The 144,179-nt window shown below is 38.7% G+C and overlaps 6 protein-coding genes and 1 non-coding gene across 11 annotated transcripts; 4 read left to right on the plus strand and 3 right to left on the minus strand.

Moving 5' to 3' along the window:
• Nucleotides 1-14,340: 14,340 nt before the first annotated feature.
• On the plus strand, nt 14,341-16,278 carry LOC116265451 (uncharacterized). Its single transcript, XM_031646046.2, has 2 exons — nt 14,341-14,512; nt 15,736-16,278. Exon 2 carries the CDS (start codon nt 15,746-15,748, stop codon nt 16,169-16,171), a length of 426 nt encoding a protein of 141 aa, XP_031501906.1. The 5' UTR covers nt 14,341-14,512; nt 15,736-15,745; the 3' UTR covers nt 16,172-16,278.
• Nucleotides 16,279-20,539: 4,261 nt separating this feature from the next.
• On the minus strand, nt 20,540-20,667 carry LOC116266494 (U11 spliceosomal RNA). Its single transcript, XR_004175391.1, has one exon. It is a non-coding gene; the product is annotated as a U11 spliceosomal RNA (small nuclear RNA).
• Nucleotides 20,668-23,368: 2,701 nt separating this feature from the next.
• LOC116266150 (uncharacterized) lies at nt 23,369-35,255 on the minus strand. 2 transcript variants are annotated; one of them, XM_031647255.1, is made up of 8 exons: nt 35,112-35,255; nt 33,472-33,783; nt 32,305-32,504; nt 31,607-31,957; nt 30,989-31,189; nt 30,819-30,889; nt 24,347-24,486; nt 23,369-23,789 (listed from the first exon to the last, which is right to left on the minus strand). In XM_031647255.1, exons 1-8 carry the CDS (start codon nt 35,134-35,136, stop codon nt 23,452-23,454), a joined length of 1,638 nt encoding a protein of 545 aa, XP_031503115.1. In that variant the 5' UTR covers nt 35,137-35,255; the 3' UTR covers nt 23,369-23,451. The 2 variants fall into 2 exon arrangements, with proteins under 2 accessions (XP_031503115.1, XP_031503116.1); XM_031647256.2 differs by lacking the exon at nt 35,112-35,255 and adding an exon at nt 33,894-35,079.
• Nucleotides 35,256-49,468: 14,213 nt separating this feature from the next.
• Nucleotides 49,469-51,113, plus strand: LOC116265794 (rubisco accumulation factor 1.1, chloroplastic-like). Its single transcript, XM_031646732.2, has one exon. It carries the CDS (start codon nt 49,563-49,565, stop codon nt 50,898-50,900), a length of 1,338 nt encoding a protein of 445 aa, XP_031502592.1. The 5' UTR covers nt 49,469-49,562; the 3' UTR covers nt 50,901-51,113.
• Nucleotides 51,114-51,955: 842 nt separating this feature from the next.
• LOC116265795 (uncharacterized) lies at nt 51,956-77,375 on the minus strand. Of its 4 annotated transcripts, XR_004175200.2 has the most exons (7): nt 77,085-77,358; nt 76,711-76,820; nt 76,552-76,601; nt 76,090-76,195; nt 75,933-75,991; nt 52,406-52,589; nt 51,956-52,254 (listed from the first exon to the last, which is right to left on the minus strand). XR_004175200.2 is itself a non-coding variant. In XM_031646734.2 (6 exons), exons 2-6 carry the CDS (start codon nt 76,810-76,812, stop codon nt 52,203-52,205), a joined length of 369 nt encoding a protein of 122 aa, XP_031502594.1. In that variant the 5' UTR covers nt 76,813-76,820; nt 77,220-77,375; the 3' UTR covers nt 51,956-52,202. The 4 variants fall into 4 exon arrangements, 3 of the variants coding, with proteins under 3 accessions (XP_031502594.1, XP_031502593.1, XP_031502595.1); XM_031646734.2 differs by lacking the exon at nt 52,406-52,589 and having other exon boundaries at nt 77,220-77,375; XM_031646733.2 differs by lacking the exon at nt 52,406-52,589 and having other exon boundaries at nt 77,085-77,349.
• A 27,046-nt stretch (nt 77,376-104,421) lies between these two features.
• LOC116265217 (1-aminocyclopropane-1-carboxylate oxidase homolog 1-like) lies at nt 104,422-106,489 on the plus strand. Its single transcript, XM_031645776.2, has 3 exons — nt 104,422-105,111; nt 105,523-105,844; nt 105,995-106,489. The coding sequence occupies exons 1-3, from the start codon at nt 104,579-104,581 to the stop codon at nt 106,301-106,303; spliced, it is 1,164 nt and encodes a 387-aa protein (XP_031501636.1). The 5' UTR covers nt 104,422-104,578; the 3' UTR covers nt 106,304-106,489.
• Nucleotides 106,490-116,292: 9,803 nt separating this feature from the next.
• Nucleotides 116,293-121,540, plus strand: LOC116265933 (1-aminocyclopropane-1-carboxylate oxidase homolog 1-like). The gene is made up of 3 exons (XM_031646942.2): nt 116,293-117,379; nt 119,504-119,825; nt 120,861-121,540. Exons 1-3 carry the CDS (start codon nt 116,841-116,843, stop codon nt 121,113-121,115), a joined length of 1,116 nt encoding a protein of 371 aa, XP_031502802.1. The 5' UTR covers nt 116,293-116,840; the 3' UTR covers nt 121,116-121,540.
• Nucleotides 121,541-144,179: the final 22,639 nt, after the last annotated feature.

Consider the following 144,179-nt stretch of genomic DNA (forward strand, 5'->3'; position numbering starts at 1 on the left):
ATTGCTAAGCTGCTCTCTTTGCAGCTTGCGCCGGTCATGCCTTCTATTATTAACCCCTTATAGGTTGCTTTTATCAAGGGTCGGCGTTTGCAGGACGTTGTTGTCCTGGCTAATGAGGTTGTTCACTCCCTTTACTGTCTACGACTTCCTTCCTTCATCCTTAAATTGAACATATTTAAGGCCTTTGACTCGGTTAGTTGGGAGTTCCTTTCTGACCTCCTTATCCGTCTTGCTTGCTTTTGGTCCGTCGTTTAGAGAGTGGATCCTTTCGTTTGTCACTGGGGCCTAGCTTGCGGTCTCCTTCAATAGAAAGTGTGGCGATTTCTTCTGTCTCGGGCGTGGCCTCCGTCAGGGTTGTCCGTTATCGCCATTGCTTTTCAACTTGGTCGCTGAGAGTTTTTCTGCTCTATTTCATCACGCAACGGTCGTTGTCTTTCTCATGCCGCACTCGCTCCTCCACCTACAGACCTTCTCCACTCTTCAGTATGTTGATGACTTTCTCTTGTTCGGCAATGCTTCCCACCAAGAGATTGTGAGAACTTGGCTCATCCTTCTGGTTTTTGAGCTTATCTCAGGTCTTTCTATCAATTTCACTAAATGTCTCCTTTCTGTCATTCACACGGATTTGGCCACGGTACTTCTCGCTGAAGCATGCTTTGGGTGTAAGGCCGTTGGCCTGCCCATGGACTACTTAGGGCTTTAGATTACGTTGTCACCTCCTGCACCCTCCTTTTGGAATGAAGTGGAGCATAAACTTATTGATCGCCTTCAATGTTGGCAGAAAAAACTGCTTTCTCTCCTAGGCCGTATTACTCTTGCGAGGCATTGTCTCGCGTCTGTCCCTCTCTATGCTTTGGCTATCTATCGGCCTCTTGTGGCTGTCTTAAATAGGTTTGATAAGATTATTCGTAAGTTTATCTGAAATGGGTTTCGGCCTTCGGATCGCCTTGCGCATTGGGGGTGCTGGGGTTACCAACCTTAGTTGGACATGCGAGTCCTCTCTGTGTTCTTGGTGGTGGCGTCTGGCAACTGAATATTCTCTCATCACCCAATTCATTTGTTCCAAATTCGACCTGCCTTCCCTTAGTGTTTGGAATTGTTCTATCTCTCACCCCTCTCCCTCTCACTTTTTGAAAGACATGCTTTCTGCACTTCCTCTTTTCCTCCGCCTTGCTGACCTCTCATCGTCCACATCCTCATCCTGGCCTCTCTCACCTACCTGTGAGTTCACTTTTTCTTCTTGCTACCTGGCCTCCTTTGGTCCTTCAGTTGCGTCGCTCCCACCCCGATCCCTTTGGTCCCAACCAGAGTTTAAGAGGCGTTACCCAAGGCACCTTCGGCGATGGTATGGCCAGAACAGTCCCTAGCTCTACAGCAACTGTGTAGCCACTTTTGGGCCAACATCCGGCACCAATCGGTGATGCCTACGTGGCCCAAGCCCTTCCCGAGGTCCCTTTCCAGTTCAAATTAGGCCTGAGCGATCTGAGCGCATTTCGAAGGGTTTGATCTGCGCACAATCCAGTTGAAGCAACTCATACTGAACTTGATTTACCACACCTAGCTGAACCACAAAGTTTACTGGGCCTGTATCACCTTGGCCTGAGCAATGCCCAGCCCCGCGGGAAGGATTTGGGCCTAGTTGGAACGCCTACATCCTGCTTTTGTTCCAAAGCACTGAGCCTAATCCAACTGATCTAGGCCTACTAACAGACCAACCGAAGGGACTCAAACCGAGCCTGAACACAAGTACTCACCTGCAATCCGAATGGCTTGCACCTAAACAGCCCATGTGTAAACCAAGTCCAGCTCAGTGGGAGAATTCTAAGACTGACTGGACTCATCGCAACTAGCTTGGCCTATCCCAAACTCAAGGCGGACTAGGCGCAGGTTCAGCATTCATTTTGGGTGAATCGACTTCACCCAACCTGAATAAGCAGTTGACTCATATGCTTGAGCTCCGCGTGATCCATGGCACCTAGGATGTCAATGGATCGGATATCCGTTCGAATTGCTTGTAAAAAATTGGGTATGGTAAGCAATTTAACATCCGGTTGAGAAAATCGGATCGGATTCAGATTTAAGAAATAACATCCAATCGGATACGGATACGAATCCAGATTTGGTTTTAAATAAAATATTCAATCGGATACTAACTATCTTAACAACTATATCTGAATCCAAACTATAACCTGATATCTGAATCTGAACTATAACCTGATATCTGAATCCTAACCATGAGTTGATATCCAAATCTGAATTGTAACTTGATATCCAAATCCGAAGACTAATATCCGAATCTGAACCACTCGAGTTGGTTGGCAAAAGGTTTAGCCAAACACGAGATGAATATAAATTTTATATGAAGGTATAATCTGACTAAGAACTAACAACTTGCATGAAGCTGCATATAATAATAGTCCTATGATTACTATATACAACATTTAACTTAAAATATTTAAAATTATATCATATAAAACTAATTATTTAATATTTTGTATAATTAAACATTTTTTTTGTAATCAAACAAACTATTATTGTCACACCCGAACCCTTTTGACTCTCAAATAGTTTTTTTTGTTAAAACACAAAACGTTGAGGTGCGACGACACAACGATTCAAAAGGAAATGATTCATGCAATTCAAAACAATGAGACAACTTTTCATTATATAATCAATTTCATTCATACAAAATTACATCATATTTCTCAATAACACATATGACAAAAATGTCTTAAGACCATGACATTGATGTTTAACAAAAACAAGACATCAAAAGACTTAAACATGACGCGTCGGCACTACAATGGACCCAAAACTTCCCCAATAGGATATGAGTAGAGTCATCTGATCAACTTGCTGCCTTGAGTCCGCCAAAACCTGAAATATAAAGACAACTGAAGGCTTCGCCTACGTAGTATGGCAACAAGACAGAAAAATCCTAACCCTCAAAGGTAAGGGCTCAAATGTGGAATATAACAATTTCGAAAACAAGTCACTATCGTGTCGTGATAGGGCATAGAGTCACACGACTTGTCAAGAAGGTCCTTCACATATAACACGACATGCAAATGCCACTCAATGGCCACACTCGACATATTTCATAATCGCATTGCATATTCACTTCATTCACATTCACATTCTTTTCATTTACATTAGTTTTAGTGAATTGACCGTTTCTATGGGTGCAAACACATGTACATACACACCACAGGCGGCCTACAGCGAGGAGACAACCCCCGTGGTGGCCCAAAACAATATGGATCCATTTACGCTGTAGCGGAAGAACACTCGTCCATGAATGTGTGGATTCCAATTAGAGATACTCAGTCTTCCCTATGACACCCAGTTTGGGAAGGCGGGAGCCCAACGCTCCAAGCACATCACACAAAGGTACCCTAGGGCCTTGCATTGCCTACGCTCCGAGCAGTCGAGACTAGTGGCAAAGGCGGGACATCTCTCAAACACATTTCCACAACCCACTGGCCTCTCATTTCTTATTTTTTCTTACTTATCATTATGGAAACACATTCACAAAATGACCGGCTAGCTCATGAGATTGGTTTACTCCACGAATGCACCCATGCCTCCACACGAGGGCTACACATATAATTAATATTCTTATCTAGCCGTCAAAACATTACGGGTACAAGTACCCTTCAATTTCATTCAATTGCATTATTGCCAACGGCAATGTACATGCAACATACCACAACATACACATTAATTAAATACATAAATAACATTTTTCAAAACTTAGCCAAACCACAGAGAGTAGTCCTATGCAGTTATCATTCTAGGATGTTTTATAATGCACAATCGGGGTCGAGGAGATACTCGACTCGATGCCCCACCTCATCTGTCCTAAGCAGTTATCAATTCTAGCATGCACAAACAATTGCGTAGTAATTTTCAAAACAAAACTTATCACATAAGCATTCAATTCTCATGTATACAATCATTCAATCACATCACAATCACAAAATCCAACGATCCTGGAAACACACATTCAAAAGTTGGCCAAAGGCATGGATTTGCCTGGAATGACGTCATACATGTCGCACGTCGCCAAAAATTTCCTAAAATGCCTCAAGCTTCACGTCTTGTTGCCCAAGGTCTACTGGACGTGCCTGGTGTACATGCAAACACAATCAAATGATAAGTTCTCTACTCGCTTTGCTTTACAATTTACACATGAAAGATAATCATTAGGCATGTCATCGCCTCAGGAGGGTGTCGACGGGTAGTATCGACCCACAAAGCCCTCCAATAGACCTCTACCTAACTCTTTGAGGTTGTCACCAAAATGGTTTAAACTCCGCACTTTCGATTTGAACAAATCCCTAATCCATTTCTCTCTTGCTTTCTTAGTTGAAGCGTCTGTCCCGAAATTAAGATTCCCAACATACGAAGTATATGCACATCAATAGAAGCATGTCTCCTGAGCTCGTTAAAACGGTTTTAAACATTCTCTACATCATCAAAATCTCTATCATGTTTCCAAATCGCTTCGAAAAATAGCAACATCGTTAATATGCATTCCAAATCATCGAATCATGAGTTTAGCATGCTCAAATAATAATTATACATGCACCAACAGTAACTTTTAAATAATTTAAGCTCGATTAGGCCTCGCTCACCCTAATCTTAACATCCAAACTGCTACAATGTTCCCGACAGCCACCTCAAATGTTCGATTGATCCTCAAACAGCTAAAATTAATTGTTGTTGTCACCTCTCAAGCCTTCAACTCGCTGGTATGAAGGGAATGATGTGTCCCCAAGCTGCAATCCAATCCAACAGCTACAAAATAGTCAAAATCAACAAAAATGGATTTGAAAAGAGGGGTCTGTCATTAGAAGGAGACCCACGGTAGCTGTGTTTTGGGGGGGGGGGGGGCTAGCGCAAGGGAGAATGCGAATAGAGAGAAGGGAGAAGGTTAAGTAGGAGGGAGTGGTTGTAGACAGATGGGGAAGTTGAGCAGAGTGATTTCGGGTAGAGGGGGGAGGCAGACAGGGAGGGGGAGAGAGCGTGGGAGTGGCGAAGGAGCGGGGTAGCACGGGAGAGAGAGGAGGAAACAGAAGAGACAGAGAGAGAGCGCTAGCGGAGAGAGCATGGGCAGAGAGACAGACAGAAAAGGGAGTATGCGGACAGAGGGACACTACAAAGGAGTGAGACGGTGTGGGAGAGAGGGAGTGCAGACCGAGAGAGTTTAGGAAGAGGGGAGAGCGTAGACTGAGAGTGGGCACTTGACAGAGAAATCGGGACTGAGAGAGAGTGCAAGGTGCAATGAACAGCGAGTAAGAAGAAGAAGAAGAAAAAGAGACAGAGGGTGGACGAATAGAACAGCGAGAGAGGGTGGAGGAGAAGGAGGAAGAAAGAAGAAGGAAGAGGCAGAGAGAGAGACCGGCGTTGTCACCTGTGACCACCACCATCGCCACAAACCTTCGTTGACGTTGCTCAATCCCCCATCTTCAACAACTCTATGTCGGTTGCTCACCTACGGCAAGAGAAGTGACGAGGAGGTAGACCGAGAGCAAAACGAGGGGAAAAAGGGGTCGACGTCGGGCTCCTTCACGTATGGGGCTCGGGTCCAGGTCTGGACCCGCTCTGACCTGACCTGCCCAAATTAAGTAACGTTACAATTATAGTTGAAGCATCAACTAAGCAAGATATCTTAAATAATTTATTTATTTAATTAAAAATAATAAAAAAACTTCAATCAAGAAAATTTATTAAAATGGGAATTTTTAAAAATATGAAAAGACACTTTTAGAGCTATAAAGTTTTTAATGGACCGTTACCTCAAATTGGTTATAAGAATAGCAATATTATATATTTAAAAAATAGTAGGGTTAAAAAAATATTGGCATGTATGCCACGTATGAAAAAAAAAGTTGATAGAAAAAAATAGACTTTTTAAAAAGACCAACTTAAAAAAAATATGTTTTATAATAAATAGAAATTTTAAACGCATTGTGATATTCATTTTAAGTTAAAAGCATCTTCACTGTGCATAATCTCAAATAAATATATTTAATATGAAAGTAAATGTTGAACTCATAAAAAAGTTTATTTATCAAACTATCAATTTACTTATTTAATCAATCAATTAAACTATTTTGTATAATCATATAATTCATTCAAAAGTCATGATATATAACATATAATTCAGAATTTTGAAAAAAAAAACCTTTAACAAGTAGGAAAACAACAAATTGATCAATTTAATACATTATCTTATATATCATTGGATTACATATACAATTTTATGTAAAGAAAAACAACTATTGTAATATAGGTAAGTTGACTAACAAATTATTTAATATATCATTGAACAATCTTTTTACGAATGTAACACAAATCATTTCAATTAACTCAATGAAATGAGAAAAAATCATTAAATAATGTCTTTTTAATGAAAAATAATATGGGCCACCTGATTTAATAATTCAGAACAAGTGATCATCATGAAATAATAGCTTACTCAATTCAAATATGGTACTAGTTAAAAATAAATCAATCAATGTTCAATATGCACAATTATTATGAAAAAAATATGAAAGTCAAATATAGTAGTAAAAAAAAAGAAAATTGATCAATATAAAGCAATTTATAGTCAAATTCACTAAAAAAATAGTTATTATTGGACAACTATTGAATCAATGAATGGGTAGGTGCAGACTCTTAGGTGTTTGACTCATTAAGAATGATCTTCACTATTGATTTGGCCCATAAAAATAAAGGAAAAAATAAAATAAAGTATTTTAGTCATTTACTATTAATTGACATGCTTCTATCATTCATTTTTCTCAATTATCAACCTTGACAAAATCAACTCTGTGTCCCAACTGGTGAGATAAAACTCAAAATATCATTTATAATGAGTATAACACCTCATAAGAAGCTGTTTTGGAAGAATTGGATATGCGAAAAAATAGTTTTTAATTAGTTTTTAATAATTAGTTCATATGTTTAGATAACACACTTAAACTCATTTCTTTAAATACATAGAGGTAGGGGTTGATTAATGAATTTTTTGTTGCAAGAGTCAAACTATAGTTTTAAAATTTTAAGTAAAGCGAAAACATAATTTTTTTTATATACGATAAACTTACCAATTATTTTGTTGCAAGAGTCAAACTATAATTTTAAAATTTTAAGTGAAGCTAAAACATAAATTTTTTATTTTTTTTATATAGGATAAACTTACCAATTGTTTTGAAAGTACAACTATTGAGCTATAAATTTGTAAGATGAAATTAAATAATGACTAAATTTGTCAACTAGCTTTAGGTTGGACATGAAATTGAAATTAGAAACCATGGTCTTTCCCTTTACGACCGATTGGATTTGACTTGATTTAAAATGGAAATAGAAGCTTCCCGCCAATTTTTTTTTGCTTCTAAAAAAAATTATTTTATGGCTGTTAAGATTATTGGCCGTTTCATTTGGATGTCTGTCTGTCGTTTCTTCTTCCCTACACCACCCAACAACAAAAACAACAACAAAAAAAACCTCTCAACCTCCGTAGTGTTCTTTCCCTGCACCGCGTGAAGAAGAAATGCAGACTTCCATTGCTGTTCTTTTGCACGGCGCTGTCACCACCAGCGACCATTCACCGTGATGTTGCTCAAACAGTATCTCCAGCGTGTTGCGGTTCCAACGGACCTAAGCTCGACCAGAATTGAGGTCTGAGCCGGTCGGAATCAACCAAACCCCAGCCGCCTGTATGTTGTCTCCGTAACGTGCTTCCCCTGTTCGTGTGAAGGTGCAGACCTCTACCGCCGTTGTTCATCTGCACGGTGTTGTTACCATCGATGACCATTCACCCAGAAATTGCTCAGGTCACATTCTCGAGGTGTTGCACTTCCAATCGACCCGAGCTCGACCGGTGTGATGGTTGGTGTCGGCCGGAATCACGAGATTCCTGTCCGCCAGTTTGTTGTTCCGTAGGGGCCCTTCCCCTGCTGTTCCTGAGGCGCCCTTCTCATTGATTATTGCATAGGGCAGGTTTCTGCCTTCCCATTACTTGAGTGCTCCACTTCAATAGCACAGATCTGCCTTTTCTACTAGGTTGCAGTTGGAATAGAAGCTTATGAAGCATACAAAGTTTCTACTAGGTGACAGTAGATAGTTTTTTTGTTTTTTCTGTATTTTACAGATTTTGAAATGTTTTATTTTCCCTTCTAATTTGATGGTTTATCTCCATTTCTATCTGAAATTGTTTTCGTAACTAATAAGTAGTAATCGGTTTTGTACATAACCCTACTAAAATTTTATGTTTCATTTCCTGACCTTGATTCTGTTTCCTAATCATGCGTTGAATGGTATTACTGTTGTTGCAGTCGGAAGTTGGAGCTTTCGTAGGATTCCAAATCTTGGTGTTACAAGAAATGTGACCGCTTATATTGCTGCGCTTTTGTAGGATTCCAATGTTCATATTGCATCCTCAAATCCATAGAAGGGTGAAGTTTGTTCTTCCATTTTTTTTTTTGGACATATCATGACCAGAAATGTCAGTAGTTAAGGTTTTCTAGTTTTCTAGATGGTGGGTGACTTGCACGATTTCAGTGACCATTTCCTCGATGTGCAGGATCTTGACTTAGGTTGGGTCCTTTAACCTGCTGCATTTCTTTAGGGTCTTCTGTACTGACTTCTTTTGTTTTTAATTTTCCTAAACTGCATTTTCTTACTAGCCATAGTAATAAACATATGGTAATTGCTAGAACTTACCTCATTTTCTGCACTTATCTCTGTTTTCGGTTTCGCAATGATGAGAAAGGGCTTTCTCTCGACAACAACTCATGCATTAATGGTAAGTTTTGGAGAACTACTAGTTGCTGCCTTGTGTGATTTTTATCGGCCAATTTTTCTCTTTATTGGTTGTCCACCTTAAAACCTATTCTTGCTAACTTTTCATTGAAACAGAAATTGTTTTGCAAAGAACATATCAAATGAAATTGAAAAGACCTTATTGCTTTGATTCTCAACATAATTAGCCTAATCATGAGCTCTTCGCATTGAGCCATTTGTTATTAATTTCTTTTTTCACATATTCGTTTTTTACACAGCTCCTCCTTTTCCTTTATTGGGTGGATGCTAATTATGGTTCTTTTATTTCTAATGCACTACACAAAAATCAATATGCCAAAGCATGCATGGTGCTAGTTTCATAGTTGGAGGTGTAACTAAATCTTTGATGGGCCGTTAGGTGCCACTTTTTGAATGAATTTTTCTTATACAAGAAACCAACATATCGTTAGAAATGGTATGACGAAGTGTTGTAAAAAAAATCAGAAATTAAATATATATTTATATGTATACACACACCCACAACGTAAATGAAAATGAACACTATTAAAAAAAATGTAAAGCTTTATCTACAGACGCCATATGTTGGATTCAACTTGGCTGATTCAGATGTCATAATGAAAAGGTTGACCCATCTTTATATTTTTGATACAGTTAATCTTATAAGCTTTTTTTTTTCAAGTGAAGGACCTTATTTTTACAATTCTATCTCAATTAGGATGCATTGTTTTACTTCTTAGTTGGCATTTAGATTCTGACAGGTACATGAATGGCAGATTTTACCTATACTTATCCTAAGAACAGAACTAGACCTTATTTAGGATGGTGTCTATGGTCCATGTCAGGTGGCCATGCCATTTTGGTTTTGGGTGCCTGGTGCATTGCACTGAATATGGAATGTGGCAACTGATACATATAATTGTTTTGTTATGTTAGTAATTTTTTATGTTCTAAACATATTTTTTAAAATATTAAAGAATTATTAGTTATTCTATATTGATGAAAACACCAATCTCCTGCATTTCAGATAGGAAGATTGCAAGTCAAGTGATGTCATATGTCATCTTATGCATAGAAGGCTATATTCTTGCTTTAGCTGACAAATGACATGTTTATTGCAAATAAAGCAAACTCAGTTGGATATTGAAATGTTTGATGATCACAAGTATGAGGTAGAGGTATGCTTAGTATGGTGTGAAAGACAAATTCATATTTACTATTGATTCAACTTGAACACATCTTTAGTGGTTTAGTCAAAGTTTTCTATTTTTGGATTCTACAACATCTAGTGTCAATGCATCTAGTTTTGTCTCTGCTAACAATATAGAAGCTGACATGATTCTTACGAAAGCCAAGTCACTAAGATTAGTTGTATGGAAGGAGTTTAGTAGGACAATAAACAAATCAAGTATTCAATGTGCTATTTGTCAACACTATAAAGTACTTATGGATTACAATAGTAAGATGGGCACCACACGTTTAAAGAATAATTTAAAGGCATGTCCTAAAAGGCCTAACTTAGAATTAGGCCAATAACGTCTAGTCATTGGTGAAAGACTAATGATAGAAAATATACTGCTGGTACTTTCAAGTTTGATTCAGATAAAAGCCGATTTGATTTACCCAATATGACTATTCTTCATGAATATCCATTTTATACAGTTAGTCATTCAGGTTTTTAAAAGTTTATTAAAGGATTACAACCACAGTTCAAGTTATTGTCATGTAACACTGTCAGATCAGATTGCGTACACATTTATGAAAATGAAATGACAAAATTACGTAATATTTTGGAGACGACTAATGAGAGGATTAGTCTCACATCTGACATGTGGACTTCGTCTTGTCAGAAATGTGGTTATTGATGTTTAACTGTATATTATATTGATAATAATTAGAAAATAAAAAAAGAAAGTTCTCAACTTTGTTATGGTTGAAACACTTCATACAAGAGAAAAACTTGCATCATTCATCAAAGATTGTTTATTAAAATGGAACATTGATCATAAGTTATTTTCAATTACATTAGATAATTGTTCGACAAATGATATCATAGTTACAAAATTGATAGAGTAGCTTCTAGAAAATGATGTATTTTTTTGTAATTGAAAATTTTTTCAACTTAGATGTGCTTCTCATATTCTTAATTTGATTGTGCAAGATGATGTCAAAGAAATAAGTGATGTGATTAACAAGATTAGAGAAAAGATAAAATATATCAAGACATCTCTAGCTCGATGTGAAATTTTTGACCGAACAATGCGTCACGTCAAAGTTACTTATTAGAAAAAGTTATGTCTTGATATTTCAACTAGATGGAATTCAACATTTCTTATGCTTGATGTAACTTTACAATATAAAGAAGCTTTTGGTCGTTTTCAAGAACTTGATCGTCACTATCATTTGACATCGACTAAAGACGAGTGGAAGAAAGCTACTATTATTCATAATGGTTTAAAAATATTTTATGATGCTACTAATGTCATTTTTGCAGTCAAGTATCCAACTTCTAATATATTCTTTAAAGAGTTTTGTGAGATAAAGATGAAAATTGAAAAAATGTGTTCAAATTTATATATTTGTCTTTCCAATATGGTAACAAAAAAGAAAACAAAGTTTGACAAGTATAGGAATATAAACAATTTAATTTTAGCAGTTGCAGTGGTATTTCATCCTCATTATAAGATAAAAATAATTGAGTTTTATTATAGGTAATTTATAAAGATGAAACATATGAATATGTCTCTGCAGTTAAGAACTACCTTTGTGATCTTTATAATGAATATAAAACTACTTATGCATTGAAGACACTCTCTACTGGTACTAGTTATATTATTGATATTGAGAATGATAGTGATGCATGTAGCTTTACTTATTTAATTGAATTTTCTTCTAATAAGAAGCTTAGATGACTTTGTTGAAGAATCATCACAAAGCCAACGCACAAAATCAGATTTTAAGTTGTATTTGGAAGAGACCATTTATCCAAAAAATAATCCAATTGACATTTTGACATTGTGGAAGGTCAATGCACCTAAATACCCTATGTTATCTAAAATGGTATGTGATATTTTGATTATTCCTATATCAACTGTTGCATCAAAGTCAACATTTAGTACATGTGGATGTATTCTTGATTTATTAAGAAGTCGATTAGGTACAAGGACCGTAGAAGCTTTGATTTGTACACAAGATTGGTTGTGAGATCAAACTCAAGGTAATTTACTTATTATTAATGCTTTTAAGCATATTTTTGTGTTGCTTATTTTATTCTTTTGTTAGATGATTTCGATTTGCCTACACATTTACTTGAAAAGAAAGCACAATTTGCATCATCATACATTAAAACTGAATCATAAATTAGAGGTCTATAATCTTTTGTAGTAATCTGTTTTCATTTGCATAATGTAGGTTAATTTGATAGCATTATCCACAGGACCTTAATATAGTATCAACATGGTTGAAGTATATATCCAAATAAAAAATGATATCCATTGTGGCAAATAGAGACATTGAAAAAAAATTGCATGCTTGGACTATATGGTGATTTTTTTTTTTTACTATTAAAGTTGTCAAAGATGACTCGTCTAGTCTCTTGTTGCATCAACGAACAACAACCAAGCACAATTTTTAGAAATTTAAATTTGCATGCTCTATTGAATGAATATATATATATATATATATATATATATATATAGACACACACACTTGTTCTCTCTCTCTCTTTCTCTCTTAATAAGCTTGACAATTATCACCAGTTCAGTTTGAGCTAGTGTGATGTTAAGATTGAGTTTAGTAGTTCATTTAGTGTTTACTATATAATTTTCGCACATAAATCAGATTTGGATCAAATTTACATATGACTTAAAAGTCATAGATCGGATTCCGATATAACTTAAAAGTCATATTCAGATTAGATTCAGATCGGATTCAGATATAACTTAAAAGTTGGATTCAAATCGGATTTAGATATAACTTAAAATTTGGATTTGGATTGGATTCAAGTATAACTTAAAAATCAGATTCAGATTGGATTTGGATATAACTTAAAATTCGGATTTGAATCGGATTCAAGTATAACTTAGAAATCGGATTCAGAATGGATTCAAACGTAGATTTTAAAGTCGGATTCGGATATGGTATAATTTTTTTTTCATATGAATTTGAATCTTAATTTCAATCCGATTATATGAATATCCAAAAAATCAGATATGATAAAAGGTATATCTGATCTGAATCCAATTTGTTGACACCCCTAATGGCGGCCAGCTCCAACCAGCCCTGGATTACCCAAGAAAAAGTGCATGTTGAGAATATATATTGGTTGACCAATTTGGAAGGAAGATAACCCGCCAACACTAGATTTAATGCCAAATTTTAGGAGGAGATTGGAGTGGCCTGTCACTCAAAAGGGAAGACCTCCATATTTGCGAAGGACCTGATTTAATTTGGTTTTAGCACCCACAAGAAGATAGGAGATTCAGCACAATTTTAGGAGATTCCAATTCATTTGAATTATTTCTAGATTTATCGTCTTTAGATGTAGGAATTTTGGGCGCAAGTTTATTTAAAGGCTCTTAAGCCTTAGCTGTAGAACATCTTTACCAATTCCAATGAAACTGCAGTTAATTCCAATGAAAGTACAGTTTTAAGAGAGATCAATCCTGCGTTAATCTTTCTTTCTCCTACGAGTGTGAGATAGTGAAAGAATGTCCGACAAGTTTCCTATGGTTCCAGCGAGTTTGCCACCTCCTTGGCTTGTGACTCTAGTGTAGGATCCCTCGTTAAGCCTTGGTATTCACCAGCTAAGGCACAACACCGAAGTCCGAGTAGTAGCTACTGATCATCTTCATCCTCGTCCGCCTGCACAAAGGTTACCCACCAGCAGCAACTTCCCTGCTGTCACACCTGCCATCTTTTGCACCATCGTCCAACAGGAGCAACCCCTTCCGCTGTGCCATCACCAACCTATCGTTGTTTCATCTTCAGCAACGTCGGCAACCCCCAACCTCCTAAGAAGCACTCTGCTGCAACCGGATTTAGCCAAAGCTCGGTCTTGGTCTGCGCTTGGTTGACCTCCTTGCGAAAACCAGGAGCTACCAAGTGTCTTCGAAGCTTTGGCAACGTGGTCTTGGCCGGGCAGAAGTGCCTAACAACAACTTTGACCCAGTTGTTTAGCGAGGGTAGGTCGACGGCCTTGACTCTTCCACGGCACCTCACCGAATAGCAAAGGTTGGCGCTTCAGCCTAGGATTTCTGATAAACAAGGCCGTCTTCCGACTCTCGCATGATTCGAGGGCCTCATCTCTCACGGCCTCTTTTTTTTTAAAAAAAAAACAAAGTATCAAATAACTTTGATTAAAAGGAATATTTATGTAATTTTACCGTTGATTTTAGTTCATTTCTCACTGTGTTTCTTTTCTTTTTATTTTATTTTCAAATAAACATGGTTAAAGGGACATTTATGTAATTTACCTATTGATTTTAATGGTTTTCTCGCGAAAGCCGTTGTTAAGAATGAAGTTGAGGCGGTGCGATGAATTTACAACTTCCTTCGCCCAACGTTTTCAAAGCAAAAGAATCGTGCTCGAGAAAAACCCTAGATTGAGGGAGAGGGGAGCCCGCTGTAGCAAGCTGAAAAAAGGATAGCTTGATTAGTCAGTAATTCCGATCCGACCAATTTTCCGTGCTTCGTCCGCCGGGTACGTGCCCTCTTTTCTCCCCCCACTCTCCCTCTCTTCTGTTTCTGGGATCAGTGGACAATGCAAGAGTGAGAAGAGAACAAGAACACAATATCGAAGGCTTGGCGGTGCAATGAGTGCCTGTCTGCTGAGCTCAAGAACTGTGCAAAATAAAGAAAGGGGCCTTCTGTTGTTCCTCTTTCATGTCTGATGATCTCTTTGGTTTTTTATCTTCAGAGATCAGAGTATTCATATTGGATAATACAATCTCTCTCTCTCTCTCTCTCTCTCTTTTGTTTGTTGGGTAATAAGTGGAGTTTGTGGACATCAAGATGCTGTTTTTTTTTGTAACCCCAAGACCAGTGGGTGCTTGGAAGATGAGGTACCAGGAAACTCGTTCGTAGATTACTGCACTAGGGTTGGAGTTAGGCGGTATTAATGGGCATTTTTGTTCTCCTGGTCTCTACTTTTGCCAGTCTATCTTCTCGTCTTTGGTGTTCTTTGAAGTGATCTTTGTGTGCCAACCATAAGGGAGTTCTGAGTCTAATTCAGGCAGATCTTGCACAATTTTCTTGTTAAAGGGGCAGATTTTTGCATTGTGAGTTCCATTGATTGCTCGACGCCAAACACTTCTTAAATGAGAACATGAGATTTTAGGGCTTGTTGGTAGGATTAGGATTTGAGAATTTGAATTAGGATGGAAAAGTGGTACTGGGAATTCCGGCTTATTAACTCTTCTTAGGGTTACGGTTGTTTGGTTGCTTGAAGGAAGTTCATTGTTGTGCTCTTCGGCAATCCAAATTTTAAAAGCCTTTTCCCTCCTTGATTACCACCTTCCAACTTTGGTGGGAAAATGTTCAATTGGTCAGTCTTAGAAATGTTTCTTTTCTCTGTTTTCCCCAAATACCAAGTTGCAGGTTTTGTTGGGAAGTGGTAAAATTTGCCATACATAGTCTGAAGTATTCCAGCATATGGCAAAAGTAAGTAAGAAATTTTTCCCACCTACTCTGCTGCAGAAAAATTGTTTGTGTAAAAGGTCATCCAAAAATGTGAAACAAAATTCTCTTGCGACATATTTATACTTGTGTGGAAGAATCAGGAAGATGCTCTACCTCATAGTCTGTATGAAGCTTTCCTCTTTCATTTCTCCCTTTTTGTTTAATGAGTAATTTTTTTATCATTCCTTTTGCATATATGGGGTTCTTTGTCACACCTCTTAGTTCATCCTCCGTGGGGTTTTTCAGGTGAACATCAATGGCGACAGGGGGGAGGCTTCGGGAGCTCATGAAAAAATATGGCAAAGTGGCCTTAGGAGTCCATCTCTCTGTCTCTGCAGCGTCCATTACCGGTCTCTATCTTGCCATCAAGAACAATGTAGACGTCGAGTCCATGCTCGAAAGAGCTGGTCTTCCTGGCATTGGCCGTCCACAAACTCCTAAGCATCAGGAAAACAAGGAGAAGCTCTACAATGACGACCTCATTGAGGAGGAACCTGTTCTCGCACAAAAGGGGGAGAAGAATCGAACGGCCGAATTGGCAGCATCAACTGGCGGGGCACTCGCAGTGGCTATCCTCTTGAACAAGGCCCTCTTCCCTGTTCGAGTGCCGATTACCCTTGCTCTTACTCCTCCGATTTCAAGATTTCTTGCCAGGAGAAACATCCTTAAGAACCATGTATGAGTAAGTCGTGCTTTCCATAAAACAGATTTTTTTTAGCTGTGTACATAATCTTTCTTTCATTTTTTTCAATTGAAATTTGATAGAAATTATAAACAAAGCTTTGAATCTCTCTTTTGTTCATTGTTTGTTGGTGGAGTCTAAGAATAGTCTTGCTTGCCTTTGATTATCGGATGTCTGTGGCTTTGAAACTACTTTATGCATTTCGTATGGACTTGGATGTTACCTGAACTTCAAAACTTTCTGAAGTACTATCTTCAGAAGACTATCATGGAGTATGTAGTCTGGTACATAGTCCTCATTTTGAGCTGATTAAGGCATCAAATTTTACATTTAACTCTATGCGCGAGCTTAGAATGAATTGTTTAGGACGCGGCTCTAGGAGTATGGAGACTGCTTGGCAACAAGGTTTCATAGGCAATGAAAATTGCTGTTTAGCTTTCCGAACGTCCTTCAATTCACAAACAGTGCATTACAAAAAGAATTGAATCTTCAATATCATATTTCAATAACGTACTGAATATAATATAGTTATTGGCAACATGGTCTGGTCAATTTTTTTTTTGCAATAAGAGAATGGAAATCGCAATCAAGCTCTATTTCTTCTGCGTTGTGAATGCAGGGAAATTATGAAAAACTCCTTCAATTTATGAGGGTTGCCAACTATAATATTGAAAGTAATGTTTTGTTAGCACTCGGAAATCATGTTTTTCCCATTTGAATACGCGCAGCAAGTCTGACCCTTGATGCTGTTCATTGTGATACCATGAAAAGCATAGTCATGTAATTCATGGGGATGAGGATGGCTCTAAGCGGTAGAGAAAATTTTATGGATGAAAAATAGTAAGTTATAACAGATGCGCACCATTGACTGTTCTTCGTTTGAATGTTTTGTTGAGAAATTTTCTGCAAGACACCTAAACAATTGGCAGTAGTCGAAAGCACACCTACCCATTTCATGTTGCTAAAATTTCTACGTACTGATTTCTATGGTTAATGGAAAAGATTTAACGAACTTAAACTTTGAAATTTAATGGTTAAAGCAGTGAAAAATGTTATCATTTTACCTTTTAAAAAATAATATGAAGAATATGCCTAACTTTGTTACTACGATTAGGTTTTCTTACTTTGTAATGTTAAGTTAAAAAAAAAATCACATAATTAATTTAAACATTAGTAGAAGCACTAAGAAATTTAGATATGGCATCATTTATTAATCTTAATTGATATAATTAAGAAAGCTAATACAAGATTAATGTAACGGGTTGAGATTTGAAATACAGGATTAATGTCCCAACCAGTTGTGCAAACTAAGATTTCTTGAAATGATGTGCATCTATGAGCAATACATGCCTACAAGTTTCACTCATCACTAGAAGGCTGAAGATTAGCACACCTACTTGCTCATTGCAGCATCTGTCAGGATCTGTATATGCACTAAATTCCATCTGTCAAACATATTACGAACATCATAACCTTTAAAGATCTCAATAGTGGACTCGCTCGCTTGTTTGCACATATATCACTTTTAAAACATATCTTCGTGAACTATGATTCTATGCATATGTAGATCAACAAGTGAACCGCTATGTTAATCAATGTCCATTGAAGGTAGAGTCAGAAGCAAAAATATTGCCAACCAATTAATTATGGAAAAAGGGTCTTTAGTCCCAGCCAAACCTTTGATGCCTAAAACAAGAGTTTCCTTCAATCAGGGCACTAGCAGCTCATCATTGTTTACCACTTTTTATCAATAAGTTGATCACGTATCTAAGAATGAGACGGTAAAGATCTGCGTGGCAACAGCCACTTTCTATGTATCCAAATTCGCAAGTCTAATGGCGCCTTGATGTGCTCAATCGAGTTCTAATGAAAATTGATGTTTTTTGAAAGTCTTACGTAAATTGGTTCTGCGAAGTTAACTAGAAAAAAAAAAAAATTTGTTTCAAATAGCAGCAATAATGTGGAGTTTTTTTCGGTCCACTGATTTAAAGATTAGTTAATTTGTCAGTTTCATTTCTCCATCTTTGAGGGGCATCGAGTCCGCAAACCATTCTTCAAAGAGGCCTTAATTCACGTTGACTAAACGACATCTGATCTTGCCTGATATTCTTCCTAACGTTCCTTCGAAATTGATTTGGCATCCTCAGCTGATACTAAGAAAATAAATATCCGATGAAATTCACATTTGGGTTTGGTTAATGTTTTAGTTTTAAAAAATTATTTCATATGTTGGTACGTTTCGTTGTTGGGTGAGTAGGAAGGGTATTCACCTTCCTGCTCAATCAAAAAGCAGAAACCTCCACCCTTCCCTTCATTCTCTCATAATACCATGTCTAAGTTTGGTGTTAAACCTCCACCCTTCCCTCCATCCCTCAAATACCAGGGTTTATGTTTGGTGTTTGCAATGGCACTCTGCTATGTTTCAACTTATACATTGGTATACGCTCTGCAAGGTGGAAATAGGTCTATGTTTGGTGTTTGGAGTGGCACTTTGCTATGGTTCAACTTATACATTAGTATACGCTATGCAAGGTCAAAATAGAAACTCGCTGCCCAGCTTTTAACCTAGCCCAACCTGATTGGACATTAAAAAGGAGAAAAGTATGCATATCACCCAAATCAAACCAATATATAATAAATAAAATAAAATTATATATAGGTTATCAAGGCGATTCAAGCTATTGGTACTTGGAGAAATCCAAATGTCAGGCTGGCCCAACGGACGATCTTGTGTCCTAGGACTGGCCCCCTGCCCGTTCTTATTTAAATCTATATCTCATTGGCAATATTGTTTCAATACCAGAACAACAAGCCGATCAACTCAAGCTTGGATCATTCAATCTTGACTTTGTGGTATGTTTCGACTCGTTTTTTTAGTCTAAACAGGTTCGAATTTGCAGAACTCAGACTCTTTGAGCTCGACTCGTCTCCAACAAAAATAGAACACAATGACAAGCGTTCAAGTATTTTTATTGTTTCCCATTGATTTCTTTTTCTCGTTTCACTATGTGTTTTCTCTCCTCCCACTTCCTCGATCGATCGTTTGGAAACTGAAACCATCAACCGGGGTTTCAGTTGAAGATTTTTTTAGAGTTTTCTAAAATGTCTTCTTTGACCGAACATACCATCATTGGCCTCCCGCCTCCACTACCATCTCCTTCTGTAGCATCTCCTGCCTTCCATTACCATTTCCTCTGTGAACCATAGCAAATAACATCGCTAGCAAACAAGTTAAACGAGTTGAACTTGAGCTCTGACTCAGTCAATCGGATCGAGCTCAAGTTAAAGCTTGATTAGAGCTCAAGCGGAGCTCGTCTCAACTCAGCTCCTACCTAGTAACTAACTTTTTGCCGGCATTAGAACCCAATGTTAAAACTCTTTAACTGTACTTCATCCCTAGCTATTATGTTGTCCGTTGTCCTTTCCTATAATTTTGAGCACATTTTGCTCCTCGTCAAAAGCCTATTTAAAAGGCAAAGCTTTGATAAACTGTATACCCATATTGTAGTGCCGCGTCCATGCGGTGCTTTGTTGAAAAAATTACCAGACTTTGTCTCGCAAATAGACAATGGAACTTCAATGCATCGGCGGTCAACCTTTTTTATATAATTTTCAAACAGCCTACTGATTATTTAATTACAAAAAGTTGATATAGACGGCATTAATTAGTTTAATTATATTAAACTATTCAATAATTGGCTATTTGTGCGTTAATTACTTGAAAATTGTATGAAAATGTTTTGAAGCGTACGGCATGGAAGTTCGAATGATAAGAAGGCTGCGATTAGCCAGGCCAATATTTTTCTCCGTATTACCTTTCCTATTTTTTACTTTATTATTTCTAAAAGATTTTTTTTTTATAATGCAAAAACAACTTTTCAGCATAACGAAATGGAAGACTGAATAAAAAAAAAAAAGTTGAGATTTAGTCATGGTGTAAAATAGATGGTATGCCGAGAGGCCAAGGCTGACTTTAAAAGAAAAGACGTAGTCATAATAAAAGAAATAGATGGTATATAAAAGATAAGTCACCTTCACACGGTTAAATATCACACATATCACTTTCTTATCAATATTCGGTATACACTTTAACTCATAAATGTCGCACATAAACCACGATCTACCACTCAAGAAAATATTACATCAATCTAAAATCAACGGAGAACATTTAAAAAAAATATTACACCCACAAGTCGAAAAGGAATAACGAGGTAATACCCAAAAAAATGTTGCACAAGAACAATAATGTTAGTCACAGTAGCGGGGAGGAACAGACAAAAAAAAAATTATGTCCTGGTAACGAGGACGATTGAGGATGTAATCATAGCAATGAGAAAAAATTTCCAAAATTTTTATTTAAAGGATTAGGGGAGGGTCGGCCGGGCTAGCCAACCCCCTAAAAAGTTCCACAAATTATGTCGGCCATATGTCTTGATAGCCATACAGCACTCGCCATCGAGGGCGAGAGTGGCATATTTAGCCAACCGACCCTTTTAAAGAACCAAAGGAGACTCAACCCTCTTATTTATAGAGCAGGTCCACCGTCAAACTTCTCGTCACTCTTCGATACAGGACTATTTTTTCTGTAACTGAGAGAAAACACGAGAAACAAACGTGCGTAAAGAAAAGGAAGATGAAGTGAGAAAGAAAGGGCTGCGGGTGGGGATTTGGAATTATAGCTTCTCGATTGGCCATGGCGGCAAGGAGGAGGAGGAGGAGGAGAAGGCGAATGGGCGGAACGGGCATGAGAGCGAGCGGGCCATTCTAGCTGGGGAGCCTGACCCCTGAGGAATCGACACGGCCTGCAATCCTCTTCGTCACCACCGGCGGCCGCCTCCTGCTTTGACGACGCCCTCCATCTCCGCCACCCCTCCCTGCTGTTGCTTTGCCAGACTTATTAAGCCCGCCCCCGTCCATCTTCCTCATCCTCCACTGCCACCACTAACAGTAACCCTCCGATTCCTCCTCTCTCCATCAAAATCTCGCTCTCAATCTCGATGTCAACAATAACAAGAAAGAAGAGGAACATGAGAAGAAGATCACAGACAGAACGGATCATCGCAAATCGATTAAATCAACCATCCATCCAAATCCATCCTTGGATGTCAACGGAACGACTCCAACGGAACAACACGGACGTCAATGCATCGGATTCGAACCCTTCACAATGAGCAAACCTGGGTCCACCTTACAAATAAGCCCAGTTCTCAGCCAAATTTTAACTGTCTCCTTGTCCTGTTGATTCCATTTCATGGTTTACAAAGCGTCTTTACTGGTTGCCAACTGATGTGATACAGATTGGCTATTGGGCCCTTATCATTCTCATTTTCATGCATTAATTTATTTCCAACTCACCATGTCCAGCATACAATATAAAAACTGCTCTCCAACGGACCAGTTTGCTTGAACTGAGGCCTTTGAAGATCAAACTTGTTTCCTCCACGCTTCTTTGGGCCAGTCTCTCCCTGCTGCAATGAAAATTTCACTAGCTTTAAGAGAAGACACTTCTCTAGTTTTTCATCTGCCAGACTGCCACTCTAGTGTGAATGATGTTTTGTAGTACCCTCCCTCAGGCAGTCCAGCTCTAGTTGACCAGCATTTTGGCCTCCCTTAGACTTAAGTGAATATCACTCCTGATGCTAGCTGCCTCACAATTTCCCATTGGCCTCTCTGGTAAGCTTCATGCCCTACCATCTGTCCACAAAGAACTTGACGGAGGCTCCATTACCCACTCTCCACTGAACATGGTCTCTAATTCGATTCCACCCAACTCCAGGCCTTTTCCAGCAGCATGATCCCTTCCATAGGAAATTGATGGACCAAAGATATGTCCAGCCCTCAAGTACCTAGCTCTAATCCATACCTGTGGAATTGAAGGATTATTCATCAAGGGCCCTCAAGCGGTTCATCTCCCTTCTTTTCGATTGGGTATATTCTTTTTTCAATTCACTGGTACCTATGGTTTGGCAGGCTATTGCTGGATTTAGACTTGAAATTCAACAAAAGTAATGTTTTCAGGCAAGCTTCAGTTTAATTTGTGTGTTGCATTTCAAAATAAGGTCCAATACAACCACCAAACCCCATAATTTTGGTCCAAGGCTGGTGCGTGGTGTAAGCTTCATACAGATCAACTAGTATATTATTCCCAGTTTATTGGTACAAAGGTACAGTACCCACATAAATCAAATTGATAATGAAGGATTTAACCCAACACCAACCCAACCGGATGAGCTATGTCTCCTGAGGACATAATTTCATTTTTAAAATTTGATTTAAACTAAGATGTAGATTCTTTGCCTCCAAAACCATGTTTTGGGCATACAGGTAAGCAGGTGAGGTTTAACAAGCACAGCCAGCCAGATCAAAGCTATCTGTTATTGAAATGACTACCACCATAGTCCATTGAATATCCATTTGGAAGTGTATCCTTCTGAGCTACAGGGACTTAAAGGGCTGCATTTTCATGTGCAAGTTAGAGTGCAAGTAAAGCTGCTCTTACTCAAGCTGTGTCAAAGGAGACCTTATCAAGCCAGAACAAGTTTGACTTGGAATGTCATCCCAACCCCATGCGAAAGGAGTTTCCCATTTGGGCAGGCAAGTGGCGCTCAAACAGGACTTTCTCATTTTCTGTTCAATGTGCATTACATCTCCCAAACCGCTATCAGTCTACAAAATTACATTCAACTAATTACGTGTTATACTTCTGACTTTTAAAACCAAAGCAGAGTCTCTCAAAGGTGGCCTCTAGAATCCCCAGTAGAATAAAAGGAATAAGCAGTTTTCTCAATCGTCTTTGACTATATATATATAATTTCATAATCACAGAAAACGCTTTTTTTTTAAAAAAAACGTGAAAAAAATACAATAAATTAACTAGCCGTTTAAAACTTAAAAAACATGTTTTTTTTTAAGAAAGCATTAAAAACGAAAAAAACGCATTTTAATGTGTTTTGAACACAGTTTTTTTACTTTTTTTTATTTTTTTAGTTTTTTAATGTCAAACAGTTTTTTTTTTCCTTTTCTATTTTTTATTTGTTGCAAATCTACTTATCTTTTGATACTTGTGTTATTAATTTCTCAGTCATCCATATTAACTTCTACTGTCATCCATATGAACTTTTGATCAGTTTTGTTACACTACGATCAACAGCTTCCACCTTAACGTGATTAACAAATCATGGCCATGTTCACAGGCTATTAAAGCATAAAACTATAAAAGCTTGCATTGGGCAACAATTGACACCCGTTATTTACAGAAAACTTTGTTAGACCAAGCTTTCCTACCAACAAACTTCTTGATAACCAGAACTTGGCAATCCCTTCAGAACATCTCGAAGAGCATAGTAATGATTATCACATTTATGATCAGAAATCAAGTTGCTTGAGAGGACTATATTTCTAAAATGTACACCGGGATGCCCCTTCCACAGAGTATAATATTCTATAGCGTCACCTCCAATGGCAGAAGTCTCCACATTCCTCCTTAAGTGATACAGTTTACCAGGAAGAAACAACTCAGTGGGAGAGGATTTCTCTTTCTCTGGAACATGTGATGACGCACCAGGGTGTTGTGTAGCAGAAGACTTCTTAGTCACGACAGAATCCTTATTAGAAATACCTAATGTAAAGAGTAGAGAGATGTTAGTGCACTTACAGACACCAACAGATTTTCCAGCAGCACAACTGACCATCCCAAAAACAAAACACGAAACAGACAAAAAGTGAAGAATAGTTTAGGACGCTGGACAATTGAATAAATTTTTTGAGAGTATTTCCACCATAGAGATTCACAAACAAGCACTTCAAATATATGCATGAGCAGCCGGCAAACAAATGGCAACAATTGAAAGGCATAAAAGATACAAAAACATGAAGTATCCAAGCAAAAACAGTCTGAGGGTGGTTGAATTCTTAGTTTCAGATTGCGACATCATGTTTTTCAAACTTACATAGAGTACATTCAATCAAATCTAGATTTTACATGCTAAATTTACAGCAAAAACTACAATGCATAATATCATATAACTGACAGATGACATTGAGATATTTCAAACCTTTTAAAAATGTTCTTCATTGTTCACAAGAGCTGAAATAAAGATTGGGAACAACTGCAAATAGATGTCCTTAAAGCTTGTCTATCATTCAGTTTTCCTATATGATAAGAGAGGGCTGTACCTGAGACACCTTTTGCGCTATTGAAATTAGCATACTCCGTGCATTTCCGAGCAATATCCTGTATGGAGGACACCACTTGTTTGGCATTTGTTACAAGATCTGTCACCCGCTTCCAGTCTTCCTTCTCAAAAATTCTTGTCCTAACAGAAAAAAACCCAAGAGAAAACTCAAACTAAAGTCCGATTGGGTAATCTACATTTCCATTAGCAAAGGCTTATTTTTATTTGTTACAAGTCCAGCAATAAGGGCAGCGTCCACAGACAACATATTTAGCAATAATGATGATACGACCTATCTAAAACAACAAAGAATAAAGATGCATGTTACATTGGATCATTCTAAAGGTTCACCCTGATGATGCCAAGAGACCATGAAAGACAACATTAGAAGTCAGAGACAACATTGGGAGAGGAACAGTGAAGTGCTAAAATAGATACTCTATTTAAGAGCACCAAATAGATGAACAAACACTCAACGGAAAAAGATAGACAAGTATATGCATAATTTAAGATGAATTGACTAATCAGTATTGAAATTTTACAGAAAAAGTTTTTTATACACTTTTATATTTTTAAAGATGCCAAATGGCCTAATCTCATCGACATTTACAATTGCTTAGCAGTTAAAAGGAATCTCCACACTTCAGTTCAAAAGCATAATCATAGCTTCTTGGCTGTTTTTAGCCAAGATATGTGAATCGTCACACTTCCTGAACACATTTAGGGACTGAAAATTAACAGGCAAAAATTTTAGTATGCCTAAAATATTCCCGTTCCAAATATGAACATTTGCGCATGGATGGTGAATAAGAGACCATTATGTATGTGTTAGACATGCTGAAGTCAGTAGGTCTTCAGTAGTGTTAATCTGGAGTCACGTTACTCTTTGGAGTTATGTTTGACTCTTCAGTCTGAAGTCAGGGTAGCGGGTCATTTAGATGGACCCTGTCTGTGGGTTGGGTCATGGTAACATGAAGGTTAACCCACCCCAGCATACACTTTGTATAAATTGAGCAAGGATTAAACCCTAAAGAAACACGAGACTTACCCTGTTTAGTGAAGGCTGGGCTTTCATTAAGGCTGTGTATGTGAGTTTATGTGTTAGCTTGGGAAGTTAACAAATTGGTATCAGAGCGAAGATTGATGGCGGCACCCAGCAAGATTACCTCGAAGGGGAAGCAGAAGCAAGAATGGAGGAGACGATGGAGTTAAAACAGGCTGTTGCCAAAACCAGGAAGCAGAAGCGAGAATGCAGGTGTTCATGGCAGACCATTCCTCCCTCACGGCGATGATTAGGGAGATGTTTCAACATGGATGGGGAATGGAGTCGACTAGCACAGGCTGCACAGAATCAGGTGAGTTACGGTCCCCAACTGCAAATCCCCCTCCCCCTCTATCATCCTCTCAACCCTCATCCCCTCCTCTACACCCACCTCCTCCACCATCGGGAGCGAGAACACTGGAGGTACCTCTGGCTGCCAACGGCATGGGAATGGGTTCAATGCCCTAGAAACAGCCGACGATGGATTTCCCTCGATTTTCTAGTGAAGATCCCTTGAGCTGAATTTTCAAGGCAGAAGAACTGCCATGGCATCGTCGGGGAACAGCGTGTCAACCATGCTGCTGTGCATTTCGAAGGAACAGCCATTCGATGGTATAGATGGCTTGTGACACAATAAGGAAAGATGAATTGGGAAGGCTTGATAGATGCTATGAAGGCTCAATTTGGGTCATCTGCATACCTCGACTACAATGTCGAGCTAATGAAGATCAGCCAGAAACCAAGAACGCTTTGAAAATCTCAGCAACATGGTCAGAGGATGGCCGATAGAAGCACTGATCGAGGCATTTGTGAGAGGATTACAGGATGAAATACACATCGAAGTTCAGGCGGTGAAGCTAGGAGCCTGTCGGAATGTTTTGAGATGGCCCGATTGATAGAGGAAAAGCATCGCGGCATGGGTTATAGAAGTCAGATGCCATTTTATGATAGAGCTCAGCGCTCAGTGCCCGTTATACCCAAGGCTCCAGTAGCGCCTACACCCTTTTTTAAGGGAAACCAAACTGCACGCCAGGTTGTCTGTCGTCTTACCCCTGAACAGATTAAAGACAAGCGTCAGCGAGGGATTTGCTTTCATTGTGATCAACTAATGTCTGCCGAAAGCTTCATATGTATTTGGTGGAAGAAGAAGAGGATCCACCAGACAAAGTAGCATTGGAACCTGACACTATAGCAGTACTAGAAGAGACTGAAGGAGCAAACACTGGGGCTTCTCCCGAGATCTCTCTCCATGCATTAGCAGGAGATGATGTTCCTCAATTAATGAGGGTGGAGGGTCAGTTGAGAGGCAGAAGGGCAAGCATTTTGGTGGACACAAGCTCCACCCACAACTTTATATGCGAAAAATCAGCAAGAGCACTGGGCTGCTAGATTGAGAATCAGCCTGCCTTTGACATTGTTCTACGGGACAGCAGCATGTTAAAATGTAGGGGAAGATGTGCACAAGAAGTCCTAGAAATTCAGGGCCATTAGTTTCAAGTTGAAATTTTCACCCTAGGAATGGAAGAAGCAGACTTGGTCTTACGGGTACAATGGCTGCACAGCATTGGTTAAGTCTTGTGGGACTTCATATGATTGAAGATGCACTTTGAAAAAGAAAAGGAAGGCCGACAGACTTTAGAAGCAGTTCCGTGGAAGACCATGGGAGAGCAAAAAGTAGCAAAGATGATGAAGGGGGCTGCAATGTCCTTCATGTTGTTGATGAAGGCTGAGAAACCAGTTGAAGAACCCATGGGAGTCTGGTGGATCCTCTTCTTCTTTAGGATGGGGTTGGAGCTGCCTCCGAAAAGAATCCATGATCACCATATCGAGCTCCAAAATGGGGTTGGAGCTGTCAACCAATGTCCATATTGGTACAGCCACCACCAGCAAAAGGTGCTGGAAGAATTGGTGAAAGAGATGCTGACAGATGACATTATTCAGCCCAGCCGCAGCCCCTTTGCGTCCTTGGCCTTGTTGGTAAAAACGAAGGATGGAGGATGGAGATTTTGTGTTGATTGTCGTGCATTGAATGTCATAACAGTAAAGCATTGCTACCCCATTCCTCTCATCGAAGAATTATTAGATGGATTGCATGGATCAACTTACTTTTCTAAGCTAGATTAAAGGGCAGGGTATCATCAAATCAGGGTGGCAGCCCAAGACATACCCAAACCTGCTTTCCAAACACATGACGAGCATTATGAGTTCAAGGTGATGCCTTTCGGACTAACCAATGCCCCTGCCACCTTTCAGTCCCTAATGAACGATCTTTTTAGACCTTATCTTCGATGATTCGAATTGGTTTTTTTTTAATGATATTCTAGTGTAGCACGAGGGAAGAAGAGCATTTTCAGCACCTGCAGTTGGTTTTGTCAAAACTGCAGCAACATGAACTGCATGCCAAACAATCCAAATGTGTGTTTGGGACTGATCAGGTTGTATACCTTGGCCATGTAATCAGTAAAGGAATGATCAAAATGGAGGACGATAAAGTGAAAGCAGTAAGAGAATGGAAGATACCCAGTTTGGTGAAAGAATTAAGGTCACTCTTGGGCTTGGCGGCTATTATCGATGATTTGTTCAGGGTCACGTACTGCTGGCTACGCCTTTAACTGAGTTAACAAAAAGGGACAGATTCAAGTGGGGAGAGAAGGAGGAAGAGGCATTTGAAACACTCAAACTGGCCATTACATTGGCACCAGTTTTGAAAATGCTCAATTTTTAACTTCCTTTTTGTATAGAAGCGGATGCGTCAGATTATGGAATAGGGGCTGTGCTCAATCAAGAGCAGCATCCCATTGCTTTTTTCAGCAAGGCAATGGGTACCAACTTCAAGGCTAAGTCAGCATATGAGCATGAGTTCATAGCCATGGTGTTGGCCATCCCCAAATGGAAACAATATTTGATGGGAAGAAGGTTTGTGGTGATACTGATTGCCATAGTTTGAAGTATTGTCTGCAGTAGTCTGCCCTGTCCCCTACAGTACAGTGTTGGATACTCAAACTAATGGACTTTGATTTGAAGTCCAATACAAAAAAAGGGAAGGAGAACTTGGTGGCAGATGGACTGTCCAGACAAGGCAGCTATCAAGAGAACCTACTGTTTTCTATTTCTCAAGTACAGGTTGAATTGTGGGAAAAAATTAAGCATGCCCATCAACAAGCTAAGACGGTGCAGAAGATAAAGGCACAGTTAAATGCAAGCCCAGTGCAAGTATTGGTACTCTTGGAGAGGGTCATATCTATGCTACCAAGGTAAGATATTTATCCCACCAGAAACTGATCTTCTCAAAATTTTACAGGAACACTACCATGATTCCAAGGAAGCAGGCCATGAAGGAGTAGAGAAGAGTTACCGACGAATTTGGGGCACCTGCTATTGGCCTAGAATGAAAAAGGCAGTCATAGAGTACATCAAGCATTGCCACATATACCAGCAAAATAAATATGCGACAAGGAAACCAGCAGGGCTGCTTCATCCATTGCCCATACCCGAATTAGTGTGGGAAGATATTTCTATTGACTTCATAGAACGGCTCCCACCTTCGAGAGGAAAATCAGTAATTTTTGTAACAGTAGATTGTCTGACTAAGTACACACATTTCATTGCTTTAGCTCATCCCTTTTCCGCTAAGTCAGTGGTAAGAGCATTCCTAGAGCACGTGGGCAAACTGCATGATGGGGTTTCCCATTGAATAGCAAGTGATTGGGACTCCCTTTTGAGTAATTTCTGGAAAGAATATTTCCAACTGCAGGGCAGCAAGTGCAAATGAGCACAGCCTATCACCCACAGTGGGATGCCCAAATGGAGGTTTTTAATAGAAGTTTGGAACCATATTTGCATTGCCTTGCTGGGCAGTGGCCAAACTTATGGGCTGACTATCTGTCTTGGGCAGAGTATGCCTATAATACAGGGTTATTTGCATTGCCTTGCTGGGCAGTGGCCAAACTTATGGGCTGACTATCTGTCTTGAGCAGAGTATGCCTATAATACAGGGTGAAATTCTTCCATGGCAACAACTCAATTTGAAGCTGCTTATGGCAGAGCTCCACCGGATCTTAGGAAGTATCAACCAGGAACAGTCAAAGAGGATGAAATAGATGTTCAGCTGAGATGTAGAGACACAATCTTGAAGGATCTTAAGCAGCATCTGGCTGCTGCACCGTAATTGGATGGTTCTGCAATATAACAGACGCTACCGCGACCAGCAGTTCAAGGCAGGAGTCTGGATGTACCTGCACAGGCCACCCCATGGACTGGGAACTCATACTACAAGGGGAAATGTCAAACTGGCATCCCGATATGTAGGACCCTACATCATCAAAAGGACGGTTGGAACCTTGGCCTATGAATTGCAATTGCCTGAAGACAGACTGATTCATCCTGTTTTTCATGTATCTAAGTCGAAAGCCTGTCACCAACCCCCACCAGTGAGGAAGCACCCATGGCACCAGTCTTGCGAGGAACTCCAGGCCTGTTTCCCTATCGCAGGTTGGCCACACGGAAGGTGAAGATCAATAACAGCAAAATAACTGAATGGCTTATTGAGTGGACCAGCTGAGAAGAATTACCAGCCACTTGGGAGTCTGCAGAAGATATTCAGCACCGATTCCCACACTTCACACCTTAAGGACAAGGTGTTTCTGTAAGGGGGGAATAAATGTTAGACATGCTGAAATCAGTAAGTCTTCAGTAGTGTTAAGCTGGAGTCACGTTAGAGTGTTTGGAGTTATGTTTGAATCTTCAGTCTGAAGTCAGGGTAGTGAGTCATTTAGATGGACCATGTCTGCGAGTTGGGTCATGGTAACAGGTATGTTAACCCACCCCAACGTACACTTTGTATAAAGTAAGCAGGGATTAAACCCTAAAGGAACACGAGATTTACCCGGTTTAGTGAAGGCTGGGCTTTCATTAAGGCTGTGTGTGTGAGTTTATTAGCTTGGAGGTTAACAGTATGTCCCATGCGCAAAAGATCATAATGCAAATTTTTCACATTAATAGAAAGTGCAATCAATGGCACTCAAGTATCTAGTAGGCCCTATAGATTGCAGGAGAAAGATGCATTCCTTTACAGAAGCACACAGGGTAAATGCCCAATAACAGAAGGATGGGGGGACCATTGGTCGTGCCTCAAGCACATACATAATAACTGATAACAGAACATCATGACAGGAAGGATCAGAGGAAATAAAATCTTAATCACCATTTCCAAAATTAACATTAGCAGTCCATTAAATTGCTACAGTCCACCGCAAATGTTCACCTCTAAATTGCTAATATTAGTAACCGAGATGCATCCAGCTAGATGATAAGAAATAGAGAGAGTAGCAGGCAGCATGTGACAAACAGATACCGAAATGCAGTTATCTAAGCCATAGAGGAAAAAAAAAGAAGGCAACATAAATTGCAATTGTATTACTAGTTCACACACCAATCGGTCTGAAGGATTTCGTTGCGCAGCCTCATTAGTGAAGCTGAACTCAACCTTGGAATAATATCATCCTAGAGAACAGAAAATTTTGCACATCAGGAGAGAATTGCTGGCAATATTTCAAGGAAAAAAAAAATGCAGGAGAAATAATTTTGTAACCAAGCTCTTGCCTGCAAAACAACAGAAGAAACGAATTCTGTGCAACTTTCAGCAAGCTCTTTTGACACACAAGGTGGAGTCCCAAAACCAACAGAAGAAACAATATCAGGACTAAAACCAAGCTCTTGTTTTGATCTCTTCCTAAGCATTATTGCCAGCAATGCTGCCGTCGCTCCCCCAAGAGAGTGGCCAACTAGCTTCAGCTTAAACCCCTGTAGCCAAAGTCACGTCAACATAAAACTGCTACTGTTAAAAGTGTATGTATATAAACCAAGGGAAGGACTCAGCACATATATCTTAAAAGAATTAGTTTAAGGCTTTAAGTAATTACCGTATGATTTTTTCATTTCTCAAAACTCAAAAAGAAATTCATAACTTAGCAAATTTTAAAAGGAAATGACCGACTTGAAAAGTGTAGACACAGGTGGATACAAGCATACATGCATTATGTGTATGTGTATCTGATTCATATATGCATATAAGCTCATGTGTATGTATATGTATGTGAGACACATATACAGATACAAGTACACATACGCCAAGACATATATAAACTTATGTTTAACAGAGGCATAGTGACTTCGACAGAAAAAAATGAGCACCTAAACAATGTGGTGCTGTGCGGTTACCTCATGCTTCTGCAGACATTTTCTAATAGTTTCTAGTTCATAATGTATAAACCATCGAGCTGCTTCAGCAGTCCCAAAATGAGTTGAGTACCCTTCAAGTGTGACTTCTTCATCACTAGAGGAAACCATATCAGTAATAAGATCATAAACCGTGTGTGTTCCACGTATTCCAACAATCACAGACTTATTACGTGGATCAGTAGCAATATAATATCCAGGTCTCAAGAGGCATGAATCACGAACAAATTTCAAGATATGTCCTTCCCGAAGCATGCTGTTTCGAGTAAGAGCTGCAGCATTTTCTCTATAAGCTCCTTTGGCTAGTTCCACATGATAGATGAGGTATGAGACCTGATTCAGAAGAATACCATTTTAGACATACGTTATAAAGTGCACTACAGTGGTTCTAACACTAGGAAAAAAACACTAATTTTCTTTTCAAGTCAATAATACAGTATTGCAGCTACACAGATGATGCCTCTATATTAGATCCAATTTGATAAATACATGACAACAAGTAATGCCTAATTTCTACACGAAACAGTAATAATTTTTCTGTATTATAGACTTCTTCATGTCACAAGCGAAACATCATGCAGCATCAAATTTCAAATTGCCTTTGCGAAATTGCACTCCTTTTAGTCACAAATAGAAATCAAATCATCCAGCTTAAGGCAATAAGGCTGAAGAACATTTACCTGAGAATCAGAAGAGATCTGTACCCCTTGGAAATCCTCAGGTAAACATTCAGAAGCTCGCCGAAGATAGATCAGATAAAGGCCTACAGTGAGGTCACTTAAGCTCCACTCCGGAAGCCCAGCTTTGCTTCGTTGAAGACTTGCAATAATTTCAGCAATGGATCTGCTTCTTGATGGGACTTGTTGCATGCTATTACTTCCTGAAATTTTTTTGGCAAGTCAGCCTTTAGAACACAAAGACCAAACAGCAAGTATAAAATATCGAATATCGATGAGTAAGAAAAAAGAATAAAAACAAACTAGATTATAATTTGAAAATTCAGGAAACCCAACAGCGTCGAAATAGTAAATGATAAAAAAAGCAGAACTTTCTCAAGCATAGTTAGGATGGAACATGATAGATCCATGTTATAGAGAGTATTTAAGAGTGTAAGGACATTAACCATGTAACAGGATATAATTGGCCCTTTCAAAAGCAAGACACATTAAGGAGGTAAATAGGGCTCATTTCCTTGCATCTTATGAGCTAAAGACTGTAGTGCTCAGAAAATCTCCATTTTTTATTTAAAGTGGAAGATAAACCCATGTGTGAGTCTAGAGAGAGCAGAGTGAGAGCTACATCCATATTTTCTTGCAAGTTCTCTTCTTCATTTCTGCACTTTTTGGCTGATAGAACAGTGAACAGATTCGTATTTGCAACTTATTATTCAGTGATAAAGAAATTGAACGTAGCAATATAATAGAACATCTAAAAGCTTTAAAGAGAAAGATATTTCTCTCCTTTGTTTAAACCAATTCTCCATGCCCCATGCCAAACAAGCCAAAAACTAGGTAGTCTATAAACGAAGTATTATGCAATATTATGATAACTAGTGAAATAATCTTTATAAATTGCACAAAAGATACTGTTTGTCAAAAGTGTTGAATACTGAATACAGCCCGTTAGCAATAAGAATACAAGAAAAGCATGAGACTAACATTGGTACCAATGTGTCAAGTAAGACAGAGTAAATGATTAACAAAACAGTTGAACTCTTTTTTACATAAGGAAGCATCTTGCCACGTCCTGAGTCAACCTTAGCAAATATCAGAATGAAATCAACTATACCATAAGAATACAGTTCACAAATAAGAAGAAAATAGCAGTTAACAAGAACATTGCTAGACCTGCAGGCAAAGCCCACCTATACAGCTGCATCGCTGGTTCAAGGGCTTTACTGAACCATTCAAGTTCCATTTTCTGCTTTCTTTCAGTTAGCTCTTCTCCATCAAAATCATGTCTGTTGAAATTTGCCTGATGATTTTTCAGCTCACTCAGCTCTGATTTTGCAGAATGATTGTCACTATTCTTTAAAACGTTTGAGCATCCCACTGCTTCTTTCTCTGCTTTAGACCATTGCATATGGTGTTGGGTAAGAAGACTAGATACAAGTACTTGATAAGCTTTCCACCGTTTCCTCATGTGGTTGTAACTACATTCTGCAGCAACACAAATACAGAGGAAAATCTAATGACAACTAACCACACAAACAAACTAAGACAATTATGTAAATAGAGCACTGAAAATAAAGATTTTGGCAATGAAGAACCTGGAAAGTAAAACAGCAGAAGCACCTCCAAACTATAAAAGCATGAAGAAAAACATCCATTAGTTATCCTAACTCTCTTCAATAACCAGATGACCAGTAGCCCCTAGCAAGAAAGAGGAACCCCTGGTTGGATTTGCCAGATGAAAACAATATTAAGACGCAGTCACCAACTAACAGTGGCTGGAAATCTTAGACCGTGGCTTCACATAGGAACTTTTAGCGACATGAATCGAATAAGGAGGTCATCAAGGAAGAATGTCCACAAAGGGCTAAAGGCTTAATATGACTATCCTTTCATGCTTGTGATGCAATTTCCTTCTTGGGTAATGCTTTACTTTTGTAACGCAGATCAGACAATCAAAGCATCAGCAGAAAAAGAGACATTCACTACATGAAGAGATTTTCCCACGCGGTTGGACTTCAATCCGATAAACAGTATTTCGGGTCTGCTATATTGCATGAGTCCCATGATAAAGCATTTTCTTGCGAGTCCCCTTAATTACTTGCAAACAAACTGCAAGCTACTGCCGACCAGTAACTGCTAGTGTTATATCAGTCTTCGTCTCACAAACTTTTCAGTTTCAGGTATCATGATTCTATTAACCACATCTGTCAGGACACGAACTGATGATAAGCTAACTTCCAGTACAAACAGCAGAAGGAATCAATATAGCAGAACGAAAATCACGACTTTACTGTTGTCACCAAGCCATTGACATCACCGACGCCAAAATAATATCTCCACAGATTATGTATCGAAAGAGAAAAATTAGACCAACTGAGTCCCAACTTTCAAACCAAGCATCTAACAACATGCCAAGGAAGAAAAGGGGCAATTCAAGCGAACCACAAAAACGATACACAGGAATACAGAATATTAGATGAACCACCATTTTATATTGCTCCTCGAACAATAACGCAATTCCATGTTCATCCCAAACCAACAACAGAGCTGGGGAAGAGTCTACAGAAAATGCGAAAACACAAGGGATTCTGGATTGCTCAGTTTTCCATGGGGACTCTCTACAGAATATGGAGAAATTACAAACTATAATTTCATGTGAGATATCCTTCGGAGAACACGAACAGCATGTGAAAATTCCACGCTGAATACCAAAACGAGAGAATGGTAACTTAAAAGAACAGAGTTGACAAAAAAGAAAGGGATGAAAGATTTATCGAGAGAGAGAGAGAGAGAGAGAGAGAGAGAGAAAGAACCAATTTGGAATAGACGCTTCGCCATTCCCTTCGAAGAGCTACTCCCTTGTGCGAGAGAGAGCGAGAGGGAGGGGGGGGTTCTGAGATCGTTCTTTCTCGTAATTATAGCGGGAGCGCTCTCTCTCCCCACTCTCCGCGGGGAACGGGAACCCACCCACTTAAATAGCAACCGTAGTTCACAAGCAATATTTACCTATTTTTGGGAGCATTATTAATTTTGTGAAAGCACCCTCAAAAATACGCTTATTAAATGATAGGTCCTCGCTCCGGAGTAGGCCTACACCCCTTCCTACAGCAAGTCCTATCCCCCAAGATCGGTTGAGGGAGACAAAAACGAACCTACTACAAGAATTACTAATGGAAGCGATGCTAAACAAGCACAAGAGGAACAATCTATTCTAACTCAATTGGAATAACAAGACAATAATTCAAGCACTAAGAACAAGCTAATTCACATACTAGTATCTTGCAGCCGGATCCTAAGCCACTGGCCACCAGAAAACTACAAGAAAACTTGGATGAAAATGCAAGTACTGAACTAAGATGAACACGTACCCAACCAAGGCTAGCTTGGTGTTCCTAGACCACGGGATGAAAACCACTTTCAGGTACTCCAGCTACAGAGGATGAGAGGATCCATGCTGGTGAAGGTTGAATTGTGCAGATGTAAGAATCGCCTGTCTGAAGTCCAACAGAGTGCCAACGTTCCCTGCTGCATACAACACCTAGCTGAAGGCGCAGGTGCGTGGTGCGGTCTGTGTCGCCGACGGAATCACTGGTAGGAGATGAAGGCTTCACCGGATGCTGGCTGGGCTTGCACACGAACTGGGCTCGGTCTAGAGCCGGATTGAACCTAGCTACAGTCAGTGATGATAGGCTCGGTCTAGAGCCCGGACTTAATCCTATGTGTGGTTGGCTAGGGTAGGTCTAGATAGTAGTGGGCTTGGTAGGTTTGACTAGGTTTAAGTAACTTGGGTCTAGTTGACTAGGTCTAGGTCAAGATGGGGAGGCACGGGTATGGATCGACTAGATACATGGCAATGAGGTTTAGGGAATGATGTTTCGGACGCGGGATTGGGTAAGGATTGAGATCAAATGTGGCTGTTCGGCACTCCTAGTGAGTGTTGACCTAAGGTGAGGGCTAAGGGGACCCGCTAGGGTGAGGTGGAGTCCAATTGTGGACCTCCTCACACACGGCTTAGGTGGCTTCTAGATGGGTCAGGGATAGGAGCAAATGTAGGGGGGGATTGGGATCGGTGAGGGAGTTTGAAAGAAGGTTGGTTCCACCAAATGTGGAGGTGATAAAGAAGATCGCCTCACTCCTTGCCCAAATGTGACGAGGTGGCGCTTCTTGATGATTTCCACCCAGATGTGGGAGATTCTCTCTCTCTCTTGAACTTGGCCCACGAGCTGGGATGTTGCCACGTGTTCCAGATGTAGGGTAGTGGGTCCCACAAGGGCGAATTAGTCTACTGTTGGAAGACGCCCAAAGGTCACCGGAAATAAGGCCAAGGTGGCTGGAATTTGCAGGTTTTCCGGCAAGCTTAATTCAGGCTCAAATCTTGCTCAAAGCACGCCAGAATTGCACGAATTTCTTTTTTTTTTTTTTCTTTTTTCTTTTTTTTTTGCGGGCGATTCTTTTCTATCTTTTCTTTTTCTTTTTCTGCCCTTTTCACTGAATTTTCTTCTTTCTTTTTCAACCAATTGAAAGCAAGCTTCAAGGAATAGTTCAGGAAATCTGAGAAATCTCTTGTGACACGTAAGAACTAGTTTAGGGAAAGCTTCCACCGTGAAATTGGTCTGAGACTCTCGGCTGTGACACGAGGGAATCAGGCCACTCCTATGGTCGAATCTTAACCCAAAATAGTCCAACGGCGTTGCACAAGTTCAATTCTAAAATCTCACGTGCTAACCTTTAGATTGCTGACATGGACGTATGCTGCCGACCAAGGGAAGTTGCAGCCTTCCCGGAAGCAATGCAGGCCTCTATTCTCCTTTGGTGTTCAAGGGAGAATGCACCTTTGAATGCTGGATTTGGGGTGGGAAACTGTGAGCTGTTGAAGACGCAAGGGCCGATGCACACTTTGGATTCTTCAGGCCCCAAGCCGCCGGTCGAGGGGTTGAAGAAAAGAACAAGAAACTAAGGAGAGGAAGAAGATTGACCGCCAGTTATGGAGAGGCTTGCGTGAGGGAAGTAGCCAGCCATGGCTAACACTTGAGGGAGGTGAAGGTGAAGAAGGGGGCACACGAGAGAGAGAGAGGGGAAGAGAGACGTGAGGAGAAAGAGAGGTGAGGGGAGAGGGACATGTAGAGAGAGAGAGAAACTTGGCAAATGAAATTCAATTCTCTTGATTGCATGTGAAATCCAAATTACACAAAGTTTAAATACTAATCTAAGTGACTCGGTTCACAGATGGATCGAACCGGTTCACTTTAACTCAAAATAAATGACTCGCGATACAAACCATCTCGGTCCACACAACTTGAAGTAAAATGCATAAGCAAATGAATATGGAATTGGGCGTATTGCCCCTATCTACCTAGGTTCATTCTAGACCACCACTAAGGACCTGGATCAAGACCGACACTAGGATGGGCTAGACCTAAACCGGAGCTGAGACTTTCAATTTGGCATTCCTTAGTTGAATCTGCTCCCAACTGCTGGTCATCCCTAGATGTTTCCGGACCTAGAGCCTTTGCATCTCCGCCCTCGCCACCCTCTGCTCGTGCACTAAGTCCTGGTTTAGTCTCTTTGGCTGTCACAATGCCTTGCTCATCTTGTAGTTCCAGTCCTTCAACCCTGGCTCAACTACTCTCGCCGTGTTCATGCACGCTCCTAGGAGGAGGCCTAGGTAGACCCGTATCAGATCCACCCTCCTTAGATCGAGCTTGTCCCCAAGCTCGAGTGTTGGGAAAAAGTAAGACAATCTGGTCAAAAATCTCCCAAGAGATCCCTCCATCTACTCCTTCCCATTCAACTAACACTTCATGGCGAGACTTGCCCTCTCTTGTGACCCATCTATGCTCCAAGATTCGGTATGGTTGTGGTGTCAAATCTGGTAACGGCTCTTCCTGTTCAGGCACCGGACCATGGTGAGGTTTAAGCCGTGAAACATGAAAAACTGGGTGCACTTGTGCCGTAGGAGATAATGCCAAACGATAGGCTGCTTTTCCTATCTTCTGTAACACACGAAAAGGCCCGTAATATCGCGGTAATAGCTTTGAATATGGTTGCCCGAGTAGTGACTTTTGCCTCAGGGGCAACCTCTTCAACCAGGCCATGTCCCCCACTTCGAACTCTCTGTCCTTTCTGCCCTTATCATGTGCCTTCTTCGTCCTTTCTTGTGGCCTCTTGATGTTGCGTTTCAATGCTGCTAATACCTCATCTCTGTTGCGCAAGGCGCAATCCACCCTTTCATCTCTAGCTGTATTGCCTTCATAACAGGGAATAGCTGGAGGTGGATATCCATATAGGGCTTCATATGGTGTTACGCCGGTTCCGGAATGTAGGCTGGTGTTATAAGACCATTCAGCCCAAGACAAGTATCTAACCCAAGTGTCGGGTCTTTCTCCAGCATAACACCTCAGGTAAATTTCAAATGTTCGGTTCACCACCTCGCTCTGCCCATCTGTTTGTGGATGGTGGGCTGTGCTAAAATTGATGACGGTCCCCGCCATCTTCATGTATTCTTGCCAGAACGCACTCATGAATATGGAATCTCGATCACATACTAGAGTGCGAGGCATCCCATGCAACTTCCCAATAAAGTCCTGGTAGACTGTAGCAACCATCGGCCCTTGGTAGTACTTTGGTAACGGCGCGAAATGGCTGTACTTTGTAAGGCGGTCTACCACTACTAACACTGCTTCTTTGCCCTCTGATTTGGGCATGGCATCAATGAAGTCCATTGAAATATCATGGCTTCTCGGGGATAGGGAGAGGGTTCATGTGACCAGGATGCTTAGTTGCCTCGTACTTCTCTCGTTGACATATATTGCAGGCTCGAACATAATTCATAACATCGGCCTTCAACCCTTCCCACCAAAATTGGGCTTTGATTCGCCCAAGGGTTTTTGCGACACCCTCATGCCCGGCTGCAGTAGAGTCATGGAAGTGCTTTGGCAACTCAGGCTTCAAAGCTGACTCTTTGGGTACTACTGTCTTGCCTTTGCGTCACAACATGTTTCCATTCAGAGAGTATCGTGGGATGGATCCCGGACTTTGTTGAAGAGTACACTTCAACAACCCCATATCTCTATCAGAATCCTACTTGGTTATCAATCTTTTCCATATGTTTGTTTCCAGAACTGATAGAGTCACTATGTGCTCAGGCATTCGAGATAGGGAATCTACAGCCGATTTCTCAGTTCCCTTCTTGTATTCAATTGTAAAATCATACCCAAGCAATTTGGCTAACCAGCATTGCTGCGTCGGGGTTGAAATTCGCTGCTTAACCATATATCTCAAACTACTATGGTCGGTTCTCACAATGAACCTTCGCCCTATCAGATAGGGTCTCCACTTCTCAACGGCCAACACAATTGCTAGAAGCTCCTTCTCGTATGTAGAAAAGGGTTTCGCTCTATTGGTTAGAGCCTTTGACATGAAAGTGATAGGATGACCATTTTGACTCAACATAGCACCGATCCCTATGTCACTTGCATCGGTTTCTACTACGAAGTCCTTGGAGAAGTCTGGTAACGCAAGAATAGGGGCACTCATCATTGCGGCCTTGAGTTTAGTAAATGCCTCTCTTGCCTTATCAGTCTATGCAAACTCTCCCTTCTTCAGCATGTGCGTCAAAGGAGAAGCATTCAGCCCGTAACCTTGGATAAACCGGTGGTAATACCCTGTAAGGCCTAAGAATCCCCTCATGATGTGAGGGTCCTTTGGCATTGGCCATTGCTCCATTGCCTGAAGCTTCTCCGGATCTGCTCTAACCCCTTCATAAAATACAATATGCCCCAAATACCCTATTGAAGACTGTCCAAAACTGCATTTGGACCTTTTGGCATAAAGGGTATTCTCCCTCAAGACTTGTAGAACAATGCGGAGGTGTTGTTCATGTTGCTCTAGGCTCTTGCTGTAGACAAATATATCATCAAAGAAGACAAGCACAAAGTCCCGCAGATACTGTCTAAACACGTCATTCATACATCTTTGAAAGGTCGATGGGGCATTAGTGAGTCCAAACGGCATGACCAAAAACTCGTAATGGCCGTCATGAGTTCTAAATGCCGTTTGAGAGATGTCCTCCTCATACATTATGATCTGATGGTACCCCGACCTAAGGTCAAGCTTGGAAAAGACGCGTGCTCCTATCAACTCATCCAAAAGCTCATCAATGACGGGAATGAGATGTCTATCTTTTATAGTAGCATCATTCAGAGCCCTGTAATCTACACAAAACCTCCAAGTGTTGTCCTTCTTTTTTACTAGAAGGACCGACGATGAAAATGGGCTTGAACTCGGACGAATAATATGGCTCTCCCGCATCTCCTTGACTAATCTCTCAATTTCTGACTTTTGAGCATAACCATAATGATATGTGTGCACGTTCACTGGCTCTGCTCCATTGGCCAAGACTATCCTATGGTCATAAGACCGTTTAGGTGGAAGTCCTTTGGGCTCCTCAAAGATGCCTTCGAACTCACCCAAAACCTTCTGAATCTGATTAGGTATCTCCTCTTCATGATTCTCCTGTGAGACCACCTCTTCTGCCACTGACACTAGCCATGCTGTAGGCTGTTGCACCCGGATGGCTCGTAAGGTTGCCTTTGGTTCCAAGCTGGGATCGATCGCCCTTAATACTTCTTCTCCGCCACCCTCCTTAGGTAGGCACATCTCCATGGTGGAGAAGTCCCACCAAATCCGACCTAGAGTCTTGAGCCATTTGACTCCAAGAATAATATCCACACTGGGTAAGGGAACGACCAATAAATCAACCTTGAACGGGACCTTCTGCAATGTAAGTTCAACATTTGTGCATTTGCGGGTGCAGGAAGACAATCCCCGTTTGCTACTAGAACTCGAAGTGTGGGATGCTCTTCTATAGTGCAATCCAATTCTTCAGCAAGATGGTCGCCCACAAAATTGTGAGTGGCCCCTGAGTCGAGTAGGACAAGAACACTATTGCCTCCAATGAGTCCTATCACTCTCATAGCATCTGGCCGGTTGGGATCAGTCATCATATGACAAGCACCGTCGAGAGGTGCTTCTTCTTCTTTTTGAGGCTCCTCTTTAGCCTCTGAATAATAAACCTCTTCGATTTTAGGAGGTTGTTCATCATCCGTTTCCTGCTCCAACACAGTGTACACCCTAATGTGCTTGCACCTGTGCGTGGGATCCCATTTTTCTTTGCACCAGAAGCATTGTTTATTCTTTATCAATAGCTCACGTTCTTCACGAGTTAGGGCTGGAGGTGCCCTGGCCTTGTAGGCCGGCTTGGGCTCTTCCTTCCTAGGTGGGGCTGAAAGTAACTTTTGCTGATGAACTTCCCTTGGACGAATAGCTCCCACATTCCTCCATGGTCTGTACAATACTTGCTTCTTCTGTTGTCTATCCTCTATGGACCGTGCCTTAGCAAAACACTTTCTCAATTCCGTATTCTTTTCAGCTCGAATATCGATCTGAATTTCTTCTTTTAGACCTCCAATGAAAGCGGCAATGAAGGACTTAGGCGTCCATTCAACCATGCTTGCTAAACTTTCAAATCTAGCCTGATACTCTTGGACAGTCGAGGTCTGTTTCAGGTTACACAGTTCTATATCATAATCCACATATGAAGATTCACCGAATCTGAGTAAGAGGGCTTCCTTGAACTCTTCCCATGCGGTGACAGGCTCGTTATGTTTGAGCCACCTATACCAACATCTAGCTTCACCATCAAAGTGCAGAATTGATGTTTGAAGCCATTCCTCCTCATGGATCATCTGGCGAAGTATTCTTCCACTTGGAAGATCCAATCCAATGGTTCCTGGCCATTAAAACGTGGGAAATCAATGCAAACTTGAGGAATTCTTGGCTGGTTTCTTTGTACACCCTGACGCTCTCTGAAACGCTCCCACATAGGGGGTTCACGCTCTACTCTGTCACCCCATCTACGATCATGATTCACGTTCTCCCATTGAGTTCCACCAAATCTAGCCATATACTGACTAGTTTGTGGGCCATGAGGATCGCGGTTCTCCAACTCGGGGGAAGAATAATGTTGTCCACCGTTGCTATTATAAACACCTGGCGGAGGCCTGCTTGGTCCCGCTTGAGACTGTAAGGGGTCATGGTCGGCATTAGGAGGGCCGCCCAAAACACCTTTCCCTTTGTCATGGTTGGCTGGGGGTCCTGGTGGGGATGGTCGACTAGCCTCAAAACTAGACGTCATGGACTTAATCATCTCCTTCAAGACCTCTATCTCATTCAGCTTGTCCAACTTCTTGCTGTATTCACCCATTTCTTGACGAATTTGGAGCATTTCGCTCTCAATATGGACCATTCTGCCTATGGTGTGGGTTTGGAATTCCGTGGGGGTTCCTCCTCGTGGCCTGGACTATACTCCTCAAGCACGGGTTCTTCAACAGCCGCAAGTTGCTTACCTCTAGTTGTCACCATGTGAGATAGGTTGTAAATCCCACAAACACAAGTAGCAACAACTTAAACTAGCAAGAATGTCGCTCAACTAAGTATTCAAGACCAACCAAAGATGCTAAATTTAAACTAAAATCCAAATATGAAATCAACTGGAACACCAAAACTGATCTAATAACAGCTGAAAACCACTTAAAACATAAAATCTGCTATGCGGAATGCCAAGGTGCTGCAGTCACTGAACTGGACGCAGAGATTTTCCAGGAAAGTGGTTTCACTTGTAAAATCGATATCTTTCTAACCAAATCTCCAAAAATCTTGAAATTTGGTGGTAAAATACTAGACTCAATAAGGAATCCAACGCCACCAAATTCAGCTTATAACTCAATTCCAGTGCTGCACTTGTTTCTCTGAAAGTCACGCCTAAACACGTTCTGTTCAGACGCTGCCTGTTGTAAACTGCGGAGGAAACTCTCCAGCGACAGGGGTCCACTCAAAAATTCATAACTTTTGATCCGTAACTCCAAAAATTCTGAAATTGGACTGGAGATTCCTGAGACTTAGGCGTTTCCAAAGAGCCTAAGCTCGACCAATTCCGATGCCGGAGCTGACAGCGCCGGCCACCGGAATCCGGCGTAGTTTCTGGTTTTTCAGAAACTGAAAAAAAATGCAGGCTGAAGAAACTAACACTGCTGGAATCTGAAAACTGAGTTCGGCGGCCTATCAAGATGGCTCTGATACCAAATTGATAGGACCTCGCTCCAGAGTAGGCCTCGACCCCTTCCTACAGCAGGTCCTATCCCCAAGATCGCTTGAGGGAGACTAAAACGAATCTACTACAAGAATTACTAATGGAAGCGATGCTAAACAAGCACAAGAGGAACAATCTATTCTAACTCAATTGGAATAACAAGACAATAATTCAAGCACTAAGAACAAGCTAATTCACATACTAGTATCTTGCAGCCGGATCCTAGGCCACTGGCCACCAGAAAACTACAAGAAAACTTGGATGAAAATGCAAGTACTGAACTAAGATGAACACGTACCCAACCAAGGCTAGCTTGGTGTTCCTAGACCACGGGATGAAGACCACTTTCAGGTACTCCAGCTACAGAGGATGAGAGGATCAATGCTGGTGAAGGTTGAATTGTGCAGATGTAAGAATCGCCTGTCTGAAGTCCAACAGAGTGCCAACGTTCCCTGCTGCATACAACACCTAGCTGAAGGCGCATGCGCGTGGTGCGGTCTGTGTCGCCAACGGAATCACTGGTAGGAGATGAAGGCTTCACCGGATGCTGGCTGGCTGGGCTTGCACACGAACTGGGCTCGGTCTAGAGCCGGATTGAACCTAGCTACAGTCAGTGATGATAGGCTCAGTCTAGAGCCCGGACTTAATCCTATGTGTGGTTGGCTAGGGTAGGTCTAGATAGTGGTGGGCTTGGTAGGTTTGACTAGGTTTAAGTAACTTGGGTCTAGTTGACTAGGTCTAGGTCAAGATGGGGAGGCACGGGTATGGATCGACTAGATACATGGCAATGAGGTTTAGGGAATGATGTTTCGGACGCGGGATTGGGTAAGGATTGGGATCAAATGTGGCTGTTCGGCACTCCTAGTGAGTGTTGACCTAAGGTGAGGGCTAAGGGGACCCGCTAGGGTGAGGTGGAGTCCAATTGTGGACCTCCTCACACACGGCTTAGGTGGCTTCTAGATGGGTCAGGGATAGGAGCAAATGTAGGGGGGGATTGGGATCGGTGAGGGAGTGTGAAAGAAGGTTGGTTCCACCAAATGTGGAGGTGATAAAGAAGATCGCCTCACTCCTTGCCCAAATGTGACGAGGTGGCGCTTCTTGATGATTTCCACCCAGATGTGGGAGATTCTCTCTCTCTCTTGAACTTGGCCCACGAGCTGGGATGTTGCCACGTGTTCCAGATGTAGGGTAGTGGATGAAGGACGGCTTAGAAAGAGATCTCCTCCTCCAACGGCTTAAGGCTGAAGATTTTCCCAAATGTGCGCCAGCTGCTCTGGAAGATGAAACTTGGGTGGTCTCCAAATGTGCCACACGTAATGACGTAGTTGCCCACCCAATTGTGTTTGCCCTATTGCTGGCACAAGGGCGAATTAGTCTACTGTTGGAAGACGCCCAAAGGTCACCATAAATAAGGCCAAGGTGGCTGGAATTTACCGGTTTTCCAGCAAGCTTACTTCAGGCTCAAAGCACGCCAGAATTGCACGAATTTCTTCCTTTTTTTTTCTTTTTTCTTTTTTTTTTTGCGGGTGATTCTTTTCTATCTTTTCTTTTTCTTTTTCTGCCCTTTTCACTGAATTTTCTTCTTTCTTTTTCAACCAATTGAAAGCAAGCTTCTAGGAATAGTTCAGGAAATCTGAGAAATCCCTTGTGACTCGTAAGAACTAGTTTAGGGAAAGCTTCCACCGTGAAATTGGTCTGAGACTCTCGGTTGTGACTCGAGGGAATCAGGCCACTCCTATGGTCGAATCTTAACCCAAAATAGTCCAACGGCATTGCACAAGTTCAATTCTAAAATCTCACGCGCTAACCTTTAGATTGCTGACATGGACGTATGCTGCCGACCAAGGGAAGTTGCAGCCTTCCCGGAAGCAATGCAGGCCTCTATTCTCCTTTGGTGTTCAAGGGAGAATGCACCTTTGAATGCTGGATTTGGGGTGGGGAAACCATGAGCTGTTGAAGATGCAAGGGCCGATGCACACTTTGGATTCTTCAGCCACCAAGCCGTCGGTCGAGGGGTTGAGGAAAAGAACAAGAAACTAAGGAGAGGAAGAAGATTGACCGCCGGTTATGGAGAGGCTTGCGTGAGGGAAGTAGCCAGCCAAGGCTGACACTTGAGGGAGGTGAAGGTGAAGAAGGGGGCACACGAGAGAGAGAGAGGGGAAGAGAGATGTGAGGAGAAAGAGAGGTGAGGGGAGAGGGACGTGTAGAGAGCAAGAGAAACTTGGCAAATGAAATTCAATTCTCTTGATTGCATGTGAAATCCAAATTACACAAAGTTTAAATACTAATCTAAGTGACTCGGTTCACAGATGGATCGAACCGGTTCACTTTAACTCAAAATAAATGACTCGAGATACAAACCATCTCGGTCCACACAACTTGAAGTAAAATGCATAAGCAAATGAATATGGAATTGGACGTATTGCCCCTATCTACCTAGGTTCATTCTAGACCACCACTAAGGACCTGGATCAAGACCGACACTAGGATGGGCTAGACCTAAACCGAAGCTTAGACTTTCAATTTGGCATTCCTTAGTTGAATCTGCTCCCAACTCTTGGTCATCCTTAGATTTTTCCGGACCTAGAGCCTTTGCATCTCCGCCCTCACCACCCTATGCTCGTGCACTAAGTCCTGGTTTAGTCTCCTTGGCTGTCACAATGCCTTGCTCATCTTGTAGTTCCAGTCCTTCAACCCTGGCTCGACTACTCTCGCCGTGTTCATGCATGCTCCTAGGAGGAGGCCTAGGTAGACCCGTATCATTAAAGTTATCCTTTTTGAAATTTAAGGCAATATTGTGGAAAAGGGTATCGGTCCTCTATCGTTAGGTATTGATGCATATTGCCTTATTTTTCAATTGTATGAATTTATTTGCAAAAATCTAAATTGATATAAACGAAAAAATAGAATATTAAAAACTCGTATCGGCTGACAGTACGTAGTAGTGTTAACAAAACTGATTTAAGGGCGCTTTGTTATGTTATGTTACTGAGTTTTCCAAAGGGTTCTTTTTATTATTATATCTTTATCAAACCTGCAGGCGTTTTACCATTTTTTTTTTGTTGTGTTAAAAGTATGCATGGGCGTCGGGTCCGTTCGATACCTAAAACTCAAACTTGGCTTAATCCGACATTTGAAACTCGAGCTTCGGCTTGGTTAAAATAAAAAAAATAAAAATAAAAAATGAATAAAAATAATATTGAAAGACATATCAAACCCGCCTGGTATGTTTTCGAGCCGACCCGGGCTTGTTTTTTTAGCTTGAACCCAGGTCCGATCAAGCTTGGTGCCGAGTGCCTGTCGGGTACTTGGCCTGATGCCGAGCCAAAGAATTCTGATACTTTTTCACTGGGGAGATATTAAAAGATGCATTAAAGTGTTGGTGGGGTTTCAACACATTTTGCCGTTAAAACTTGTTTTGAATCCAAAATAAAGAAAGGATCAACCGAATCCGAAGGTCCGCAAGAATCCAATCAATATAAACTTTGAATTGGATATATTGAACAACTTATTTTTGTTTTAAAACCCCAAAGCTCAAAAGAACGAATGAAATTGGATTAATAAAAACTATAAAAATAAAATATATAACGGCTCATAAGTTTCACTCGAATTACAAGAAAATTAATCATATCAACTAAACTGTCAAAATAGTTTAAAAAAAAATAACTAATTATAGTTGCCTCAACGGTATAGTATGGTTGGTTACGACTAGTCATCAACTCCCAACATCATAAGTTCAACCCTTGACATAATTTCAACTGTCCCAACGAGCATAACGTAAGTGGTTAGTTTGATGGACAGGTGAAAAGTTTAGTTATTAGTTCGTTTCTTATATGTATTATTTATCTAAACTACAAACAATAAACAATAACAATGGATGCACAACACTTTAGTTGACAGTATCATGATTCTTAAAAGCTGGGGTACCAGTTTCGATGTTTTACATTATTGGACAAACCACAAAGTCTTTCGATAGACCACTCAAATGTGGTTTTCTCGAGATGCAAACTTTATGAGTGTTTGGATGAGATCTAAGTTATCTAAGTTTGTTTTCATGATCCTTCTTCGTTTGGTGGTTTTCCTTTTAACCATAATCTTTAAGTGCAGCACTCCAACCTTTGAACTTCGTAATACAACTTTCGCTTTTGCCGACAACTATCAAACTAAGCTTGGAATAGAATCATTATCATGTTACTATGTTAGAACATATGAAACTTATTTTATTCAAGGTATCATTTTTGCTGTTTTTTCTCTTATCATAGACCACTTCCAAAGAACACTTAAACCCTTTTTTTGTTAAAATTTATGTTAAATACAATTGAGACCTTATGGTTTTTGAAACACAAATGGTTTTTTTGTTTACGCTACTGAATCCTTTCCGCAACTGATAGGATATATCATACAAATTTCTTTCGTCCACGTTCAGTTATGATTTAAAAGGCAACGACATAGGATCTCAAGGGGGTTCATGTAAATGGACAGGGCAGGGGCAGACTCCCGTATTGTAAAGGGAGAAGAGGAGATGCACCCATATGCAAGTTGAATTATTAGTGTGAACAATTACCCTAGGCATGAAAAGTCTGATAATGAGAGAATATGGGGAACGGAGGGGGCTTTAACTTTTAGTTAAAGGGTAGGATGCAATATTCTTCCTGCTCACCCCAAAAACATAATAATTTTGGCAGCAGTTACCCCAGACGTGAAAAGTCTGCTAATGGGAGAATATGGGGAACGGAGAGGGCTTTAACTTTTAGTTAAAGGGTAGGATGAAATATTCTTCCTGCTCACCCCAAAAAAACAATGATTCAGTAACAATTACCCTAAGCATGAAAAGTCTGATAATGACAGAATATGGGGAACAGAAGGGGCTTTAACTTTAGTTAAGTAAGATGAAATATTCTTCCTACTCACCAAAAAAAAAAAAAAAAACAATGAGTTCGGTAAACTTTTATTGGACAATTGCCAACAAAATAAACTGGCTGATGCTCAAGATTATGATTAAAAGATAGTCTCCTTAACATAAGTTTTGATTTTTTTTTCCTAAACTTGAACACGTCAATTTTCCACATTGAAGCATACGAGAGGTGTCTTATATCACGCGAGAAGAGCATAGCATTACAATCTGACAAATCAGTATTTTCAAAGAGATCAACAGTTTCTTATGTCCTTAGTCTCCTCCTGTAGACATTCATAGGGATGTTAATGTGTAGGATTCAAATAAGGTGCACCTTTTACCATATCCAATTTAAGTTCCTATATTGAATTCTGGTTCAGATTCGAATGCAAATGAAAAATCTACAATCCAAGTGCATTATTATACATTTTATTTTTTAATATGGACAAACATTAAATATATGATATTTACTCAAAAGTAGGTACGAATCTGGATCTGGATTTGGATCAGATATTTATTTAAAATAAAACTGAATCCCATCAGATGTCATTATTGAAATACTGACTTGCTGTAATTCTTTAATATGTTGTTAAATTTTTCTTCATGTCCAACTTTTGGAAAGTAATTCAGATAGATATCTGATTTGAATATAGATAGATATCTGATTTGAATATGATCCATTAACACTACTACACATTAGATTTGACATGGGCCGTTAGAGTATGCTTGGTTTTGGTTCTTGAAATGCCAAGAACAAGCATTTCGTTCTACCAATCTTAAAACAGAACTTCATGCATGCAGCAGATGGTCTTGCATTTGCGTGGATCCGGCGGGCTTCAGCTCCACGTTTCCTCCAAATTGGCGTTCGGACTTAATTAAGTTCTAAGCATGTAGTCTTCGTCCGTCTCATTCATTCATTCATGCAGACAAAATTCCATGGGAAAAATGTTTATCTTGGATACATTCTATCTCAAGATAGATGTTATCTAGGTAAAATTTCTCCAAGATAAGTAAACCTTGAAACCAAATGTCCCATTTAAGAACAGAGTTTATTTGTGTTCAGATCTGAAGTCTCAGAAGCGACCTGATCGTGCATTAACAAGCCATTCGCTGGTCACTATTAAACGCAGGCACAGAGACTTAAGAGGCCCAGGAAACAAAGGCCACCAGAGGAGATAAGGCCCCTCTCTCTCTCTCTCTCTCTCTCTCTCTCTCTCCACCATGCTCTCCCTCAGCTCCCCACAGACTTTGTCTCTCCTCACCGCAAAAACAGCCTCCCATGCTCTGCTTCAGCCTTCCTCCCTCGGCCGCTACCATCATCTGCGCACTAGGAAACGCACCAGCATCCGCCCCTTAGCTACCTCTGCTTCTTCTCCTCCTCCTCCTTTCTCTTCTCCCCCGCCAGAGCAGCTGTACCAGCCATTCCACCCTCCCCCTACGCCGGTTCCCTCACAATTCTCCTCCGTCGAGTCCACCGACGAGCTCCTTAGCACTCTTCGTGACCGTCTCGGCCTCTGGTTCGAGTACGCCCCTCTGATATCCACCCTAGCCCGCGACGGCCTCTCCCCTCCCTCCATCGAAGAGGCCACCGGCATCTCCGGCGTCGAGCAGAACCGACTCGTGGTCGCGGCCCAGGTCCGCCTCTCCCTCGTCTCATCGGGCCTGCCCACCGAGCTCGTTGCTTTCTTTGACTCCTCCATTGGCGGTCCTGACATCCTCTACGAGCTTCGCCTCCTCTCAAACCGCCAGAGGGTCGATGCTGCCCGCTTTGTCATTGACGGCAACCTCGACGCCAAAGCCGCCAGGGAGCTTGCTCGGGCCATTAAGGACTTCCCTCGCCGCCGGTCGGACCGCGGATGGGACGCCTTCTCGCCGTCTTCTCCCGGCGATTGCCTCGCCTTCATGTACCTCCGGCAAAGCCGGGAGAACCGGGGTAGCGCCGCCGAGAGGGCGGTGGAACTCGCTGCAGAAGCCGCCGAGACAGCCAAGGCGAAGCATAGGATCATGGAGGAGATGAAGGGCGGCGGCGATGGCGAAGCAGAGGAGGAGGATAAGCAGGTTCGGGTGCCAGTAGTGAGAATGAGGCCAGGTGAAGCTGCAGAAGCGACGATGGTGGCGGTGCTTCCGGTCTGCAGGGCTGCAGTGGAGGAGGTGGAGGCGGTGCCAGAGTGCGGATCGGACGAGACCTTCGGCATCGTGACGGCGACGGCTGGGTGGCGGAGATGGGTAGTGCTGCCCGGGTGGGAGCCGGTGGCTGCGGCAGTGGGGGACGGTGGGTTGGTGGTGGTGGAGTTCAAGGATGGGAAAGTGCTGCCGTGGAAGGCAAAGAAGACGATCAAAGAAGAAGGCGTCTTGGTGGTGGTGGATAGGAGGAAGAAAGGGGTGGAGGAGGGCTCTAATCTGTACCTAGTGGCTGGAGAAGGTAGCGGATTGGTGGTGGAGAGAGGTTCTGGGTTGGCGGAGAAGGGTGTTGTGAGTTCGCTGGGCAGTGTACTGTTGGTTGTGAGGCCACCCAAATTGGATACTGAAGACTTGTATCTGGAGGACGATGAGGATTGAGGTTTTTATTTATTTATTTATTTTTCATCTTGTTCAGTTTTGGTAGGACTGATTTCCGTGCGGCGTGCGCACGTTGTGGATTTCAGTAAGGCCTCATCAGTCATCCCCGCATATTCTTTAACGGGTAGTTCTCCTTCAAGAAATCAATCTGTAGACTCTGTGGTCGCATCAATAACAGCTGTTAAATAAAATGTTGATCGGTGGGAGATTGCAGTTTTGGGCTTAGCAGACAGCATTGTTATGTTTCGTTTCTCAAAATAGACGATTTGTTATGTGTTCTGCCTTTTGTGTCTGTGTGTGTACAACAACCTAAGGCTTGCCAAACTTTTTATGGCTGTCATGAAGAGCATTTGATCTGTTGGCGGCTCGTTTGTTCCCTAGCCTTGAATGGGAATATGCCAGGAGATATGCCCTCAACTAACAGGTTCATGAAGAGCACTCATCGTACGCTGCCAAAAGTGAGAGCAAGCGTCACGTAAGGTATGATCCTTCAGACTGATTGATCAAGAACATTTGGAGACGAGACCAAGGAAACGTGGATCAATGTTTGATGGCCGTTCCAAGCCTTGACCTGAAAATTCTGTTAAAGGATTGTGTAGATATTTATGTAGGCTAAAGGCCTTCCACATCCTTGGAGATAAAATAAAATAAAATAAAGAAAAACCAAAAGTTCAATACATGGATGGGAGGTCCTCATGTTTTCCATGTATTTTACAAAAATCTGCATGCTTGACTCCTTTGAACTAAGATCTCAAAGATGAAATTCATATCTGGTCAAGATTCTCCCTGTTTTTCCGAAGACCCTACATGCTTGCACTAGAAACATCACGTTCAAGTCCGCCTAGATATATAGGCCACAAGGCATACTAAAACATCCCCAACTTAGCTGAGGGGCAGTAAGAGAAGGTCTTTCAGACATATCCAGTCTCCACCACCATTAGTAGACCTTCCACAGCAGCTCGGTTGCTTCATTAGTCCCTCTTTTCATTCAAGCTCTCAGCAAGAAGTACCGTTCAGTAATATTACTTTACAATATAGAAATTGGAATCTGAAAGTAAAGAGGAAGAGTGATCTTTACCTTTAGTTAAGGCTTGAGATTATCGCGTAGTCCAAGAGAAGGCTGTTCTAAACTTCTTAGAGCGCTTTAAGTCGCATTACATTGTTTCTGAACTGTCTTGGTCACACGAAGGCAACTTATGTTACATTTCCTTCAGAAAAGAGATCGTGTTTACAATGATCAAGCTTTTAGCAATACTCTAGAATTCACAGCTTTTATAAACACCAAATTGCTGCAGGAAGACACTAATAATTAAAGGAACCCTTGACACCATCCAAGCTCTCTCCCAACGAAAGTCTGCAAAGGCAACGCAGAAAGTCAGATCAATACCACTAAATACCGGTTATCACCAAGAGTTGCACATAGATTCTTAATAAACATCTGTGCACTTCGATTATCAGATTCACATAACAAACACCAGCCTAATGATTTGAATAAATTTACTTACATGAAAGGCTAACAGATTCACACACTTTACGGTATCCTATACTTTATCAGTATTGTGGCATATCGAATTTGGCCTATGTAGATGCATGTAAGCACTTCTTTCTCTATCTGTCGGCAGAGAGAATCAGATTAAATGGTGTCCCGTTCATAAAATTTTCTTCGGGGACCTCATAGTCTTCATGAAGCTACAAGGAAAACCATGGTAGTACAAATTTTCGTATTTTTTCTCAGTAACATGTAATATAAGAATATTAAAGGTAACTAAAATTTCAGGAACCAAAAAAGCTAAAAAAAAAAAAAAGAAATTGAATAACAGCTTCTTCAAATGAAAATTAGAAAAACAAGCAAATCCCTGAGGCAATGCGACACTTCAGAGTTTAGACAATTTTTCAGTTTCTAGAGTATTTTCAAATCTTGGCAACGTTAGTGACATGTACATGTTTTCCATGTATGTGCATGAAAATCAAATGCTTTATATTTGCACGTGCATATACTAACTCCCAAGTAGAATACAAGAGTTTCCAGGTATAGCATTGGTTGCAGATTATCCCAGTGAAAATGGTTTAATCTTGACGCAAATTGAGAATACCTACAGGAAATGTCAGCATGTCATAGTATTGCCTTCTTAGATATGGATGCACTTGCACAGAATAATGTTTGTTGTTAAACCTTGCACAAAACACGTTAAGTTATATACTATTTCTACATGCCTAAGTATCAAATATCAATACTAAATCCAAGTTTCCCTGTCACACGTTAGGGAAAAGAAGCCAAGGATAAATAAACCTTTTTCTCCTTATCCTTGTCATCGTCGTCTCCCTGCAATTTCTGCAACTAAAATAGTTTCATTGTTCATTTTCCACACCTCATCTTCCATGTGACTGACCACAGCTGAAAAACTCAGATTACTAAGTATCCAACTTATGAAGGAACATGAGAAAATGAATCCTCTACCAATATCCTTTGCCTGAATTACGAGGAACCCACGTTACCAAGGGACTTCCTCTCTCACTATTCCAACAGTATTCCCTACTTGCTGACATCTAGTTATAAAGCAATAGCAGTTCAACAAACTTGGATCAACTTCATTGAAGTGCATGATCAGAAAAGAAATGATTGCTGATGATAGACAGTATCTGATTGAAAGTAGGTACTGAACACTCTGATTCTGACAGATCTAAAAGGAGTATTTTACTGTGAGGACAATAAGGAATAACAGAGAGAGATGCAGACGACAATGGGAACAGAGCATATTATAGAGTTTAATGGAGCTATGTCAAATCAGGACCTGTTTCAATTATGACCTACATCACCTACCTTGACTCTGGCTCACTTAACCAGTGAAGTGGCTTTGTATTACTCCAACGTACCTTTTAATAATAGTTTAAAAACACATTTTGGAAGGAGAACAGTGAACAACATACGGCAGAAAATCAGAACGGGGAAAACAAATAACAGATGGACTTACTAGACAAATTGACAGGGGCAATAACACCACACTACTATGTAATTTTTTCAGGTCTGACATAATGAACAAATGAACAGAAAATATTTTACCAATTACCCAATGAATCAATACTAATATACCACTTGGACGTGTTGCAAGGGTAGCTTAAAAACTAATTGAAAGCATATTAAGACTATACAGCTTTATACATGGCAGAAAGTATTGTATTGGGTATCGCTGCATAAATCCCCACTGTCAGAGCATTGTCTTGTTGTCGTCTAGTTTTAGGTTAATCATTAAAGATTGCAAACTTCATATTCAATCTTTGAAATTAAACTAGAAGGGAATTTGCTGACATTTTACGTTAATGTTTATGCAGCCAAGACTACAGGAACTTCCCCTCCAACGTAGAGCAACAAGAAACTTCAATGTTTCAACTTTATCTTGGCTTGTCACAAAGTGAGTGTGCTTTTACTAGTTCTGAACATACCGTTTCTTACTGGAAACGTCCTTTAGGAGCCTTACTATTGGTTTTCATATTCTAAAGTGAGTAGTTGAACAAAGGGCTTCTATTTTATCCTGTTACATTCCTGTCTTTTATTGGTGTCTGCACATCTATCCTGGTTCACTTTTTTTTCCGGCAACATTTTTTTCTTCCACGATTTCAAATGGTTTCAAATATAAGGCCCACTTGTATACATCTGTGCTTTAAAGTTATAGATCCGTATACATATTGCTTTTTTACTCCTTACATAAGTGAGTAAACATATTTTATATGCTGGCAACTGCTCACTTTTGGATGTTTTCTCTATAATTGATGGGTACTCTCTCTCGTGTATCTTTGCTAAGCTGTTGGAACCCAGACTATAACTTTATGTTGCTTTATAGACTCATAGTGGATGAAACATGATGTGCCATTTCCACAGCAGAAAATGCAGTCTACCTACCAAGTCCTGATGATTGAAGCCACAAAGGAACCTGATTCAAGCTGGTGAGTGACCAACATTACCAAATTAAAATACTTAAGTTCCTATTTTCAGCAAAGGGCTATTGAAACCTGGTAGTGCCAAAAGGTGCAGAAGCAACCTGAATGTTGTTTGACCTGAAAAGCAAACGGATAACAAACTTTTGGGAGCATATTAGGTGCTCGTTGATACCTGACTGCAAGTTCTAGATAGTAGTTGATTTCATGGCTCTGCATCTAACGTCAACTAGTTATAGCAAGGTCATATGTGTTTTAATTTTATTCAGAGGTTAGTAAGAATGTAAAATGTGCTCCCAAAACATAATGCCATCAAGTTTTGCCTGGCAGCGTTCTGCATGTAATTTATGAACATGTATGCCAGTTATTGGTATCAATTGCTTTTTTATTTCAGAAGTTCTTGATGCCTTTGAAATTGTCTTATTATTCCCAGCACCAGCAGGCAGGGAAAGTTGAAATCATGCTCATCCAGGTGAGAGGAGTAATGCTTTCAAGCATGTTTTAAATTCAAGCATGTAGCAACTGGTTGCAACTGTGTGATAGCCACTCAGTTTTGGGCCACAGGCCAGGTCCATTGGACCAAGCCAATATGACTATAAATAAGGTCGGGAGCTGTAATTGGGGAATCAGTGCCGTATTGGCCTTGGGGAGGGATTAGCCCATAAAAATTATGGCAGTGTGTATGAGTTACAGGGGTTTCTCTTGTAAACAGCTGAATCAGGGAAGCCAGTGGCCATCAACTAGTATCAGAGCCCATTAACCACACTGCTGGTTTATTTAAGCTCAGCAACTTACACAGAATAGCAAGAGAACAGCAAGAGATGGTGAAGTAGAGCATTGGGGAAACTCCATTTCTTTGAAGATGTTGAGATTGGCAAATGTGATAAGGTTAGAAACATTGCCTTTGAAGATGAACATGAATATCTTCATATAGATCTTGCAGGCAGTAGTGGGATCTTTATTCTTGATAATGTCCCATTAACAAATTCGGATGAAGGTAATAACGATGATATTTTTGTTCAAACCACTGAAAAACAACCTCAAAAGCCTCAAGAAAGTCAAGTAGATGTGTCATTAAGGAGATCCACTAGAGAAAGGAGAAGCACAATTTCAGATGATTATGTTGTCTATTTCCATGAACATGAGGTGAAAGGAGAAGCACAATTTCACATGATTATGTTGTCTATTTCCATGAACATGAGGTTGACACAAGCTTAATGGAAAATGAACCTATCAACTTCCAACAACCAATATGTAGAAATAATAGACGCACAAGAAACGAAGATCGAACATAGATGTAACGTGGAAAACCCGCAACTAGAGAGAAAAAACCACGGGTGAGGAGATCTGGTGCCCACTAACCGCCAGACTCTCAATCTCTTAGAAAACTTCATTAACATGCAAGATTAGGGTTTACAATGGTATAAGTATGCCCAAACCAGGACTCACTGGATCGGGTCCAGACCCGAACCCATACATCAAGATCCGTCAACACTCCCCCTCAAGTTGGGCATACATACCAAACATGCCCAACTTGGATACATTTCTCTCAAATGGAGTTACATGTAAAGCTTTAGTCAGAATATCAGCAGTTTGATCTTCAGACTTCATGTATGGTAATGTTAACTCCCTGACATCAATTCTTTCTCTGATGAAGTGACGGTCAATCTCAACATGTTTTGTTCGATCATGAAGCATTGGATTGTTAGCCAAGTTAATTGCAGACTTGTTATCACAATACATCTTCATAGGCCCTTCAGTCTCTATCCCAATATTAGTCAGCAAGATCTTTAGCCATAACAACTCTGATACTCTAGTAGCAACAACTCTATATTCAGCCTCTGCACTTGAACGGGAACAAACATCTTGTCTCTTGCTTCTCCAAACAACTAGATTTCCCTCCAAGTAGACACAGTACCCTGAAGTAGATCTTTTGGTGTCAACACAGTCTACCCAGTTTGCATCAGAATACCCTTCAATTCAATAGACCTTTGTTTCACATATAGAAGTCCTTTGCCGGGATTCTCTTCAAGTAACACAGGATTCTATCTACAGCCTTCAAGTGCACATCCGTAAGTGCATGCATAAACTGGCTCATCACATTTACAGCAAATGTGATATCCGGTCTAGTCAGAGTGAGATATATCAATCTACCAACTAGACATTGATATCTCCCTTTAGCTCCTTCACACAAAGGTTCTCCATCCTTGCTACCGAGTTTGTGCCCAACATCTAGAGGAGTAGAAGCTGGTCTGCATCCCAGTTTTCCTGTCTCCTTCAGTAGATCCAAGGTATACTTCATTTGATTAAGCACAAGAGTCGTACCTGATCTGGCAATTTCAATACCAAGGAAATACTTTAGCTTACCAAGGTCCTTCAGAACAAATTCAGCAGATAGTAAACCATTTAATCTTGCTATTTCTTTTTCATCATCACCTGTAACAATCAGATCATCAACATAGACCAACAGTTTTTTAACTTTACCCTCCATCCTCTTTATAAACAGGGTATAATCTCTATTTCCTTGTTTGTAGCCATGCTTTTTCATAACAAGTCTGAGACATTCAAACCATGCTCGGGGAGACTTTTTGAGCCCATACAAGGCCTTCTTTAGTTTACAACATTTTCCAAGTCTCTCAAAACCTGGGGGCATACACATATATATACACTTCTTCTTCGAGATCTCCGTTGAGAAAAACATTTTTAACATCGAGTTGGCACATCTCCCAACCCTTCAACACCGCTAAAGAAATAATAACTCTAACGATCTTCATCTTCGCGACAGGAGCAAACATCTCTAAGTAGTCGATCCCATATTTCTGACTGAATCCTTGACCACCAGACGTGCTTTGTACCTCTCAACATTCCCATCTGGTTTGTACTTAATGGTGTAGACCCACTTTGACCCAACCAAATGAGTTGCTTCAGGAATCTCTACCACTTCCCATGTCTGATTTCTGTCTAAGGCTTCCATCTCTTCTTGCATAGCATGAGTCCACTTGGGGTCACTCTGAGCCTCTGTAACATTCCTGGGAATCACAGACACAGACAAGGAGGATACAAAACATTTGTAGTCAGTGCTCAATCTAAAGTAAGGAAGATACAAAACATTTGTAGTCAGTGCTCAATCTAGAGTAAGACACAAAGTTACCAATAGGGTGTTGAGTACATGACCTGACACCTTTTCTCAGGGCAATGAGAACATCCTCTTTTTCATTTTCTGTTTGACTATCTCTCTCAACAGGTTGCTTCTGAGCATGACTTGGGTCATCCATGAAAGAAGTAGGATTGGGATTCTGAGTGGACTTCTCCCCATCAATCACTTTGTCAGTACAAAATCTTCTCCTAGAATACACCTGCCCAAACAGACGATTGCATTCTCTTTCTGTCTCCATAGAACACTCTCCCTCCTTTTCCTGTTCATGTACCTCAATAGACGTCTCATCTTCTTCTTTTCCAAGCACCTCAACAGATAGATTTTCTTCGCGCCTGTATTCCAAAAAATCTATAAACTGAATTTCCTGACTTGGAGAATGCTCTTCCTTAGACATTGACTTCTACCCCTGAATAGAATTCTCACCAAAATAAGACACATGTTCCAAGAATGTGACATCCTTGGTAATGTGAACTCGACCAGTGGTGGGATCTAGACATTTATACCCCTTTTGAGTAGGAGAATACCCAATAAATATTCCCTTACTGATTTGGGGTCAAGTTTTTTCACATTTGGGCTGTGGTCATGAATGAAACACACACATCCAATTATCCAAAGACACGAGGAGGAAGGTGAAAAGGTTGGCTACTCCCTGGAAGGATGGAGTAGGGTGTACGACCATTTAGCACTCGACTAGGCATGCGATTAATCAAATAGACACTAGTAATAACTGCATCTCCCCAATAATATTTTCGAAGATTTTTTTGGAACAATAAAGCTCTTGTGACATTAAGTAACTGACGGTTTTTCCTCTCAGCAACTCTATTTTGAGGGGGTGTATAACTACATGATGTCTCATGAACAATCCCCCTCTTTCGAAGGAATTCCTCGACAGTGAGACACATATACTCACGAGCATTATCGGACCGAAATGTCTTGACAGACCCACCATATTGGTTTTCCACTAGGAGGATGAAGGTTTCTATAATATGAGGCACTTCGCTATGGTCTTTCAATATATAAACAAAAGTACACCTGGAATAGTCATCTATGAAAGTCATAAAATATTGAAAACCACCACGAGAATGAATGCCTGAGGGCCCCCACACATTAGAATGAATCAAGGAGAAAGCTTTATCAGCACGACTATTTGAAATTGGATATGAAACTCTAACATGTTTCGCAAACTGACACACATCACAAGTTAACATGGAAATGTTCAAACTGGAACATAATTCATGGAACAATTGTTTCAAAATTGCAAAAGGGAGATGACCAAGGCATTCATGCCAATACAAAAATAACTGACGACACTCTTCCTTCTTCTTCTCTGTCCTGCTAACTGCTGACATAAGAGCTGTGGCAACGCGTATAGGAAGCCGATACAAACCATCAAACACCAAACCAATCCCAATCTTCTTCCCTGTCACCAAGTCCTGCAAAACACAACGTTTTTCAGAAAATATAAGTTCACATTTCAGTTCCTTGGTAATCTTGCTAACAGTTAAAAGATTTAAGGGAAGATGGGGAACATGCAAGGCTCCATGCACTAAAAAATTGTTCAACAAAGAAAGACTCCCTTTTCCTGCCACAGATGTAAAGGAACCATCGGCAAGGGATACACGTTCCTTTCCTGAGGATAGCTTGTAGTCATGAAAGAGTTTGGGGTTGCCAGTCATATGATGAGTGGCACCGCTATCAACAATCCACTCCCCCATGCAAGAAGTACCTTTTTTACCCGAAACAGCCAGTGCCTGATTGACCTTCACCTCATCTGACATGTCTGCCTGACCAACATCAATCTGGCTCAAATATGCTCGCAACTCACGAATCTGTTCCACAGAAATAAAAACTTTACCGTCACTAGGGTTCATTGCATTCAAAACAGGCTTCTTCCCACCAGAAGACCTCCCCTTACTATTCTTCTTCTCTGAATGCAGGTCCCAACAAAACTCCATAGTGTGACCTAGATTTTTGCAGTTAGTACATTTACGGGAGGAACAGGCAGTTCCCATAGAGGCACGGCTAACGAAGGCTAACCGTTCATTGTGAGACATGTGATCCCCCTTTCTCCCATTTATGACCAGCCGCCTTTGCTCTTCAGCTTCAACACAGGAATAAACATCTTCAATACTGAATGATTCTTCAGAGTTAAGAATCTGACTCCTTATATTTTCGAATTCATCGTTCAGTCCGGCTAAGAAAAGGAATATCCTATTCTCCCACTCCTTGGTCATATAATGCATCTGGTCTTGAGGACAACTCCAGATATCATCAGAATGGTAGTCAAGATCCTCCCACTTAGATTTTAATGCGGCGTAGAAATCAGTGACCGAGAGATCTCCTTGTCGAAGAGCACACAAGTCCTTCATTAGTTGATACACACGAGCTTTTCTCTTCTTTTGACCATACATCTGTTCCAAAATAATCCACATATCTCTCGCAATCTTCTTACGAAGAATGAGAGGTTGAATGTTCGAGGATACAGAATTAACAATCCACATTTTTACTTGGTTGTCCTCAATAAACCAAGTATCCCAAGCCATACTATTTGCAGCAGGTTCAACCTTACTCTCATTCACATAGGCAATACGGCTTCAACCAGCTCTACCCATAGTGATGGCGGCAGACCACTTAAGATAGTTTTCCTTGGTAAGACGGATGGTAGTAACCTGAACCGGAACATTCTTAGTTCTATAAGCCCTGATTTCAGTCTGATCAGTGCTGACAGCCGAAGAGGAAGACGCTGCCATGATCGCGAACCAAGCGACGACAGATAGACAGATGAAGGCAGCGATAGCCGGATGACGATCAGCGACAGGGAGCCTCTGCGAGCGTCGCCAAGGCAGTCCAGCGCAAACAGCAGCGACGGAAGTGGCAATGTCGGGCAGAACGTGGGAGGCGACTCCGTTGGGTGGAAGCAACAGCGTCAGGCAAGAGATCAGGCAGTGCCGGAGGAGCAGAGGGCAGCAATAATAGCGGCGGCAGCAGTGAGTGATAGAGAGGTTAGGGTTGAAACTTCACAACCCCAAAAAATTTTCCAAACTCGTCGGCTTTGATACCATGTAGAAATAATAGACGCACAAGAAACGAAGATCGAACACAGATGTAACGTGGAAAACCCTCAACTAGAGGGAAAAAACCACGGGTGAGGAGATCTGGTGCCCACTAGCCGCCAGACTCTCTCTCTCTTAGAAAACTTCATTAACATGCAGGATTAGGGTTTACAATGGTATAAGTATGCCTAAACCAGGACTCACTGGATCGGGTCCAGACCCAGACCCATACATCAAGATTCGTCAACACAATACAAAATTCCAAATCTTAGAAGTGGATAGATGCCATGACTGAGGAAATTAAGTCCATGATGAATAATGACGTGTGAGACATTATCCTATTCCTTGAAGGTGTGAAATCCATTAGTTGCAAATGGATATTTGAAACCAAAAGGGATTTATTAGGTAACATCAAAAAGTATAAAGCACGTCGTGTGACAAATGGTTTTACTCAAAAAGAATGCATTGATTATACAAAAACTTACTCTCCCATTTTGTCAACTCTTTTAGGATTATTATGACACTGGTGGCTCATTTTGATTTAGAGTTACATCAGATAGATGTTAAAACAATATTTCTCAATGACGATATTAATGAAACGATATATATGCTGCAACTATAAAACTTTACTTCAAGAAATGCAAAGAAAATGGTTTACAAATTTAATAAATCCAGCTATGTATTAATGCAAGCTTCCAGTTAGTGGCATCACAAATTTCATCAAGCTGTGGTTTCATTTATCTTTGAGACTGATATTGCTGTTGAATGTGTATACCATAAGTTTAGTTGAGATAAATTTGTCTTCCTGGTTTTATATATTGTTGACATTCTGCTTGTAAGCAATGATGTCGGCTTGCAATATGAAACCAAGAGATTTCTATCAATAAAGTTTGATGTAAGACTTTTTGTTGGATCTAGATATTTTGGAGTCATTCTTGAGATATTCTTAAATTATCACAAAAGGTCTACACTGCTAAGGTGCTTCAAAGATATTGACATGAAAGATGGTAAGACAGAAGATACCCTATTGCCAAAGGAGATAAGTTTAGTCTTAGTCAATGCCCTAGGAATGAAGTTGAATCTAAAGAGATGGAAAAAAAATTTCTATGCATGTGTTGTGGGCAGTCTGATGTATCTTAGATTTGTACTCATCTACATATTGCATATAGTTGCGATGTTGAGTAGATATCTAAGTAATCAAGGTATGGGTCATTGGAGAGCAGCCAAAGGGTAATGTCATACTTACAAAGAACAAAGGATTTCATGCTCATATATAAGAAGTCAGATCAGTTGGAGGTCATTGGATATTTAGATTCCGGCAGTCGTAGAACCAATTCGGGTTATGTGTATCTATTCGCTAAAAGAGTTATATCAAGGAAAAGTATTAAGCAGACACTAATAGCTATTTCCATCATGGCTTTAGAATTCATAGTTTGTTATGAAGCATACAATCATGCATTATGACAACAAAATTTTGTTATGAGGATGCACATTGTGAATGGTGTTGAAAGGCCACCAAGGTCATTTTGCGACAATAATTTAGAAGTGCAATATTCTAATAACAGAAGCAATTTATCAAAATTGAAACATATCAAGTTTGATAAAAAAATGATACAAGATGGTCAGGTGTTTATAGAGCACATTGAAACAAACTCCACAATTGCAGATCCACCCCACTAAGGGTTTAGCACTCCAGGTTTTTCACGACCATGTTGCTTGCATGGGTGTTTTATCACTTGATGATATGTTGATTTTGTGAGAGTTTGTATTTTTGATTGCTCATATGTAATAGACACATTACAGTTTCTGCAAAAAACAATTGAAAGTTCTTTGGCTCCATTCTATCTTCATGTGCATATTTTTTATCTCAACAAGAAACTAAAGTAGGACTAGTTCAAAATATACATGTTATGATTATATTGCAGCAGTTCTCATATTAGATATCCATCTATGTCATTGATTATATTAGCATTTGTGATCATTGATGGGTTTAGCGATTCTAAATATAGCAAATACCACTTTGATTTTATGTTAATATAATCATGGACGAAATTGGTAGAAATGACATATGATAAGATGGAGGATTGAGCTCATACAGTTTTTCTATAATATACTATTGTGTAATGGCCTATTTGGCCTAAGTTGGAGATTGTTAGAATCATTATGTGGGTCTGTACAGTGTTGTACGTATCGTACGATACAAAATATCGTATCGAACATAAAATATGATACGATACACCCCCCGATACATTTACGATACGAGCACCGTATCGTACGATACGGTTACGATACGACACGATACAAGTACGATACGGTAATTTTTATTGATTTTTTATTATTTTTTGAGAATTTTTTACATTTTTTCTGATTATTTAAAAAAAAAGATACAATTATGATACGTTATGATATTTTACGATACAGCGTATCTTAAAGCCAGAAATACGGCTTACGATACACTTTTTACAACATTGGGTCTGTATATGTCATTAGTAATTTCAGATATTGTGTTAACTGAGAAAAAAATCTTCTAATCGACTTTGAGTTGTATATGACCGCTTTTGGCTGGTGGTGGGCTTTTGGGAAAAGTCGGGCCTATTGGGTGTCTTCATTCAAGTGACAGTATGAAGGAAGAATGAAAGGAAGTGAGAGGCCGGGGGGGAAAGGAAAACATAAAGTGATCAATTAAGATGAATATTTAACCATCTCATATGTTGTGAGGTAGTTTTTATATGTGTTGATACCAGTATGTAATTTTGGATTATGTGATCGGTTAAATCCAAAATTAGTTTCAATATAAAAGGTAGTGGTCCTCTAGGTCATACATAGAGGAAAAAGAATTATCCAGAGTTTTCTCTTTCTCTTCCCCATCTGAAAGAAACCACATGCTACGTAGAGGGTTTCAGAATAATTTGCTGCTGCTTTAATCGAGATGGATTAAGGTATGTTTCTGCTTCTACCAATGTTATGATTCGATAATTCAACATGAAAGTGTATTTTTTTCGGAATATTCAGTTTCTATAAAGTATCAAGATGCAGCTGATTCAGGTGGAGCAACAGTCCCTTAAAGAACTGCTGGTGAAGGTGCTTAACAAGGACCATGCTAACCCAAAGAGCAATGCTACACACCGGATACAAGACGATGCAGAAGGCAACAAAGTAGTGGTTGCTGCTGATGGCAGTTCTCCAGCTACAAACTGGACAAAAGGTGCCATTCCTAAGAACAACAATAGTGATGAGGATGATCGTTCCATTGACAACTACCCTCCACCACGACCCATTCCTAAGGGAATAGTCATCTAGACCTTGTTGACAACCATGGAGTGTTCATTCAACCCTCCAAAGGCTGCACAACCATTCCACCACAATTGTAAATTCGATGTACACAAGAGCCTTCCATAATATCTATAAATGCCCCACATATGAATGGAAGACCAACAAGATTTGTGGGACCTTCCGAGGCGGAAGCCCCAAATTCCTTGGGTAAGGATTCCATTGGCTGGGGATTGCTTTGTTACTGTGTCCTTTATGCTAAGGAGCACCAAGAAAGGGGAGGTGGACGCTTGTATAGAGGTTGGGTAATGCACCGTGTTGTTCGTTTCATCTGTCTTGAAACGGCACCAACATCTCGTTGCCAATTGACCCTATGAAGCACCTATTTTAAAGAATGTCTGCCAGGATATCAATACAGAAGCACATCCTCATTCAACAATTTTGCGAAGTATGTTGTATGCTCCCTTGAAGTGTAAGCATTCAGGTGGTCGTCGATGCCCATGTTACCGATCTCCTCTTGTAACCTATGTCACCTGAGTGTGGTGTGCAGGTGCTGGTGTGGGTGCACATGCAGCAATTTTTCAAAAAAGTATAGGTGCGGGTGCGCCAAGGATGTATATGTATGTATGTGTATATATGTATATACATCATTTGTTACATAGTTATTTAACTGTTTTGTAGCCTTATTTATTTATATTTATATATAAACTTTTTGTATTAAAGAAAATTTAGGTATGTGCACATTTAAAATGATCAGTTTTGACCCGGTTCAGTTAACTGAACTGAATGTACTGTGATGGAGAAGCACCAGCACCAACACTAGAGCCATTTAAAAGCACCCATGAGACATAGCCTGTAACACCATCATCGACTTCGATTCCCTTGAAGATCTTATGCTCAATAAAATGCCAACAAAGCTAGTGAAGAAGGATGCCCTGTCTCACCTCGGGATAGGCATCAGTTGGGGGCCCAAAATTTAGAAGCCAGAGTGAGGTGTTTGTATTCTTGAAAATTCACAATCTAATAGGATGGATACAAGATGCTCATCAAGAGTGATGTTTATGTAAGATTTTGTTAAATCACCATCAGATGAGATCTAGAAGAAGACATGAGAGGAAGAGGAGAGACGAAGTCTGCACGAGAAGAGAGAGAGAAGAAAACAAGGGCCTTAGGGTTAGCACCCGCCCCATTCATTACTTAAAACTAATCACACTTAAAGTTACAAATAAAATACACAAAAAAATCAAATAAATTACAAGTTTGCTACCGCCCATATGCTAAATGGATCGGGTTTGGGTCTGACTCGACCCAGAAACCAAACCTTGACTTAACACTTAACCGTTTAGGTAACAATTTTCTCTCATATTCATGCCATGGCATTTTCCATGTTATGTGAGCTTTTGAAGATCCAGATAGTGTTTAGATTATGCATGTTGACCTTTGTCAAAGATTTGGAGGTTATAAATAAAAAATCGAGGTTGAATGGTATAGGGTCTGTAAAAACGGTAAAAGCAGATAGAAAGAACACATGGATGTAACGTGGAAAACCCCTCAACTAGAGGGAAAAAACCACAGGTGAGGAGGACTGGTGCCCACTAGCCGCCAGACACTCTCTCTCTGGACATTCACACACTGAAAATTAGGGTTTACACAGGTTAAGTAGGGACATAACCACACACTGGATTGGGTCCAGATCCAGACCCATATAAGAGACCCAAATACCACATATGTCAACACTCCCCCTCAAATTGAACATACATATCAAACATGCCCAACTTGAATACATTTCTCTCAAACGAAGCCACAAGTAAGGCTTTAGTCAGAACATCAGCAGTTTGGTCCAATGTTGTACGTATCGTACGATACGACGTATCGTACGATACGTATCGTCTCGTTTGAAAAAAACGGTATGATACACCCCCCATATCGTAAAAAGGGAGTGTATCGGCCCTGTATCGCACGTATTGTACGATACAGGGCCTGTATCGTACGATACGGGGCGATACACCTCGTATCGTACGATACGGGCTAAAAACGCAAAAGGGGGCCCGAGACCTAATTATTCGGCTTCTTTTTGAAATTTTTCTTCCGTTCTTCATTTCAAACGCTTGGATAGTGCTGTGAGGGAGGGCGATCGTTCATTTTCACCGTGAAAAACTTGATTTTCATCGTCAAATCGAAGATTAAGTGGTCGATTTGTGCGTGGGTGCTTGATTTTCGTGGGAAGGAAAGGAGTTTTCTTCATTTCAGACATTTCTTCTTCGTAAGGTATGAAATCTCATGTTCTTACCATGTATTCTTAATTTTTTACCGTATAATCGTAGATTGGAAGACTTTGAGTGTTTTTCATTAAGTTTACCATAGGATTTCGCTTTTTTTTTTTGAAGATATGGATCCTACATGGCAATGGTACGAAAGGGTGAAGGAGAATAACAGTTTGAAACTCAAATATGGCTTCTGTGAGAATACATTTTCAGGAGGGATTATTAGAATGAAACACCATTTGGCAGGGACCTCCAAAGATGCGTCTCCTTATGTTGGAGGACCAAACAAACCTTTGCCTCCATTTGTGCGTCAACAATGTTTAGATATGCTTCATGTTTTACATCAAAAGAGAATACAAAAAGAAATTGAAGATGCAGATGTAGGCTATAATGTACCTTTGGAAGATGAAGAAGAAGAGGAAGAAGCTTATGAATGTGATGATGAAGACAGTAGCAGTCTAAGAACAGATTTGGAGACCTCAAGAGGTAGAGATCGTAGAGGAAAAGAGATTATGTATGAAGGAGGTCGATCTGGCCTAACGGGAAGGAAGAGAAGAGGCACAACAGATATTAGGGCCAGGCGTGGTATGCGACCACCTAGTGGTAGAGTTCCTACTGGTAGGTCTAGTGTTGGCTCTATTAAGAGTTTTTTCCCTTCATATACCAGCCCAAGTGGTCAGCCGCAGATTCATGCTGCTATGACATCTAAAGATATGCTATATCATGCACAAAAGCAGGTAGGGAAATGGTTTTATGATGCATGTATTCCATTTAATGCAGCTAATTCTTTTCAATTCCAAGCCATGGCAGATGCAATTGCTTCTATAGGCCCCGGATTCAAAATGCCATCATATCATCAGTTGAGGGGCAAAATTCTTCAGGATACAGTCAAAGAAGTGTCTGAGCATTGCGATGAGTTGAAATTATGTTGGAAGGAAACAGGTTGCTCCATTATGTCAGATGGTTGGACTGATACAAGGTCAAGAACACTTGTAAATTTTCTTGTTTATTGCCCTAAAGGTACAATGTTCTTGAAATCTCTTGACTTGTCTGATGTTCCTAAGACTGCTGAGATTTTATTCAATGTTTTTGATAATGTCGTACAAGAAGTTGGACCTGCAAACATTGTACAGTTTATTACAAATAATGCTGCAAATTATAGAGCTGCAGGAGATTTGTTATTTCAAAAGTATAGAACATTTTATTGGAGTCCATGTGCCACTCATTGTGTTAATCTAATGCTTCAAGATCTTAATGAGATGCATGATATGAAATCAGCCATTGACCAATGTCAAGAGGTAACAAAATTTATCTATAATCATGCATATGTATTGAGTTTGATGAGAAAATTTACAAAAGGAGTTGAATTAATACGACCTGCACAAACTAGATTTGCCACAAATGTATTGACTGTGCAGAGTGTGGTGAAACAAAGAACTCCTTTGAGACAGATGTTTGCTAGTGAAGAATGGGCTGCATATCCACATGCTCATAAAAGAAATGCTTCTTTAGTTGTGGATATTATATTCAATAACGTATTTTGGGAATCATGTATGAAGCTATTGAAGGTTTGTGTTCCATTAGTTAAGGTTCTCAGGTTGGCTGACAGCGAGGACAGACCTTCCATAGGGTACTTATATGAGGCTACGGACAAAGCAAAAGAGGTAATTCGAGACAACTTAAAGGAGAAGAAAAAGTTATATATGCCCATATGGAAGATTATACATAAAAGGTGGACTGGACAGCTTCATCAACCTCTTCATGCAACAGCTTATTATCTAAATCCTGCAATTAGATTTTCTCCTACATTTAAGAAGGACAGAGAAGTCATGCATGGTTTGTTAGATTGTATTAATGTGTTAGTGGAAGATTCTACAGAACAAGATGCTGTGCACAATGAGTTGGATCTATATGATAGTTGTTTTCGGAACATGGGACTACCTGCCGCCGTTCGAGCCAGGACAACGATGCGTCCAGGTAAATACATAGAAATTTTTAATTTACTTTGCATTTGTTACATTTGATTCTTTTAAAATTTTCACATTGATTTGTTATATTTTTGTTTAGATTTGTGGTGGAATAGGTATGGGTTTGATTGTCCAAACCTAGCACGTTTTGCAGTCAAAGTCCTCAGCCAGACATGCAGTGCTAGTGGATGCGAAAGGAACTGGAGTGTGTTCCAACATATCCATAGCAAAAAAAGGAATAGGCTCGAACATAAAAGGTTGAATGACCTTGTCTTTGTTCGATATAATATGAGGTTGAAACAAAGGTAATATAGGCATATAGCTTAATTAATGTTTACATTTTTTGTACAATATATTTATATGAAATTATATACTAACAAATTTTCTCTTATTTAATGTAGAGAATTAGAAAAATCATTAGCAAGGAAGCACACATCTCAGTTCGATCCTATCAGCTTGGAAAATTTTGACGATCTAGAGCCATGGATTGAAGAAGAACCAACTACAATATTTGATGATGAAGATCTTGAATGCTTCAACCTTGAAGCTGAAGCAACAGAAGGCTTTGTTGATGAAGGAGAGTCTACTACTGCTGGTGCTGGTGCTGAATATGTTGGTGAAGATCTTCCAATTCTTGACGATGAAGAAGAAGAAGAAGATGAAGATGAAGATGATGAAGATTATGAATGATGAATTATGAATGAGAGTCAAGTCAAGAGTGCTTTCATTTTATCTGTAACAAAAACTTAAGAGTTATGAATCTATGGTTGTTGAACACTTGATTGAATGTTTTATGACTTTATGGCTTATGGCCTTATGCTTTGTTGAATGATATTGTATTATTGTTATGAATTTTGATGTTTATGAATGATGAACGCGTAAGTTTATAGCAATAATAAGTCTATCATTATCTCAAACATGTTTTCTATGAACAATTTATTTTTTTTAATTTTTTTTGATTTTTTTATGAATTTTCCGAATATTTTTTAAATTTTTTCTGATTTATTAATAATTTTTTAAAAAAATTTACGATACGGTTACGATACGTTACGATACGACGTATCTTAAAGCCTGACCGATACGGCTTACGATACGCGTTTTACAACATTGGTTTGGTCTTCAGACTTCATATATAGTAGAATCAACTCTCTGACATTAATTCTCTCTCGGATGAAGTGACAGTCAATCTCGACATGCTTTGTTCGGTCATGTAACACAGGGTTGTTGGCCAGATTAATTGCAGACTTGTTATTACAGTACATCTTCATAGGTCCTTCAGTCTCTATTCCAATATCAGTCAGCAATACTTTCAGCCACAGTAATTCTGACACTCCAGTAGAAACACCCTATATTCAGCCTCTGCACTTGAGCGGGAACAAACATCTTGCCTCTTGCTTCTCTAAACAACAAGATTTCCCCCCAAGTAGACGCAGTACCCTGAAGTAGATCTTCTAGTATCAATACAGCTTGCCCAGCCTGCATCTCAATACCCTTCGATCTCAATAGGCCCTTGCTTCACATATAGAAGTCCCTTGCCAGGATTCCTCTTCAAGTAACACAAGATTCTGTCGATAGCCTTCAAGTGAGTATCTGTAGGGGCGTGCATAAACTGACTCATTACATTTACGGCAAATGTGATATCAGGTCTAGTCAGAGTGAGGTAGATCAATCTTCCCACTAAACGTTGATATCTTCCCTTAGCTTCTTCACAAAAAGGTTCTCCATCCTTAATACTGAGTTTGTGTCCAACATCTAGAGGAGTAGAAGCCGGTCTACACCCTAGTTTTCCTGTCTCCTTCAGTAAATCCTGAGTATACTTTCTTTGATTTAGCACAAGGGTCGTACCTGATCTAGCAATTTCAATACCAAGAAAATATCTTAGTTTACCAAGGTCATTGAGATCAAATTCAGCAGCCAGTAAACCCTTTAATCTTGTTATCTCATCTTCAACATCACCTGTAACAATCATATCATCAACATAGACTAACAAAAGGGTAACCTTACCCTCCTTCCTCTTTACAAACAGAGTATGATCTCCGTTTCCTTGATTGTAACCATGTTTTCTCATTACAAGTCTAAGACGTTCAAACCATGCTCGAGGAGACTGCTTGAGCCCATACAAAGCTTTCTTCAGTTTACAGCATTTTCTCGGTTTCTCGTATCCTAGGGGCATACACATATACACTTCTCCTTCAAGATCTCCGTTGAGAAAAGCATTCTTAACGTCAAGTTGGCACATCTTCCTCTCCTTTAACACTGCTAGAGAAATAATAACTCTAACAGTCTTCATCTTCGCAACAAGAGCAAACGTCTCTAAGTAGTCAATCCCATATTTCTGACTAAACCCCTTGGCAACCAGGTGAGCTTTGTACCTCTCAACATTCCCATCTGGTTTGTACTTAATGGTGTAGATCCACTTGGATCCAACCAGATGAGCCGCTTCAAGGATCTCTACCACTTCCCATGTCCGGTTTCTGCTCAAGGCTTCCATCCCTTATTGCATAGCATGAGTCCACTTGGGATCACTTTGAGCATGTTTCAGGGAGGTGACATCTTTGGTGACATAGGCACGACCAGTGGAAGGATCTCGATACTTGTACCCTTTTTGAGTGAGAGAATAATTAGAAATATGCCCTTAATCGACCTTGGATCAAGCTTTTTAATATTAGGACTGTGATTGTGAATAAAACAGACACAACCAAAAACTCTAGGTGGAAGAGAGAAAGGTTCACGACTCCTCGATAACATAGAATGAGGAGTTTGCCCATTCAATACACGACTAGGCATACGGTTGATTAGATATGCACCGGTCAACATAGCATCCCCCAATACCTTTTTGGAATATGACGTTGAAAAAGAAGAGCCCGAGTCATATTCAGCAACTGGCGATTCTTTTGTTCAACAACTCCATTTTGAGGAGGAGTATAACTACATGAAGTCTCATGAACAATTTATTTTTTTCGAAAGAAACTATCAACAGACTGACATGTATATTCACGAGCATTGTCAGACCGAAAGGTCTTAATAGATGCTCCATATTGAGTTTCCACATAAGCAATGAAAGTCTCTATGATAGTAGGAACTTCACTACGGTCTTCCAGCAAGTAAACAACGGTGTTACGAAAACAATCATCTATAAAGGTGATAAAATACTGAAAACCATGACAAGAAGGAATTCCCGAAGGCCCCCACACATTAGAGTGAATCAAGGCAAACACCTCATTAAAACGATGGATAGAAACAAGGTATGACGCCCTAATATGTTTAGCCAGGTGACAGACATCACAAGACACCATAGTCATATCTAACCTAGAACATAAATCAAGAAACAACTGTCTAAGAATTCCAAAAGGAAGGTGTCCAAGGCGTTCATGCCAATGCATAACCAACTGAAGGGAGTCCTCTCTACTCTTCTTTGTCTTGCTGGTAGCCATCAAGAGAGCTCTAGCAGTATGCATGGGTAAACGATATAGCCCCTCAGAAACTAAACCAATCTCAATCCTATTCCCTATCACCAAGTCCTACAGAACACACCGATCAACAAAAAAAATAAGTTCGCAATTCAACTCTTTTGTAATCTTGCTAACCGACAAGAGGTTCAAGGGAAGATGAGGAACATGTAGAGCATTGTGAGCTAAGAACTTGTTCAAAAGTGAGAGACTCCATTTTCCAGCTACAGAAATAGAGGAACCATCGGCAAGAGACACACGTTCCTTTCCTGACGAAAGCTTATACCCATGAAATACCTTAGGATCGCTAGTCATGTGGTGGGTAGCACCACTGTCAATAATCCACTCTCCCATATGAGAATCCGCCATCACAGAGGTCCATCAAAGCAGCGAAAGAACAGCTTAACAGTGGCCAGTTATTGCTGAACAAGGACAGTGAGCCAGCAACACAGTGGAGCGAGCGGCGACAACAGAGTAGCGGCCGATAGGGAGCTCCATGACAAAACAAGCACAGCCAGGTGATGAGCTGTAGAATTGCCCAAAAAAGAGTTGTTCTCACGCCAACTCTCGACCTGAGAGAGCTACGGACGACAAAGTTCTCACACCTGCCGAAAAAACCCAAAAATGGGCGGAAGTTACAGCTCAAATCTGAAGGACTTTGTGGTAGATCTCATTCCAACAAATACTCAGACAGGATCGCCCAGGAAAGAACTCCTCCACGACCAAAATTCAGCCCCAGCCAACCAAGGACGGAGACGGGATGAGAGCAGCGGTAGAGCTGGCGGCGCTCAGGCAACGACAGAAGCTTGACGATGACTGAGGACACACGAACGATGGGCAATACAGGGCGGCGGCGGAGGAAGGGCAGCGGCGGCGACAACGGGGGGATCTGGTTGACGGTAAATGCTGGGCGACGCTGGATATCGGAACAGCGTCAGACGATGAAGGACCAGCTACGGATGATGAAGGGCGTCTAGCGATGGAAAGGTCAGGGCCGGAACTTCACGGCCGACAAAAAATTTCACAAACTAGTCACGGGCTCTGATACCATGTAGAAATGGTAAAAGCAAATTGAAAGATGAACACACGGATGTACCGTGGAAAACCCCTCAACTAGAGGGAAAAAACCACCGGTGAGAAGGACTGTGCCCACTAGCTGCCAAACACTCTCTCTTGAATTATCATGCACACTGAGAATTAGGGTTTACACAGGTTAAATGGAGTCATAACCACACACTGGATCGAGTTCATATCCAGACCCAAATAAGAGACCCAAATACCACATATGTCAATAGGGTCTATAGATAGGAAGGAGGAGGAACTTAAAGAAGGTGTGATTCTTCATGTCCACTGTTGACGGGTTTGGTTGTTGCGGGTTTGGGTTTGGACCCAATCCACTTTGCAATGTTGTTGGGTTCTATTTATACCCTTGTAATCCCTCTTTTCAGAGTGAATGAAAGTTTATGAAAGAGAGTGTCTAGTTGCTAGTGAGCACCAGTCCTCCTCATCTGTGGTTTTTCCCTCTAGCTGAGGGGTTTTCTACGTTACATACGTGTGTGTTCATTGTTCTACTCGCTTTTACCATTTCTACATGGTATCAGAGCTAACTTGGTTCTGATTTTTCTACCGTGCTCGAGTTGGAGGAAGGATTGCATCGTCACTGTTCAGATTGGACAGAGGATCCCTTGTCATTCTTTGGGTGAAGATCCTTCGTCTCCCCTCTTTGCCACAGTGGAGTTCCGATGGAGGGTCGCTGCCGTTAACCATCTCCCGTCGCCCGAAGCCGTCCAGCCCGACGCCCGAAGCCGTCCAGCCCGACGCCCGACTTTGCTGTTGTCGTCTAGCTTTTGCTCCGTTGTCCTCAGCTTGGAAGCCTGTGTATTGATTCATTATGAAACCATTTCTTTTCCATTTATATACGTGAAACGCGTCGCCCGACCTTGCCCTGCTGTCGTCGCCCAGCCCGACGCCCGACCCTGCCGTTGTTGTCCAGGTGCTGCTCTGTCGGGTGCTGATTGCCGTGAAGTTCTGGCGTCTGGCGCTCTCACACGTGACAGTTCCAAAACCTGTCATAGAGAATGGGGTACAAAAGGGTTGTCTTTATACAAGTTCATCAAGGGGCAGAACTGATGTTAGTAAGGAGGCCATCAGGCAAACAAGGGAGAATTCTTCTCAGTCAGCAGCCATTCTCTATGTTCACACCTTGATGACAAGGAGTTTCTCAAGGGGAAGAGTAATTGATAGTCACCAGGTCTTGGGCCAGAGGTCGGGGGCTATGGGGGTTAGCACAGTATTCAGTGGTGAACTTCCTTCTGAGAGTGATTAACCCTAAGAGAGAAATTAGGGCAGCGGTGTATGTGTTTCAAGGGTTTATCTTGCAAACAACTGAACTAAGGTAGCCGGTGGCTACCTCTGTGGCGCTGTGCCTCTAACCAGGCTTAGACAGTGTTGCTACCATTAGTAGAGAACTAGAACAATGATCCATGGGTCCAGAACCTGTTTCATGCGGTAGAGACCAATGCCACATGCAAGTAGCCCACAATAACAAGCAATGACTACAATCGATTTGTGCACTTGGTGATTGATTTCATTGTGAAGAGACTGGGGATCGTGTTTTAGAAGAGGTTAGTTAGTCGGTAAGCATGCAGCAAGACAAGGAGACCTGCGTGACTTCTCTGCCATGACATATTACTCAAAATGTCTATGATTTTGAACCTGGAGAAGGTTTCTGAGACTCTGGACTTTGGGAGGGGAGAACTCCAGGCCCATGACATGGAGACTCACCCCAGCCAAAGTGCTGTGAAGGGTTTTGAGTTTCAGAGTTGATTTCAAGCCCGCACAATTGCTTCCTTCAAACTATAATCAGCAAAAAATTTGCTTGTTTCTAACTTTTTCTTTTAAAAGTCAGCTCTCTTCTTAATCCTCTATTTGTATGAACTTAGCAATTCATATTATTCATCTTCTTGTTCATTATTATTCAAGAAAGCTACCAGAAAGTGCACGTGTGAGAAGAGAAAGTGATGCAAAACATGAACTCAACATGTCTGTTCTGTGGTCCAAAGTTCCAAACTAATGGCAGACAAGTTAGACATGTCCATGAGTCCAGTGAACAAACATTGCACATTACCATACCTTGTCCTCCTCGACAAGAAATTTGTGTTCCTTGGAACACTTGTTCCTGGAACATGTGTTCAAAAACAACGTGTTCCAGGTATCAAACACTATATAAGAACTAGAACAGAACATTTCAATTACACATGCAACACATTGTCGACTATTTTATCAATTTAGAATGCTTTTAAGTAGGTAAGCACTTTGAATAATTAACTATAATTAATGATTGATCAGTCTTGCTATGAACAGAAAAACTCACTTTAGTGTGGTTACTGATCCTTGCAATCAGTAATGCGAGAGCCACCTTCAAATTGATGTCTTTAGCACGATGCTTTCACTTTTATACAACCACGCCGTCAAATACACTAACATTTTTTTGCATGATATTCAGAGCATGACATTTATAGGGACATGCTGGTCTATTCTAATGATTAACTGCAGTTAGTACCCAACCAGTTTTGCTACCAGCAGAAAAATCACTTTATTTTGGTTACTGATACTTGTGATCAGTAATGTGTGGGACCTTCGCATTGATGGTTATAGCATATATACATGTACTTCTATACCAGAAACATGCTACTAGAGTACTATTTTTTCTGCATCACTTATGAAGCTTGATATTTACAAAAACATCCTGGTCTCTCATATCATGATTCACAAGAAAGCATGCAGCCTGGAAATCCTAACAGTTAATGTGCCAATAAGAAATTTCTTTTGCTAGACTCTAAGTACAGTAACAATTAACAGGAAGCTTGCCAATAAGTAAGAGATCTTGAAATGGAACAAGTGTAGGGTTAGAAAGGAAAAAGGAAAAGGAAAACTTACTTGTGTAAGCAGTACTTATACTCCTGGCTTCGAATATAATCTATCTCTCCTTCTTCGAGCTGATTTAGAAGAAAAGCATACAGATAACACCAATATTAAGCACTCTTCATGAAGAAAAAAGTGAATCGGGACTTTTTATTGCAAGAACTATACTCACAGGGTCACCTTCATAGACAAGTGAATAGCAAACTGGAGAAAGACAGCGCAAAGCACAATTCTCTTTCATTATCTTTGAAGATTTGCAATGTAGTCCCCAAAGCCCACTTCTCAGAAACGAAGCACAATCCAGCAAGTTAATGAGTCACAAATACTTCACTCCAGAAAAATGTATAAATAACTTTGTCATGTACTCGATATTGGGGAGGTCGTTTGGTACAGTTATCAGTTTGCATACTTTAAACTGCTTCTAGTTTCAGACGTCAATTATATAAGAGAAGGCCGTCTTATCTAGTGGGATGCAGCATATATTTGCAGTAATGAATATGAACGCGTCCAGTTTATTTCATCCACATACCATGACAGCAAGGAAAAATATCCAGAAAAATCCATAATGTAATATACCAAAATCTTTACGTTTAATGAATTGACACCCAGATGGTTTAGAAATCATTCCTCTAACCTTTGGATATCTGTATAGCATTCATCCTTTCTGGTCCGTATCTCCTGATCCTGAATTGGTAATCATAAATCATTCCATCGTCGGACAGATTTCCATCGAAAACAAAGATAATGCAATGTGAAAGTTAAAGAAAAAACTTGCAAAAGAAAGAATTGATACCGTGATGGGGCGCCGGAGGGGTGACTTCGCAAAGGCGTGGCTGCTAAAGAAAGGGTACATGAAGAACAAGATAGAGACCAAGCATAGAAAACGTCTCGCCATCAGAATACCTGAAAAGATTGATTGTCAGTTCCAGCCTCGAGAGCAATCACTAGACACTAAGGGGTCTACAAGTAGCAATCCGGTGACACGCTTGATTCAGCCATATCCAAGTAACATTCGAAAATGAATGGGATTGCAAAACAGACAACAGTTGGCGAAACGCAGAAACATAACACAGAAATCGTAACGAGGAAAAGAAAATCCTTGAGCAGAGCAAGAGGGATAAACGAAGACAGAGGAAGAGACGATATCCATTTCCCCTTTCAACCCACACAAACTACAAGGCCTTTCGTTTCAACCCCCACGAACGCAGACTTGCCGAAGACGAGAGGTCAGAGGATGACGACGAGTGGAAGCCTACGAAGGCAGAGAGAGAGAGAGAGAGAGAGAGAGAGAGAGAGGTTAGCTCGTTGTTTCCAGGAATCGAACGGAGCGAGCAGCGTTTGAATTGGCTCGCTGTCACTGGACGTTGTTCCAAGCAAGGCGATCAAAATCGGTTGCTAAGTATAATCCGAAGGAAAGCCCAGTAGTAAGCCGCAGCCAAAGGTAATTGTTTGTGAATCAGAGCGAACAGAAAATACCTTTTCAGTTTTAAGAAATCAGAAAAGAGAATTGAAAAAAAGAAAGAATAAAAGTAAGGAAAAAACATCGTAAATGATTAAAAAATAGTAGGGCAAATTACCGCCTGGCTTTCGGTGGGATGATAATCAATTTTTTGCTGCGAATAAAGAAGCACTAAATATTTGAGAGAAATTCGCAATGGTGATAATGACAATATATTTTTTGTAGTTCCAGACATGTATTCAATCAAAAACCGAAAATTAAAAGATTAACTATTTTGCTGGGGTTTCAATGATTTCAAACACTTAATAAAATTTAAAGATCCTCTTCCCATACGAGAAGCTGATGGTCAGTAAATGCAGTGACAGACATGCATGGATTGAGATTCGAATCAGAGACCACTCGCAAAGCGTATTGCTTTATTAGAACCTTGACATTCATAACTGCTTTGATCCATCACAAGAAATCCAATCTTCTCTCGCTGTTTTATAGCTTCCTTGATCTATTGCAAACACGTAACCAATAGTCTTCAATAATATCCCTGTTAACCATGTCATTGTGTGGTTGATTCATTTTATAATAAAAAACAACAATGTTACTGATGACTCTTAACGTGTCTAATTGTGTCATTGAAGTTGAATATTAATAACTTCCTTTTGTGGAAAATTAGATGCTTGCACCCATTGAGAGTTAAGACTTTCAAGGATTTATAACACATGAAGTGTACTTCTAAGGCCACATGTGATGATCTATCAGCCATCAAAAATTAAACTTGCTAACTATAGAGCTTCGTGATGGATACTAAGACTTTGTCACCAACTAGTATGTTCAAACCTCTGATCCTTCATGTTGTCATTAATATGCTTGCAACTCTGGAACCTTCCTATTGTGATAGATTTCTTCTTCTTCTTAGTTTTTGATGCTCATTCAATTAAACAGGCAACTTATATGGCTGTCTAAACAACATAGAGTGGTTAGTATGGCAATAGCACTGGTGTTCGTTTCAATACTAACTGTCGATGTAGTTCCTTATAAGCACATGAACAGTTATGGATGTGAAAGAATGAACAAAGAATGAAGCAAAAGAGAGAGGAAGAACATAAGATTTTTAATATGCTTCAATCTTTCGATCTACATCCATGGAGCTACACAACTCAACTCTTCATTTGTCGCGTGTCCTTTGTTTTAATGCTTTCTTTCATGTCATGATTGATAAACTTTCTACAATTATCATAATCTTTTGGTTATTGATAGAGTTTCTATCTTTATAATATATTTGGTTGACATGAGCACCACCATTGTCAAGATTATAATCACCATTGCTGAGATTGTTAACATCAGGCTTTCCAATTTTATCATTGCCAACTTTATCTTTGACTGTTGTGGATTCTTTCACAACCTCCTTGAAGCAAAACTATATGCTTTTGAGGTTGAGCTTGACTTTAAGGTTATTGAACTAAGTCATGACAAAAGGTTTTGTGAGCTCATTTGTGATCTGATCCTTGGAGGAAATATGTTTAACTGTAAGTCAACCTTTAGTAATTTGATTGCAAACAAAGTGTCCATCAACTTTAGTATGCTTGCCCTTTGAGTGAGAAGTAGGGTGCACAACAAGATCATTTTGTTGATATTGTCACACCAAATAACTGGAGTACTAAGAATAAGAACTTTTGTGTCTCACTTAAAAGAGACTGCATCCATGAAAGTTAAGTAGCTGCATTTGTTATCCCTATTTATTCTGCCTTTGTGCTTCATCTTGACACCATATGTTGTTTTTTGGAGCTCCACAATATAAGGTTCAGCCTATAATACAACATAACCTAATGTTGTTCCTTTTGTCATTGAGACAACCATCCCAATTGACATCAGAATAGGCATGAACAACTTTTCTCTTAGATGCTTTGAACATGAGCCCATATTGTAAGGTAGGCTTTAAATATCTCAATATTCCCTTAACTGCAAACCAGTGAATTATAGATAGCTTGGTACGGGAACCGGTACGATTGGGGAAGTTTAGTGACTGTTTGGGGAAGTTTAGTGACTGATGGTCTACAATTTTGTTTTTTGTGTCTGTCTTTGCAGCTCTTGCTAGGTGCTTTTCATATAAGTTGTAATGGCTGATAAGGGAAAAGAAACGATGCCTACAAGTGGAAGTGGAAATCTTGCCAGTAGTAGTAGTAGTAGTAGTAGTAGTGTTAATACCGTTACATCAGAAATAGATAATACCAGAGATAGATATGGAATGAAAGGGATCTCAGCCTCTTTGGTACTATGTGAAAAAGTTAGGAAAAGCACCAGGTGGTGGTGGGAATATAATTTTTAATTGCAATTTCTGTCATAATACGTTCGCTGGCTCTTATACACGTTGCAAAGCACATTTATTGTATATCAAAGGCCATGGAATTAGACCATGTGAAAAAGTTATCACAGAATCGATGAAAGTGAAGATACTTCAAAGAAAAGAAAAACAAACATGGCGATTGACCAGAGAACATTAGCATGATCATTCAAAACCATGGGAAGGGCAGAGATGGATAGAAGGATTGAAAGGTTCTTTTTTGCAAGTTCACTTCCTTTTAATGTAGCCAGAAGTTCTTATTGGAAAAATGTTGTTACAAGTTTAGCTAATTGCAGCCTGAGTAGTTATGTACCCCCAAGTTCAGAGAAGTTGAGAATAGTAATTCTTGCAGAAGAGAAGGCAAACATCGAAAAATTATTAGAGAAGAAGAAATTTTCATGGATACAATATGGAGTATCCATTGTTTCTGATGGGTGGACTGATATATAGAGATGGCCACTGATAAATTTTATTGTTTATTCACTTGATGGACCAATCTTCTTGAAATGTATTGATGCATCTAGGGAGTATAAAGATGCTGAGTATTTAAAAAGGCTATTTATAGAAGTCATCAAAGAAGTGGGTGAAGACAATGTTGTGCAAATTATTACTGATAATACTCCAATTTGCCAACGAGCAGAGATGAATTTGGCAAGTGATCCCAAGTATAGTCACATATTTTGGACTCCTTGTATGGCACACAGTATAAATCTAGCACTTAAAAGTATTTGCAACCCATCAAAAGATGATACAAATGCCGATGTATTGTGTTCATGGATTGAGGAGCTTGAGCATGATGTCAGAAACATCAGAAATTTTGTTGTAAACCATAACAATGCTCTTGCTATATTTAATAGACATTCTAATTTGAAATTGTTGAAGGTAGCAGAGACTCTTTTGCATTCATTATTGTTATAATAAAAAGAATAAAACAGGTGAAACATGCATTAACACTCATGGTGACTGACAAGGATTGGGAGTTTTATCAGAGTGATGACATTGTGAAGGCTCAAGCAATTCAAAATGTATTTTAGATGATGAATGGTGGGATAAGGTTACATATTTTCTGCAGTTTACAGAGCCTATTTGGTAGATGTTGAGAGAAGTTGATAAAGAAGGGCCCATGCTTTGTAAAGTTTATGATACGTGAGATAACATGATTGAAAAAATTCAAAACATCATTTTTAGACATGAGAAGAAGAATGTTGCACTTGATGACTCCGAGTTTTTCGATCATGTGCATAAAATTTTAGAAAATTTTAGTAAGAAGATGGAATAGAAGCAATAACCCTTTGCATTGTATGGCACACTCATTAAATCCCAAATATTATGGACAAACATGGTTGGCAGGAGGTACTGGTCATGTTCCTCATAATTGAGATTTAGAAATATAAAAAAATAGAGAGATATGTTTGGGAAGACTATATTCTGATTCTCATCGGTTGAAGATAATAAATAATGAGTTTGCGAGCTTCTCTGGTGGAAGGAATGATTCAGTACAAGCTGCAATGGCAAGAGATGAAGAAGATCCTGTTAATTGGTGGTTATGTTTTGGAGCATCAACACCAAATCTCCAACAACTTGCATTGAAGTTATTATCTCAACCTGCAGCCTCTTCATGTTGTGAAAGAAATTGGAGCACTTATTCTCAAATTCACAATATCAAGATAAATAAGCTAACTAGTAAGCGAGTAGAAGATTTAGTTTATGTCCGCTCCAACCTACGCTTACTTTCACATACTTCAGATGATGATAAGTGTTTCTTTTTTCTTTTTTTTTTATCTTTGATATGTATACATATGTATATTATGTTGGTTGTTTAAAGTTAATATTAACTTAAGTCATATTTTGATTTTGTTTCAACTTGCAGTTCAGGATCATCCAAGTACTAGGATGTTAATCCAGAGGACATTGATGCGGAACTTGAAGGAGAACATGATTTGCATGCTCTTAATGACCTTACAGAACCCGTTGTTCCTTCTAATCTTGATGATGCGACTGGAGAGAATGAGAAACAAGAAATCTTATGTATTTTGTATGTTAATTATGCGACTGAGGAGAATGAGAATCAAGTCTGATAAGTTTTGGATTATGATTTATGAATATGTTATTATGTTTGTAACTTTTTGATATATATATGTGCGAATATGTTATTCTTTTTGAAATTTTTTGACACATATATGTAGATGTGCATGTGTGTGTACGGCCATCCCCCCGCCCAAGTTTTTTAAAAATGGTCCGTACTCATACCTGCACCGGCACCCGTACCCACACCCGTACCCGTACCTATGTGACATAGTCTGACTATGCTTCTATGCAGTGTTGTAGTCTCAAAATTTGCATTGCCATTGATATGAAGTTTTGAAGATGACAATTGGGAGAAGAACTAGGTTTGCACTCATGCATATTGACCTTTTTTAAAGGACTACGAAATAGTGGAGCCTCCCACGATCTTTTAATGCAAGCTAGTCTCTAAGCTACTTGACAACCTTATGAACAGGTTGAGCTGAATTGTCTATAATTAAAATATTGTTGACATAAAAAATATATATATAACACAAAGTTGTTCTATCAATTAATGAACAAAGAGAAACACATCTTGGAGCATTCAAAGTCCATTCCTATAAGTGTCTGACTGAATCTTTGGAATCAAGCTCATGAAGCTTGCTTGAAGCCATATAGAGCTTTGTTAAGTTTGCAAACATATATCAACATGTAAGAATCAATGGAGCTTGAAGGTTGAGCCATGTAAACCTCTTCAAATATAAAGCCTTTAAGAAAGACCTTGTCAATATTGATTTGTCTTATGGTCCATCTTGCACTTAAGGCAAGTGAAAACACAATTCAAATGGTGGCAGACTTGACAATGGCACTAAAAGTCTCAAAGAAGTCAATGCCTTCCTCCCAGTGAAAGTCCTTGGCAACGAGGCACGCTTAAAAGTGCTCAAGATACTGCCAGATTTGTGCTTAATTTTGTATGCCCACTTACAACCAACTCTATTTTGATTGGAAGACGGGCAAAATATCTCAAGTACGTTTTTTTTCAAGAGCATAATTTTTTTTTTGCATGGCTTGTAGCCATATGGGTGACAATTGACCTCTTCAAAAGTTCTTGGCTCAACATTAGCAAGCAAATAGGTAATGGCCAAAGCATATCAAGATGATGGTTTCAAGGATCATGTCACCATGTGATGTGTGTGAAAGGAGTGCATGAGTAATAAGGCCAGGATCAACCTTGGAGCTTTCATGGAGCGGATTGCAATATAGGAGATGGAGAAGAACAACACTGAGTATGGATGAATGGATTCCTTGACAACAGGACTGGAATCTAGGTCAATGTTGGTTGTTCCAAGTCGTTGAGGAACCATGATTGGTTGAACTTGGTCCTCTAAATCATGCATACTGGAATCCTTTGACTATCAAGCAAGAAAATGCAACTCATTCTTATTAAAAGTCACATAATAAGAAACAATTATCTCGTAAGAGGCAAAATTCATGCATAATATGACTGTGATGCTAACTACTATATCTCATAAAAATATGTTGCCATCATCTATGGCGAAGTTTATCAACTCCATACACCCACAGATTAAGAGAGAACAAGCAATCAAAGGTATTCAAATATGTATAACTAGAATCCTTTTTGAAAAAAAAGAGTGAGAGGACTATTGTTTTTTAGGCTAGCAAACAACAGTTTATTTATCAAGAATACCACATCGAGAAGACATACAACTAATATTGTCTTGACAGTCTACTATGAGCTATGAGAGTGAGCCCGGTATCGATGACATATCTACGTTTGTGTTTCGAGATGTCATTTTGTTATTATATTTGTGGGCAAGAATATATATATGTTTAACTCCCACTTTGCTAAAGAAAGTATATACAAATTTATATTCACCTCCTCGATCACTATGAAAGTATTTGCTTTGCTTTCCAATTTTTGAGTTTTTGGAAGATCTCAAGTAACTTGTACTTAAACTTCATCGAGAAAAGACAAGAAAACTTAGAATATGCACATGCAAAGAACTCATAGTAGTGATACCCATCAACATTAGAAACAGGGGATGGCCCCCACATGTTAGAAAATATTATTTCAAGAGTATCTAAATTGCTATAATCAATGTGAATAAAAGGTAATTTATGAAACTTTCTTGTTTGATGAGCAGAGCAATATTAATTGATTGGTTGGCAAAAGGCAAATTAAAAGAATGAATAACATTGTCCACAATTTTTATATTAGGATGACCCAAATGATTGTGCTAGATTGAAAGGATAAACTCTTTTTCCTACTAAAGCTGAGTTCTCCTCATTGCTATTGAAGTCCAATGTGTGGACGCCATCCTTCATTGATCCTGCGGGTAGTTCTTTCTTGATTTTAGCATTTGTATATCTGCACCCTCTCGGATCAAATTAAAAATATCATGATTATTTTTAGAGAATTGCTGAATAGAGAGAAGCCTTTTGGTAATAAGAGACATGTTACCATTCATGACAAATTTCGATTCACCAACTATGAAAGTAGATTTACCAATTTGACAAATTGCCAAACTTATTCCATTCCCCACCTTAACAAAATCACTGCTCGAATATGATGAGAGGATGGATAAGGTTGAGATCTGGAGTCAAATGGTAAGACTCTCCTAAATCTGGGTATGAGAAGTCATTGTTATTGGCGTCAAATGTGGATGTCTGATAGACATGCAGTTGAATTGATTCTTCATATGATATCTTGTGGTAAGTTTTGGTGGTGTGACTAGGCTTGTCATAGTACTGGCACACCCCATGTTGATGTTGATCATTGTTCTGCTTTGGCTTTTTCCTCCTCAGTAGTAATGAAGACCATAAGATTGATTACATCCATCTTGATTGGATATTTGCATTACATTTCCCTTGAAATGGGTGTTGCTGCACTTGTCTCTAGTGTCTTCACCAATAAAGGTATTGTGAGTGAGAAGGAAGCTCAATAACTCAACCAAAGAGGCAAATCCAACTTGCTTAAGACACACTCAAGGAACTACATTCAATACAGAGTCCATAGAGCATATAGATAATTTAATCTTCTTCAGCAATGAGTTTCCAACAACTTTGAGATACTGGGCTATCATTTTAGTCTTTTGATAAAACTCATTACTGCTCTTATTCTTTTTCTTTTTTTGAGGTATTGCAGCTGCTCTTGGAGATGCATAATTCTAGCTCTAGACAGGGTAGCATATGCATCCTTGAGAGAATGTCAGACTTCACAAGGGCTTGCTTAGATAACATGTTCTCAAAACTTGGTTGTGACAAAACCTGGTTTTGTAAGCCAGCTTTTAAAAACCAGGTTTTTCTTGTTTGGATGCCAACACCAAAACCAGGTTTTTCTTTTTAAACCTAGTTTTTGTTTGGATGACAAAAACCTAGTTTTATTTGTGGCTCTAGAAACAAATTTCAACTGAATATTGAGCATAGTTAGTTACAATTAAATAAAAAATAAAGGACTATATAGGACATACATGGACATTGTAGATAAGTCAATTTACATGGATGTTGGCCCTCATGAAAATGCTTTATGAGGTACCTTATGAAAAAAGAAATCACAAAGCAAGTAAGGAGCAACATATGCTATTTTTTCTCAAGGTATCAGTATGAGCTGCCCATTCCTTTGTTTAACAAAAAATTTACCAATTGAGAAAGAAAAACATGGAACTTTACAAGCACAATAAACTCAACAATTATGTTGCATTCCTGATGAAAAAAAAAATATGTTGTTGAAATGTGAATCATATCAGCATTAGTTTACAACAAGCATTAGGCATATGGCTTACAAGCTCAACAAATTTGTTAGAAAATTTATCTGGTCACTGGCATATCCTTTCAGCCCTTGACTTTCAAGATCCCTATCAATACAAGTATAAATGTACAAAAGGTTTGGAAAGTAGCATCGAGTACAATTGCTGTCTCACCTAGTGCCATGAATTGGCTTTAATTTGAGGAAACTTGAAATCTGCATAGTTTGGTTCATGCAGCGAATTTCTTCTCTAGTTGGGGTCCCCAAAATCTTAACAAGGCAAACAACAATATTTAGGAGTTAGCATAACATAGTTTGCATGCTTAAACATGAAAGTAACATAGTTCACAAAATCCACCACTTCCAAAGATGGCCAAACACCAAAATATTCTTAAAGGACAAGAAGCCCAAGCAAGATCCATGAATGGCTATATGCACCAAAAGTATGAGTGAGAGTGTTAATGCACAACTTGGAAGACTGCATAGTTCCATGTTCTAAAATTTACCAGTTCATCGTCCAAAAGCATCATAACTGATGACAACTTTCATAATGGAGACAACACTTGGACCCCTAGTAGTTGCAAGCTCACTTTATGCTGATCGTTGACTGTTAGAGCCAAATAGAGTCAAAATATATGATAACTAGTGTACAACAAAATTTTTTCTCAAAAAATCTGATCATATTTTGCAATAATAACAATATTCCTAACCTAAGAATGTACATGCTTATGTTTGCTTTGGGAATTTCATTGTTGGCTTAATCGACAAAATCTATTTGTGCATGCAATATAACCAACTATCGGAACCCAAGTTAGTTGCATCCCCATGTTGTACCCTGGCTTTCGTACTCCTCTGCAAATGAAAAACAAAAAGAGTTTCAAATCTGTTTAGATGAAGAATTCAACACAAAAAGCAATCCAACCAACCAACCTATCTTAGGAGAAGCTCTACTAAAACACTGTTAGCAGGCCACATATGTATAGTGGTTGTGCATTCTATAGCTCCAAATTTCAGCTCCATGGCTCGATAATACCATGAACATATAAGTGACATATTAGGTTCACTATGACTTGCAACATAGATTGACGGATAAAAATAATATTGCATCCTGAGATCATTTGAAATAATCATACATCGAGGTGCACTATGCCTGGACTTGCACGTCAAAAGAACTCTTACCAGCACTTGTGCACTCCCAAATTCACAAAGCTTCAGTTGATGAGTGTGAGGATTAACCTACAAAAGCACATCATGTTCAAGTCATCAGATGTTACCATTATTTTCATATGGAATCATACTCATTAAATGAGAAATTTACTTAGAAGGAACAACCAACCATTCCATTATGCATACATGTTTTAGACCATTGACTATACATTTTCTTGCAATAGACAACTATTGTAATTTGCTCAATTTCCATGACAGCAAAGCAATCATGAATCGCACCCTGCATCATGTCACAATCTTAACTAAAAGCCTCTTGTATCCATGACACCAAAGGATAGGTCAAAGTGGCAATCACGAAAGCCATGGTAAGGGTATGACGTGGGACTATGCAAGTAAGGCATCAGAACTTGACTCAGATAGATAACAAAGAACAGTTGGAAAATGGGTTGGCAACAAGTCAAAAATTAAACAGAATATTATGAAGAAGAAATTTGTCTTCCATTTCTTTTAACTGCAGATAATAACTTAGTGAAGGCCAACATAAGGGGAGATTATTTCATTTTAATGTTTTGTGCTTCTAGTATGAAACTTATATTGTTTTAAGTATATACAATATACTTAACTTCTTGTCTTTAAAATAAGTTACCATGTTCATTAAGTAGATGTGATATATATACATATATATATATATATATATACACACACACACACACACACACACACACACACACACACACACACACACACACACACACACACACACACATATATATATATATGTGTGTGTGTGTGTGTGTGTGTAGAGTAAACAAGTTTAAGAGATGACAGTGTAAGAAAAAAAGGAGATCCAAGCATTGATAATAGTCTCAAGGACCACATCATAATGGTCTTTTAGCCTTAATATTCAGCTTCTAACCAAACCACATCCTGTGCATATGGCCAATCACTTTTGGCTCCTTGTATATATCCTCTCATATTCCAGGCATGTTGATTAGACAAAAGAATATGATGTCTCAAACAATGCAGAAGCACATGATGTGGCCATAAAATCTTTGAAACTATGTTCTTGTGGACACGTCAAATGTGAGATGTCTTCATATGAAAAAAGATCTAAGTATATCCAGAAAAAGGAAAAATCTACAAATTTCAAACCTTGCTTAAATATATCTACTCTATCAAAAGCGTGTTGGTGTAGTATAGAGTGGCCCAAGAACTAGATTCTACTGAAAAAAGCATGCATTAGTTTGCCAAGCTATAATAAAGTAAATTGTGTCATTAGTAAATCCTGGTCCAAAAGACTAAGATTCACACTAAAACAACCTTGTTGATGCATATTTAAAACATGGCATGTATCAAATTGATATTTTTTAACCAATAAATGTTGAACAATGAGACAAATGCCAACATACTAGTGTGAAATATGTTGCAGTGCTTTAGAAACAGTTGAACGTGGCATACCATCATATGGTTGTAGACAAAAGTTGTAAAGGAGGTATGAAGCAGAAATAAGTCAGTAAAGCATACAACTTATTAAGATCATAGCAATGTAGCCAAGTGCTTCACACATATGTAATCCACATCATATCCACACACATTAAGTTGATAACTAGTCTAATCACAAAAAGTCTAAGTCAAGTTCATAGATATGAAGTCTACACTCAGATAAACCATATTAAAAGGTACATCACCATATTAAATAGGAAAACATACCAAAGATGAGCAAAATTTAGTTTAAAAGTAGAGCACTTGGTATTTTGATTGTGCTCTATGGTTGTTGGGTGCTAGTAACTCTTCCTTCAAACATTACAGAGTATTTTTTTCTCCATCCAGTCTTCATGTTACCTTCATTGTATAATAAATATAGATGCATTAATATCATGATCATGAACTATGAAATTGAAGTAAAATATTTGAAGTAAAAATAAAGTAAACAAGTAAAAGGAGAATTAATTACTACAAAATGTGATAATACGATCTCTTCCAGGAACACAATCATCTCTAAATGCATTGGATGCATCATGTTGTGCACATTGCAACATGTATTCAATTGGATGTCCTCATGGAGGTTGATCTTCATGTGTTTGTGGAGGAATCCAGTTTTATCCATAATCTCTCGATGTTCAATCATTAATGTTATTGTTTCGAGTATAATTTTGTAGTGTACAAGCTACAATAACTATATCTCTTTGTGTGTCAATAAGATATGGAACTTCATCTATAAAATCGAGAATCTAGCTTTTAGAATACTGAAACAATGTTCATTTGTATTCTTAAGTGATAAATGTCTAAAATTGTATAGTTTTTTGTCATTCTTAAATGAACGCCTATTTCTAAATTCTTTTAGATGATACAAATAACCACACATTGGAACAAGAAATTTGAAAGTGTAGGCATATCCTGAATCAACAACGTACCTACATAGAGAAAATGTCATGAAAGCTGAAGTCAGGCTCAAGAAACTTATCAACATGCTATGAGTAGTATAATTAGTGGTGATGCTATATTATCATATGGAATTGAAGGAAATTCCAAACTTGGGTTGTCTAAAAGTTCAGCTAATGTTCTTACGTCACCTATAGATCCTTCCCTTTTTGCATAAATGAAAGTAAACTGTTTATCAAACGTACACGCACATTATATTCTATGAGGTGAACTCTTTTCTATTTCAATAATTAATTGGATCTTCTAATGGAACTATCATGAGAACGTGCTTACCATCTGTTGCTCCAAGACAATTCTAACATTGAAGTACAATAAGTTAAAATAGGTTCATCATGAAAAGAATTTTTTAATAATATGTCATTCATGTTACAAAGGTACCTTAAATCACCAAAACTTTGGACTAGTTGCTCTCTCTAGTGGTGCCTTACTACTTGGGTTCTTCACAAACTCATGACTTAATTTATGACTTCTTTTAGAGTTTTATGAAGTGTCTTGAAATGTCTTCTCTAAATTGTTGAAAATGGTTTGACAAAGCATGGTGTCGATTTATTTTGTCTAATGTCCATCATAAAAATTGCTAATTGTTCTACAAATAATTTTTTTGGGTATTTCATAGTATTCCTTTGTCTTTGAGTAGTTGATCAAGAGATAGAAAAATTATGCATTCATACAAAATAAGTCACATGATAGTTGTTAGTGACCATAAAAAATGCGGTTAACCCTATGCCTCAAAGAAATTTGAAACATGCTTAGGAAGTTTATGTAAAAAAATCCATAATTGTTTCCCATGCCACTCCGATTACCTTGCCCTCAACTATGCATTGTTTGTGCTCATCTTTAGTATAATGTTTTTTGGTTTTACTAGTAAAGTATTCAATATCACTATTAATTGTTGTACTTGAACTTTCCATATGTCTGTAAATTACATAAGATATATTTGTAAATAGCATGTATGGCAAGTGATAACTATTTTACTATAGTTTGCTTGTAAGCAAGATGAGATAAACAATATATACATTCTAATATATAAATAACATTAAATAAATCAACAATATATACATTATAATATATAAATAACATAAAATAATTCAGATGATCAACAACAACAACACATTAATGTAGGAAAAATAAAAAAACCAAAACAGCAAATAGATAACTTATGACACCTCATTTTTGTTTCATACGATATGCAACAAACTCTTGTGAAGGTGAGGGAGTGCCATGACCACTTATCTATAAAACTCAGCATTAAATGCATTGACAACATACATAAATCAATTCACTATTATCTTCAATCCTCACAATCTAATTTGTACATGTAGTCCAGAATATGTTTCAGGATGTATAACCCTTGCTTTATGCAATAGTAGTTGAGCTTCTTTCCATTCATGGCATTCAACTATAAAAAAAAGGAAAAAAATGCCAAATAAAATAGGATAAATTTGATTCTTCGACCTTTGACTGTCTCATCTACATTGTCATCGAATTGGTCTTTGAAAGTGAGATCCTATCACATTCTCTTTTACATTTTCTACATTTGCATTATGATTTGATGATCCCAAACTTTGATGAACCAAACTACTAGAAGTAGGAGCAGTTGGAGTTGCATTATGAAAAGCCATGTACTCTTCATCAATCAAATTTATGTATGGTGTTTCTTCGCTTATGCATTGATTTATATGCACTACACTTGATCCAAGGCAATGAGCTATTGAATTTCATCCATACATTTGAAACTAGGGTTCAATGATCTTTAGCATTATGATGAATCTATTGCAATATATCATTGATTAGTTATCATCATAAGGAGCATGAAGAGTTCATTAAAGAACAAGAAGGTATTGTTCATCACCTGTAAATAATAATTCCACATTTCATCAGCAACATCTACGCGTCTGGTACTTAGATCCCAACCAAATCAACTTTGGCTTAACATGTCCTTCATAGTATTGTACAATTTCTTTAGCGAACCAAATCGGTCCTTAAGTTGTTCTGTTTTATAGTTTATGTTGGCTCTAAGATTGAACACGCACACAATTTATTTCATCATGTCCCATCAAAACCACCACCAGTTTTTTTTTTCATGAATCATTTTCTCACACATATTGTCAAACATTAACTTCTACAATCATGATTCCTCTGAGCTTGACCCCTATTCCCACAATCACCTTTGGTTCATTATACTTTTGTAATAATAAATGAAATATATGATGCAGCAAAAATAAACTTGATAAATTGAATGAATGACATACCCTAAGATAATACAAACTTACTAACCAGTGTTTTGTCCAAAACTGATCTTCCTGAGCCTTTTCCGAACATATTTTTATTTAAAGAAAGAAAAAAAATAAAAGACATCTTAAATTAGAGTTGGTTGAATTAAGATTGAAATAAAAACAACTTCAGCTAGTCAATCATGGACCAGCCATAATAGTAGATGGGTTAATATATGTTCTTCCTCAAATTACTCTTAAGACAATGTCTAAAGGTTAGATAAAAAAAAACTCTTTAATAATGCTTTTTATTGAGTATGGTTTCTGTCCCTTACCAAAATGGTCAGGTATTTGCTAATTTCTCTCTCTCTCTCCTCTTCTCTCTCTCTCTCAGATAACTACTTATTCAACTATATATAGATATATAAAACTTTTAGATACATACTACATAAAGGCAACACTTGCACTTAGAGATTCATGTGCTTACCTTCCTTCATAAATAAACCTTAGTTATATGTTGCACATGACTGTCTTTCTCTCTCTCTCGTAATGATGGATGGAAACCATAGTAATGGTTGAACTTAATAGCTTTGAATTTAGGAGATAATTATACATGGACTGCACCAACATGTTCTGAAATTATAGACTGCATAATACATTTGGATTCACTAGAAAAAGATCAGGTGGCATGAATACCAAGACTGTGTTTTCACATTTCGAGTTGGCATAATCTAAGTCTTATATATGCATTATTTGTTTTTTGTTTACTTATTCAAATTCCATTCCATTTTTCAAGGGGTAGGTCATGTCTATTTGAATTTCAGGTTGCGCACTTTGAACCTTGTTGAACAAAAGATAAAATGAGAAGAAAAACAAGAACTTTGAATCATAATACAATCACTTTTAGCAACTTCTATTTTGTCATATTCTAAAAGTCATCCACTTCACTAGCATAAACCACAAACAGCTAGTAGCATAACACTTAAAATTTAAGACTATCTATCTGGTCACAAAACTATTGGGCATCAGTGCAATATCTACCCATACAAGAACATAAATGTTTAATTAAGGAAAAAAGGTTTTAGAAGTTTAGCATTGATACATGCTTCCCGTTATCCATATTAAATTAGCCCAAGAGCAACTTCTTCAAAGAAGAACAAAAACAAATACAAGTAATAAACTACAAAACGAATGTAACATGACTTGGGACAACAACAAAATATGTTAACTACTATAGGCATTACTAACCTCTTAAATCTGACAAAAATAAAATTAAAAAATCTAATGAAATATACTGAAATGGGACAACAAAATTCATCAATACTAATACAAACATAATCATGTTTGAGTAAATTTGCAAAAGCTTTTTATCATATTCAAAATAAATAAATAAATGATAGTTACATTCTGAATGGTGATTACATCCCAATGTTGTACCTAACTATTTATTTGCTGACATAAAAAATGATGAACGTTCAAGATTTGTAATCTTTTTAGGCACTCTTTTGGTCCCCTGCTAAAGAGCTAGAGAGGCAACCCTAGTTATGACGTTGGCAATCTCTAGATGAGGCATCCAAAGATGGTAGAGGCCATTGAATGAAAGCAAACTGTCTGCTTGCATGCAAGAGATCAAGAAGGAAGTAATGAGGTGAAGCCTGGAAGTCAAGATCTTTTCCAAAATCCTATGCACAGAGTTTCAAATTAAAATTGGTCAAGTGTCAGAAATGTGATTCACATCCCATCACTTTGAAACCAAGACAAGAAGGACCTTATGAAAGTCAGTTGGGGGCAGTCATTACATCAAACTAATGGAAGAGATGTTGAAGATCTTGACTGGTGATGTCCTAGAAGATTTTGAAAAAAGTCTAATGGATGCAACCCATGACCTTTCAAACTCAAGAGAGCATAAATAGAATTCTTAATCTTTGTAGCAGAAAAAAGAGACTGCAAGGAGGCATCAGCTGAACGGAGAATAGTAGAGAAGATTAATGGACTGACAACAGGGTTTTAACTATTGTGTTCAATATGATCAAAACTGAGATTTGTTTTTCTACATATTTCACAAAGTGCAGTAGTTAAACATGCAATTGGACTTGTATGCATGTTAGAAATTTTATGTTCACTTGGACATCTTTGATTTAACTTAAGATTGTAAAATGTTTTGGCTAAATCAACTTGCTTCAAGGAATTCAATGTTACATTTTATTGACAACCAAGCAATTTCAAAGCCTTTTAATGAAGTTGTGGAAGAAGGAGGTGGCGGCAGCAGCAATAGCTCATCCTGGTTGTAAGGGAGATGATATAATGATGAGCTTCTCGATTTTGGAGCTACGATAGCGCTCACAAGTGGACTAGCACAAATTGGGCATTCTAGGGCATATTGATGATAATTTGTCATATGCATTCTTCACTAGGCAATGGGTTTTATGTTAGAATGCAACAAAGAAAATACAAAGATCATGGTGAAACAACATTACTATCTATTGCAGAAAAGGGGGATTATCTGCAACAACAAAGACACACCTTCGCTTCTGCTTCAATCCCTCATAACAACTTCACAATACTTGGCTGATACGTATAAATAAGCAATCGATTCACAGACCTGCATGTGAACATCAAATATATTACTCTTAACCTAAATGCATGCTACTGTTCATGACTAAACAAGTCACCCACCTTCGATTCACAGGCCCTGAAATCTGCCCCTCGTTGATGGCAAACTTTGCAGGCTTAGTGGATTGCCTCAACTGGGGGATATGCATCCGATGCCTAGCAATTCTCCCTTGTGATCATGAGAAGATGCAGTTTCTGCCCATGTTGCTATGAGCAATACCAGAAACTGCAGTTGCTCATTGCAGTTGATGTCATGCCCATGCTATTGGACAGAACACTACTAGGCACTTCTCCTTACCCAAAACCTGGTTTTCATATAAAAAGATGGGGGAAGGCAAGTTTTGCAAAACCTGGGTTTCAACTAGGTTTTGAAATGAACTGGGTTTGTGAAACTCAGTTCATTGTCGTCCAACCACCCCCCAAAATAGGGTTTTCAGTGGCTTTGAAACCTTGTTTTAGGTCACGCAAAAACAACCTAAGAAGTTTTGGGACCAACAATTTGAGAATGAAGTTAGTTTTGCCATCTTTGGTCATGGTTTTGGCTAAGAGAAGAGGTAAACCAACTCAACAGAAGTTAGTTTCTTCTCCTCCAATAAAAAAAATCTAGATTCACCATAGTTTTACCATCTTTAGTGATGGTTTTGGTTGGATTATGTACGCATCAATGAAGTCCTGAAGATCATAAAAGATTACAAGTAGATGAAATTGAGACACCCTCAAGAAATGATTTTAATATTCAGCTTCACTAAAATAAAATACTGGAAATTGTTAAGAGTTGAAATGGCTGGAGACAAAATGATCTTCAAGGATGCCAAATTCAAGCTTGATTGGTTCTCTGGAAGGATCATCATGGCTTTGATATCATGCAAAGGAATAAACAAAGAACAAAGAAATGAAAAGCAAGAAAGAGAAAGAAAATACAAGATTTTTAATGTGGTTTGATCTTTTGATATATGACCACAGAGATACACAACTCAACTCTTCTTATGTTGTACACTTTTTTTTATTGCTTTGTTTCAAACCATGATGGTTACACTTATCCACAACTATCATTATCTTTTATGTATCTACATTTGGTAAAGTTCTTATCTTTACAAGATATTTGGTTGACATGAGCGCCACCGTTGCCAAGAATATGATCATCATTGCTGAGATTGTCGTCACCAGCCTTTCCAATTTTATTGTTGCTAAATTTATTTTGACTGTTGTGGATTCGTTCATACTAGACAATCTATCTAGAAAAATAAGGATAGATTAAAGAAAAGGAGCTGGTCACATGTCAAAAATGTGAAAATTAAATCTAACCATTATGTGCTCAAGTGTCCAAAACTTTTAATTATGCATATCAAGCTAAATATACCTGTTATTCTATTCTCATTTCCTTGTCTGTCAGCGACAATCTAGATATAGATCTAGTGGTTTGTTGATATAGGTGGCACTTCTCACATGATATTTATTCATGGTATTCTTTATACTCTAAAGAGTTATCATGGTAATAATTCTATTATGCTTGGGAATGATGATTTTATGTGCATGCCCCATGTAGGTGAAGCTAATATTCCTTTAAATATTGCTTCTATTTATTTGAAGAATGTATTTTATACCACATGTAAGTGATCGATGTCAACATCCACTTCCTTCTGTTCTATTTTGCTTACCATTTTCTTTATCCCATTCCTATTTTCTGTTCTTTGTTTGAGAAGCCATAAAATGTAGGGCCCATTTATATAGTAGAGGGCCTATGCTTGTGACAAAGGTTTTTCTTTCTTTTTATGGGTTTACACCTCATAAGGTTGTCTTATACCTTGTATTCGTTGATCAATAGGTAATCACTGGTCAAGATCTCTTATACATTGTAAAAAGTAAAAATATGTATGCACATCATTTTGTTGTTCAACACATATATATATATATATAAATTATAAACTATCACATGTATACTAAAGATTAATGGGATTCTGTTGACAATATCATGCTTTTATTGATATATGCACAATATATTTTATGCGTATAATATCGTGTGTTTTAAGAACTAATGGAAAGATTCCTTGCTATATTAAGGTTGGACAAAGGTTGTAAAGCAGAGAACATATTTCAGATCTATCAGCATGCATAGCCTATGCATGCTGATAGAGCTCAAAGGCATATCAACAACCTCAACCCCTAAAGAAGTGTTTAACAACAGTAACAATATATTACCGTTCTATGTATCCCCAAAAAGAATGAAGAGATTCATGAAACATTATAATATAGTTATCCCATAAATCTTTCCCAATCTTTGAGGTAAGTCACATGAAACAGTACCATACTATTATTGTTGGGTAACATAAATGCCAAATGTTTCATTAAATTTTGCAACACTGTGTTCCGTGAATATTTGGAATGCATTCATCAAGCACTGCATTCCAAAAAAATTCCTGTTACCAAATTTGGTTTTCCTTTGTGATCCAATGCAATCTTTATGGGCGCTTTTGTCGATCGAGGACTCCACTGTTCAAGTGGGTTCAAAATCCAGTTTCTCAAACAACCCACCATAAGAATAGATTCTAAGGTTCTACAAGTTCTTCCCTGACGGAAGCAATGAAGGCCCATTTCAATAGTGCAAGGAAGAGCAATTGGGGATGATCGCTTTTGCTTGTTTCTTCTTCTCCTTTTTGATAAGAATGTCCTAGGAGGTTGTATGAAGTGGATTGAAGGAAGAGTTGATGGTCTGCATGGACCAACATGGAAGCTAGTAGAGGGGTGCAAAGCTGGATATATATGCCACCTTTGTGTATGTAATTTCATGCACAATTTTAACTATGACAAAAAAAGGCCCTGATCAATAAAAAAAGAAACTTTTTGTAGGGATAAAATGGAAACCACGAAAGAAGTTTTGAAGATTCGATAAACGTAAAATTTGTTAGTCCGTATATGCATATGGTTATGACCAATATAACCCTTTAAACAATAAAAAAACATTTTCGTTTTTTGTCTCGCTTATAACATTATCTTATTATGTCATCCATCCATTATCTCATAAATTTATTGTTATCTCATAAACATTATCTCATATTTGTGTTTGGCATTATCTCACACATTCGTCAATCCATTATCTCATTATCTCGTAAGTATTTTATTATCTCATAAACATTATCTCGTACTTTTGTTTAGTGTTATTTCATAATTTTTTTGTTATTTCATGAACATTATTTCATACTTATGTTTGGCGTTATCTCATACATTCGTCCGTTCGTTATTTTATTATCTCATAAACATTATCACACACTTGTTTGTTAATTTCTTACGTATTTGTTATCTCATGCACATGTATATATAATGTTTGGGCATAAAAGTAAATATACAAGTTGTCAATAGGGTCCACCCTTGGTGTATGCTTGTTGCATATGTTAGGGTAGCATATGTAACTCAGTTTCGAGAAGCGGGGCTCTCACCCAATACTTCATCTACTTGGAGAAGTCGTTCCTTTTCTAAGTTCTCTGCATCCTTTCGGTTAAAGCGGGAGCTACAGGACTGTACCATTGGACAAGTGATAGTGGAGTGACCTTTTTCAAGTATTGAAGAAGAGAGGTTGGTTATGTGCAATGGGAACAATTTGGCAGGTCGATTGGATTGACAACTATAAATAACCATGGCTTCTTGCATCAGTACATGGAGAAATGGGTGAAGGGTAATCGTGACTAAAGCATTTCAGCTCTTATGAGTAGGCATCATCTCAAGTTCAGCAAGAGCACATGATCAAATTTTAGTTTCAATACTTTGCTCACAACCTTGATGATGATAATGTAACGTCAGGCATTGTGGCAGGTCAAGTTTGGATCAGGGTCCAGACCTGGACCCAAACTCCACCCGCATGAAGAGAAAGTTCTGACACTGGGCTCTCTCTCTTCGTCTCTCTTGCTGTTGGAGTTGACATAGAGGAATAGGTGGAAGAGGAAGAGATGGAGGCTAAGGAACTAGTGGAGGGGCAGAGGTGACGGAACTTAGGTAGCCACCCTCCCTCTTCCCATTTTCCTTTTTTCTCTTTGCCTCTCCCTCTCATCGTTCCCTGCTCTTCTCTCTCTTTCTCTCTCCCGCTAGTGTCCTCTCACCTTCAATGTCTCTTATCTCCCTTGCCCTCCGCTCTCTCTCCCGCCAGCCTCATCTCACCCTCACCATCTCTCATTCTCATCCTTTGCTTTCTCTCCTGCCAGTTTTCTCTCACCCTCCTGTGTCTCACTCTCACTTTCTCGCTGCATTCCCCACCTCAACCGAGCCTCTCTCATGGACACTCTCCTTTTTTCTGCTTTTGTTTTTCTCGCACCTGTTTCTCTCTCTCTTCCATGTGTCTATCTCCCCAAGCCGAACCATCTCCCTCTCAACCAAATGCACTCTTCTCTCATTAGATTTCACTCTTGCTCTCTCTTTTGTTCATTCTCACATCCTTCGATGTTGTTGGGTTGGATTATAGCTAGAGGAATACATCTTTCCCCTCATACCATGAATAGGCTGTGTTGTCGGAGATGACAACAAATAATAATTGGGGTTTGGTGCTTAGTCGAGCATTTGGTGTGGTTACCAGGGACACTACCACAGCTAGGACTCTAAAAGAGGGGTGAGCGAGGCCTAATCAAGTCTATTTTGTCTAAGGTTTCCCTTAAGTTCATGTATAATTATTATTTAAGCATGCTAGATTCAAGACCGAATGATTTAGGATGCACGATAGAAATTTTATTACATTGGAGAAAATCTAGAATTGTTTTGGAGGGGCGAGGATATATTTTGTTGGATGTTACGATGCATGTGGGGAGAAAGTTTTGATATTGCTCTGTAGGTTAAATTTATAGTTTAGAAGAAAGGCGGAACATTTAAGTTATTAGGATCCCGAAGTACATAAGGGTGAAAAGGAAACACCCTTTTCTGGGTGATTTGTTTGATATATGATATTTCTAGTGAAATAATATAGTATCATTTCAAATTGTCACTGAGAAAATCAAATTGCAAATGGTTATGCCTCAATAGGGTGTTAGGCACTTATTGAGTGCCTAATTTATTGATGATACGCCTAAGGATGCATTTGGGAAGGTCCATGCTTAATGACCTCCTAAATATATAAAAAACTTGAAGAAATGTTCTTCAGGCCAATTCAACCTATTTGCATCTGCTCGAGTTGATGACTTACGTCTCAATGGTCATATTTCTTACCTAAATAGATTTTAGACTGAAATGAATGGAAAACTTTTTGCTTTAAATTTTTTAAAGGTGCACCGGGCACGCCAAGTAGACCTTGAGCGACATAATTTAGAGCTCGATGTGATTTAGGTATTTGTGGTGACATGCAAAAGGTATGACGGTATTCTAGGCAAAACTATGCCCGGGGCCAAATTTAGAGTGTGTGCTATTTAGGATCGTTGGATCCTATGATAGTGTTTTGTTGATTAATCTGTGCTATAATATGCTTATTGCCACATAAATTAATGTGTGTGATTGACTGATTATGTGATTAGTTGATTGTCTTTAAATTATTACGGAAGGCATATGCATGGAAGAAATTATAACTGCTTAGGACAAATTAGGCGGGGTATCAAGTCGAATATCTCCTCGACTCCAATTTTGTATTAGTAAGCATCCTAACATGATATTTAGATAGGAAAACTATGAGCCAATCACGGCTTGAGACTAGTCTCTGTTGGTCGGCTAACTTTTTATATAATGTGACTGTTATGTTTGATTGATGTGAATGCTATAAGCCTTTCGTTTGCATTGTCATTGGGTAGTGATGCAATTGAATGAATTTGAAGGGTAAAAGTACCCATAAAGTATGATGGTAGCTAAGAGTGTTGATTGAATGTGTAACCTTCTTATAAAGACATTTGAGGTATGGGTGAACTCGTGAAGTGAACCAATATCGTGAGGTGGGTTATGGCAATATGCTTGGGATACGTCATGCCTTCGCCATTGGTTTCGCTTGCTCGTTGAGACAGTGCAAGGCTGTAAAATATCATTGTGTGATGTACTTGGAGCGTTGGGCTCTTACCTTCCCAACCTAGGTGTCCTAAGGAAGGCTGAGAAACTCTAATGGGATTCATATATCCATGGATGATTGCACTATCGTCGTAGCGTGAAAGAATCCATTTCATTTCGGGCCACCATAGGGGTTGACTCCCGACTGTAGGTCACCTATGATGTACATGCGCTTGTGTGTGCACTCACATGAACTATCAATTCACTGAGTCAAATATAAATGAAATGAATGTAAGTGGAACGTATGTGAATGAAGTGAATATGCTTAAATTAAACATGATGTGTGAATTGTGGTTATTAAGAGGCTCCTACATATTGTGGAATATATGAGAGACTCTCATAACTAGTCATATGATTGCATGCACTTATCATGATATAACAATAATTAAGTCTTTAAATGTTAGGCACCATATTTGAGCCCTTACTTTGGAGAGTTAGGAATTTATATAGTTTGTTGCCATATTGCAAAGGCTAAACCTTCTGTTATTCATTTTTTTGGGTTTGGTAGACCGAGAGTAGTAGGTTGATCAGATGGCTCTACTCACATCCTACTGGGAAGATTTTAAGTCTATTGTCATGCTGCGTCATGTTTTGGTCTCATTAATTTCTTGTTTTGTTAGATATTGATGTTGTGGTTTTGAAGCATTTTTGTTGTGTATGTCATTGAGAAATATAATATGATTTTGTATGAATTGAATTTGCTACATAATAGAATGTTGGCCACATTGTCATTTTGTTATGCATAGTTCCTTCTTAATTGTTGTGTCATCACACCTTAACATTTTTTTTAAAAAATAGGGATAAAAGTTTCAAGGTGTGACTGCTTGGGTATCAGAGCTATGGAAAGCCCTACTACGACTGTGAGCTAAAAGTCTATCTGTGAAGCCGTGTTTGTCCAATACGCTATTTTATGGAGCTCTTATTGTCGTTTTGATTTTCACTATGATATATACATGTAGAATGGATTGATTTTTTGAAATATTGTGTTGATGCATCCTATAATTTGATTTGAAAGACTTATCATAGACCTTGTAATAAGAATAATGGTTCTTACTTGTATAGATGGACTACCAACATAGGGGTAAGAAGCGAGGCATGCCGACTATTGAGGCACAGAGATAGCCAGCCCATTCAGATGCACATACCCACTAGATGATAGGACATCGGAGCAACAATTCGTGAGTGTCCAAACCTCACAAATGCATATTCTACCTGTGGATCAGAATGCTATACTGCTGACGACTTTGCAGATGCTGACCTCTGTAGTATAGTCAATAGTCAGTAACCAGAGCAACCATGCATCTCCTATAGGAGACACCACTGCACCACCTAAGGAACAGGCAACTTCAGGATCATTTAAGCAACTATGACTCGTACTTGTTGAAGGGTGATGTCAAACGGTGGTGGCAATCGACCCATTTGATTTTACAGGTCAACAACCGATCTCATGGAAACAGTTCATATATTCATTCTTCAACACTTACTTCCCAGCACATGCAAAAAACAAAAAAATGCAAGAGTTCCTTGAGTTGCAACAAATATCATATTGGAGAAGCATGTTATTAAGTATCAACACTTAGAGATGTATTGCCCACATTTCTACACCACTGATGATGCCAGAGCATACAAGTTTGTACTTGGTTTGCGTGTGAACTGCAAAACAAAATGATGTCTAACAAGCCTTGTGATTTGGATGAAGCGTTCATCATGGCTAGACGCATGGAAAAGGATTGGGCAAGTACGCAAGGGGACCACCATAAGAAGGCAAGTCAGCACTCGTACGATGGGGGGATGCAGGCCAAGCACAACAACTTCACGGGCAAGGCAAAGCCTTATGGGATGCAAGACGGCTTAACATTCAAGAGGAATAAGCCTACTCGTAGTGACACTACACGGGGGCAGTGATTACTTCAACTCTACTAAGATGTTCCACTTTCTCACATGTGCACCTCTCATCCAATCCAACTACTTCTGGAGGGTCCCAATCCCTTCCTCATTCACCGGTCGGGAGACCTCTGAGGTCTCTCACACCTCTCTTAAGCAAGGTTGGGGACTAGCTAGCCCTCCCTCAGCTCGAGAAGCCATGTTATCGAGAGACTGGAGAATGTTTACACTATGGAAGATAAGACATTTCATCAAGTATTGCACCATAATGCGAGAAAAAGAAATAAAGAAGCCTGAGGCCAGTCCTTCAAGTGCACAGAAGACTACCAGACGCACCTATACGACTATCGTAGAGGAGCTTCAGGCACATGATTTCATTGAAAGTAAATTACTTTTTGTTCTTACATTGCTAGACTGTTATTTGATGCAGAGATGACTCATTCTTTCATATCTAGTCGATTTGTCACTTCACTAGAAGCATCAGCTAAGATGATATTGTATGTCTTGAAAGTATTCAGCCTTATGCATGCTCAATATTCATGTAGCTAATATTTACCTGATGTGGATGTAGAGATCCATCAGTACAATTTTTGTGCATAATCAGTGATCATAAGTCTCAGTGAGTTTGATGTTATTTTGGATACGCATTATATGCGCATTATACCAATATAGATTACAGAAAGAAGCAGATATAATTGTTGACTCATGAGATACAACAAGTGGATTTTCAGTTTCGAAAAGCCAATCAAACTGATAAGATAATGGTGTCTGTACTAAAGCTAACGATTGTTAGGAAAGGAGAGTGTTGGATTATTGGTCAACGTGTTGACCAATAAGACTAAGTCTGTGAAGTTAGCAAATATGACTATTGTGAGTGAGTACCCTGATGTATTTCTTAAAGAGTTAACGAGTTTGCCTTCAACATGAGAAGTTGAATTCAAGATAAAGTTGTTACCAGGAACAGTTTCCATTTCTAAGGCACCATACCATATGACATCGAAGAGGTTAACAACCCATTACCTCCTTTCCCCATTTTTTCCTTTTTCCATAGTCCTAAACATGTCAGGGCTTGGATGAGACGAAACACCCATTAACTATAGTGCCACAATCTTATCAGTTATGGCAAAAAAGAGTAGCACTTTGGATAAGATACGAAATACCGGTCAACTATAGTGCCACAATCTTATCGTTTATAGTAAAAAAAAAGTAGCACCTATGGGAATTAAATGGACTATCCAACTAGCTATGCTACTACTGCCTACGCCAGTTAAACCATTAAATTCTTGTCTTGTCAAGCATGTATCGAGTATTTAGTGTCATTACCTCATTTACAGTGATTGAAAAGGGGGATATGCCACGAGTTTTTAGTGCCTTGAAGTTGACATATTCCTAACTTAATTGGCAGAATCTGCTAACGTATCTTACCAATTAAACTGATCCTGCCTTCCACCAATTAAAGTATTATTCCTTTTTCTTGCATTCGTTTTCTTAGTTGGACTAGTTTCTTTAAATGCGTTTTACATGTGATATTCCTGCTACAGGCTTTCTTCTTAAAGTCAACCATCATTATCCACTTAAACTAAGAAGTTTGTACATGTGAGGTCACTTGCACGGTAATCTCAACACCTAACCTGACAATTAAGCTGTTAGCTCATTTGGAATTGGCTTAACAAATAATCACAATTTGTATCTGTAGGATTAACTGAATAGTTAAAAAGTATGAAATGAGTTTAGACTACTATTTCAAGAGGTGACTTCAACAAGCGTCTTAGTTGGGAACGGCTTTGCTTTTCAACGATCTTATTTATTTTCAATGGCGGTACATTTTCTTTCCTTCTCTCTCTCTTCCCTTTCTTTTTTTCCTCCTCACTTATGCCCAGTTTGGATGGAGGTAAATTAAAGGAATTTTCCTTTTCACTTATGCCTCGTTTGGATGGAGGAAAGGGAAAGGAAAGGGTAGTCATTCCTGCGTTTGATTGATTAATTAAAGATGAAGGGAAAAAATGATATAAGCATAGTCACAAATATTATTCTTGATCAGGGTTTTTACTTAACGATAAGGCTTTTCTCAGTTATTGATCGTCAAAGTTGATTCTTTCTATAACATGTCGACAAATTTTCAAAAAATGAAAAAATTTCTGAAAAATAGGTGGAAGTAAAATAAGCAACCAACTAACTGGAAATGAAAAAAAAAAAACATACTAGTTTAAATAACGTTTTAGTGATGATAAATAATTTAGTTAAAATTTAAACTTGAATCTGAGTTGATATTAACAGCCAAAAAGAGAACAAGGGAAAATGCAAACAAGAAAAACGCGACGTTTTCACGATTTTTTCATTTTCTCATTTTTTTTCAATTATCTCCCAATATTTTTGGAAATATTGCCATATTTGTGAGAGTGACATAAACTTACTTTCCTAAGCAAGTGTCTACGTTAAGCCGCTGATCATGGTTAAAACAACAAGAAAGACAGATTCCTAGATCTTAGATATGCATGTGTCCATTGCCAAAAAGTAAAATTCTCGATGCATTTTCTAAAATAAATAAAAATGATGATCATTATCATCCTGTTCATCCGAATGTAAAAGCAGGGCCCCACGCACCCACATAGGAGGGACAGGCAGCGGCCGGAAGCTGCCTATTTGAGCCGAGGCACTGCTTCCGCCATGAAACCAAGAGAATTTTCCTTCTCCTTGACGCTGTCCAAGAGTCGACCACCCCACTGAACTTCAATTGGTTCTCCTCCCCACTGTGACCAACCATAGCCGGAAAAAATGTCAGCCTCAGCCTTAGTCACCGGTGTGACGCCGGATCTTGACCTCGACATTGAACTCAAAGCCTTCGACGAAACGAAGGCCGGCGTAAAAGGCCTTCTTGATTCCAACATTTCGACGATTCCCCGGATCTTCATTGACCCACTGGATGATTACCCGCTCCTCTCAAGCTCCCGCCAAGCTAAGGACGGCGCGGTAGTGCCTGTGATCGACTTCTCCGATGTGGGTTCACGCCGGAGGAAAGAGATGGTAGCACAGGTGAGGGACGCCTCGGAGAAGTGGGGGGTGTTTCAGGTGGTGAACCACGGGATACCAGTGACCACACTGAAGGAGATGATCTCGGGTGCCCTCAAATTCCACGAATCTCCAACAGAAGAGAAGCAGCAGTTTTACTCTAGGGACTTGAATAAGAAGGTGGGGTTCGCAAGCACCTTTGATCTGTACAGCAGGAAGAGGGCCAATTGGAGGGATACCTTTCGCTGTCACATGGCTCCTGAGCCTCCATCACCCCATGAGTTCCCCTCTTTTCTCAGGTGATCAGCCTTCCCTGGTACTTACGCCCAATTATATTTTTGTTCTCCTTGGAGTTGTTGAACCATTTAAGTTCCTGAAGAAGTATCATACCTGCTTGTTTTTTTCTCAAATCTCGGTTAAGCAATGGAATTTAACCAAGTTGTTCGATGATTTTTGCCTCTTTCGGCTTTGAAGTTCTTTCAAGTCCAACTCCCAGCTACCCCTGGTAAATTGGATCTTATTAGCAAAAATTTTGCTTTTTCCAACTTTCATTACAAGATTGTGGGTGCCAACATTTTCCCACTTCAACATGCATGTGAAATTCTTCTTGACTTCAAATGTCGCTAACCTTAGCTCCGATCAACATGCTTAACTCCTCTTGACTTCAAATGTTACTAATCTTAGCTCTGTGGCTGCGGTCTGGCAAGTAGGGAAATAGTGCCAGAATATTCAAAGTGTGTTGCTGAACTGGGAGAAACAATAGCAAAGATATTGGCAGAGGCTCTTGGCCTACCCCTCAACTATTTCATTAATATGGAATGGTTGAAGACACAGTCAATAGGAATGCACTACTACCCTGCATGCCCACAGCCTGAATTAACACAGGGAGCAACCAAGCATACTGACCCATACTTCCTCACCATCCTTCTCCAAGACCACATTGGTGGGCTTCAAGTTCTTCATGGAGGCAACTGGGTTGAAGTTACCCCCATTCATGGTGCTCTGATAGTGAACATTGGTGATTTCCTCCAGGTAACCTCTCACTTACACCTGTTTTAGTCTCCAGTACTCATAACCAAAACACGTAGATCACATCACCATGGATACCGTTCAGGAAGCCATTGAACTTTCATAAGATCACACCCATTCTTTGACTGAACATTTCAATCGGTTTAATTGCAGCTGATGACAAACGGCAGATTCCTAAGCGTGCAGCACAGGGTATTGGCAAGCCACGCAGGGCCAAGGGTGTCGGTGCCTTGCTTCTTCATGGCTGGGACAGAACCCGTGAGAAAGTATGGCCCTATTAAGGAGCTTTTATCGGAGGGCGACACACCTAGATACAAGGAAGTGACGATTGCTGAATATTACATGTACCATAGAAACAAGGGACTCAATGGAACCTCCAATCTGGATGATTTCAAGGTTGAAGGTCTTATTGAGTTGTCTCGGCGTGATCACCTGGGTATTAAACAGCTACCAGAAACATGAATCAAATCCTTCCTCGGCTCGGCCTTGCCCCTTGAGGCTTAAACTAGTGTCTTTTTAGTGAAACTTCAATAGCCCTACAGGTTGCTTGCTGCTTGGCGTCCTGATGCATTTCTTCGTTCGTATTTTGTAAGATTTGTTTCTGCTTCAAAGTAATTGGTGAATATGAAACAAAAATATATGCATGTACGAGAGTGTGAGAAACTATAATATATATGCCCTTCTTGCGTATAATTCTACGACCATGAAGAGATATATATATATATATATATATATATATATATATATATATATATATATATAGAGAGAGAGAGAGAGAGAGAGAGAGAGAGAGTGTATATGTGTGTAAAATAAGAGCAGTTGATGTAAATAATAGCAAACGTCTTTGAAGAGGAGAATAACACACTCTGATAATGAAACATAGCATAAAGGAACTCTTCATAAACAGAATAGAAGCAATGTGTGGCACTCATGAAAGCATAGTGAACCAAAAATGCTTGCTTCATTTTTTTCAGAGCAGATGTGCATATATACATGAGGCTGCTTCTAGAGCATTCTTATTACAACAAATATAGATAAGATCAATAATTAATTATTACAATTATAACAAATTGTCGTACGACTTGATTCTCTTATAATTTGAAGAGAGACAAATCAACCAGTATGATACGATGTGCCAATCCAGATAGAACAATTTGAGCCCCTTGAACAAATATTGGACTCCTTAACATTTCCCCCTCAAACTGTAGTATGACGATCGTGAATACTACTTTGCCTTAAAGGATAAAAAGTAATTCTTGCCGAGGGCTTTCGTGGGTATATCTGCAACCTTATTTTTTGAAGATATGTATGTTGTTTGATATTTGACCTGCCTTTGATATAATCACACACAAAACAGGATTTGCTGCAATGTGAATAGCTTCTTCGTTGTCACAATAAACTGCAGCATGAGTTAGTTGAAATACCTTCAGATCTATTAGTAACAAGTTTTGCATACTATTTCACATACCTTATTTGCTAAGGCTCTTTATTCAGCCTCAACTAAGGATCTAGAAATAGATTTTTTTTTTTCGCTTTCCACGATACCAAATTGTGTTTCATAAAGATACAATATCCACTTATAGAATGTCTGGTTTCTCTAGAGCCTCTGCATTCAATGTCACAAAAGGGTTTGATTTTGTGTTAAAATCGTTATTCTTTTCCCTTGATTGATTTTAAGATAGCTTACTACTCTTAAGGCTGCTGCATAATATTTTGTTTTTGGCTTCTGCATAAACCTGCTAGGACATAGACAGGATATAAAATGTCTAGACTTGAAATAGTTTAATATATTAATCTACCACAAGATGACGGTACTTGCTACATCCTTAAGACCATCCCCATCAGTTGATGACATATCATTTTGCATCTCCCCGGGTGTCTCACATGGCTTGGCATTTAGACAACCACATTCATCTAGTATCTCCAAACAATAATTTTCTTTGGGAGAGATAGATGTTGTCCTTTCATCTTACAAGGTCAATCCTAAGGAAGTACCTCAATGTCTAAGGTCCTTCATATGGAACATACTACATAGGTATTGCTTTGATTGAAAATCAGCTCTTGATTATTCCTTGCAAGCATCAAGCCATCCATGTAAATAACAATCACACAAAATATATTGCCTTTGGACCAAGTGAACAACAACTAATCTGATTTAGATTGCATGAATCTATAGTATTCAAGTGCAGCCAAGAGCTTATAAAACCAATTTCTTGGATCTTATTTTAATCCATAAATTGGTTTATTCAACTTTCATGTGCTTGTTTCTTCCTCTCTTCCATATCTAGGAGGCAAGTTCCTGTAAACTTCTTCTTGTAATTCTCCCTGAAAAAATGTATTATAGACATCCATTTGGTGCAATATTCATCCATATTTTATTGTGCAATTGATAACAAGCATCTTACAGAAACCATCTTTGCAACCGGTATGAAGGTTTCATGATAGTCTAAACCTTCGACCTCTTAGTAGCCTTTGGCTGATAAAAGAGCTTTATGTCTTTCAATTTGTCCTTCAGCCTTAAACTTCATTAAAAAACCTCATTTACAGCCAATTGGGATAACTCCAGATGGACAAGGACTCAAAATTCAGGTCCTATTTTCCTCAAGTGCTTTGATCTATTCTACTATGACATGCTTCTAGCAAAGATGGTGTCTTGCTTTATCATAAGTAACCCGGTCAAGGACATAAGAAATATTGAGTAGAAAAGATTTGTATTCATGAGAACTTATTGAAAGAAACGACACTAGATCAAAGATATCGAGAACCCAAACTCCTCTTTGATTATGATTAAGCATGTGAGCTTTCGTTGACCATATTGCAATAACACAAAAGGTATATAGTTTCTTGATGAACGGCGAAGTCATGGGATGGCTTTAATAAAGTTGGCTTGCTGGTGGTTGGTTGCGAAGTTTTTAAGTTCTGGTGACTGAGTTGTTATGAGTTTTGAATTAATGCCTGAGGACCCTTTTTTATGTGGTTGAATATAATATATGTACAAATCTTGCAAGTTGAGACTCTCCTTCCTTAACCCAAAAATCACTAATGCATGATTGATCAAAGGTCATCGCATCACACTTGCGCAGGCTGGTTTTTAATTTTTTTTGGAAAGGGAATACACACTCATGAAACATCACATCCTTGTTGTAATCAGTTTTTTGTTTTCAAATCATGTAACATGTGAGCCTATTTACAAAATGGGTAACTCAGAATTATGCATTTGCGAGACCTTACATCAAATTTATCATTTGGTTTCAAATTTGTTGCATAACATAAACACTCAAAAATTTTTAGATGACTATATGGAGTCTCTTTATTGAAAATTTATCATAGAGTGTTTTAGCATTTAGTAATGGAAAAGGTGTTTTATTAATCAAATATGTTATCGTTAGAACACATTCCTCGTAAAACTTTATGGGTAAGTTTACTTGGAATCTAAGCACTCTAGCCATTAATAACAAATGCATATATTTTATTTCTATTACACCATTTTGTTGTTGTATATATGCAACTGCATTCATGAATGACTCCATTATCCTTAAAAAATTATTGAACTTCTTTGAAACACAAATATTAGGCCATTATCAGATGTGAACTTTAATATGGTAGTATTGAACTGATTTTCAACCTGATGAAAATTGCATTAATAAATACATGGCCTCATGTTTGTGCCTCATTAGGTAAACCCAAGTCATTCTTTTGAAATCATCCACTCATGACTCAACTAAGAAAAAAATGAACTCAGGTTCAAGATCGATGTGAATAAGGTGCCTAGATATCCACATGGATCAATTAAAATGGTCTATTAGATTATATTTCACTTAAGTTGAAGGGAGTTTGGTTTGTTTAGAAATGGCATATGTTCACACTGGCAGTCTAAAAAATGACGTAGAAACAACGTAGGGTTATTGAGGCAGATCTAAGATTTTCTCATTGATTGACCTTAAACCCATTTGGTTTGCTTGTATTTGTGAGATCTGTGGTTGGGATGTTTGTATCTCCCGCAAAGATTCATTTGGCTGGGTTGTTTTGCCAAACGGGTTATGTTTTTAATGCTTTAATCGAATCTATTGAGAGCAAGTAGTGAGAAAGCTTTGACCCTAGGAAAGCAGAACTACTATGCTTATTTAAATTTACCATTAAGTTGCGGAGGCAATAGTCAAAGAAATAAAGAAAGTGGTTCGGTCTAAGAAAAGCCCTACGTCCACTTTCAAGGAGGTTGTCTCTCACTCTACCCTTCTCTTTGTATTTATCTTTCTTATAAACAAATAGTTTATGTTCCTTAATTTTATGTTTACACATATCTGACACTCCTTTACCATTGCATATTAGCACAGAACTGATGCAAGATTTGTTTACAACAACTGCACCATTGGTGCCTTGCATGCCATGTGTTCTATCATCCCCCAACAAGCAAAACATTTGTAGAGCAACATTGAGTTTGGAGTAAAGATGTTGATATTGAGTTAGGGGCGGAGGTTTTGTTAAGACATCAGCAATATGATGGGAGGTGGGAAGATGCTTAACAGTAAGTTATTTTTTTCCCAACTTTTTGCTCATAAAATAAATTTCCATTTCAATGTTCTAATGTTTGTGCAAAATAGGATTTTCAGCCAGAGGTGTTGCTCCAAGATTGTCGCACAAAATGGTTGGAAGAGATGAAGGCTTAACATGATGATCATGACAAAGACACTACAATTGTAACTTCAATTCCAAAAAAAAATAATGTGCAGTTCCAAGGCCCTTTAGGGCAAATTCCATATGAAATTGTGTGAATTGTCATAGACATGAGACAAAATTACCGGTGATCAAGATGTCATCTACGTAAATAAGAAAGAATACATATGTAGATCTAGTATGACTCACAAATAATGATGCATCAACTTGTGAGACTTGAAATCCAAGGTGAATAAAAAAAGAGTTGAATCATAAATACCAAGCTCGAGGAGCCTGTTTTAAGACTTATAAGGCCTTGCTTAACCTGCAAATGAAACTTGAATTTTTTGAATAAACAAACCCTGAGGGCTGCATCATAAAGACTCTCAGATGACTGCCCATGTAAGAAAACATTGTTGACATCGAGTTGGTGAACAAGCCAATGCCAATTAATAGGCAATGAGAGTATGGTTCGAATATTAGTGAGTTTAGCCATTGGGTTGAACATATCAAAGTAGTCAACATTGTTTTGCTGAGTATAAGCATGAGCCACCTTCCGAGCCTTCAAGAGCTCCAACGATCCATCTGATTATCTTTTTATTCAATAAATTGCATCATATTCAACTAGCATAACATCTCGCCATCAGGGATTAGTAGTAGCTTGGTGAAAAGAGACCGGCTCAATATCAAAGAGAGAAGTTGCTAGATAGGCTTCAGGTATAGGATATTGGTGAATCTAAAAAACTTCGGGTTTTAGATATCTGGTTTGGGATCGGGTCACCATAGAATGAGTGTGTTTAAAGGCCCTTGAGGGTATAAACTTATGGATAAATGGTTGAGGCAAGGTGGTGAATCACTAGATAAAGTAGTTATGGGGTCAATAATTGGTTTGGATGAGGTGGTTTCAACCATAGGGGGCTGGTCATTTGAGTGGTGTATTATTTGCTGATAGAAATGGTAATGAAATGCTAGAAGAAGACATGGCTTTATGAAAGGGGAAAGTTTCATCAAAAACTACATCTCTTGAGATAAATATCTTCCAATCACAAGGACAAAACATAATATCCTTTTCTTTGAGGAGTAAAGCCAATGAAAACACATAATTGTGACTTGTAGTTCAGCTGATGTGATCTATAGGCCCAATATTTAGATGGTAAACTAGACTACGCCATTAAGGTGAGTCCACTATCAACTATATGTCTATGTTTCTGCTCAACTGAACCATTCTATTCAGGTGTGTAAAGACAATTAACCCAATGACTGATTCCATTTTCTTGGAAAAACTATTTCATGGCTTGATATTCTCCTCCTCTATCAAATTGCAAAAATGTTATGTTGGTACCCAGGATTTTTTTGGCCTTGAAACTTTTAAATACATGAATCACCCCTGGTTTTTTTCTTAAGCAAATAAATCCATGAGGAAGCAAGAAAAGGTATCAATAAAAATAAGATAATAATAGAATCCATTTATGCTAGTCATTGGGTCAAGCCCCCACACATCTTAAAGTTAAACTCAATTAGTTTGGAAATTTAATGTTCAGACACTCCAATAGTTCTAGCATGGCTGAATGAAGACCATGCTTATTTATCACTTGTTTCAAGATACGAAGAGAATGATGCCCCATGTATTGATGCCAAACACCCACAAAAGCTTTTTCTCCTATTGCCACCTCTTTTGTCTCAAGTTTATCTATTGGTGGAAGCTGATGTAGCTCATCTTTACTATTCCCATGTAGAACTGCCTTGGTCTTGAGACCCTTAATTTCACAATGTGATGGAAAAAAATCAAAATTGACGTTATTATCTTTTAGAAACTTTTGAACTGACATAAGATTTCGAGTAATGCAAGGAACATGTAAAATATCTGTTTTAGAACTTCCTGTGTGAGCAATGTACAAACCTGAACCATTATTACCCATTCAGACATGATCCTGACCTTGGTAAGAGGAGTAGCCGTAAATTTTCAGATCAATAGTAATGTGGTGTGTAGCTCCCAAATCGAGTTACCACCGACTTCCACCAGAAATAAAAGTCTCTGCAGACTACACATGTGGAGGAGAAGATTTATAATGTTGTTCATAAGAAGGGAGTTGCCGACACTGCTTAGCACTGACATAATTGGCAAATTGAATGTTGAGAGTTGTTTCCAAAGTTTCCTCCTTTGTGTTGATAATTTTTATATCCTTCTTTCTTATTTTTGTTTTGATAACTACCTCCATTGTAGGATCCACTTCCACCACGAAATTTATTTTCATTTTAATTTCTTGAAAACCTTGATTCCCATCATTTTTCTGTGTAAAATTGGCTGTGGGTAGAAGTTCTTCTGAATTTTCAGAATTTTTATCCATCACTTCAGATTCTTCAATGAGAAGCAAACCATGCAAATCATTCAATGTAACAGCCCCGTCACGAGTGATGATGAATATCTTGAACGTGTCATACTCAGATGGAAGCCCTCGTAGTATATGCATGACCAAATCATCATTATCAATGGGTTTTCCTATTACAAATAATTTGTGAGAAATACTTTTGGCTGATCTGATATATTCATGAACTATTTGTTCTCCTTTCTTCAAAGTCTACAATTGACTATTTAGTTGAAGGATACAGGACCTTGAGTAGGTTGCATAAAACCTTCTTTAGACTGGACCATACTCCAAATGAAGTTATTAATCCCACCACCTGACTATGAATAGCGTCGGTTAAGGAAGTTAGCAACCAGCTTAACAATAGCTGGTCATGACAGTGCCTTACAACATATGCTAGGTTTGGTTTCTCTATCAAACCAGAATGGTTTTTGGTGGACATGGCTTGGAGCCATCCACATAGCCCATCAGATTATAAGTCTGCAAAATTCCCACAACATGTAATTACCAGCTGTCAACTTAATAGAAAGGAAATGTTGCGGAGAGTCGGGCGATTGAAATAAACGGAGAAGATAAGCTTGAGTAGGCCACACTTGATTCACTTTGGCAAGCTTTGCCTGAAGAAGTTTTAGTCTTTGCCATGGAAGTGATCAGATTGAATGGAGCTCTAAGAACATAAAGAAATCACATGGAAATAGGAAGCAAGAGTTCGAGAAACAGAGAAGACACAAGATCTATAATGGTTCGGTTTGAGACAAGACCTACATCCACTATAAAAGAGTTTGTCTCTCATTTAGTGTTTCTCTTTGTGTTCATCTTTCTTATAATCAAGGTCCATATTTTACAATTTTTATGAAAATCCATATTTATACTTTTTACATTTAAAACGTTTACAAAAACAATGTATTAAAATATCTAAGGTGTGTCTCGGCCCGAACGCTTGAACTCCAACCCGGCAATAAAAATACTCAAAACTATGTATTTGCTTGGAGGCGGTGCTGCGGTTTCAAAAAATGAGGCATTCCTCACACTAAGTTGTGGTAGCATTCCTCACAATATGTATTATTTATTTTTTGAAAAGGAAACATGTATTTTGGTCATCTTTTAGAACATTTTTTCTTTCTATTTTGCACTTCCAATGAAAGAGTCCTATCCGATTATATGTTATGGTCCTTAACAAGGGAACTTGTGTTAGGTGCCAAAATTATCAAAATGGCCCTGCCCATCCATTTTTAAGGGCAAAAGTGGAACCAAAAAAGCCTTGTATATAATACCAAAATACCTCTCTAGTAGAACATGGAATATGTCATCCCATGTTAGCAACATAACATGGAAAGCCTTCTTGATAAATCTCTTTTACTTTTGTTCTTTTTTTTTTTTTTCAATGTTGGTCCTTGAGGAGTCCTTTTCTTTTAATATCAGCATGATGCTCTAATTTCCAAGTTTTTTTTTTTTCCTTTTATGAAGGAATAACAGTGGATCTCTACTAACTTTGAATTGAATGGCCTTAACTGGTACCTGAAGACCAAGATTGTTGTTGGCCTGAATATCTTGTCGACCCGCAGGTGATATGTGAACATGATGTTTATTAAAGTATTCATAAAACAAAACATGAAAAGTACAGAGTTGTTATGGGGGCAAGGGCACTTGAAGCAAGTTGACAATGCTATAGAAGTATTCTCTTTAAGCGACCGTTGAAGAGCTTGGCACTTTCTATTTTCTGTAGGGGAAAATAATATCAAGATTGAAAAAATTGCTGGCATCTTATATTCATGTTGTGTAAGTATATTGACAATGATAAGCAAAAGGTGCTTCGGACCTCCCCTTCCACCCTTCCATTACGTATATTAGTCCAAGCTAGAATGTTCTTCTTCATGTGTGTCTTCTTTGTTATATTTCCTTGCCATCGAGGCAACTGGTTTCTTAATCCATCATGACGTCTTTTTGGAGAGTCATCGCCGGCACTGTAAAACTAGGGGATTCTGTCCTCAAGGATGTGTAAAATCTTCACGAGTGATCATCTTCCTGACTTTCTTCTGACAGCAGAGCAGGTAAGTGTTGAAACTCTTGCAGCAATTCACCATCAGGTTCTACTTGACCTGAATGTGGACATGATGTTTATTAAAGTATTCAATAAACAAAACATAAAAAGTACAAGGATGTTATTGGGGCGAGGCCACTTGAAGCAAGTTGACAACGATATAGATGTTGTCTCTTTAAGTAACTGCTGAAGCATAGTTGGCAAACTCGCAGATGGACTCCGGCATCGCTCGAATCAGTTTGGGCCGTCAAGAAATCCAGCCAGGACTCAAGGTTGGCCTGACTCGCCCCTGACTAGCCCAATTCAGCTGCAGTCATTTACATTAGGCTTATTTGCTACTCGACCATGTCCATGAGTCAATGCAGATCCAGTGAGCCGATCATCTGACAATCCGAGTCCAAGTGATTTGAAGAGGTTCGTATTCTGTATTTTGTATACTTAAAAAATAATATCAAGTTTGAAAATTTTGTTGGCATTTTATATCCATGTCGTATAACTATATTGACAATGATAACAATAAGGTGATTCGGACCTCCCCCTCCGCCGTCCCTTTACATACTAGTCCAAACTAGAATATTCTTCTTTTTGCGTGTTTTCTATGTTATATTTCCTTGCATCGTGTGCATGCCTTTTGGTTTTTAAAAAGAACAATTAAGTGGAAAGAAACTTTCTTCCACATATTTTACTTTTATCAAGTGCTGGATTAGTTACACTTTATTTGGTGCCATTCCTTGAGTCGTTTATTTCTCTCTCTCTCTCTCTCTCTCTCTCTCTCACACACACACACACACACACACACACATGCTTACACATTAAAATTTTACACCAAGCACGCTTGATCTGATGGACGGCGAAGGCATGCTTTTAAAATTTTGATTTTTTTATAAAGCCACTCGAATTCCATAAACGAATAACCGGTTCAATAAGAGAAATACAGTTCAAGCATGCGTTTGTTTGTTACAGAATCAAAACATGGGCATATGTTTTTCTAAAAAAAAAATATTTTTTATCAGATGGGATGTAAAAAGAGTTTTTCATACCACAGGCCATATTGAGACGTCAAGCTCCCTCTTCCCTCCCTTCCCCTTAACCATAAGGTTTAGGGCCGCATCAAAGTCTGATATCCACCCAACAAAATCATTTAGTGCATTGCTCCCACTCCATTGGCACAAAAGCATATAATGCCAGAGTCGAATTAACAACACAGGCTTTTATGGACACTAGCTCTAGCTCCACTAACTACTGTATGTCCTTTGACCTTTGAGGCTAAATAGCCTCCCTATATTAAGTAGGACTCCCTAACTTTTGAAAAATTTCGTTTGACTGCTGCAAAATATGTCCGTCGATATTGAATCCTGACTCCATAAATAACATGGAGTCTTTATCCTAAGTAAGCTTTTCCCTCCATTCTGTGCTCGACAATCTCCTCCAATCCCTGCGCTGACACCTGAAGTGTCTGCCTCTGGTTTAAGCCAACTCTCGGACCATGATATCTATCATGGTTCCGATGAATTTGCGCTGCCCATCTTATTCAAGCGTTCAGCAGTATTATGCATCATGAATCCAAAACTCATTCTCCTCCACTTGTTGGCCTCAAGAGTCAATACGTAATTGCTTGGCCGACTGAGCTTGACGAAGGAACCAATCAATCCTCTGATTCAATTGCAGGCTTGAGACGGGCTAATTGTTCTTGGAGCTCATCCTCAAGCTCTGTGGCCATAAACAAGACTGGCGTCGGCATCATATATGGATTTTCTTCTCTATCTTAATGGGGGAAAAGTACGGCTGCTGCGAACAGTTGCGCCGTGAACGAAATGTCCAAAGACAACCGATGAACTTATTTAGGGCAACCCCTCGTCGCCCCCGCTCCGCCTACTGATCATACCCAATTAATTTCCCCACCGATCTCTTCCCAATTATTATCCAAATCCAGAGATCAATGTCTTTCCCAAGTGTAGTGCCGTCTCGGAACATCCCATCCGATCTCGAAATCGAAGAAGCGATCAAAGCCTTCGATGAGTCGAAGGCTGGAGTAAAAGGCCTCGTCGATTCGCGAATCGCGACGGTGCCGTCCATATTCATCGAGCCGCCGGAGAGCAATCGGCGCCACAACCGGTCGGAATGCACTGATCCGGACCAAAGCTACGAGCATGTAGTACCTGTTATCGATCTCTCCGGTCCACGGGAGGATATCGTCGTGCAGATCTGCGAGGCGTCGGAGAAGTGGGGAGTGTTTCAGGCGGTAAACCATGGCGTCCCTCTGACGATATTGGATGAGATGTTACTGGAAGTAGCCAAGTTCCATGAATCGCCTGCGGAAGAGAAGCAGCAGTTTTACACCCGGGACTTGAAGAAGAAGGTGGGGTTGGCGAGCACTTTTGACCTTTACACCAGGAAGAGGGCCAACTGGAGGGACACTGTCCATTGTGACATGGCTCCCGACCCCCCTTCACCCGAGGAACTCCCAATGCCTTGGAGGTAACTAAGCAATCGATTTACCACATTTTTGAACTCCTTTGATTATTTGTTGGACTTGGTCATTCTTACTACTTCGACTAGATTTGGTTGAATAAAATGATAGGTAAAAAAAATCCTCTCAACTTGCACCTCTCGACGCATACTCTTAGCTCGAATTCATTCATATATTTTTGTTTTTTCTTTTTTTTTTTGGAAATATGTGATGTTCTATAAGCTAGTATGAAAATTTTCTTAAAACTTTTGATCATATTATCATTATTATTATATAGACACGCACAAACAAAGTTAGTTGGGCCCCAAGACAAAACTGGCTCCGCCCCTGCACCTCTTGTCATGTAATTGAGCAAAATTGCACAATTGCTCCTTTTCAGTTAACGAATTTGCTGGACAATGAAATGGTTTGTCCACTTATATCTATCGGAAGGAAGGACGATAGCAAATTAGATCTGTCATTGGTTCAGGTTTCAGGTAAGTGAAACTAGACTTAACTAACAAAATGAGATATCAGATCTCCAATTAGGTTTAAATATGGGTTGTAGACTAAGTTACCTGGGTACGGATACAGTTCAAGTATGGGTACGGAAGTATGAGTAGCAACTATAGAGAATATGGGTACATGGTATGGCAGGATATATATAAACAAATATATATATATATATATATATATGCAAATTAACACAAAAATTCAAAATAAAAGCAACATTTAAACAAACAAGTGTTATAAGTAAAAACATTACATGTTAATGAAAAATAGCTCTATTAACAAGTTGAAGACAAAAAAAATTAAATCAAGTAAAATTAATGAGTTTGGATCAGTTTCGATTTAAAGAGTACTCATGCGTATCCAAATACCCACTTTGGGTATGGTGATACAGGAAAGTAAACGTTATTAAAGTACCCATATAACTTAGGTTGCATACTAAAGAGACCACTTGTTACGGAAATTGAGGCATCTGGTCTAACTTATTAGACAAGGGACCATATCGAATCTAGCAGACACAAATAATAGAACCCATCCCCGCAATTTAAGTACTATAGTAACCTTATAGTAACCTGCGTTCCATGTCATAACTCACATACTTGGCGTGGAAACATGAAAAAATCTTGAATTCTAACATTTTTAGCAATGGCGGAGCCACATGAGGACTGATGTGAGCAACTGCCCACACCAGTACAAATAAATTGCTTATTTGTCTATTAGTTTCTCATGGAAGTTACCCACATCAGCCAAATAAACTGTTTTTTTGTCTATTAGTTTCTCATGGATATTTTACTTATTTAAACATTGACTGCCGCTTAAAAGTTTTGATCGAACCATTAGTGCCCTTAGTCCAGAACTTCGGCTTCGCCACTGCTCTCTAGTCAATCTGATCCTCAGCAGCTCAGAATATGAGAAAGAGTTAGCTTTAATTTGAAGGTTGCTTTCCATATCCAGCTACATTGGGTCCTGATCAGCTTCCACACAAAAGCTTTGTGCGTGCACAATTATCGAGGAATATCTTATACAATTAGTGTCCTCAATCTTTGGGAGATTCTCTAAGAAAGAGCACCTACTAAAAACATTATTTTTTCAAGTAAAAAATACAAAAGTACTATCGCGAAAAGAAATATTTTTCTTCAACCAAGGAAGAGTATTGGCTATGTACGAGGGTTTTTTTTAGCATTTTTATATCAAAAACTAATGTTTTACTTCAGTTGGTGATTCTTTAAGAAACTCCGGTGAGCACCTATTTATTTACTTTCAAAAGTTGAGCAGTCATTTGTTATTTACGAAAAGGTTAGTTGCCATTTTTTAAATTTTACTTGAAAGATATTAAACTAAGAAAACCACGGGATCGATAATTTTAAAGCTACAGAATGAAGGAAACAAAGAAACAAACATTTTATAAGATTCTTCAAGTAATTGGAAAGAATAAACTGTGATTAATTTAATGATAACAAAGTATAAAATGGTTTAATCTAAACGAAATGGTAAACTAACTTAATGAAGCAATTGCATCCTTTCATCATGATTTGGCTGATTCAGCTTGATTTTAACAACATTATATGTGCTTGTCCATGAGGTGATCAATAACAAGTTAATTAAGCTAATCAATCATATTATATATGCTGCTTGATATGTAGGGAAATATTACCAGAGTATTCTAAGCGCACTGCAGAACTTGGAGGGTCTCTGATGGAGTTACTAGCAGAAGCCCTTGGTTTACCCTCCAATGTCCTCATTGATATGGAATGCATGAAGGCACAGACACTTGCACTGCACTATTATCCTCCATGCCCACAACCTGAGCTAACTGTGGGAGCAACCAAACATTCAGACCCAAGCTTCATCACTATCCTCCTGCAAGACCACATTGGTGGGCTCCAAGTTCTTCATCAGGACCATTGGATTGATGTTGTGCCCTTCCATGGTGCTCTGGTTGTGAACGTGGGTGATCTTCTGCAGGTAGCTATGCTCTGAGCTAGCAGTGATGTTATATTATATATGCTTGTTTTCATTTTCTAATTACCTGTTTCAGTCAAGTAAGAGATGATACGTAACATTGCCTATGCAATGGCTAGAGGAATTAATGCAGCCTTCAACCATAGCAAACCCATGACATGGTTGAATTGAAAATAAAAAGAGAAATAAGTTTTGAGGAAATAAAGAAAGATGTATCAAAGAGAAAATTGAAGAGTTTAGGGTGGAACAAGCAATGAAAAATATCTAGTGTGCACCACCACTTGTTCTCATACATGGACATGCGCCAAGTACTTTTTCAAAAGCATGCATAATGACAAGTTATTTTTAAATTTGCCAGGACGTATTCCTCGAAACGAAAATGTGTATGTTTTTTTTCCTGAACTGGGGAACTTCATAAATGTGGAATTTAACTTGGTCAGAAAGGTCCATGCGAAGCCGATTGATCCGTCCAGTCAATTAATTCTCCACCTTTTGCCAGGAAAATTAATTGGCAGGGATGTGTTGTACATGCAGGCCAAAACTAAAACTTAAAACCATATATAGTTTTTGGATTCCTAAATCGAGTTTTATAAGCTTAAAAAATTCTGATGTTGATTGTCAAGTTTTCATAAAATATTATTACTTGCATACTTAAAAAGTGCCGTTTTCGTATCGATTTGCAATATTTTAGTTATGTAGATCACATCCACGTTGAAAGATTTTATGTAAAGGAGAAAAAATGTAAAAAACTGATTGTGACTGGTCGTTCATATATATATATATATATATATACACATAAGCAATGCTAGCATGCATGTCATGTGTCATACATGACAATTAAATTTACAGAATCTATGAGAGAAGCGTAGACATCGTATAAGAAGTTGGGGTGGTGGTAGCAGGAAATTAATAAAAATTAGAAGATATTTTAAGAAGTTATGATTTTCTCGAGCCCTGTTGCAGCTGTAGGGTACAGCCTAGTTCATTAATATACATTTTCAAACTTGCTAATTGATTCTTATTTGTTCTTTAATGCAGCTTGTCTCAAATGACAAATTCCTAAGTGTTGAGCACAGAGTGCTGGCAAGTCGAATGGGGCCAAGAGTGTCGGTAGCTTGCTTCTTAAAGGCTGCACTTGAACCAGGGACGAATAAGTTTGGCCCCATCAAGGATCTCTTATCTGATGATAACCCAGCCAAGTATATGGAAGTATCGATGATCGACTATACTTCTCAGTACAATACCAAGGGACTTGATGGAGTCTCTGCTCTCAATCGTCTCAAGCTCAGGTAATGGGGGGTTTGCATATTTGGAATATATAAAAATTTATACGTGGGCAATTTGCTATCATAATGTGGTCCCTCTCAATGGAAGCTCCTTGTAAAACTAAAAAGTTTAATTTACCCATACTTTTAGTAGATTTTCTTTTGTTAAAAATTTACATAAAGGTGCCTAACAAACGAGGTAATAACAAATGGCCACCCAACTTGTTTCTGGCCTCCAACAAAGGGATCTGGTTTCGGTGGATATGGGATGCTTAGAGGACGGTTCACCGGTGCCCAGGAGTCCGGCTATTCTGAAGGATTTTGTCATATATAGGATCCCTATCCTCCAAATTGGAACGAGCAATCAAACCTTAGCTATGCTAAACCAACTTGTAATGCTCTCAATTGTTTATTGCTACTTTTTATTTTGAATAATAAAGGTGTGTAGCCTAACGTCCAGCAGGGTTGATTAGGAAATTATTGAGATCCGTCGTTGACCCTCCCAACCGTCGCTGTTCTTTGAGGGGTTGCTTTAATTTTCTGTTTTTTTTTTCTTTCTGATAATTTTATTTGAGAGTTTGAGTTAATGGTTTTCAACCCTCGCGGTTCGATGAGGGTGATGCTATAATTTTTTGTTTATAATTTTATTTGAGAGTTTGAATTAATGTTTTTTATTTGGAGGTAAGTTTGAGCATCCGACCGACTTGGCGATTATCACGAAGACAAAGGAAGCCCGACTGAATAATTTTACAGAACTATCCAGCCCCATAATAATCGGGCTAATTTGGGCCCAAGCTTAATCGAGTATCGGGCTGCACCTAGGGATGTCAACGGATCGGATTCGGATTGGATACATCTTTAACCATATCCACTTTTTCGGATATTCATATATTCGGATTCGGATTCGAATTCGAATAAAGCAAAGTCATATCTGAATCTGAAATCCGATTTTACAATCCGAATCTGATTTTTATATTTATATCTGAATCCGAATCCGAATTTTGAACCGGATTTTGCCATTTTTCAAGTATTAGAAAGAGGATATTTGTCAAAAAATGAATCCGATCCGAATCCGATCCGATATTCATGTATATCTGAATTCGAATCCGATCGGTTGTCATTTATTAAATCTGAATCCGATCCGATTTCTTAATCGGATATTAAATTTTTATCCATATCCGATTTTTTCGGATCGGATCGGTCGGATATCCGATTCAAATCAGATATATTGACATCCCTAACTGCACCTACTGGCCGATACCCGGCTTGACCCATAAATCCTTTTTCTTTTTCAATTTATATTAATTCAAACAACTTGGGTTCAGTTTTGTACATTAAATTCAAACAAATAGGCATAGAGCCCTCTTTTGTAAGGGAGTTTTGGATGTTACTATCGAAGAACGAACAAAGTAAAGGGAGAGAGAAGTGACACCACTTTTTGGGTGAGCAAAAGGTAAAGGCAGAGAGAAGTGACACCACTTTTTTGGTGAGCAAAAGGTTCATCCCATCACTCGAAACAAGACCCAAAGGCCTCCTATTCCCTTTGCCTTTAGAATCCTGAGTTGCATCAGTGTCAGCAATAATAACGGTTTACCTTTCAACTTTAATGTCGCGTCCTACATAAACAGATAACGCCCACAAGAATCTAACTAGAGACCTACCTTTATACAAGTCTCTATCCCCACCAGCTATACTGACACCACTTTTAAGACAATTATTTTACAATGAAAATTTAGTGCCCATACCACTCTAACTCTAACTTGAGTTCAAGTTTTCAACAATATGGAGTGAGAGGGAGACTTTCACCATGGTTTAATCCTAAAACCTCGTTGTGTGCATCATATGGCATAGCATGGTTAATCATAAAAATACTCTTATTCACAAGGAAAGCAAAACTTTTGGTAAGGGCAAAAATAAAAATCAAAAAAATAAAAAGACAAGAAAAAACATTTCTTTTTTAAAAATTACACATATATCCTCAACTCTTACTGCCTACACGTCTTAGTCCTACGTGTGTAGGTTGGTGCGTGCAACTCCACTCTTAGTCCTGTATAGAAAAAAAAAAACCGCTTTGACAATGCTTGTAAAACGAGTTCCTGCAGAGCAATATTGAGTGAATTTATTGTAAACCCCGTTTGACCTCGGTGGTTGGAGGTGGTACCCCTATGCGGTGGGCCCGTTTATTGGAGGTAGCAATTTGAAAATTTGGAAGTACTGCTCCTATTAGTTGGGCACCTTTATTGGAGGTAGCAATTTGAAAATTTCAAAAAAATGTTTATGCTCTCGGCTCACAGGTAGCCCCTATTCGGTGGGCATCCTTATTGGAGGTAGCAATTTGAAAATTTCAAGGAAAGGTTGAGTGTTTATTTGTTAGGCTTCAAAAGTTATGTGGTGATTTTTTTTAGTTTATTCCTTAGGCAGTTTTTATATTTACAAATGGAGAAAAAATAAACCCTTTTATACTGGTAGTTTTTAGTATCCATGCAAAACTTCCAAAGCATGAAACTTACATTAAAAATATATATAAGGTCATGTCCACATTTCAAATAGGTCATTTGTCAAGTACAAGAAAGGAAACTTAATTATTTAAAAGTAAATCTTGTAAAGAACTTTCATTAGCTAATTAGGCCACCTATTTTCCATTTTTTCATGTTGTTTTTCAATGGAGGAGGGTTAGTCCTTCAAGTGTACCAAACGATAAATGTTTATTTAATCTTAATGGACATTTGTCCCAAATCATCCTCAAAATGTTCACAATCTATGTCGAACATAACTAACAGAAAGCTTCATATGAATTCCTTATTTTAGTCACGAGAGTGGACACCGAAGTACGAACACAGCTTTTGTTGGCAGGTGGCCATGATTAGCCCCTTCCAAGGGTTTGACCTTTACAAAATAATGCATTGAAAACACTCAGTATTAGAAATCATACAAAAGGAAACCCATATATATATACACAAATTCTAGCTGAGTGTTTTGCTCGGCTAGTATGGGCCATCCACATGATGGCCCATTTCTTTTTAAAAAGAAAAAAAAAAACACACAAAAATTCAAACGCTCGACTGGCAGGTGGGGCAGGCCAACCTCTTTGAGTAGGGGGAGGCCGTCGCCTCCGCCATCACCGCCGCCGGCCTCCACTCGCCAGCGGACTACGGAGGAGGCAATGGTCTCCACTTGCGACAGCCAACACTTTTTTTTTAGGTTTAGGCATTTTTTTTGTAAATGAAAGAAGAAAAAGAAAGAAGAAGCCGTCGCCTCCACCATCGCTGCCATCGGTGGTCTGCTGGTGAGGGGAAGCCGGCGACAGTCTCCCTCATGTTGAAGAGGTGGGTGAGGCACTTGATGCCTTTTATCTTTGAATTAAAGAATGGGACTTCCACATGGACGGCCCAGACCAGCTGAGCATATTTAGCATGAGAGAGGATGATATATATATATATATATATATATCAAATGGTGATATGGAAAGAGTAGTGAGCCATATGTATTTAGGGTTACTGGTAAACACCCTAACATTCCTCGTCCCAACTCTTGTTCTCCTTGACCATCTCGCTCTCCATTTTTTTCTTCTCGTGCTTGCAGTGAGGAAGCAAGACTGCAATAGTACTGGTATTAGGTAATGTTTGGCAGACCAAGATTAGGATCAAAATCCAATTATTTTAGTCCTGGAATCAAGGGGAATCCCCATTTCGGAAACAAGGTTTGTTTGTTTCACTTGGATTTTGTTTTAATGGATCACTATCGGGTGTTTGTTAAATGTTTGGAAAAAAACATCCAAATGTTATAAAAGTTGTTCAACAACAAAAATTTAAACAACACGCACATACAATAAAAAAGATCAATTTTCATAAAGTTTTGTGGAACTATTTTAAATAAGTTTGATTCTTTATCAGTTTCAAAAGCTATCTCCAAATCCTCTCTTCCATTTTTCCAGGATCGAACACATTGAAGGCAACCTTCCCTTTCCTTTGGTTTATCTGTCACACCCCGACACTTTTACCCTCAATTTATTTTGATCAAACATCGAGGTGAGACGACACAATAATTAATAAGGAGCTATGCACATTAAAATGATAAATGGCAAACGTTTCATTATGTAGCAAATTCAGTTCATACAAAATCACTTCAAATTCTCAATGACATACGTGACAAAAAACATTGATGCCTAACAAAAAAACAGATATCAATGAGACCAAAACATGACTCGCCGGCATGATAGTACACTCAAAATCTCCCTAGTAGGACATGAGTGGAGTCATCTGATCAACCTACTATCCTGGGATCACCAAAACCTAAAAAGATGAACAACAGAAGGCTTAACCTACGCAGTATTTCAACAAACCAGATAAATTCTTAACTCTCTAAGGTAAGGACTCAAATATAGAGTCCAATATATACATTCTTAATCACTATCATATCATGATAAGCACATGCAGTCATGTGACTTGTCATGGGAGTCAGTCACATATTCCACAATATGTAGGGGCCTCTGAATAACCACAATCCACATGTCATGTCAAATTTAAGCACATTCATTTTATTTACATTTGTTTTAATTATATTCATTTCATTTATATTCAATTTAGTAAATTGACAACTCAAATCCTCTCTTCCATTTTTCCAGGATCGAACACATTGAAGGCAACCTTCCATTTCCTTTGGTTTATCTGTCACACCCCGACCCTTTTACCCTCAATTTATTTTGATCAAACATCGAGGTGAGACGACACAATAATTAATAAGGAGCTATGCACATTAAAATGATAAATGGCAAACGTTTCATTATGTAGCAAATTCAGTTCATACAAAATCACTTCAAATTCTCAATGACATACGTGACAAAAAACATTGATGCCTAACAAAAAAACAGATATCAATGAGACCAAAACATGACTCGCCGGCATGATAGTACACTCAAAATCTCCCTAGTAGGACATGAGTGGAGTCATCTGATCAACCTACTATCCTGGGATCACTAAAACCTAAAAAGATGAACAACAGAAGGCTTAACCTACGCAGTATTTCAACAAACCAGATAAATTCTTAACTCTCTAAGGTAAGGACTCAAATATAGAGTCCAATATATACATTCTTGATCACTATCATATCATGATAAGCACATGCAGTCATGTGACTTGTCATGGGAGTCAGTCACATATTCCACAATATGTAGGGGCCTCTGAATAACCACAATCCACATGTCATGTCAAATTTAAGCACATTCATTTTATTTACATTTGTTTTAATTATATTCATTTCATTTATATTCAATTTAGTAAATTGACAACTCATATGGGTGCAAACACATGTGCGTGCATGCCACGGGTGACCTACAGTCAGGAGACAATCCGCCATAGTGGCTGAAAACGATATAGATCTGTTCACACTGTAGCGGTAAAACAATTATCAATGAATGTGTAAATCCCAATGAAAGTTGCTTAGTCTTCCCTACAACACCCAGGTTGAAAAGGCAAGAGTTCAACGCTCCAAGCATATCACACAATGATATACTAGAGCCTTCAGCACTTGTACTCCGATTAGGCAAGACTAGTGGCGAAAGTGGTACATGTCTCAAACATATTGCTATAACCTAGTGGCCTCTCATCAATAATTCTTTCTTAATTTATCATTATGAGGGCATATTCACAATAAGACCGACTAGCACACGAGGTTGGTTCACTTCATGAGTGCACGCATACATCAAACGCCTCCATAAGAAAGTTATACATTCAGTCAACATTCTTAGCTAGCCATCATACTTTATGAGTACTTCTATCCTTCAAATTCATTCAATTGCATCACTGCCCAATGAAAATGCAAACAAAAACCTTATATCATTCACATTAATCAGACATAACAGTCACATTATACAAAAACTTAGCCGAACCACAAAGAGTAGTCTCGAGCTGTGATTGGCTCGTATCTGTCCTATGCAAATATCATATTAGGATGCTCAGTAATGCACAATTCGGGTTGATAAGATATTCAAACTTGATACCCCGCCTAATCTGTCCTAAGTAGTTATAATATCAAATATGCATATGTCTTTGTGTAATAATTAAAAGACAATCAACCATCTCATAATCAGTCAATCACACACATACATTTATGTGGCAATAAGCACATTATAGCACACATCAATCAACAAAACACAATAATAGGATCCAATGATCCTAAATAGCACACACTCTAAATGTGGACCTAGGCAGGGATTTGCCTCAAATACCGTCATACCTATCATGCATTGCCAAAAATGCCCAAAATCACCTCGAGTTCTAAATCTTGTCACACAAGGTCTACTTGACCTGCCTGGTGCACCTGCAAAGAATTCAAAGCAATAAGTTTCTATTCATTTCGATCTAAAATCTATTTAGGTAAGAAATATGACGAGTGAGACGTAGGTCATCAACTCGAGCAGATGCCGATAGGTTGAATCGGTCTAAAGAACATTTCTTCAAGTTTTTTCCATATTTAAGAGGTCATTAAGTGTGGACCTTTCCAAATGCATCCTTATGTGCATAATCAATAAATTAGACAATCAATAAACACCTAACACCCTGTTGAGGCATCACCATTTGCAATTTTACTTCACCATTGACAATCTGAAGATGATACTGTACTATTTCACTAGCAACAACATATATCAAACAAATCACCCAAAAAAAAAGATGTTTCCTTCCCACCTTTATGTATATCCTAATTTTAATAACTTAAATGTGTTGTCTTTCCTCCAAACCATAACTTTAACCAACAAAGCAACAATAGTACTTCTTTCACATATGCATCGTAACATTTAACAAAATATACATAGATCATTGCCCCTCCAAAACAGTCCTAAACCTTTCAATGTAATAAGATCTCTATCGTGTGCCCTAAATCATTCAATCTTGAATGTAACATGCTCAAATAATAATTATACATGCACTTAAGAAAAACATTAGAAAAAATAGGCACAACTAGGCCTCATTCAACCCTCCTTTAGAGTCCTAGCTGCTGCAGTGTCCTGAGCAGCCACAACAAATTTGTTGTCGTCTCCAACAACATGGCCTATTTGCTGGTATGAGGGGAAAGACGTATTCCCCTAGCTACAATCCAACCCAACAACATCAAAGAATGTGAGAATGAGCAAAAGAGGATTCTAATGAGAGAAGAGAGCATTTGGTAGAGAGGGAGATGGTTCGGCTGAGAGAGGCACACACATGGGAGAGAGAGAGAGAGAAATAGAGATGAAAAAAACATAAACAAAGGAAGGGAGAGCATGCATGAGAGAGTGCCTGGTTTAGTTGGGAAATACAGTGAGAGAGTGAGAGTGAGACACAGTGAGGGTTAGAGAAAACTAGTGGAGAGAAAGCAGAGGGCGAGAGTGAGAGATGATGAGGGTGAAACGAGGCTGGTAGGAGAGAGACCAGAGGGCAAGGGACGATGAGAAACGGTGAAGGTGAGAGGACACTGGTGGGAGAGTTCCTTTACCAAATTCAACGTACATGACATACTCTCCCTAACCTATTCTAATGAGAGAAGAGAGCATTTGGTAGAGAGGGAGATGGTTCGGCTGAGAGAGGCACACGCATGGGAGAGAGAGAGAGAAATAGAGATGAAAAAAACATAAACAAAGGGCATGTTAAGACCTCTCCTTTGATAATGAAAATTGAAAAGCCCCAAGATTGGTTGTGTTCAGATGTATGAGATGAAATTTAGTATGTATGTGTGTGTGTGTATATACATATATATAAGAGTATGTCAAAGGAGAGAATCAAAAGGCAACAAAAACAAGATCATGCCAAAGGGCTTTTGACTTGAGTCATTTACGTTCTTCAACTTAATTTTCAGTATATGCTTATCTGGTAAATATTAAAGAATAAAGAAAAATGTGGTTTTAACATGAAAGGGGCGTCACCACTTGTCACATCCTAACCATTTTGACCCTCAAATAATTTTATTTTAAATATAAAACATTGAAGTGCGATAACACAACAATTCAAAAGGAAATGAGTCATGCAATTCAAAAAAATGGGGCAAACTTTTCAATTTCGGTCATACAAAATTACTCCACATTTCTCAATAATACATATGACAAAATGCCCCAAAACCATGACATTGATGTCTAATAAAAACAAGATATCAATAAGAACAACACATGATGCACTGACACTACAATTGACTCAAAACCTCCACAGTAGGATGTGAATTCAACCATCTGATCAACCTGTTGCCTTGGGTTCACCAAAACCTGAAAAATAAAACAAAAGGCTTACCTTTCGCAGTATGACAACAAGCCAGATAAATCCCTAACCCTCTAAGGTAAGAGCTCAAATATGAGGTATAACAATTACAAAAACAAATCACTATCATGTCGTGATAGGGTGTACAGTCATAAGACTTATCATAAAAGCCCCTCACATATACCACAACATGTAAAGACCTCTCCATGGCCACACAAAATACATTTAACAATCACATACACTTCATTCACATTATTTTCATTTACATTAGCTTTAGTGAATTCACAGTTCCTGTGGATGCAAACACAGGTACGTGCATACTGCGGGTGGCCTACAGCCGGCAGACAACCCCCATGGTGGCCCGAAATGATAAGGATTCATTCATGCTGCAGTGGAAGAACACTCGTCCATGGATGTGTGAATTCTGAGGAGAGATACTCAGCCTTCCCTAGAACACCCAGTTTGGGAAGGCGAGAGGCCAATGCTCCAAGCACATCACACAACAATACCCTGGGGCCTTGCACCACCTGCGCTCCGAGTAGGCGAGACCAGTGGCGAAGGTGGGATAACTCCTAAACACATTGCCATAACCCATTGGCCTCTCATCTCTTATTCTTTCTTACTTATCATTATGATTGCACATTCACAAAAATGACGAACTAGCTCATGAGGTTGGTTCATTCCACGAGTGCACCCACACCTCCAATTGTCTCTACACGAGGGCTACACATATCATTAACATTCATAGCTATCTGTCATATCAATACGGGTACAAGTACCTTTCAAGTTCATTCATTTGTATTATGCCCATGGCAAAACATATGAAACATTACGATAATCGCATCACTCATCACATCAATCATATCTTTCAAAACTTAGCCGAACCACGGAGAGTAGTCTTGATCTGTGATTGGTTTGTAGCTATCCTATGTATTTATCACTCTAGGATGCTTTTTAATGCACAATTGGGGTCAAGGAGATACTCGACTCGATTCCCCACCTCATTTGTCCTAAGTAATTATCATTCCTAGCATGCAAATGCAATTGTGTAGTGATTTTTAAAGCAAAGCTAATCGCACAAGCACTCAATTTCCATGCATACATTCATTCAATTACATCACACTCATAAGATTCATTGATCCTAGAAACATACATTCAAAAGTTGGCCCCTAGGTAGAGATTTGCCTGAGATGCCGCCATACCTGATGCACGTCGCTAAAATGCCCAAAAATGCATCGAGCTTCAAATCTGGTTGATCAAGGTTTACTGGACGGGCCGGTGTACCTGCAAACACAATCAAGCGATAAGTTCTCTACTCGCTTCGCTTTACAATTTATACAAATATGAAACATAATCATTAAGGCATGTCATCGCCTCAAGAGGGTGTCGACAAGTAGTATCAACCCACAAAGCCCTCAAAAAGGTCTTTTCCAACTCTTTGAGATTGCCACCAAATGATTAGAACTCAAAACTTGGATTCGACTTATCACATGTACGTGTCTCACTTGTTTTCCTTAGTTGAGGCGTCTTCCCAATAATTATACCCAACTCACATGCTCTTGCACAACCAACAACGCAATACGCCCATCAACAATTGCATGTGCCATGCGTTTACTTAAACAATTTTAAATCTTCTCAACCACATCAAATCTCTACCATATTTCCAAATAGCTTCGAAAATCAACTCATAATGCAAAAGGGATAGACATACATGTGGTCCCTCGTCCTTCTCAAAATAGTCCTAAACTTTTCTCAAAATAGCAACATCGCTAGCATGCATTCTAAATCATCAAATCTTAAGTCTAGCATGCTCAATCATTAATTATACATGCGCTAACATAACATATGAAACAATTTAGGACCGATTAGGCCTCGCTTACCCCAATCTTAGTGTCCAAACTGCTGCAATGTTCCCGGCAGCCACCTCAAATGTTCGATTGATCCCCTAGTGGAAAAAATCATACGATGCTGCCACCACCAACGCCGTCTATTCGCTGTTAAGAAGAGAAAGATGCATCCCCAAGCTGCAATTCCAATCCAACAGCCACTAACTAGTGAAAAAAAGTGAAAATGAGCTCAAGAGGAGGAGTTCGGCTGAGAGGGATTGGTTCGTTTGGGGGAGGTAGGGAACCACGAGAGAGAGCACGAGAGATATGAGTGGGAGGAGGCTGGCAGTAAGGAGAGAGGGAGAGAGCTCGGTTGGGGAAAAGGGGAAGAACAAACAAAAAATGGGGAGAGAGTGTGAAGGCGACAGGAAAGACAGGAAGAGAGCTCGAGCAGAGAGAGTGTGGGGTAGAGGGAGGTGCTAACAGAGAGAGATCGACAGAAGAAAGAGAATGAGAGAGATGAGAGGGCAAGAGAGAATGCAGAGAAATAGAGCGTGCAGAGAGGAAGAGTGCAGGCAGAGAGACAACGTGTGAGGAGTGTAGGAAGAAGAGGGGGACTCGATAGGGTGAATCGGGACAAAGAAAGAGGCGACAGAACAACGAGAGGGGGAGGAGGAGAAGAAGAAGAAAGTAAGGAGAGGAAGAGGCAGAGAGAAGTCGAGAGGGCTTACCAAAGCGCCGCACCACCTCCACTGTCACCCTTCCTCCGCTGGCGCCGTTGCACCCTCGTCCGCCTCCTGTTTCTCACACGGTCGAGCCAGAGGAAAAAGGCAAAGAGGAAGACAAGGGAGAAAAGCCCCCGCATCGGGCTCCTCACGCAAGTGGGTTCCGGTCTGGGTCTGGACCCGATCTGGCCCACCTGAAAAATGTCGAGTGTTACACCACTTATTAGATTTAAGGCTCTAAAATGTAGGCATTTTCTACCCTTTCTTCTAGTCACTCTGTACATACAGTTGATTTTGTTGGGTTGTTCTCAATGAGGTTTATGATTGTTTTCTGAGAAAAGACTTTTCTATGTTAAAAGTAAGTATGCCCAAATATCTTTTGGTTAGTTCTTTATTTTCCTTTACATAATTTACTTTTTGCATATTAATATAGCATTTTCTTAATTTTCAAAGTCTTAAGGTTCAGTTTTCGCAGGTTCAAGGCACACCTATAAAGGAAAGCCCAATTATGGTAGCTGTTGAAGATAGACCTATCCAAACCAGCGTCAATTAGGGGGTGTTTGATAAGGCTGGAACTATGGAATTTTAGAATTAAAATTATCATTTTTAAAAAAATGGTAATTGCATTATCAAACAAAGAATTTTGATTCCAGAATTATAGGGTTATTCTTGAATCAAAATTTTGGAATTGTGGTTTTACCCCAAGGGTTGGAATCATGATTCCAGAATTTTAGAAAATTTTCATCCCAGTTTAGGGAAACATGTAATGCTGGTTTTAATTCATCAATTCTGAAATTTCAATTCATGTTTTGTCAAACATGTCATTTTCAATTTGGAATCAAAATTATAGACTATTAAACACAAAAAGAAACTAGAACTGATATTATCATTCTGGTTCCAGTTCCAGGTAGTATTTGTTTCTAGAAACTTTAATTCTAAAATAAAAATTCAAGACCATCAACACCCCCTGATGTAATGCCAACAAAATGGGCATTGAACTTGGGTACCGTGAGACTTGCACAACTGAAGATGGTGAAGGTCAGCTTGGAAGAAAAAAGCAAGAACAAGAATGAAAAGAGCCAAATTGGCCATGTCTAAGAAGATGAAAAAGAAAACATGCAAAATCATCTACTTGAAAAACCAAGGTTGATTAAGTCAAAATAGCTCTGATGATAAAACATAGGTTCCTTGCTATTACAAAGGGAGTTGGGGAGTGCTAAATCCTGTGCTAAGAAAGCCTAAGACATGGAGAGCGATTCTCTTTTGTTTATTTGAAAAAGAAAGAACAATCGTTTTAGATTAATTTCAATACACTCGTTAAAAGGGTTTTGTTCCAGAATGTATGACATCATACAAATCCTTACAAGATAAAAAGGTATAAGCAATAGATCTTTATCAAATTTCACAAGCATTTCACAATCGTTTCACAAGCATTGCATCTGTATTCACACTGGGTTATTTCTTTAGTGCTTAAAAAGCTTGGCTCTAAGATTTTAGAGAAATTTCAAGGTAGTATTCCAATGGGAGTGGAATTAAGTCAATAAAACAAAAAGAAAAATCTAGACATGCCTTCTATCTAGGATTTAATAGGGTCTGTCACATGCTCTATGGAGATTGTTGCCCCTTTATGCCTGGTCGAGCCCTCCGAGTTCTTGTTACCTGGTCCTGCTTCTGGCCCATTGTTCTCTTTCATATGTGCTGGATCATTTTCTAAGTGACCAACATGAGAGTTGGATTAATTTGGGAATCCTCCATTTCATTCTGGATTTCAAGCTCTCTCATTTCCTCACCCTAAGATGCCTCACTGTCCAAGTCGAAGTCTGCCTCTATGCTAAAGTCTTCTCTATTTGTGTAGAAGTCCATATGCCATCTAGAGAACTGCACCATCTAATGCTCTAAATGATAGGGAACAACAAAGAATGGTATGAGTAGAAGAATATCTGTCCTCCTATCATGAAAAGTATAGCAAGCTAGCTACTCATTCTTATAAGAAAAGTCCTAAATGATGTTTTTCTTAGCAAGCTCATCCAATATGTCCCCATATGCATGTAATGAAAGGATGTCGAAGCCTGTGGGTTTGAAGGCCCGACCCTCTTGGATGATGTGCCTATAAAACCATTCCTATAAAAACCAAAGTCAGTCCACTATCATGTCAAAGTCACTCATGACAAATTTTGGTGAGTCCTTTGCATAGAAAAGCAAGACCAGCCATGGCAAGTGAAAGACATCGGGTCTTGTTTTTTTCCTACATCCTAAAAAGTTCATGAATTGCAAGTTCATGATGCTCTGTATGTTGGAGAAGATGATGAGTCTTGCTGTACAAACAGTCATCACCTCCCTAGTCCTATGATGTACCTTGGGCAATTTATCCCTCATCTCATATGTAGAGCCTAGAGGGAGTGGGGGTCGATCCTCCTTGGATGGATCGATACATGACTAAACTTTTAGTCTTGCTCCCCACTTCAAAAATACTAACTTCATGTTTAAATTATGTTTTTAGATAAAAAAATATTCACAACGATCTCCAATTTAATCTGAACTCAATTATGCAAAAAGCAATGCATGCATGGGGAAGTGCTACTCAATTCATGTTAAAGGATTCAAATTTGACATTAAGTGTTGAGAACCAATAATGCATGAATATAGAGTGAAGAAAACACATTTAAACCATAGTTTAAAACAAACATTGAATAAAAAAATGTTTATTCTGACCAGATACAGATACTGGTTCCGATTCCGTTTATCCTCACTTCCTCAACAAAGTAATATGCAAAATTCATGCCCATTTATATGAATTGACATTAATCATAGAGTCAGAAATTGACGATGCATTAAATGAATATAATGCGCATTAAGCTCTCATTTGGATCTTGGATTTGTATTTGATATTGTGATCTAGATCCGGGTTTAGTGTGAAGATCTGGATCATGATCCGATTTAGAGATATGAAATTTGAAATAATGGATCTGGAGATAAAAATATAGATCACAGATCTGAGATTTGGACAAGAGATCCGTATACAGAAATGGAATTTGGATATGAGATCTGGAAATGAGATCCAGAGAGCTGGAAATGGAACGAACCTAGACCTAGCTCAATTTGTGCATGGTGGGTTCAAACTCAATAACTTGTACTGGACCTAGGCTAGTTTCAGTTTTAAAAATGGGTTGAAACCTAGGGTAGGTGTTGGATTTACTGGGCTCAGTCTGGGTGTTATTTTTAGAAACCCCAGTTCAATAGAAATTTGAAGTGGGCTAAGCTTCAGCTCGAGCCTATTGGGTTCATATGAACTTGTCTCAAATGTTAAATTAGGTTGATGCGGCTCTTGAATTAGGTTTTATGAGAATTATACATATAGTGCCAAAATATCAAAATAGGTGGCTCATTTATAAAAATAAGGCAAAATAAGACTTCATTGGCCCCTCCAAAGCTCAAAACTTCAGTTTATACAAATGTCAAAATGCCCCTTTTTGAAGGCTGCATAAGGCCAAACTGGGAACTTTTGATGTGATCCACGTCCATCTGATCCACAGCTGGTTTCTTGAAGATTTGATAATTGCAGTGGTGTGAATGAATTGAGAAATCGATTCCCATATTAATCAGAATTCAGCTTGAAAGATTGTGCTACATTGAAACTTGATGTCAAGAACTAAACAAACCTTTGTAAATTTATAAAATGGAAATCGAGCTCGAATCTAAATGATTGAACTGCAATCAAAGACCAAAATACTCAGATTGGATACTAAAGAATGTGATCCTGACTTGGCATGAAATGATAGATTTTGGGTTGTAGCTGGACCTGCTAAAGCTGGAGAGAGAGTGTCACTCTCATTTTAAGACAAATAACACAGATTTAGATTCCAGAACTGAAAGTAACTGAAGACAGACTTTGTGAAGACTAAGGAGAGCTTATGTTTAGCTCAGTCATGTCTGATATGGTTTTGGTTCTTTAAAATTGGCAGGTGCATGCTCTCAGTGAGCTGATCTGGTTAGAGTGACCTGGTTTTGAGTTGGGAAACCCTAGCAAGCTAACTCTAACGACTCCTGAGGTTTTGTAAAGCACAGAAATTTCTTAATTGCTCAAATATTAGATAATTTTCAGAACTTTGGTGAAAATCCCTACTTACATGCATTTATGTTTTCCATATGCAGTATCATTCATGCGAAAAAAAAGACTTTGAAATAATGGTGTTGAAGAGAGAGATGGCGTTCTCCTTAACAAATACTAGTAATATTGAAGTTTCATTAAAAAAAATACCAGTTGACAAGATCCAAATCGAATTTCTTGTTCCTGTGGTTTCAAGGTAATGCCCATGCGTAGCATGATCCAAGAGCCAACAGTAATGAAATTAGGCATGAAGATTACGTGAGTGCAGTAATATCGGTCAAATTATGGAATACTCATGTTCATAAAATAAAACAAGAGCACCACAGTAATACAGATTGCCCCTCCATCTTGTCCCCCTCGTACGTGAATGCAATATACTTTGTACTCTCCCTCTCTTTATCTCTCTCATAGTTTTTCATTTGGCAACCCAACTTGTGTTCATCTCATTAGCTTATTAAACCAAGTTGAAATTTCAGAGGCAGAATTAATTTTTTTGTTGTAGTTTTCATGGAGGCTTATTGTAGTTTTCAAAAAATTTCAGAGGCAGAATTAATTTTTTTGAAAATTATATTGTAAATTTTGATTTTTTAAAATCGAGGTTGGAGGGGCGTCATAGCCCCTGCAGGTCCCCTGGCTCCACCACTGGACATGAGGCTTGATGTCAACTCTATCCCCGACCTAGCTAGCTACCTGAATAGTTAGTATTTGATTACGAAGTACGTTGGCCTTTCGTTTATATCTCAAGTAAAACCATGCTTGAGTCTTGAGGCTCTACTCTATCAGTCACCTAATTATGGCATAAAACTTGGAGGCTAGTACTCTCACCTTTAGGGCCTGTGCTTACTTCGGCTAATGCAGGGGGTTGACGATCAAAAGAGTGGAAGCAGCAACAGATCTTGTTTTACCAGCTGATGCCACAATTACCAGCTTTAAGCTGACGTTCACAAGCTTCATTTATCAACTGGAAAATGTTTGTATGTTGACTCTAGAAAAATATACAATGGTCATGGACACACGTAAAATGTAAGTGTCCGAAGATGTCAAATGAGACCCAGGAAGAAGAATTTAATTAATTTTAATTGGCACCACATTCACAAACTTTTTCATTTAAATGGATGACGAAGGCTGATTTTATGAGAAAAGAATGTAGCTTTGATATCACATGTAAAATGCATGTGAAGAACTTAGACGAGAGAAAACAAAAGCAAAAAGAACGAATATGGAACTTTAATAGCATATATCTGCTGTTTAAGTGATTCACAGAGTTCAACAAGCAATCGATATTTCACTTTCACTATCAAAGGGCCACATTAAGATTGCCATCTGGAGAGGTTCGTTTGATATCCAAAAACTGCTCAGCAACTTACATCAATTGCAAGAAAACAGGATAAATGAAGAAAAAAAGATGGCTCCAGGAAAGATAATGATTCCTACCATGATCCCGGCATCTTAAATAAAGTGGATGAGTTAAATTGGTCATTATTTTCTTCTTTTGAGTGCTATTATTTTAACTTTGAAAAAGCTTGTTCACTTTCATGGAAAAGATTGATATTATTGCCAGTTTACAGGGCATGAGTAGCTTTTTAAGTCCTGGGGTAAGTTAATGGGAAATTAAGGTATTTTTAATGGGTTGAAATTTTGCTAATATAGCGGGAGCAACCAAGATGGCTCGATCAACCTTAGTTTATACTCCGTCAATCCCCGAGGTTTCAAGTGGCAATCTTTGAAAGACTGGTTTCAACTGGCAATCTTTGAAAGACTGAAGTCACGGTGTAATAAGGAGCGGCATTGATAAAATTTATATGAAAGACCAGGGTGGATCATTAATTTGTCAATGACATACATCATCTAAGCTTGTTTAAGGACAAAGTGCTTATTACCAAGTTAATGATGGATGAGAGAGTATACTCAGGATTAGAGACTCCTTGATTACTATTTAATGATTAATTAATCCAATTAAATACTTGATTGAGACAGTAATTTTAATGATTAACCACTAATTAATTGTAATTGGTAATGTTAATTATTTGTATGTACGTGTTGGACCTGTGATGCACCTAAATCTGGACGAAGATCCAAATAAAATATTATAAAAAAGGTGAGGCATTAATTACCGTTTGATTCAACTGCTTAGAAAGAGGAAGGAAGAAGGGGCGCCATGAACGCATGAGTAAGGCAGACGTGAGACAAAAGCAGATTCCAACTGCAGCTCGTTTAGTCTCAGCTTTATGGTATAAATATTTTGAAATTTGGCCCAAATAATGTTTAATTGCATCGTGATCATCCGAACTTCAAGGTTCGATTAAACTCTAGTGGGAATTTAGAGTTCAACAGTTCACAGATGGCGAGTCTCAGCAAGTTAATGGACCTAGCCGTGTGGAGATTTCTACGAAAAAAAGATACGCCAGTCTCATTTTGCCGAGGCCTCCTAAAGCCGGCTTAGCGTGGTTCAGACGTGGTTCGAGTGCCCGGACATGGCCTGCTGTGGCCATTGCCGGTATGGTATAGCCATGGCCAAAACCAGGCGCTACCGTCGCTAGCCATAGCCATGGCCGGTCATGGCTATACCACGGCCACAACCAGGCACGACTAGGATGTCAACGGATCGGATTCGGATCAGATACATCTTTAATCATATCCGTTTTTTCGGATATTCATATGTTCGGATTCAGATTCGAATTCGAATAAAGCAAAGTCATATCCGAATCCGAATTCGAAATCCAATTTTACAATCCGAATCCGATCCGAATCCAATTTTTATATTTATATCCGAATCCGAATTTTGAACCGGATTTTGCCATTTTTCAAGTATTAGAAAGAGGATATTTGTCTAAAAATGAATCCGATCCGATATTCATGTATATCCGTATCCGAATCTGAATCCGATCGTATGTCATTTATTAAATCCGAATCCGATCCGATTTCTTAATCGGATATTAAATTTTTATTCATATCCGATTTTTCAAATCGGATTGGTTGGATATCCGATTCAAATCGGATATATTGACATTCCTACGACCATGTCTAGCCATGGCCCAGCTAGAGCTGCCAGGGCAGCCATTGTGTGCTACGTCCAGAAGGACACTAGCGGGCACAGTGGCGTCTTGAGTGCACAACTCCAGTAATGCCTCCTGACAGCGTAAATCATTGTCCAATCATTAAATTGTGCATTTCTTTCATACCACCCCCGCAACCAAGTTTGCAAGTTTAAGAGAACGGGCTGGGCTCTGAGAAGGGTGGGCGCTGGGCCGGCCTGATTTGAAGTTGGTCTGGGGTCAGCCCAGATTCCATTTTGGTAGCCTGCTGGTTCGGCCTGGGCCCGGCTCAGGCCGACCCGATTCCATAAAATTTATATTAAAAAACATTATATATATATATATATATATATATATATATATATTATGTATTACGTATATATATAATTTTATTTAAAATTAACACAAAATTTATGTTGCCCCGCCACATCTGTGTGTGTAAGCTACTGGGCGGGTCTAGGTCTCTGCATTATGCAGTCTATGGTGTCAGTATCATCCCATAGCTCGGTGGACAGAAATTGGTCGATGATGGTCTCAGCCAACCAAGCGTGATTAGCTAAACTTGGAATGCAGCAGTTTAAAGCAGTTCTGAAATTCTCGTTCATATCAGCTGCTTGCAGAAAAACTCTTGTTCATATTCTGAAATGTACCATATTTACATTATTTTCTGTCTTTTTTGTGTATCAGATTGTGTCCTCTATTATTATATGTTCCAAATAAAGTGTATTTTGTTTTCCCTTTACAGTCATTTATAACTCACGATCCTGCTAACAGAGATTTCCTATTCAGAAGACTTATTTCGTTTGAGATCCCTGTCCTAAATTATGTGGGAGATGAACATCCCCACAAAGAACCTTCTGAAATTTCTGACAAGGTTGTCCCTTTGATAGGTATTGTATTACTTTAGAGGACTATTTGGCAAATTTTCTTTTTCTTTTCTTTGTTTTCTCTTTGACATGTAATCATTTTGGCAGATGAGAAAGCTTGGCATTTCTGCTAGGCTGGATCAAGTTTTTATTGCTCCTCATGCTGTGAAGGAGGTTGTGATTAGCCAATTTGGCTTTGAACACTATGTAAGTTCTTTCAATTACTATCACACATTTTTTCTTCTTCAATTCCATTTTCTATTTTTCCTCTTTCAAATTTCTCAGGCACATGATATGAGGCTCTCCTGTTCTTTTTGAGCTAAAATGTTGAACTATTACTTCTGCTATATGTGGCCTGTGAGTGTAATGTTGTGGTTTTGCGACACACAGTTTATTGGTTCAAGCCAGACTGATCAGAGGGCAGATGAAGTACAGCTACTAGGGATTATGACCTTTGGATCTCTGGCAATCGCTATCGCTAGATGACATCCAGATATAGCAGGCATGTTTCAGCAGCTGTTCAACCAGTGAATCCATCTTGCCTATTTTTGTGCAGTACTTTCCACAATTACATTATTCTACACATAATTTGATTCATGCACTATCTTTTCTATACGTTCACTGGACTTCTATAATGAATGTTGAAGATATCGATGCAAGTATAGCATTGTGAAAAAATATCTTAGATGGGCATTCTATCGAATAAAAAGTCATTCTTTTTTAAGATTCAACTGATGGCAATTCTACATGGGGATCTTTCCCCAAAAATTTTCTGTGTTATTTTTTCAGGATTTGCTAATAAATGCCGTTTCCTTTAAAAGAAGTTTTGCTGAGAAAAACTTAGCTGCCATTGAGCTTGATATAAAGGTTGCAATTCTCCTGGAATTTCATGTGTTATATTTCTTTGGAGGGAGCTGTGCTCCGAAACATTTGTTAGTAAATTGGTATTGAGCTTTTAAAAAAATGTGTTCTTATGTAATATTATGGGGACCTTAGTAAAGGCTGACCCTAGGAATCTCCTAAAACTTGTATCTGGACGTTTCTTGTACGACTTACTGAAATACTTGCTTGGAGAGGGCTCTATCTTCATTTGACACTTGCCATAGGAACTATACAAAAACTTGATCTGATAGAATGGCGATTGCACGAATATTTCTTATTCCTTTAGAATTTCCTAGTGATTAGGCCTATAGCCCCAGGTTTGTACGGACTTCAAAGAACGGGTTTGAAAGTGGTGCACAAACTTTCCACAAAGGAGACATGTCTAGAATACTTATCATCTTTGATGCCTAAAATATTAATTTGTCTATGCATGTCTTCATGAACTTCACAAGCATTAGATGCCTAAAACATCCATTTGTCTATTTGTAAAAATTTTGACACCAAAAAGTAATAGTGATAGTGCATCTTTAGGATTTTCTCTTCAGAAAAAAAAAAGAATAAATGAAATATTTCTGATAGCACATGGAAGGGAGGACACTGTTAACTTTTTAAGAATCTCAGTATTTTGTTCATGAAGTACATTGGCTAATTAATTCTATTGTCACTTTGTTTGTTGCTTTTCTTTTGATGACAGGCATACCCTAATGAGGATAACTTGAGGGACTGGAACCAAGCTTATGTCAAACATGAGATATAAAGAAGGGAGTGGTTACCTGATACAACATAAAGGCTTCATCTGGCATGTAAAGATTATTTTCTTTTGCAATTACAATAAATCAAGCAGTTGTATATTCATATTTTTTTTCTTTTAATTTATGTACAAAGCATGTATGTGCAATATCATGGGAAATTATATTGTTCTATTTGGAAATTGTTTCTTGGTGAATTTTTAATAATATTGGAGTCTAGAAGATGCAAGACTTTTCAATGCATCATGTTTTATGTATATTTCAATGTATCATGGATAATTATAACAACTATAAAATTGTATATTTAAAAAATAACAACTTCGCTAACACACTATGAGCGTTACTAAAACTATATGCTTTTTGGCAACATCTCATCTGTAACACATTTCTCATTACTAAAGCATAGATAATGTACCTTTAATGTCTCCTAAAGGTTTGTGACAGACATTTCTTTGTTTTTCGTAACGCGGTAGAGATGTTAGTAAAAGTCATTTGTAAATCATCTGCATGTTACAAACAAGCCACTTAGGAATGTTATTGTTTGGCATTATGGAAGCAATCAACCACACAACTTTTGGTAGAGCATTTGCTATCGTGAAGAACACCTTATTAAAGATCTTTCATGACGTGTTTTCAGTGTTACTATTGTGATTATATAAAATTTTGAAAAATTTAAAAGTTCCATATGGATATTAGGCCAACATATCATGTTGTGTGTGGATGAAAGAATGTGAGGTCTTAGGATTAAACAATCATGATTGTCACTTGTTAATACATTAGTTACTTTCATTAACTTTAAGAAAATTTTAAACCAAAAAGATAACTGCATTGTTGATTGAGTTTTTTGATATTTTAAAAAATTTATGCTCAAGGTTGCAAAGAAAGACAAACTCATTCACCTGGAAGGATGCACTGCACTTGTACTATGCCAAATTTTCCCTCTTGATTTTGGGATATAATGCTTCATATTGTTATTCAACTAGCACATGAAATTAAGTTAGCCAGACTAGTACAATACCGATGGATTTACCCTATTGGAAGGTATGCTATAAACATCTTTCCTATATATGTAATGTTTTACATAATTGATATGAATAAATGAAGAAATGTTTTATCTAGTATTTGATGAGGCTTAAGGCATATGTATGCAATAAAAGTCAACTGGAATGTTCTATTGTTGATGGATATTTAGCTAAATAATGTACAACATTTTGTTCTAAATATTTGTGTGGCACTAAGACATATTTCAATAGACCAATGAGGAATTTTGATGAAGTTGAAATGACAATATCAAAAAACTCTACTCTCTCATAGAAGAGTTGCACTTTAGGCAAGAAAGAATTGTTCACCTTGGACAATTTAAGTCTTTAATAAGCACATACTTATTTTCTATTTAGCCACCCTATTGTGGCATGTACCTTTAGTACGATATTTGTTGTTATGTTTATTAGTTTTCATTCATTTTATTTTATTAATTTGACATATTATATTAATTTTACTTTATTAATTATCATAGTAGAAAGCATTTGGGACTTGTTGAGAGACAAAGTTATAAAAGAGTTCGTGACATTGAGTGATACCATAAAACCAATTTTCTAGATTGGTTTTGAGATCATGTAAGATAAGTTGTTTATAATTGTTTTTACTAGTCCTAATGTCATTTTTTTGTAATTGTGATTTAATACATACTTGATATCATCCAGGTTTATCATTTGCATAATGAATGCAACATCAAAGTTCTAATGAACTTATATGGCTCTCTCAATACCCTCGAAGAGTACAAGAAGATGTAAAAGATTTCTGATAACTGGATTTAGGTTTCATAAGATGAGCAAGTGAAATGCAAAACTCAAAATAGTTGTGTGGACTGATATCATTGAAATAGAGTATCCTATGGACTTCAGCTCTTTTTATTTAAATATAATGGTTTGATGTTCTTAGTGGAAATTACAGAGGGATGAAAAAGATGAATTTTGCTTCACTCTAATCAACTCCAAGTATATATGCATGTAGGTTGAGCCATTTGTATTTCCTTCACAAGTACAAGTTTTTTATGTAGATGACCCTATTGAATCAAATTTGAAGGTTGTCATAACAACAAAACCATGAGATTTATATGAGATGCACATGCAAGAAAGTAATGTTAATGTAGACAATATTGAATATGATGGCACAATTTTTTGGGAAAATGAGCTATATAATGTTCATAGTAATGATGATGATGATGAAACAGATTGGGTGATGATAGACGTGGCTGCACAAGAAATTAACATTCCACTTAGTCAAACATTTACTAATGAATATTAATTTGTAATTTTTGCATGTTTACTTTCATACTCTTCTGACTTGAGTTTTTTTTTCTTTCATTCAATGCATATAACTGTGTTGACCTTTTTTTTATCAAATAATATATGCCTTATAGTGGAGTGGATTACCAGCAGGTAAGATGTCGATCTATGTTTTGTTATAATTCCAACACATGTTATGTGTGGTTTAAATTTAATTTTTTTCGTTGTGTAGCTCTATGGTTTTTATTGTCAAATCTTCATTAGTTTTTAGTTTCCTTGAGTTCATTTCTTATGTTAATTTGCATATCTTTAATCCTCATGCTAAAATATTGTTGTGGTACGTTGTATTTTTTAGTTTCTAGTTTATTTTGATCCAAAAGCAAGAAGAGAA

This window comes from Nymphaea colorata, chromosome 12 (assembly GCF_008831285.2).
Source record: "Nymphaea colorata isolate Beijing-Zhang1983 chromosome 12, ASM883128v2, whole genome shotgun sequence".
In the NCBI taxonomy this organism is placed as follows: domain Eukaryota; kingdom Viridiplantae; phylum Streptophyta; class Magnoliopsida; order Nymphaeales; family Nymphaeaceae; genus Nymphaea; species Nymphaea colorata.

Coding starts and splice junctions, on each gene's coding strand:
- LOC116265451 (XM_031646046.2), top strand. CDS start 15,746: ATGGCGACAGGGGGGAGGCTTCGGGAGCTCATGAAAAAATATGGCAAA.
- LOC116266150 (XM_031647255.1), bottom strand. CDS start 35,136: ATGGCGAAGCGTCTATTCCAAATTG. Junction 32,505..33,471: donor TAGGTGGGCTTTGCCTGCAG/GTCTAGCAATGT, acceptor AAAAAATTTCAG/GAAGTAATAGCATGCAACAA. Junction 31,190..31,606: donor AATGTCTGCAGAAGCATGAG/GTAACCGCACAG, acceptor CTTTGGCTACAG/GGGTTTAAGCTGAAGCTAGT.
- LOC116265794 (XM_031646732.2), top strand. CDS start 49,563: ATGCTCTCCCTCAGCTCCCCACAGACTTTGTCTCTCCTCACCGCAAAA.
- LOC116265795 (XM_031646734.2), bottom strand. CDS start 76,812: ATGGCGAGACGTTTTCTATGCTTGGTCTCTATCTTGTTCTTCATGTAC. Junction 76,196..76,551: donor TGCTATACAGATATCCAAAG/GTTAGAGGAATG, acceptor GTTTCTGAGAAG/TGGGCTTTGGGGACTACATT. Junction 52,255..75,932: donor TATAAGTACTGCTTACACAA/GTAAGTTTTCCT, acceptor TTGCCTTTGCAG/ACTTTCGTTGGGAGAGAGCT.
- LOC116265217 (XM_031645776.2), top strand. CDS start 104,579: ATGTCAGCCTCAGCCTTAGTCACCGGTGTGACGCCGGATCTTGACCTC. Junction 105,112..105,522: donor GAGTTCCCCTCTTTTCTCAG/GTGATCAGCCTT, acceptor TCTGGCAAGTAG/GGAAATAGTGCCAGAATATT. Junction 105,845..105,994: donor ACATTGGTGATTTCCTCCAG/GTAACCTCTCAC, acceptor GTTTAATTGCAG/CTGATGACAAACGGCAGATT.
- LOC116265933 (XM_031646942.2), top strand. CDS start 116,841: ATGTCTTTCCCAAGTGTAGTGCCGTCTCGGAACATCCCATCCGATCTC. Junction 117,380..119,503: donor GAACTCCCAATGCCTTGGAG/GTAACTAAGCAA, acceptor CTTGATATGTAG/GGAAATATTACCAGAGTATT. Junction 119,826..120,860: donor ACGTGGGTGATCTTCTGCAG/GTAGCTATGCTC, acceptor TCTTTAATGCAG/CTTGTCTCAAATGACAAATT.